The following is a 144,179-nucleotide window of genomic DNA, read 5'->3' on the forward strand; positions in this document are numbered from 1 at the left end:
TTTGTTCCATTCATTGGAGATCCTTGAAGATGTCACAAATGGTGCATGTGTGATACTTAATTTCCAAAAAGAACTTGATGTGATGCCACTTTAAAAGGATATTGCAAAAAATTAAGAGATAGATCAGGAAGTAATATATTGACATGGATAGAAGAATTGCTGACAAACAGGGAATAGGAGAGCCTCCAATGGGTCATTTTTTTTGGTTGGCAGGTTGTTATGAGCAGTGTGCCACAATGGTTAGTGTTGGGTCAATAAATCTTTACCATTTATGTGAACAATGTGGAAGAAGCAAAAGTATTGTTGCTGCATTTGCTGATGACTCAAAGCTTGGTAGAGGACAAAGGAGGTAACAAAAGCAGTTACAATCACAATGTTTTTAAAAAAAAGGCATTTGGACAATTACATGGGTAGAGGAATAGAGAAATTGGCTAAATGCAGGAAAATATGATGAGCGTAGACGGGCGTCTCGATTGGCACGGATGAGTCAGACTAAAGGGCTTATATTCAACTCTAACCCATGAGAGTAGGTATGGGTGACGTTTCGGGTGATCAGTCTGAAGAAGGGTCTCGACCCAAAACGTCACCCATTCTTTCTCTCCAGAGATGCTGCCTGTCCTGCTGAGTTCCAGCATTTTGTGTTTACCTTCTAACCCATGAGGTTGGGAATAGATCTGCCAAAGTGTAAGAAATACATTTATAAATACCAACACATAAATAGTAAACGACACAACCTATTTATTACCAGCCTTGGAGGGCATCTACAACACACGATGCCTCAGAAAAGCCACCAACATCCACAAAGACTCTTCACACCCCTGCAACAGTCTGTTCGAACTTCTACCATCGGGCAGACGCTACAAGGCCTTCTGCGCCCGCACCTCCAGACTCAGGAACAGCTTCATCCCCAGGGCCATAGCTGCTATGAACCGGTCCTGCTGAGCCGGATGGTCACATCGCACAGTAAACCGGCACAGATCACCTTGCACTTTATTCTGTTTTAAAACTGTTCTAATTTGTTTCATTGGGTTGTTTAAATTAATACTGACTAGCTAATTCATTTATTGCATCGTATGGGAGGCGCATCCCCAATCTCGTTGTACCCCTGTACAATGACAATAAAGATGTTTTGCATTGTATTACCCAATGCCATTTAAAATATATATCTTCACTCAAGTAGACAGAGGTCTGGTCAGGAAACATTTGATTTTGGCTCTGCTGGAATTGCAGGTTGCATTTTGAGATTTTCTCACCTGGAAGCATACTCTACATTTCGTTGAGGCGTCCATCTCGCCGACAAATTCGCCCTTACCACATTCCTTGCAGTAGCGGGTCCCGCACCATTTACACATATAGGTCTGAACAAAAAGAGGAACGAGTGACAGTATATAAGGATCCTGCTTTAATATCAACTGCATTTCATATTTCAGCACAGGACACAAATAATTAGCATTTGGGAATGTAACCATCATTTCCATATTGTATTGCAATGTTGCTATTTTCATTATGCTCATTCTATAGCTCTTCCTTTCATCAGGTTAACATGTCTTAACTACTTTTGCAACCTAAAATAATAATTCTTCTCTCCTCCATCGTGTATAAAACTACCCTCCCTATATGGAATCATTCCCTTTATGTCCATTCCCACAGATGCTGCCTGACCCGTTAAGTTCCTCCAGCACTTTGTGGTTTGTTCAAGATTCCAGCATCTGCAGTTTCTTGTGTGGCTGGCCCTCAGATCCCCTATCTCAGCCAGTGTGCAAAGTTGACAGTGAAGGCACTTTGGAGGTGTTTTTGTAATGTTCAAGGTGTTGTAAAAAATCAAAAGAAAACCGCGTTGGAATAACACGCTTCAATTAACCGATCGCTAGCAACAGTGTTTCAGTATGAACCTTCTCAAACCTCTTCCAAACAATTATCAGAATATCTGCCCTTCTCCATGTGCCGTCATAAGCATGTGGTCACCTCTGGCTGGTTTTCTTCCTTTCCCAACGATGTTTTCTACGGCAATCAATGACGTGCACTTTGAAACATTGGCATCAACTTTCTTAAGAGTAACCAGATCTGATTTGCACAAGTTCCGTATCTTTTTATGACGTTCCACCGGCTGCTGATTCTGAAGGGTCATTTCCTCTACAGATGCTGTCTGATCACCTTCTGACTCCATCACTGTGTTTTATACTCAAGTTTCCATCTCCTGCAGTTCCTTGTGCCTGCAGAATCGAGTTTGTCCCCTCTCCTGTTGGAGAAATATATTCACCCCTTTCCGTTCTATATAGAAACATTAATCCCCGAGCTAAAAAAATCTTTACCTCGTTGTAATTTACAAGTTTCCCAACTTGTCTTTAATCACCACAGAAATAGGAGCACTCGCATTCATTAGTTCAATGTTAAATTATAACCCACGCCTAAGAGACATCGAGATATTTACCGTGTTTACTTCGGTGCAGCCCCACCTGCACATTTTAAGGCAGTTGTCGTCTCTGGGCCGGGTGGGGTAAGGTCGGGCGGTAGACAGCATTTGTTGAGAGCGGGAATAGGGCCAGAGCCAGGACTGGGACCTGGACTGGGACCGGGACTGGGGTTGGGACCGGGATCGGGACTGGGGTTGGGGTTGGGACCGGGATCGGGATCGGGACTGGGACTGGGGTTGGGAACGGGACTGGGACTGGGGTTGGGACCGGTACTGGGACTGGGATCGGGGGCTGGTGCTGGGGCTGGGGCAGGTGCAGTGGGAGCCCTGGCCCTGCGCTGGCTTGATGCTGTGCCAGTGTGCGGTCTGTGTCGGTCGGTCGGGCGGCTGGAGGCGACGTCTGCTGCTGCTGCTGCTGTTGCTGCTGCTGTTCAAGACTGGCTTTCACCTCAAAACAGTCTGTGACGTTCACACCGACATGGCGCCGGTGGTGTGAACATCTCGACAACCTGATTTATTTCACAGAAATGCAAATGAGGGTTGCCACCGATATTTTGGCGCATTTCAAATCCGTGTAAAGGACGGCACAGTGGCGCAGCGGTAGAGTTGCTGCCTCACAGCGCCAGACACCCGGGTTCGATCCTGACCTCGGGTGCTGTCTGTGTGGAGTTTGCATAATTTCTCTGTGACAGCGTGGGTTTCCACCAAGTTTGCAGGTTGCAGAGGGAGTAGATGCGAACAATGCGAGTAGTGGGATAACATAGAACTAGTGTGAACGTCTGCTTGATGATTAGGCATCGACTCGGTGGGCCGAAGGGTCCGATTCCAGGGTGTATCTTTCGATCAATCAATTTAACCCCTATGCAGCGCGGGGTGCTTGAAGATCCAGGAGCTGCAGAAGATCCATGGGTTTTCCCGCTGGGCAGTGGTAAGCAATGAACTGAATAGTTAGGATTGGGCAGAACATGGAAAGTCAAAGTGGGAGGAGGAATAGTTAAATAAGTTTAATATGGATAAGTGTGAGATTTGGCATTTTGGGAGATCAAACTAAGGCAGCTCCTCCACAGTGAATGGCAGGCCTCTGGGGAGTGTTATAGAGCAGAGGATTCTAGGACTGCAGGTGCATAGTTCCTTGAAAGTGGCATCACAGGTAGATAGAGTCATCAAGAAGGCTTTTTAGTGTAAGAAAATAACTGCAGATGCTGGTACAAATCGAAGGTATTTATTCACGAAATGCTGGAGTAACTCAGCAGGTCAGGCAGCATCTCAGGAGAAGGAATGGGTGACGTTTCAGGTCGAGACCCTTCTTCAGACTGCTTTCTTCAGAAGGCTTTTGGTACACTGGCCTTCATCAGTCAGGATATTGAATATAGAAGTTGGCATGTTATGTTACAGCTATACAAGATGTTAGTGAGGCCACATTTGGAGTATTGTGTTGAGCTTTAGTCACCATGCAATAGGAAGGAAGTTGTTAAACTGGAAAAGGTGCAGAGAAGATTTATGCAGATTTTGCTAGGACTTGAGGCCCTTAATTTTTGAGCGAGGTTGGGCAGACTCGGACTTTATTCCTTGGAGCTGTAAGATTTGAGAAGTTTTCCCTCATTTGGAAAGCGACACCAAACCAAAGAGCTGCAGTTTGGACATTTTAAACAAGAGACTGGGGCTGATAGCGGAGAAAGGCTGCGGTCAGATTAACAAAGGATGTCACAATCCGTGGGTCCTAAAATGGCCGCAGGACCTCGTGACCAGCCACAAAAGGTAAAAACCTTACATCCCAGTCTCTAGGTTTTCTGCAAAGCCATGGCCAGAACAAAGGATGGGTATTGGCCATGCAGAAACCTACGAAACCAGGTCGGAGTCCAGACACTGGGGCGCTGACATCAGCACACTCACAATGCCCCAAGCCGACCTAAACAGTTCATCTCAGTGAGGGGGCACAATAGCCCATAAAAAACTACCTGGTAGGTGATGGGAAACCAGTTAATCACCCATCACCTCACAATGAAATCCCAATTTACACCGTCTGGCCATCCCCGGTATCCCCGAACATAAACGCAGATCAGAAGAAAACCTCATACATATCTTTTTGAACAAAGAGATTCCAAGATCTGGCGGGAGATAGGACGGGTCAGAAACAGTATAACTGGCCACTACTTTTGGGTGAAAAAGTTAAGTCAACTCGAGAAGAAAACCTGCAGGGAACGCAAGCAGGCAAGAAGGACACAGTCAAGAAGCGCAGAGAAAACCGGGTTCGAAGTCAACTGAAGTCAAGAAGAAAGTCGGAAAGAAGAACGGATGCAAAAGAGAGGAACAGGCACGCAACTCGAGAAGAAATACTGCAAAACGAACAGCCAGTAACCCCAGTAATAGCCCCATGGTGAGCATGCACTCCAAATCCTACATATCCTGGACATAGTTTAGTGTAGAGGGGAGGGTGGTTGTGAATAAACGTTGGGTGTGTATTAAAATATGTGTTGGTCAAGGTTGCGATGCGTCGTATGTTCCCCATCTTACAGTCGTGTATGTGTCTTGCAGAACTGTGTTTAAGAATTCATAAGTAAAAGGGTATTCGTGTATATGTTTTGTGGAACTGTGTGTTTCAAGAATTCAGCAAAGAAGGTATTCGGATATATGTCTCGTGGAACTGTGTGTTTTTAAGTTTTCAGCGAAAAGGGTATTCGGGTATATGTCTTGTGAACTGTGCGTTTTGTGATTAATAAATCAAAGGTATTCATGCATTCGGTATGTGTATTATAGATATGTCTTATAGAACTGTATAAATATATTCATGGACAATAGTCCCAAGTGCTGAATAAAAGCCTTTTCATTTAAACCCTGGTTTTGAAATCTGGTCTGGTTGAATTTATTCTGCACTATAAGAGCTCCTGCATCTAAGCCCAGTGTCTAGAACCGTAAGGGGTGAGTGGGTCGAACCACTCACGGGGAACCAGTGTGCCTGGCCTGGCCAAGGGATCAGAGCAAGGCACGGGGACCTTAGGTCGGGCGAAAGCTCGGCGCAGAAACCCCTTACAGAGCACAGGGAGCTGATGGGTGCTCTAGTAGATGTGTATAAAATCATGAAAGGAATGGTGTGAATAGTCAGGGTTTTTTTTTACCCAGAGTAGGGGAATAGAGAACCTGAGGGCATAGGTTTAAGGAGAGAGGAGAAAGATTTAATAGGAAACTGCGAGGCAACTTTTCTACATGGAGGGTGGTGGGCATGTGTGATGAGCAGCAAGGGAATATATACTATACTATAACATCACAAAAGACATTTGGATAGGTACAGTTGGACAGGTACATCGATAGGACAGGTTCGGAGGGATATGGACCAAATCCTGGCAGGTGGGACTAGTGTAGCTGGGACATATCGGCCGATGTGGGCAAGTTGGGCTGAAGGACCTGTTTCTACACTGTCTCACTCTATGACTCTATGTACATGGATAGGAAAGGTTTACAAGGATAAGGGCCAAGTGGTACTAGTGTAGATGGGGCATCTTGGTCAGCATGGCCAAGTTGGGCTGAAAGGCCTTTTTTCTATGCTCTATGAATCTAGTTTCTGCACTCTCCCCATTGATAAGAACCAAGATTTATTTTAAATAAATAATTTATATTACCTTAGAAATTTATAATATAATTCACCACAGGTGTAGTGATCGTGTGGCACATAACCAAAGATGTGCAAGCACGCTCTACATATGGATACAAGGAGTTGGAATTTAGAATTTGAAATGGCACAATCCATGGTAGAATCCATGACCGAAGGCGAATAGAGCAGTTTGTAGAATGGGAAAGAAGTTTCTAGAGTCTGAATCTATGTGCCTGCGATGCTACTGCAAGCAACATTTTCATTGTACATGTATGTGCCTAACTGTATTCATGTATATATTTGACTTGACCTAAATGCCAGAGAGAGGACACAAATATATGGAGAAGTAAAAAACATGGGAGGTGCCAGTGTGATCCTGTTGAATGAGAGGATGTGGATCTTTTATATATTCCACAGGGGTACCACCTGAACGGCTGACCAGGGAGGTATAAGGCAAATTGAATTTTTTAAAGATAAATTGTGAATAGTGTTTTGTGTAATTTCTATCCATAAACATTCCATGAGATGCTTATAACACAGTCCAGGCATGTGTCCCCATTGCATTATAAGGTTATATATAAATGAATCCTGAAAATCGTAAGTTAATGTTTCATGAACTGGAAATAAAAAAAGCTGTAGATACCAGGAATCTGAAATAAAAGCTATTTTTTGCAAATGTTGTCTGACCATCTGATTGATTTTGACATTTTCTATTTAATTCAAAATTTCCAGCTTTTAATGTTATGTTTTTATTTGTATTTTAGTTTATAAAAAAACATTTTTTGATTTTGTAGTTTTAAAAATTGTTTTAATTGTTAGTCGCTGTTTGGTGAAGGAGGACGTGATGTCCAGAGGAGTTGCTCTCCTTGTTTGTATTTGGCTGCATTGACCAGGCAAGTTGAAACAATACAACCCCTTTGCCCCCTCCACCCAAGTCCCCCATGAGCAAAGATACTAGAGGAGCAAGATAGACCACTCGATGCTAAAAACCGTAGTATGTCACGGCGCCATTTTTGTAGGCAGAAACTTGCAGAAACATTTAAAAAGAAAAATAATAAAACTCTGTGAATTGATAGATGAGATATATTCCACATTTTAATGGTATCATCACACATATTGTTCCCACAAAACACTGATTACACTGCGAGAGGCATAACGGACGGTGGGTTTTGCCTACTAAAATGGCAGACGTTCCGCTCCATTGCGCACTACACTCTCCTCTTGTTGTTCGTCCTTCGGGTTCGAAGATGACCATGACTTCACTTTCAGTTGGAGGATTGGTGACTGTGGGTCCGGAAGTGACTGGTGAGGCCAATCCGGGCCCGGAAGGCACGCCCACACGTAGGACACAAGTGGATGGGTGCTGCAGTGGAAGTGGAGGTAGCCCGGGCCTTGCACGCGGTGCGTATCCTCTGGGCCTCTGCAGTGCATCTGTTCTATGCTGCACAGGCTCCTGTGGTGAGCTTGCTACGCCAGGTTGGACGGTCCAGAGCAAGAGACTCCCAAGTGCTGAGGTTGATGTCCAAGTCTTGGGGGGTAGTGTGAATTGTGAGGAAGATGCAATAAGGCTGCAGGGTGACTTGGACAGGTTGTGTGAGTGGGCGGACACATGGCAGATGCAGTTTAATGTAGATAAGTGTGAGGTTATTCACTTTGGAAGTAAGAATAGAAGGGCAGATTATTATCTGAATGGTGTCAAGTTAGGAAGAGGGGATGTTCAACGAGATCTGGGTGTCCTAGTGCATCAGTCACTGAAAGGAAGCATGCAGGTACAGCAGGCAGTGAAGAAAGCCAATGGAATGTTGGCCTTCGTAACAAGAGGAGTTGAGTATAGGAGCAAAGAGGTCCTTCTACAGTTGTACCGGGCCCTGGTGAGACCGCACCTGGAGTACTGTGTGCAGTTTTGGTCTCCAAATTTGAGGAAGGATATTCTTGCTATTGAGGGCGTGCAGCGTAGGTTCACTAGGTTGATTCCCGGAATGGCGGGACTGTCGTATGTTGAAAGGCTGGAGCGATTGGGCTTGTATACACTGGAATTTAGAAGGATGAGGGGGGATCTTATTGAAACATATAAGATAATTAGGGGATTGGACACGAGGCAGGAAACATGTTCCCAATGTTGGGGGAGTCCAGAACAAAGGGCCACAGTTTAAGAATAAGGGGTAGGCCATTTAAAACAGAGATGAGGAAGAACTTTTTCAGTCAGAGAGTGGTGAAGGTGTGGAATTCTCTGCCTCAGAAGGCAGTGGAGGCCAGTTCGTTGGATGCTTTCAAGAGAGAGCTGGATAGAGCTCTTAAGGATAGCGGAGTGAGGGGGTATGGGGAGAAGGCAGGAACGGGGTACTGATTGAGAGTGATCAGCCATGATCGCATTGAATGGCGGTGCTGGCTCGAAGGGCTGAATGGCCTCCTCCTGCACCTATTGTCTATTGTCTATTGTCTTTGAGGGACACTTTGAGGCAGTCCTTAAACCGTTTCCTCTGTCCTCCTACTGAGCTCTTGCCCTGACACAGTTCTCCATACAGAAGCTGTTTTGGCAGTAGACTCTCGGACATGCTGCCTGACCTGCTGAGTTACTCCAGCATTTTGTGACACTTCAGCGCAGGCGATTTCGACGGAGTGGTTCATCTTGCTCCTCTAGTATCTTTGCCACCTCCCCCCCATGAGCGCCCGGGACTGCCCCGCACAAAGATGGCGGCCGCCCCGCACAAAGATGGCGACAGTCCCGGAGCTCCTTCATCAATGATGGCGGCCGCCCCGGAGCTCCTTCAGGTCCGCGCGGCCCATCATTTCCGCCGCGAGGCCGGGGTGTGGGCGCGGGCGCGGGCGGGGAGCAGCGATGGCCGACGCCGTGGTGGGGTTGACGCTGATGCACGGTAATGGAGGCCGGAGCCGGGCTCACAGATGCCGAGAGCAGCCAGCGGCTCTAACTCAGTAGGGGGACGATCGAGGGCCTTGGCCGCACGGCCCACGGCAGCTCTCCTGCAGCAAGAGCTGGTGTTGCCGACTGAGCCCACAGCACAGCACAGCACAGGGCGGCGGGCATGACCCGGGTACCACACACAGCCCGAGGGCAGCTCCCACACCCGGCACAGCCAGGCAGCAGACGTCGCCTGGTGCAGAAACTCATCTGCATTTGAAGAGAGAGATGGAGGGGGTGGATGACTCTCTGGGGAAGCTGAAGGCTTAAAGCTGGTGTAAAGACTGGGCATAAAGTCGTCCATCCATTTGTCGCCGATGAATACTTTTGTCGTAAAATATAAGGACACGGGCAAAAATGCATTTAAACCTAATCCTTAAATGTCATTGTGTTTGCAATATATGGGAATTGTGCCGCTAAAATATCCATTGCAAAATCAGTAAATGTAATAAAATGCAAAGATGTCTACTGATGTGGTTGTGTGTTTCATTCTTAGGTAGTTCGAAACATAAGATCGAGATTTCAGCAGAACGGGAAGGCGGTGAGCCAACGCTACAGGACATGGCAGCAGTCATTGCGCAAGTTACCGGGGTACCCCAGCAATTGCAGAAACTGATTTGTAAAGGTCTGTGTGTTCTACTGGTAGGGTGCACGGTGTATATGCTAACTTGCCTTGAACCTTGTTCTCTTGTTCTGTGTTTCCAAATTGGGCTGATCTGCGAATTAATGATAAGGATATTCAGTTATAATTGCTGGATGGATGTTGTATACATGGATTTCAGTAAGACTTTTGATAAGTGCCTCATGGTATGCTGTTGTAGAAGATTGTAGATGTATGGGATTCAAGATAACTTGAAGACAGGGTTGTGGAAAGTCAATATTCTGGCTGGAGGTCTGTGACCAATGGAGTTCCACAGAGATCTGTGCTGGGACCTATGGTGTTAATGATATATATAAATTACCTTGACGTAAATGTAGATGGGTTGGTGAGTAAGTTTGCTGATGTAGATATTGGAGGAGATGCAGAAGATAAAGTGGGATATAGATCAGTAGCAGAAATGGCAGATGGAGTTTAATCCAAGCAAGTGTGACGTGGTGCACTTTGAGAGGTTGAATGGAAGGAGAGAATATACAATAATGACAAGACCCTTAGCAGCATTGATGTGCAGAAGGATCTTGGAGTCCAAGGTCATAGCTCACTAAAGGCGGCAACACAAGTAGATAGGGTGGTAATAAAAGGTGTATGGTATGCTTGCCTTCATTGCTTGGGGCATTAAATATAATAGTCAAGAAGTCATGATGCAGCTCTAGAGGACTTTAGTCAGGCTGCATTTGGAATATTATGTGCAGTTTTTGTTGCCCTATTACAGGAAAGATGTAAAAGCTTTTGAGTGCGTACAGAGGAGATTCACCAAAATGCTACCTAGAAAGTGGGTTTCAGCTACAGGGAAAGGCTGGATGGACTGGGATTGTTTTCTCTGGAATGTCAGAGGTTGAGGGGACACTTGATGGAAGTATTTAAATTATGAGAGGCATAGACAGTCAGAACCTTTTTACCTGGATGGAAATGTGCAGCACTAAAGGGCATAGCTATAAGGTGAGAGGGGGAAGGTTAATGGAGATGTGCAGGGCACGTGTTTTATGCAGGGGGTGGTAGGGGCCTGGAACGCATTGCCAGGGATGGTGGCAGAGGCGGATACAATAGTGGCTTTTAGATAGGCACACGGAAATGCAGGGAATCGATATGGATCATGTGCAGGCAGATGAAATCAGTTTAACCAGGCATCATATTCGACAGGAACATTTTGGGCCAAAGGGCCCATTCCTGTGCTGTACTATTTGATGTTCTAGAATTATTAAAGTTTTATTATAGAAACTTTGTGAGGTTGGAAGACATTCAATCTGTAATGGCAGTTTCTATACCTTCTCAAAGTCCAACTTCGATAGCCATTACTACTTGGGGATGGAATGGAGATATAGCTTACACACACACCGAACTTTAAGATAGCAAAAACGATACTTCCAAACGCCTTTTCGTGATTAATTGGTCTTTATTAAAGTAGCACAAATCAAAGAGTAATTCATAACCTTTCGTCCTTATCAACTGTTTCTTCTTCAAACAATACAGTGAAAATCATGTAGTCATTACCGTGTGGTTCTTGTGAGTGTAGCTGGCGCGAGTGTGGCTGGTGCGAGCCTGGTAAAGAACTGTATTCTCTCCAACCTCCGAGACTAAACTGAGCCACAGTCTCTGTCGTTACGTTAGCCTCCCCCCATTACGTATCAAATCACACCCACAAGCATGCAAAAAAGACAGAAACTAGAAATATTAAACATAGCCATAATACAATGATAGTAACTAAATTAAGCACAAATGGCTCCTACACAATCCACGAGCGCTGGTTTGAAAAAAGAAAAGGTCCACCAGTCTAATTCCATCTTCCAATTTAATGCAGACTTCGTTGATAGGCTGATTTTTCTTTAAGGCTGCAATGTGTTTTGAACTCGAGCAGTCTTGATGTCCCATGTAGTGGCCTGGTCCATTGGTTTGCAGATCACAAGTCTTCAAGTACACATGCAATTACTTTCTAAACAGGATAAGTGTTTCTATTTCTACCCTTTCTGCATAACGTTTTGGACCTCTGCCACTTTCTAACATGAAAATATTGTACCTTGCCTCCCCTTAATTCTTCAATTAATTTGCAGCTTCTCTTTCAACCTACTCAATCTATCCTCATATTTACACTGCAATTCTCCTTCTTATGTAGTGACTATGGGTATTTTAACGGATTGAAAATTATACTACTGTAATTGTAAAATAGAATTGTTTGGCAGTTTAATTTGGCAAAAAAATTCATTATTTTGCGTTCCTACAGGTTGTGAGTTAACCTTTCACAAACAGGACCAGAAATTGAATGTTGTGGCAAGGCGAGGAGCCAGGTGTTTCGGGAGGAATTTTATTTGCTGTTGTTCTCTTGTCCAGTCAGGTCTGCAAGAGAACGATCGCGCCTAAACCCCTGCCATTTATCCCTGTAGCTAGGGGCCGCCCCCGGACTAGTCTATTCCCGCGCCGAGGGGTTCGATAGTGGAATGGCCCGACCCTTGGGAGCCGCCACAGGACCCCTCCCCCAGAACAGGAGGCGCGAAACGGACCGGCGGGCGTACAACCCGACCGAACCACGTACGGAAGTCGGCGGACAGAGGGGCCGGCGGAGGCACAGGTGGAGGGAGCCGTGAAGGAGGGCGACCTCGCGGCCGATGCTGGGCAACCAGCACCGGCTGGACAATGTCCAAATGTGCCGGCTTTAACCGGTCACTCGGCACCGTCCGTGAGCTGAGCCTCCGCCAAGGCAGAATAGTCAATGCCGGGCTCCACCTCGAAAACGGCGTCAACGACGGGGCGGGACAACGCGTCGGCCACCCGGTTCTCCTTCCCGCTCGACGAAGAGGATGGAGGTGGTGAACTCCGAGATGTATGCCAACTGCCGCTGCTGCCGTGCGGACCACGGGTCGGAAACCTTTGCCAGGGTGAAGGTGAGCGGCTTGTGGTCCGTGTAAGCGGCGAATGGGCGGCCCTACAGGAAGTAGCAGAAGAGGCGCACCGCCAGGTACAGAGCAAGGAGCTCGCGATCAAATGCGCTGTACTTCCTTTGGGCGTTGTTGAGGTACCGCCAACTCTGAGGCGTCCACCGTAAGGGCGGTCGGGGCATCCTCCCGCGGGTGAACCAGCAGCGCATCACGAGCAAGGGCCTCCTTCGCGCCATCAAATGCTGCTACCGCCTCGTCGGTCCACTCGACGCCCTTACGTCTACCCGCCAGAAGAGGATACAGTGGCCGCATGATGTGGGCCGCGGATGGCACAAAACGGTGATAAAGAGCCACCATGCCGACGAACTCCTGCAGGCCGCACATGGATGGACAGGGAAACTGGCGGATGGCGTCAACCTTGTCTGGCAGGGGAACCGCGCCTTGTGAAGTCACGCGGTGGCCGAGAAAGTCGATGGTGGTCACCCCAAACCATGCTCGCTGAGCCACTGACAGAGCTGCCGGAGGTGGGCACAGTGCTCCTGCCGTGAGCGGCTGGCCACCAAGATGTCATCGAGGTAGACGAACAGAAACTCGAGACCGCGACACACCCCGTCCATTGACCATTGAAAAGCCTGCGCGGCGTTCTTAAGGCCGAATGGCATCCGCACGAACTCGTACAATCCAAACGGCGTAATGATTGCCGTCTTGGGCACATCCTCCGAATGGACCGGGATCTGGTTATAACCCCGCACCAGATCCACTTTTGACAAGATAGTAGCCCCGGTCAAATGGGCGTTGAGGTCCTGGATGTGGGGCACGGGGTATCAGTCAGCGGCGTTAAGTTTGTGCATACTCCATGTAACTCCATGTTTTTCTCATGTGCTTCAATTTCCTCTCATCCTGAAGATGTGCTAGTTTATATCTTAATTGCCAATGTAAGTTACACTTTAGTTGGTGGCAAATTCATCGGAGAGAAGAGGTTCCAGAGAAATAAGTGGGGGATGTAGTTGCTCCGAGAGATGGCATAGAGAAATAACAGTCGCTCATCTCCAACCTACAATTGGTTTTGCTTCCTCTGCCTTAACTGTCGCATGTTGAAAGACTGGAGCGACTAGGCTTGTATACACTGGAATTTAAAAGGATGAGAGGGGATCTTAACGAAACGTATAAGATTATTAAGGGGTTGGACACGTTAGAGGCAGGAAACATGTTCCCAATGTTGGGGGAGTCCAGAACAAGAAGCCACAGTTTAAGAATAAGCGGTAGGCCATTTAGAACTGAGATGAGGAAAAACTTTTTCAGTCAGACAGTTGTGAATTTGTGGAATTCTCTGCCTCAGAAGGCAATGGAGGCCAATTCTCTGAATGCATTCAAGAGAGAGTTAGATAGAGCTCTTAAGGATAGCGGAGTCAGGGGGTATGGGGAGAAGGCAGGAACGGGGTACTGATTGAGAATGATCAGCCATGATCACATTGAATGGCGGTGCTGGCTCGAAGGGCAGAATGGCCTCTTCCTGCACCTATTGTCTATTGTTTTGTGACTGCAATGCTTTAAAAAAAAAATCATTTTTAAAAGTTCCACCTCAATCTGAGATATTATGGTGCAGAATGGGGTACCAGGGTCACGTATCCCACCTTTATTACTGGATAGCTAACAAAAATAACTTTTCACTCCATTTGGATCACCAAATTGCTTCATGTCCCAAAGCAAAATGCTGCAGTTGCTGAAAATCTGGAATAAAAACAGAAAATGCTGGAAATACTTGATAGGTAAGGCAGAATCGGTAGAGAGCGAATGGATCATATGGTTCACGTCATTGACTTTCCTCAACCTAAAAGATTAACCATATTTCTCCCTTCACAGGTGTTGCCTGATAACCTTTTCTCTGCATGTTCTGTTATTTCAAATCACTAGGCTGTACTTGGTAAGATCATCCATCTTTTTGGAATACCATTCCTTTTATAATTCAAAGACACGCTGAATATTAATGCAGTACTGTAACAGACAGGGTGCCAAAAGCTTTTATATAATTCAAATATTGCATGCAAATGATCAACAAAATTGTTTCCTAAAATGTGTGAGTGGAGGTAACACCATTTTAATGTTTTTTTTATTTCTGTGTCATATAGGTAAATCTCTTAAAGAGATGGAACAACCATTGTCAGTTCTTGGTGTTAAAAATGGCTGTAAAATAATGATGATTGGTAAAAAGGTACAAATCTATCTTTCTATGTTTCGTGGAATGTTTTAGAAAACTTTGCCTGCGATTTGTCAGTATAATTTATGTGTACCAATTTAAGGAAATGCTTTTTGATTTTGTTCCTTCATCTGTGTTTACCAGGACTAGCTTCTTTGCTTTTGTCAGTATAACATGGAAACTATCTGATCTAATGCTCTAAGTTCATAAAGTGCACAAGGATAATCTAGTGACAAGGTCTGTGACTTCTTCCTATTGCCACAGTGAAGTACAGCATCATTGAAAGTTCAACTTAAAAGAGTTCTACTGCAAAGTAATGTCCAATCCAGTTAACATGGCTACATGTTGTGCACAGTAACTGCGAGAATGAATCAGTAATTAACTCCATAATTTGTGCTCTATCTGGCATTTTATCCAGCTGAGAAACTATAATGCCCCTTTTGATAAGAAGTAAAGTAAAACAATGTTTTAAATAGCAAAAAATTGGTGTGCGTTCTTTCTACCATGAAACAAAGTTAATGCGCAGGTACAGCAAACATTAAGAAGATATACACTAAGTTGTCTTTTATTGCAAGTGTGTTTTCATTGAGTGCAGGTGCAGGAAGTCTTTCTGCCAATTCATATGTACTATTGTGCACAATGTGGTCACCATACCCAAGGAAGACTGCTCCCGGTGATGTAGCATAGCTTTGCCAGATTCCTGGCTTGAAGAGAAATTTAGTGAGATCGGCCTATGTTGATTGGAGTTTAGAAAAACATGAAACAATCTCACTGAAATATATAAATTCTGAGAGGGTAGTTACTGTGATGTTGCTTCTGAGACATCTGAAACTGGAGCCAGAATTTCTAGATGAGAGATTGATTATGTGGTAGAGGAACGCGGAGATATTTCTTTACTCAGCTGGGTTACTTTGAAATCTCTGTACCAGGGTTCTGTGAATATTCAGTAGTTGAATATTTGCAAAGTTGAGAATAATATATGTTTGGACACTCAAACACAGTATTTTCGGGAATGTGGGTGTGAGTTAGAGGACACACTTGTTGGATCGAGTTAAGGAACTGCATGGACCACTCTTGTTTCTTGTGTTCTACATGTCAGCTTATTCATCAATACAATGAATTTCTAAAATTGGATGTTTGACTTTCAGAATTTAAAAAGTATCTCTTTTATAATCTATCAGGATGTTAATGCTTATTTTGATGAAAGAACCAGTGATACTGCAAAGTCAACTTGTTCCTTTTATTGCATCATTAAAGCTCCTGAAAGTGGTTTACATTTTCTGATCTTCCTGCAACTCTTGTAAGTTCATGGTCACTATATTAGTATTAACGGCAGGACTGGTTCATTTATTAACAAATATGGTGTTTTGCCTTTGTTTATCTGTAGCTCTTGTACCTCTGAATCAAAAGGATACTATGTTGATTCAAATTTGTGGGGGTTTAGAAAGGGCTCCCTGTACATGTGAAGGTGCAGGCAGTTATTTGGGGTTTGTATTGTTCTGGGATTCTATAGCTGGTGGAATGTACTTAAGCATTGCTTCTCACTGAAATGTTTTAAGAAGAACCTTGTTTTAATTGTTTTACTAGGAACAGTTTATGAATGATAGAATCATTGTGATTGAAAGCTGGATACGTGGATTAGCTGACTGTCAAAGATTTTATTTAGTCGGTTTTATTCAGCTTGTTTGTGATAGCTGTCCCTTATGTTGATGCATTTCCTGCACCATTATTTAGGCTGGCATTTCATGTCAGTATGAGGTGAATTATTAAGATACCATCCCACAAACTAGGGCGTAATGTCTGTTCTCTTGTTTATAGGACAGTAAGAAAATCAATTTGGAAAATAAAGAAATTTGGAGCAATATTCTAACGTGGCCAAATTTCACCAAAAACAGATGTAGTTTTAATTTAATCAGAGTGTGTGCAACTTTGTATTTGAAAAATGCATACATAACAATTATATATTTCTGCACATACTACTTTTAGTTCTTCGAGTTTCAATGCTAAGTCCTTAATAAGCCAGGCTGTCTTGATTAAGTTGTTTTCTCTGAATTCACAGAACAGTCCCGAGGAAGAAGCTGAATTAAAGAAGTTAAAGGAGTTGGAAAAATCCATAGAACAGTTATCACGTAAGCTTGAAGAAATTAATGTGGAGCTGACAGGCATTCAGAATGTGAGCATATTTTTTGCTTTGAAATTCCTTCCACCTTTTGGTATCTGAAATGAAAATAACAAAACTGCTGTATTGGGAGGGTTTGTTTCTAGTGTGCAAATAATTGCATCCATATTTAGCTCACTAGCAGTGGTGTGAATACATGGTTAAAAGTTTCACTCCTTTTGGGAGCAGTATAAAGACCTGAAAAGACACAGTGCTCGAGTAACTCAGCAGTATCTCTGGAGAACACAGAGCCTTCAGACTAAAGAAGTGTCCCGACCTGAGATATCACCTAACCTTCTCCAGAGATGCTGTCTGACCTGATGAGTTACTCCAGCACTTTGTGTCCTTTCATGCAAACCATCATCTGCTGTTCCTTGTTTCTACTGTATAATGACCTGGATATATTAAGCAATTGAGCATTTTAGTGGAAACTTTACATTTGGGTAGACAACTGTAGGCTTAGTCAAAGAGCTTAATTTATAAGAATGTTTAAATGCAGGAAAAATGCTTTGAAAATCAAACATTCAGGGCTGCAGAGCTACAGAAGGCATTAAAAATAATATGTTTATTTACCTTGGGGCCTAGTTAGTAGATGAAGAAACATACACTTTTGATGCTGTTGTCAAGGGAAGGTGCGTAGATGAGAAAGAAATAGACTTATCAGCATGGTCATAAGAAGAGAAGCTATGGTTGGTCGCAAAATAAGTCAATAAACTGCTTATACTTGTTGGTATTGTGAGTGGAGGAGATAGGTTTAATGATGTATTTGCAGCTGAGCAAATATGGCATTATAGGTGTAAGTCAGGCACAATATCCCTGTAATATAGGTTCCCTACCAGGGTCATGATACAGGGTCTGATACTGAGTTCCTCCAGTAGTTTTGTATTTAGTTTAACATGTTATGTTGGATGTGTACATGTGCTGTTTAGGGGAAGAATGTTGAGTTGATATTTTTTTTATTCTCGTGTCACCTAGGGGTTCCTAGCCCGTGATCTTCGATCTGCTGCATTGAGCAAGTTAGAGAAAAAAGAGAAAAGCATATCCGAACAGTATATGAGGTTTCTTGAACAGATTGATGCTATGGTGGGTAAGAGAATAAATGACTGCATGTTAATGATTTATCCATATAATTGACCTTAGAGGGTAAATGTTTAACTAAAAATTAGTGTTTCTCATTAGCTTAAATTCAATATTTTTCTATTTAAATCATGGTTTAAACTTTCGTTCAGACACTTGCTTTCAAATGGATAGAAATTTGATTAATTAGTTAGTTTTCAAGCATTTGTACGTCGATGAGCCATTTTGGTGTAAGAATAGCTGTGGATGGGTTTGCAACGAATTTTAACACTAAGATAAAGAAAATATGTTTGAATTTTAGATGTGACAGGTAATATGTTTGAGATGTTATGTCTGAGATTGTGCTACAATTAACTATTCACACAAGATATTTTTCTAGATTTTGGATAAATAATTGTCGGTCTGATCATTGTTATATGTCTAGCTAAGTAGCATTTCTCTCCGTTTAAATATAATTTTTACCTCCCTGAATTGTCAATATTTTAAAAATTAATTTTATTGTAGATGTTTTGACAAGAGAAATACAACCGCTGTCAATTTAGTTCCATCGTGCAGATTTATGTGAAAATTGTAATTATGTAACACAAAGATGGTTTGGATTTGTCGCAGAAGAGTAGATTGTTCACATTTGGCATGGTTTAGTCATGTTCGTGGGAACAGCAACCAGACATAGATTGGGAAAATTGAAAGACATCAAAGGTTCTTGAAAGGCAAATCTAAGTATTTTTTAAACGGTGAGAAATTAGGTGCTCTTGGGGCCCATGATATACATACATACAAATCGGATCCAAAATCGACTAAGTAATAAAGTGGTTATGGGTGGAATTGGCATTCTCAAGGTTAGGCTAATAATCCAGAGATGTATTCAAATCTCATCATGTCATCTTAAGAATTTACATTCAGTTAATTTATAAATGTTGAATAAAATGCTAATATCAGTGTGAAACTACTGGACTGTTGATTCAAAATCCACCTGGTTCACTGATGTGTAACGCCAGACCCACAGTACTGTGGTTGACTCAGCTGATCTACCAAAGCAAACAGTTGTATCAAACTGCTGCAAGCAAGCAAGAAGGGGGCTCCCCACCAGCACATCAGGGGGAAAAAATGGATGGGCAATAAATGCTGCCCCTTCCTTTAAGAAAGCTGAAGGAATGTTGCCATCCATCTCCAGTGCTGGAATTCAAAACTGAGGAGGTAATACAAAACCTTGATTAGGACTCGTATAAACCAAAATAGGTAAATGGAGTTGAGGTACAATTCATCCATAATCTGATAAACCAGTGGGAAGGGCTTGAGAACCTGAGGGTTTCATTGGTTATGATTTGTCTCTATTTCAGTTCTATTTATGATCCTCAATTCCATTTATCAACAAACCATGTATGTTGGGCATTATTTTCAGAGGAATGGTCTGCTATTAGCTTTATTCTTTTTTTCCATTCAAAGTGTAAACATGTAGTACACTAATGTGCAATAACATTTTAAAAGCAATAATATGACTTTTTTTAAGGCAGTCATCTTTCTTGGTACTACTTGACAAACTGATTGCAATGAATCTCATTGCTTATCCTCGGTTGATTGATATACAAATATACAGAAATATAAATTGTATATGTACCCCAAAAGCTTTTGCTGCTATTGTAGATCTTGGATTGGTACTATGATTTTGTATGACTTTTAAGCGTGTTGATTAAACATGAGATGGTGGAAGCTTCTTATAAATTATGAAACTGCTGGTCAATTTATAGCGAGGAAGGTTTTCCAAGGCTACAGCAGGACATCGATCAGATGGAAAGTTGGGCAAAGCAGTGGAAGATGGAATTTATTGTTGACAAGTGGAAGGCGATACTTTTTGGGAAGTCAAATAGGGGTAGTAGGACATATACATGAATGGTACAGCACAAAGGAATGTTGATGAACACTGAGACGTAGGGGTCTAGGGCAATAGTTCCTTGTCAGTGACAATACTAGTCAATAGGGTGGTGAAAGTGGCCAAGGGTGTGCTTGCCTTCACACATCAGGGGGTGTAGAATATGAGAGTTGAGATGTTATGTTGCAATTTTACAAGACTGGTTCGGCCGTACTTGGAATTCTATGTGCCACCCTTTAGGAAGGATGTGATTGTGCTCGAGAGAGAGAGCAGATGAGATTCACTAGGAAGTTGCCCAGATTGGAAGATTTTAGTTATGTGGCGAGATCGGGCAGGCTCGACTCTTTTTTTCTAGCAGTGTCAGAGGCTGGGAGTGGTGGGGATCCAGGATATCTCTAAGGCACGAGTTGATTTGTGTCATAACCAACCACCCAACATGCAGGTAGCAAGATAGAAGTCCCTCTGAGTGCAAATAGAATCAGTGTAGATCGGCAAAAAAGTAGGCATGTGGGCTTAAGAGCTTATTTCTGTGCCGTACAGTACTGACACTTAATAATGATCATATTGAGAAAAGGATATTTTTATTAACTAGAGATTTTGTTTCATATGGATCAATTGTTGAGGGCTATTTTGATTCATTGTAGTTTGGAAGAACATAGATTTGGATATCTCAGCAAATTTTACAAAACATCAGATAGTCACAGTGAATTGGCCTCCTTCAGGAATGTCTAAACTAGGCTTCATTTTAAACAGGACTAGTGTGCAGCTTGTGCTTTTTATTCCTTACAAATAAAATATTTAACTTTTATTTTCAGAATTTGCCAGATGAATTTGCTGACTGCAGACACAGAAGAAAAGGTCTAGTAAAGAATATACAGGTGAGATTTTCTTTTTGTATACTGAGTTTGTGGGTTTGTAATCATCGTGTCAGGAATCTATAGTATAAGGAAAAAGTTAGTTTGGTTTCTCAGTTTGTAAAATGTGGATTCAAGAGGTGACTATGGAGGTACATAAGAGTCAGGAAATGATTAGAAAGCAAGGAATTTTTAATTACAAGATTAGAAAAAGAGAACTGCTTCAATTTAAATGATAATTTTAGAACTAATTCAGGAAATGTTGAAAATCATGCAATGTACTCAGATTTAGTAAAGATAAAAATCCTGGAATAAGCAGCAGTTACTTTTACCAACATCATCCATGTATCTGAATATCTCAAATTTGCTACTTGGGTTCAGTATTTGATCTGGATGGGAATAATCATCAGCTATATTTCCCAAATCATGGCAGAAGAAATCTCTGGATTAGAGCATATTCAAATATTTAGTGTATGAAGTATGAGACCTGAGGAAATTTGATACTGCACTGGATTCACTAATACATCAAGCTCAGTCAGATATTGCCACTCGTTCTGCACCAGCTACAACTGGATGACTATACAATTCTGTTCCGCTTGAGCCAGCAGCCAAAAGTGTTGCGGATAAATCTGTGCGCTGTGTGCAATCTGGCAACAGAATGGGTTTGTGCCTTATAGACTTTCACATTTGTTGACTAATTAGAAATAGAATGAAACTCATTCATAGTGTCATATAAAAAACAAGCCAACACATTCGTATAGTCGCCAAGCACAAAATTTTCAAAGTTTTGTTTTTTTCTTAAAAGTAACCAAAATAATGTTACCAAATGATTTTACCATTTGGTGATGCATGATTTTTTTTTGGCAACAGACTCACTTGGCCCGGTGTGATGTCATTGAAACACACATTTCACAAGAATCGGAGAAACTTCAATCAAAGAATCTTGCTCTCGCTGACTGACTTTCTGAAAATAATGCAGTTGTGAGCCTGCTAATCTATAGAACCTAAATTATTTACAAACTGGTGTAAATAATAATTTGAAAGCAGGAAACTTTGCAATAAATGTAATCAACTACTTTCCTGGACAATAATCTGTGTCTATTCTAATTTTGTCTTCTATTCTGACTCCTTAGATTACCTCTGTTCCTGGGTTTATTGTAAAAAAATACCTCTGTGCTAGTTATGTCCAATACCTGAACTCATGACCAAAGTAAATGTACACCATTACTTTTATTGTAGCAGGATGTTAGTGTTTACATGTAGTAATTCAAAATACAATCTGCATTTAATAAAATGTTTCATTTTATTCATTTGGTGTTTAGTTCATTGATTTAAAACATGATAAATAACTGAAATCATAATTATATGCTCATCTGAAAGATTGGTACTTATTCATCCTGTAGAGTTGTGGTGCATCATTTTTCATTGGAATGCCAGTTTGCACGTGTGCCTTCATTTATGGTCACACGGGTTTGAGATGGTGGTTGACTTCATTTTATTGTCTTCACCAAGCAAGTCTGTAGCTGTGTGGAAATATCTTCTTGTGAAGATATTCTACCATCTCCTTTTGGGTCTGCAGCTTGTCAAATTCATAGAATGGAATCTGGATGAAACAAATTGCAGCTTTTTACATCATGCATAAGGGTGCTTAATAGTTTGTATTTTTTCCCGAAGATGAGATATCTAACTAGAGTGCAAACCTGTACAACATCGTAGCCCAGCAGCCGCAGTTGCCTCTGCTTGATAGCTTCTTTTCCAAGGAGATTTTGACTATTTATGGAGAATCTTCTCTGGTCATCAATGCACAGTGCTATTCTGAAAAAAAAAGTTTCTTTATCTTTTTAAAACTAAAGTTTGATTTGTGTCAGCCAAGTGTCTGATTGGAATATATTCCACAGCATTAGGGCTATGGTATTTGAAATTAATGCAAAAAAAAACAAAACTAGTCAGGTTTAACCATAAGGCTGGAGTTCATGACATGGATCATTATTCAATTCTGAATCCAATATCTACATTTAAACATCCCCAAGATATAGAATATAAAACAGTACCGCGCAGGAACTTCGGCCCACAATGTCTGCACTGAATATGATGCTAAGTTAAACTAAACTGCTCTGCCTGCACATTATCCATATCCCTCCATTTCCTACATATCCATGTGCCATCTAACAGCCTTAAATGCCACTATCATATACTTCCATGACCATTCCTGGCAGTGTCTTACAGGTTAAAAAAAAATTGCCCCACTCACCACCTTTAAACTTGATGGGTCATGACCCAAAACCTGAAGAAAGGTCTTGACCCGAAATATCATCTATTCCTTTTCTCCAGAGATGCTGCCTGACCTAGTGAGTTACTCCAGCATTTTGTGTCTATCTTCGGTGAAGCATTCCCTCTCTCTCATTCTCTCTGTCCAGACACCCTTGAATTCTCTCTCTCTCTCTGTTACTTCCCCACCATAGTCCTCTTGCTAATTTCACCATTTGTATTTCTTCGTTATCACCTTGTCTCCAGCCAACAATGGACCATTGTGGGCTCCACCTTTCCCTGAGTATCGATGCAGGCTTTGCTTTATTTTGCACCTTCCCATACCTCTAGTTTCCCCCCCATAGATTGCCTAACTTTTAAAAATAATAGTTGCTCTTGTGACATTTCAAACAAATAAGACAACCACAAAGTTTAACGTTGAACCCGTGTCGCTGATGCTGTAAGGCAGCATCTCTACCACTGCGCCATCGTGCCGCCCTTATTTCTTCACGCCTTCTGCCAAAGCTGTTCTGTAATCATGTGGAAACGGGTTTGCAAAAGAAATAACTCTTCTCCCCCAGAAGAGTTATTCTTCTGGAGGAGAAGAGTATACTGGTAAAGGCTAGTGTGTCTGATTTTTCATCCATTTAAATGACAAAGTTCCTTTTCCATATGCCTCCTTCATCATTCCCTTACTATCTTGCACTCTGACATAGAAATTAAAAAAAAGTTGATGGCCAACAGTTCCATGATTTCAAACAAATTAAAACTCTAACCTCCTGAATACCTCATCACGCCAGGAAGCAGGAAGCACATATCCTTCTTCGTCCAGTTGAATCTCTGCGTCTAAAAAAAAGATTAGATTTTTACACGAAAAGGTAATGCTAAAATCAAAGTGTTAGTTCATTTCGTACAGCAACCTGATTAAAGACGGTGATAAATACATCAAGATGGTCGAACTACATTTAGCTAATAAAAGAGCATTTGTTAAGCAGATTCACAAGATGGAAAGGATGGGGGAAGAAGAGTTATTTCTTTTGCAAACCTGTTTCTAAATGATTACAGAACAGATTTGGTAGAAGGCTTGTGAAGAAATAAGGGTGGCACGGTGGCGCAGCGGTAGAGTTGCTGCCTTACAGCATCAGAGACAGGGGTTCAATCCGGACTACAGGTGCTGCCTGTACGGAGATTGTACATTCTCCTCGTGAGCTGCGTGGGTTTTTCCCCCGAGATCTTCGGTTTCCTCCCACACTCCAAAGACGAACATGTTTGTAGGTGAATTGGCTTGGTAAAAATGTAAATTGTCCCTCGTGTGTGCTGGATAGTGTTAGTGTGCGGGGATCGCTGGTCAGTGTGGACTCAGTGGGCCGAAGGACCCGTTTCTGCGCTGTATATCTAAACTAAACTAAATACCTACCGTCTTGACCCTGTACAGAAATCAAAGTACTGGAGGAACTCAGCAGGTCAAGCAGTGGTGGGAAAATGCCAGACAAAGTTTTGGGTCAGGACCCTTCTTCAGAATGATAAAGAGGGGAAAAGGTTGGAAGAGGCAGATGAGGGGAAGGGGTGGGGAATGAACTGGCAAGTGATCGGTGGATTCAGATTAGGGGTGAGTGGCAGATGGGTGGAGATTGCAACCAAGGCTACAGGTAAGAGGAGAAAAGAGTTTGCAAATGTGGAATCTGATAAGATGGAAGATGGGGAGTAAAACGTAGAACCAGAGGAAAAGATTGTGGGTGAAAAGGAACAGGAGGGCAGGAGAGGGGAAATGGGGACCTCAGACGAGGGAGGGATGGGAGATGACTGGATGGAAGAGGAAGGGAACTGCATGATGGGGCAGGGGAAATGGAAAGTAGGGTGTGTGTCCAGGAGGGGTTGGTGGGGGGCATAGATTACCTAAAACTGAAAAAATCAATTCAATGTTCATACCCGTAAGCTACCCAAGTGGAAGATGATGTGCCTTCCTTCCAGTTTACGCAAGGCATCACTCTGGCAATAGACGAGACCGAGGACAGAAAGGTAGGTATGGGATTGGGATGTGGAGTTTAAATGGTTAGCAACTGGGAGATCCTGCAGACCCTGACGGACAGAGTTCACACGTACAGCGAAACGGTACCCCACTACAGCTCAACTGAAAGAATGGACAAGGAAAAAAGGAGGGTACATTTTTTAAAAAAATTGAGAATACTTCACTGCTGTTTCAAAACTGGGTTATAAACAAACATCTCATTGTTGAAGATAGAGTTCACCACCAAAAAATAAACAAAAATGGTGAACTGACATGTGGATCCATTCTTTCCCCTCACATTTGTTCATGACAAATATTTGGCTTTTAAAAAAGTTTTATCTTTTACGCCATTCAGATTTAAAGAAGAAACAACTTTCCTTACATATGTACCAGCATGTAAGTTATCCTACAGAATCCCTATGATTTTTAGCTCTGTATGCAATTCCAAATAACTTTGGCAAATGCTTGCAGTACCTAATGTATAGCCATATGGTGTCAGCACTCGAGAAGCAAAGTAATTCCTTGCTCCCAGAAGGTCAGTCAGGGCATTCTTCACTTTGCCATAGAGATGTTCATCCACCAAGCTTTCTACCGACTGTCCTGCTGTTAAAAATGATTTTACCCGATACTTGTGAGGAAGACTGTGACCCTGTTGAGAAACAGATAACTATTTTTGTACATTTAAAATGCCATGAGCAAACTATTAGGTTATTGGAATACAGAGCAATCTTATTGCTATGAGACAATAACTATTAAACCATAGTTTATCAGCAAATGAAATTGATACTTTGAAGATTTATATTGGCAGCATATAAAAATCACAAAACAGCACATTGTGAATGAGACCACAGAATGTAATATGCTTCCAATAGACAATAGGTGCAGGAGTAGGCCATTCGCCCCTTCGAGAGAGCACCAATGTGATTCATTGTTGATCATTCACAATCAGTACCCCGTTCCTGCCCTCTCCCCATACCCCCTGACTCCGCTATCATTAAGAGCTCTATCTCACTCTCTTGAAAGCATCCAGAGAATTGGCCTCCACTGCCTTCTGAGGCAGAGAATTCCACAGATTTACAACTCTGGGTGAAAACGTTATTTCTCATCTCCGTTCTAAATGGCCTATCCCTTATTCTTAAACTGTGCCCCCTGGTTCTGGACTTCCCCAACATTGGGAACATGTTTCCTACCTCTAGTGTGTCCAATCCCTTAATAATCTTATATGTTTCAATAAGATCCCTTCTCATCCTTCTAAATTCTGGAATTCCTAGTCACTCCAGTCTTTCAACATATGACAGACTTGCCGTTCCGGGAATTAACCTAGTAAACCTACGCTGCACTCCCTCAATAGCAAGAATGTCCTTCCGCAAATTTGGAGACCAAAACTGCACACAGTACTCCAGGTGCGGTCTCACTATGGCCCTGTACAACTGCAGAAGGACCTCTTTACTCCTATACTCAACTCCTCTTGTCATAAAGGCCAACATGCCATTAGCTTTCTTCACTGCCTGCTGTACCTGCATGCTTACTTTAAGTGACTAATGAACAAGGACACCCAGATCTCTTTGTACTTCCCCATTTCCTAACGACACCATTCAGATAATAATCTGCCTTCCTGTTCTTACCACCAAAGTGGATAACCTCACATTTATCCACATTAAACTGCATCTGCCATGCATCTGCCCACTCACACAACCTGTCCAAGTCACCTGCAACCTCATAGCATCTTCCTCACAGTTCATACTGCCACCAGCTTTGTGTCGTCTGCAAATTTGCTAACGTTACTTTTAATCCCTTCATCTAAGTCATTAATGTATATTGTAAATAGCTGCGGTCCCAGCACCGAGCCTTACGGTATCCGTCTAGTCACTGCCTGCCATTCTGAAAGGGACCCGTTAATCCCTACTCTTTGATTCCTGTCTGCCAACCAATTTTCTATCCATGTCAGTATCTTACCCTCAATACCATGTGCTCTAATTTTGCCCACTAATCTCCTACGTGGGACCTTATCAAAGGCTTTCCGAAAGTCCAGGTACACTACATCCACTGGCTCCCTTGTCCATTTTCCTAGTTACGTCCTCAAAAAATTCCAGAAGATTAGTCAAGCAAGATTTCCCCTTCGTAAATCCATGCTGACTCGGAACAATCCTGTTACTGCTATCCAAATGTTCCGCAATCTCTTCTTTTATAAATGACTCCAGCATCTTCCCCACCACTGATGTCAGACTAACTGGTCTATAATTTCCCGTTTCTCCCTCCCTCCTTTCCAATATGTTAAGGAAGACTGAAACCTGCCACCCAGTAACAGCTCTGGGCATTATTTGTGGAGCAGGAAGGGAGGGAGAACAACTAGCCTAGAACTTCCTGCTTCTACACTTACCAGCCAAGGACTTTTATTAGCCTTTCTGATCTTTCCTATACTGATCCGCCACTATGTCCTGCTCATTCTTCCCCTTATGTTCATATCTAAATGCATTCCAAATATGAACATTTTTCTTCTTCCGCTTCTTCCTCTGCACATATTGTTTTGGGTCAGAGTTTCCCCCGACTTTTTTCCTCCAGTACATTTGACTGCATTGGTACTACTTCATGAACCCATGCAAAACAAAGAATATATTTTACTGCCAGGATCCACCTTGTTCTTGCCTGTCATGATCCATTGCAGACTCTTCCCTTCCCGTTCTTCATTTTTACATCTCCATCTGGGAGACAGCCTAGACATCCACAGATTTTATTTCCTCCCACCCCTCCCACCCCTCTCACCCCTACCACCTGGAGGCAGCATTGGTCTTAACTTTACATGAACAATGCACAGTAAAAAAAGTGACTGATCATTTAACAAAAGCCTTACCTCATAAATTCGGCACTCTAGTTTCATTGTCAGGAACAGCTGGGTTAGCTGGGCGAGAACAAATTTGTCTAGTCCAGTTCCTTGGGCTATTAAAAATAGAATCGACTAAAATTAAAATCAAACTAACTGCGAGAACTTGCATTATGTGATTATTTATTTATTCCACCCAACCCTCCCATGCACACGCATAATTTTCACGAGAGCGCATTTTATTCCATATCTTGAATTCTTTGGTTGTGAGTTGTGAATCCTGTAAGGGCAAATTTCTGTAACCTGAACGTCCATAAGGCAATAGTCACTAAATGATTTACAAATTCTGAGGCACTACAGAATTTTATTGAGATTTAGAAGCTATATTTGTAGACTTTTGAAACATCTATTTGTAATGGATGCAAGAACACTGGAGAGTTTAAGGTTATAGATCCCTCCACTTGGAAAATTTCAAAGCACCCCATTCAGACTGGATATGTTACCTCCAAGAAATAATGCTGAGTCAGCATTCTGTGGGTTTTGATGAAAGGTCACCGAGCTGATACATTAACTTAACTGCTCTATCCACATATGTTGCCCGAGCTAATGAGCACCTTTAGTTCATTATCAGTTTCAATGGTGGGAACTTGAGTAGTAGGTCAGAAATTGGAAGAAGTGTTGGGAAGGTAGAAGTTTTGATCAGCACGACTCAAAGGGAGGGGAGGATGGGAGAGATGGAGGAATATTGTAATGCTGATGGGCTGAAGTATGTTCACTTCAATCCAAGGAGGACTGTGGAGAAAGCAGATGAACCTAGGGCTTGGACCAGTGCTTTGGACCATGGTGTGTGGTCATTGGAGAAATGTGTCGCAAGAGGGACATGACTGGCAGCTCAATGTTTAGGGGTTTAGGTGTTTCAGACATGATTGAGAGGAAGGCAAAAGAGGTGGATGTATTGCGCTACTAATCAGGTAGGCTGTCACGACGGAACTCAGGATATACTGGAGGATTTGTCCCCCGAGGCAATATGGGTATGGCTTAGAAATAAGAAAGATGCAAGCCCTCTAATGGGATTGTATTATAGCCCCCCCCCCCCCAAATAGTGAGTGGGAGATAGAGGAACAGATATGTAGACACATTACGGAAAGAAGCCAAGGCAACAGACGGGGAAGACGTTCTGCAGTGTATTCAAGAGGGGTGGACCTTGTGGGAAAGCGCCAAATTGGAGCAAGGCAAACTACAACTTTTACGTAGGAGCTCGGAAGGGTATACTGGGAGCAAATTCTATTGGGCAAGACCACATCTGATATGTGGGAGTCGTTTAAAGACCAGTTGATCGAAGTTCAGAACCGGAATGTTCCAGTGAGGAGGAGAGATAAGGATATCAAAGAGAACCTTGGACGACCAAAAAAGTTGTAAAAAAGGAGCACATGCAAAGTTTAAGAGGATGGAATCTGATGTGGACTTTGTGCAAAATGGAGAAAGAACTTGAGTGGGGAATCAGAGGGGCCAAAAAGGGCTGTAAAATTGCTTTGGCGAGTCAGATTAAAGAAAGTCCCAAAGCTATTTAACCTATATTAAAAACACGAAGGTAACCAGGGAGAAGGTAGGACCACACAAAGATCGAGAAGGAAATGTGTGTGTGGGAAAGTAGGTGAGGTACTAAATGAGCACTTTGCATCTGTTTTCACCAAGGAGAAAGACATGGATGACAGTGAGATCAGTGTGGAGAATACTTGTATGCAAGTGCAGTTGGATATTAAGGAGGAGGTGTTGGGGCTCTTGAAGAGCATTAAGGTGGTTAAATCTCCAGAACCTGATGGGATTTATCCCAGGTTATTGAGAGAGGCAAGAAAGGAGATTGCAGGAGCCTTAACGAAAATATTTGTATCTTGTCCAGCCACAGGCATCTTGAGATCCCAGAGGACTGTAGAGTAGTTAATGTTGTTCCTTTATTTAAGAAGGGAAGTAGAGAGAATCCATGGAATTATAGGACAGTGACTCTCATGCCAGTGGTAGGAAATCAATTGGAGAGGATTCTTCGGGATAGGATTTACTAACATTTGGAAAAGAATGGGCTAATTAGGGATAGTCAGCATAGGTTTGTACAGAATAGATGGTGTCTTACTAGCTGGATTGAGCTTTTTGAGAAGATTGCAAAAGTATTGTATGAGGGTAGGGCTTTGGATGTTGTGTACATCGATTTTAGTAAGGCATTTGATAAAGTCCCCCATGGTAGGCTGATCCAGTATTCAAGATCCATGGGATTAATAGAGACTTGGTTGTATGGATTCAAAACTGGCTTATTGATAGAAGAGAGGGTTGTGGAGGAAGGACAATATTCAAGTTGGAGGTCTGTGACCAGTGGAGTTCCGCAGGGAACTGTGCCGCTACCACTGCCATTTGTTATATATATATATATATATATATATATTTAAAAAAAATATATATATAAATGACTTGGACATAAACGTAGATGGGTTGGTTAGAACGTTTGCAGAAGACACCAAGACTGCTCAGGTCGTGGACCATGAGGAAGGCAGGCTGTCTACATATATAGTAGGATATAAATCATCTAAAAGTTGCTACTTTCAGAGAACTGTGGACTCGCATCCACAATTCTTCATCACATCTTTGTTCCTCACGATCCTCCTGTTTACTGTGTGCTTTCCTCTTGCATTTCTCTTCCCAAATTGCTTTACCTCACATGTCCAGATAAAACTCAATATGCCATATCTGTGCCCAAATTTCTAACTGCCATTGCATCCATTGACAACCTACTTCACTCTTTGCAATTCCACTCATTTTTGTGTTGTTTGCAAACTAACTCTTCAGCCCACTGACAGAGATCCCAGCATGCTCCTTATTGGACACCAATGATCATGGACCTTGAATCACAATAACATCCCCTGTTACTGTTGCCCTACATCTTCTTTGATCAAGACAATTTTGAATCCAATATACAACTCATCATGGATCACATGTGACTTAAACTTCTAGATCAGCCTACCACAAGGGATCTTGTTAAATGCTTTTTTAAAGTCCATGTAAACAACACCCACTGTCCTAATCTCATCAATCACCTTCGTCATCTCCTCGTACACATAGCCCTGCTGCTTATGCTCAATACCCAGTTTTCCAAATACTAGTGACTCCTGTTCTTAAGAATCTTCTCCAATAATTTCTTCGCCACTAATGCAAGGCTCACTGGACTATAATTTCCTGGTTTGTCCCTATTGGCCTTTTTAAACGAAGGAACAACATTGCCTATTCTCCAGTCTTCTGGGACTTTGCTGCATTTAAACAAGGTAAAAAGATCTCAACTGAAGCCCCAACAATCCGCTCCCTTGTTTCCTTCAATATCTTGGGATAGATCTCATCAGGCTCTGGAGACATATCCACCTTAACGTTCTTCAAAAGACCCAATATCTCCTCCTTAATATCAACATCCCCTCCCTGATGTCACTGTCATCGGTGTTTTCCCCTTGGACAATACCAATGCACAGTACTTATTTAGTGCCTTGCTCACTTCCTCTGGCTCTAGGCATAAACTCCCCCCTTTGTTCTTCCATAGACCTGACTTTTTGCTGGATACCCTCACGTATTTAATATATGTAAAATGTCTTGGGAATTTTCTTAATCCTATCTAGGGTATGGGATGCCCGAGACATTTTAGCTCTTATGGTTGCTTGTTTAACTTCTTTCCTGGTTCCTCAAGGGTTTTGCTCAATTTCAGCTTCCCAATGCATTTACATCCCAGCTTACATATGCATTTTTTTTATTGCTTTGACTAAATTTACAACATCTCTTTACTTTACTTTAGACTTGAGTCTCTGGTCATCCAAGATTCCCGACACTTATCAGCCTTACCTTTTACTTTTATTGACCTATGCTGGTCCTGAATTCTAACCAGCTGGGCTTTAAAAGACTCCCATGTCAGATGTGGTTTTACTCAAAAACATTTATCCCCAATCTACTTTCCCCAGTTCCTGTCCAATATTTTTTGTAATTAGCCCTTCAACAGGTTAGTACTTTCCGCTGAAGTCCAATCTCATCTTTATGGATAACTATCTTAAAACAGATAGAATTATGATCATCGTTCCCAAAGTGCTCTCGCACTGAAACTCCAATCCACTGGTTGGGCTCATTTTCCAATACAAGGTGCAGTAAGGCCTCTTCCCTGGTTGATACTCATTGTCCACCACTCCCCCTAATATTCTTTTTCTCACCTTAAGCTGGGATATTGTTTTAAATATGCCTCTTGCTGAAATGCCCAGTAATTAAATGCAGCCTTAAACAGTGAAACATTATTCAAATTTCTCAGCTTTTCAAAATTGCTCTCTTTTATATTTTGCACTCCTGTTGCTGGACTCTTTTGCAATATTGTATCTCGGTACATATCATATCATATCATATATATACAGCCGGAAACAGGCCTTTTCGGCCCACCAAGTCCGTGCCGCCCAGTAACATGTAACAATAATAAACTAATACCTTTCCAAATCAAGTTGCAGATACATATTAGTTTGATTTTTAGTTTTAGTTTGTTATTTTAGTTTGTATAGTCTTTACTTTGGCTGGATAACACACAAACAAAGGTTTTTCACTGTGCCTCGGTATATGTGACAATAATAAACCAAACAAAACATATGGGGAAATTGATTTTGTCACATCAGGACTACTAAATAGTTCAGGCAGGGTGAGGGGTATCTTGCATTACAAAATTCATAAGGATGCAACGACGAACAAAATTCACACCATCAGCTATAGCATGATAAATATTTGCTTACTACTAGATCGGACACCAATATACACTTATGCAACTGAATTGACTAAATAAAACCTCGGGGCTGCGATCAACTTTCAAATCTTCCAAAACACTCCAATAATCTAATAATCAAAATATTACTTTACATTTTCTAAACTGAAATAATTACCATTTCACAATAACATGATAAAATAATTACTTTGGTAATTATTTTTATTCAAGAATGAATGAAAGATTACTTTGGTTCCCCTGAACCTCATGGTAAGCAAGGTAAGAGAATGTTGTAATAAAACAAGTAGGCTCACCTTCCAGCAGCTGCAGAAAGTAGGGACTAAAGATTTTGGACACAAAATTCACAGGAAATCGTCCTATTAATATACAGGAGTGAAGTAAGTTCAGTAGAGTTCGAGGCTGGAATTGTGAAAATCGTCCCCTTAATAGGTTTTCAATCTTTCGAAATAGCTGACCTACATTTGGAGGCACATAATTTAACCTGCCAAATGATATTATTTGTAAGGCAATTTCTTTAGTTGTAAAGTTGTCTGAATTGTAAACAAAACTTTCAGCAACTGCATCAAATATGGGTGGTGAAAGGATCCGCTGCTGGTTGCAATATTGCATCGTCTTACTGATTGCTTCAGGCTGCATGACAAAGACTTTTTTGGGGATATTTCGCTCCAGGGCATCAATAAAAAACCTGTCGCCGAGTCCAAAACATATTAGAGCGTCCAGTACTGTTATGAGCTCCCGGTCCGAGAAATGAGGAACGTGTCGTACTGAATGTTTGCAGAGATTAATTACCAAAGGAATTGCTTGGGTTTGCTTGAGAACAACCATTGCATTGAGTATGTGGCATTTGGCTTTATGGCTCATTCTGGGGGTTAAATGAAGGGAACGGGAATTCATTTTGTTTAATAGCTCCTGGTATTTTCCTCCTTTTGCCACACCAGCCCCCAGCAGGTTATAAACCATTGGCAGCTCTTCAGATGTCCAGTTCTCCAATGTCTGTCCTTGAACTTGCTCCATTATTTCCTTCAACGTTCCACATTCCGGGCCCTCCAAATTCAGCAGGGCCTCACCCAGCAAACACAAGTCCTTAATGAGCATCTGACCTTTGCCAAGCCGCTCTCGACTTTCGCACAACAATCTCATCATAAGTGTGCTCTGCGGGTCAACGTACAATTGGACACAGGCACACAGTGCAGTTACCAGCGCCGTGGTGCTCAGCCTCTGAGACTCCTGCTCAAACTGGAAGCACAAAGCCTTGACTGTCTCATTCTCCAGTAGGATTGCAGACTTTCCCAGGCCATTCTCATCCCTTTCAACCTGCGATATTTTAAGCAAGGCAGAAGCAGCCATTGTGTCCGTAATGGACTTTGAGGATTTCAGCAGTTTAAAGATCTGTTTGGCTGTTTTACTATTGTTCAAGTATTTAAAAAAATTCTGTTCATAGGACAACTGTTCCCGTTTGCTGCCCGTCTCCAAACTGGCTGCAGCATCTCCATGAAGGCACACTGTCCCTGAAGTGAAATCAGGCTGATCCCTGATCACACTGTGGTATCCTTTATGAGGGACCCATTCATGGCATATCTTTAGACATCCTGTCGATAAAATCGGGCCATATTGTGGGTATAGAATTGTGTTGAAACGTTTGCAAGGGTACAATTTACATTTCATGATTTGTGAGATGTTGCAGGTTTGAAATTTAGATGAAAGGAAATCAAAGAATCTTAACAAATTCAATGCCATAGCAGCAGCTTCCTACGACAAAAAAAGGAACAAAAATCTGCTTTAGGAATAGTGAAAAGGTCCTTGCACAAATGTACTGTAGTTATAATTTGCAAATCACAGACTCTTAAGTAACAAATTACATACTCTTAAGTATTTCCATAACATAATGGCTCAAACTCAAGATTTAAGATGGCTCAAACTCAAGATTTAATTAATAAGTAATGACCAAAAATATATCTCCATATAACCGTTATCAATTTCTTTTGTACAATCATTGCTGATAAATAGAGAATCAATAACATGGCCCAACCATGCAGCATGGAAATAGGCCTTTCTGCCCAACTCACCCTGGCCAACAAAGATGCCCCATTAAAATAGTCCCATTTGCCTGTGGATGATCAACGTTCCTCTAAATCTTTTCTTTCCATGTACCTGTGCAAATGTAGTTTAAATGCTCGTACAGTACCTACCTCAACTATCTCCTCTGACAGCTCATTTCATATAAACCAGCATCTTCCGAGTTGCCCTTCAAGTACTTTAAATCCTTTCCCTCTCACCTTCAACCTGTGCCCTTCTTGATTCCCTGATCCTGGGAGAAAAGATCTTCCCTTCATGAGTTTAAACACCTCTATAAAATCACCCTTCAGCCTCCTGCACTCTAAGGAATAAATTCATAGACACAGAAAATAGGTGCAGGAGGAGGCCATTTGGCCCATCGAGCCAGCACCGCCATTCATTGTGATCATGGTTGATCATCAGTAACCTGTGCCTGCCTTCTCCCCATATCCCTTGATTCCACTAGCCACTAGAACTCCATCTAACTCTCTTTTAAATTCCTAGCCTGCAGAACCTTTCCAGAAACCTCAGGCCCTCGAGTCCTGGTAACATCCTCGTAAATCTTCTCTGCACTCTTTCCAGCTTAACAGCATCCTTCCAATAGCAGGAAGCCAATACTCCAAATGAGGCCTCAACAACATCTAGTGCAACTGTAACATAACATCCCAACTTCAACTTCCATGTTCAATTTTCAGATGACGTGAAAACGGTTTGTGCTGTTGATAATGTGGAGAGTAGTCTTTGCCTCTTAATGAATTGGGAAGACCGAGCAACGGCAGGTGGAATTTAATCCTTAGGTGAGCTAATGCACATTGGAAAGACTCCTTAGGCTCGGATATATGTGATGAATGGTAGGACCCGAGAAAGTACTAAGGAACTGAAACATCTTCAAATACACGCCCAACAATCCCTGACAACAGGTAGATAATGGGTTTAAAATGTAATTTGGGTATTTGCTTTCATTAAGTAGGGAATAGAAAGACTACGTAATGGTACAATCTTTGGTTGGACCACAGTTGGAATATTGTGTGCAGGTTTACGTGCGGCGCACTATAGGATGGTGATGAGTGCACTGGAAAGGGGGCAGAGGAGATCCTCCAGGCCGTCACCTGGGATTGAATGTTCCTATTGTGAGGAGAGACTGGATGTTTCCCTTGGGGCAGACTTGGATCCCGGTGGAAGTTTACAAAATGATGAGGGGCAGGGATTAGGTACACTGCAAAAGGCTTCTCCCCCACCAGTGAGAACAGGATTTTGGTGTGGATTAAAGATCTGAGGAAGATTTTTTTTACCAGACAATGCAGGGTGTTAAGTGGAATGAGGCTGTGTGTTGAGGGTGTGGTTGAGGCAGAGACTTTGCAATATATCTGGACGAGCTCTTGACAATGGATCAGCAGAGGGTTGGCATGGGGATGATGGGGAGAGTTAGATAGAGCTCTTCAAGAGAGAGTTAGATAGAGCTCTTAATGACAGCAGAGTCAGGGGGTATGGGGAGAAGGCAGGAACGGGGTACTGATTGTGAATGATCAGCCATGATCACATTGAATGGCGGTGCTGGTGCAAAGGGCCAAATGGCCTACTCCTGCACCTATTGTCTATTGATGGGGCCTCTATCAGTGCTGGACCGTTCGGATTCTCTCTCCATGGATGCTGCCTGAACTAGTTGATGTTTCAAACTCCCCTCCATTTCTCACCCAGATCACCTCTCTCTCTACCCCCCTTCCCCCCCAAATCCCCCTTTCTCACCACTCGCCCCCAACCCTACCCCAACTCCCCTCGCCCCCCAATACCCCCACCACGTGCCCCCCCAGCCCTACTCCACCCCCAATCCCCCCACCCCGATCCATCCAGACCTCTACCCACCCCCAATCCCCCCCCCCCCCCCACAAGCTCTGCTTCAGCCCCGATCCACCCTGGCCCCCAGAACCCACCCCCACCCAATACCCCGATCCACAATGCCTGGCCCCCCAGACCCCAATACCCCCTCTCCGTGCCCCCCCCCGCCCGGCCCAGCGCTACTCCCCCAATACCCCCACCCCGATCCACACTGCCTGCCCCCCCAGACCCCTACCCACCCCCCACCCAATACCCCGATCCACCCAGACCCCTACCCACCCCGAATACCCCCACCCACCAGGCCCAGCCCTACTCCACCCCGACCCACCTGCCCCCCAGACCCCTACCCACCCCGAATACCCCCACCCCCCAGGCCCAGCCCTACTCCACCCCCACCCACCTGCCCCCCAGACCCCAAGCCACCCCCCAGCCCCAACCCCCCCAAATCCCACTTTCTCGCCCCAACCCTACCCCCACTCTCCTCGCCCCCCCAATACCCCACCCCGTATCCCCCCCAGGCCTTGCCCTACCCCACCCCCAATAGATCCCTCCACCCCGACCCCTCCCCACCAATACCCCCCTTTCTCATTCCCCCCCTTCTCATCCCTCCCCCCCCTTCTCTTCCCCCCCCCCCTTCTCTTCCCCCCCCCCCCCCTTCTCTTCCCCCCCCCCCCCTTCTCTTCCCCCCCCCCCTTCTCTTCCCCCCACCCCGCTCCTCCCACCTGACCCGGTCCTCACCGGCCCATCCGCGGCGCCGACGGCCGACCGACGGCTTTCCCCGAGTTCCGCTCCTCCCCCGCCCTCAACTGGGCGTTTTCCCGGAGTTTACAGCGCGGCCGACTGAATGCTTTCCCGGAGTTTACATCGCGGCGGAAGGCGCTGTCCTGCAGCTCCCCAACACCAGCCCCCCTCCTGGTGGAAGCTGCTTCCACCAAGAGTTACGGTTAAAAACAACAACAACAAAACTGTTGGACGAACATAGCGGGTCGAGAATCACCTGTGAAAGCAAAGGGTTGATCAATTTTGCAGAGCGTTCTCACACGAGAAATAAGGTGACACTAGATGATCTGAAGGAGAGGGGTTTAACAACAAAATTAGTGAAGGGAAACAACTGCAGATGCTGGTACAAATCGAAGGTATCACAAAATGCTGGAGTAACTCAGCAGGTCAGGCAGCATCTAGGAGAGAAGGGACTCCCCTCCCTGAGGTCCTTCACCGACACTCGCAGGGTATTCCGGATACCCTGTCCTCCCGCTCCGTTTGCTGCCGCCATCCCGCCTGGATAAGGGTGTTAGGTTAGTTACCTAACCAGCATGGATCCACCCCTAAGTCAGACTCCTGGTCACCAACGTGACCTCCGCTCCTCGTCAGTGATCCACGACTCGATACTGGTACTGTTCTTATAAGAACATTAGGGTTGTAGCCAATCCATGGGAGAACCTCCTTTTTTCTGTTGTTTGTACTTAAAAGTCTTTTTTTTCTGCGGGTCACATGAAAAAATTAGACTAAAACTGTGAATTGATAACTATTACTGCACCTTTTACATAGAAACATAGAAAATAGGTGCAGGAGTAGGCCATTCAGCCCTTCAAACCAGCACCACCATTCAATAAAACCATGGCTGATCATCCACAATCAATACCCCATTCCTGCTTTCCCCCCCATACCCTTAGAGCTAAACTCTCTCTTGAAAACATTGAATTGGCCTCCACTGCCTTCTGTGGCAGAGAATTCCACAGGTTCACAACTCTCTGGGTGAAAAAGTTGGAAGATGAGCTTAATTTACGGATCAAGTCAAGTCAACTTTATTTGTCACATCCATATACAAAATGTGCAGTGAAATGAAAGTGGCACGGAAAACATTCCGCTCACCCGGCACACAGATAAAACTCCAGCTGTTGATATCTTCAGGGTACGTGTTGGCTCACGCTGTTGTGCCTGCATCATTTGGCATCTCTTCCCGCATGTTTTATCAGCAAGGCTGCAGATACCAGCCTTGCGCCGCCCGCGATAATCCCAGCACCTGCGTCACTGCTCTTTGCCGGGAACTCCCGACACCCGCCTGACGTCACCGCGCGGCACCGCCCCCTCGCTCATTGGCTCGCTTCCGCCGCCCTCCAGGCGCGATTGGACAGTGACGCTGTCCATCAGGGGGTGGGCGGGCCGATGTCACTTCCGCCCCGTGTCGATGTTGCGAGTGAGTGGAACGTTGAGTGTATCCAGGGGGAGTTCCCCGCTCCTCTCACTGCTCATCAGCCACCGCCGCCGCGCCAACCAGTGCCTCCTCTCTCAGCCCAGCCGGCTTCACTGTTGTAGACCGTTTCTCAGCCTGAGGGCACTTCTTCCCGCGGCTCCCACGAAAAGGACATTTGTCGCAATCAGTCCACCAACGTAAGTAGCACACGTGTGTAGGAAAGGAACTGCAGATGCTGGTTTTACAGCGAAGAAAGACACAAAGTGCTGGAGTAACTCAGGCAGTAACTAGAGTAACTCAGGGTCAGGCAACATCTCTGGAGAAAAAGAGTAGGTGACATTTCGGATCGCGCCACTTCTTGTTCACACATTCCTTTTCTCCAGAGATGCTGCCTGACCCATTGAGTTGCTCCAGCTTTTTGTGCCTATCTTAAGTAACAAAGTTTCAAGGTTGTCAGTTAATCGTCACATGTTCCAATTAAAGTGAAATTCGAATTACTACATGTTGGTTCTGACTTGTACTGAGGGCTGCGGTTTATGCTTCGTTGAGTTTGGGATTGTCGATGATTTGCCAGGGTCTACTTGTCGTAAATAATTTGCACTCGTTTGAATCACACTACAATTTAAAAAATTGCACAGAAGATCCGACGCAGGGGTTGTGCCTCCAATTGTGTAGGGAGTGTGTAAAACTAGTGTGTCTGAAAGCCATGATGATTGATGGTGGGCATGGACTTGGTGGGCCGAAGGGCCTGTTTCATGTTGTATCTTTAAACTAAACACCACCTCTCTTTTTACCTTTTCACCTTTGCATTATTCACCTTTACTACAATTAGTCCCAGGGAAGGTTCCCACCCGAAACATTGCCTGTCCATTCCCTCCACAAATGCTGCATAACCCACCGAGTTCTTTCAGTAGTTAGTGTTTTGCCAGCTGTATTACTTTATTCAACCAACATGGATGATACTTACAGAAGATTTTCGTAATGAACTACAAATTATTTAACAAACTACAGTGTTATGTAAGACAATAACTGCAGATGCTGATACAAATCGAAGGTATTTATTCACAAAATGCTGGAGTAACGCAGCAGGTCAGGCAGCATCTCAGGAGAGAAGGAATGTGTGACGTTTCAGGTCGAGGCCCTTCTTCAGACAATTAGTCTGAAGAAGGGTCTCGACCCGAAATGTCACCCATTCCTTCTCTCCTGAGATGCTGCCTAACCTGCTGAGTTACTCCAGCATTTTGTGAATAAATACCTTCGCAGTGTTATGTAATGTGAATTGATCAATATGGATGCCTTTATGTATTATATGGGGGGGTTAGAGAATTGGGCCGGGAAAGAACACTGAAGAAAAGGAGATTCAGAGATGGGGAGGATTGGTGAGAAGATAGAGTTGAAATGAGGGTCTTATGAGGGTGGGCAGTGTTCTGTTTCTGATCGATTTATTCACAAAATGCTGGAGTAACTCAGCAGGTCAGGCAGCATCTCGGGAGAGAAGGAATGGGTGACATTTCGGGTCGAGACCCTTCTTCAGACCCCTCTTCTGTTTCTGATCACTGTTTAAAATATTTAGAAATAACAGCTGTACACGTTTCAACTGTACTGTTGAAATCTGGCCCTGTTTCCTCAGCGCTGTGTGGTACTGTAATAGATGTAACTTATCTAGGAGTTGTTGTGTTTATTATTAGTAGATGGACAGCAGTATCAGCCAACATTCATCTGGGAGAGCTTTTCTCTCTGATTGTTGGATTCAAGACTTGCTCCAGAGACGAAAGAGCTTGAATCCAGGCAACAGACTCCAGTGTGGAAATGTCATTGTTTTGGAGATGTCATCTTATATATGAGGTATTTCAATTGAGGCTCCGATGGTCATCTGGCTTACGTGGAAGATTTTATGGAGGTAATTCAAAAGAAAATGTGGCATACTTTCAGACAGCATCCTTTGCAAATTAATTGAACACCTCGGAACTTTACACAGGGCAGTATTCATGTTATTTAAGAGTGAACACTGAAGGCAATACTACAAAAATGGTTTGAAAGGAAGTGGCTCTAAGGAGAGTAACAAAACATGGACAAAGGCCATTCTACCCATTCTGCCGAGGTAGCCAAAAACTTGGCTATCAATAACGGGTTGATTTCATTCATTTTAATTAGTTTTATAATTCTGTTTAAACCAAGCCAGGATAGACCAAAAAGCTGGAGTAACTCGGCGGGACAGGCAGCATCTCTGGAGAGAAGGAATGGGTGACATTTTGGGTCGAGACCCTTCTTCAGACTGGTTAGGGATGAGGGAAACGAGAGATATAGCCGGTGATGTGGAGAAATAAAGAACAAAGAATGAAAGATATGCAAAAAAGTAACAATGAATAAAGAAACAGGCCATTGTTAGCTGTTTGTAGGGCAAAAACAAGAAGCTAGTGTGACTTGGGGGGGGGGGGGGGGGTAGAAAGAGAGAGAATGCCAGGGCTACCTGGTGGGAGAAATCAAATATTCATACCACTGGGCTATAAGCTGCCCAAGCGAAATATGAGATGCTGTTCTTCCAATTTGTGTTTGGCCTCACTCTGACAATGGAGGAGACCTATGACAGAAAGGTCTATGTAGGAATGGGAAGGAAATTCGTGTCCAGCAACCGGGAGATCCGGTAGGTTCAGGCGGGCTGAGCGAAGGTGTTCCGCAAAATGATCGGCCACTATGCGTTTGGTCTCGCCGATGTATAACAGTCTATATCTTGAACAACGGATACAGTAGATGAGGTTGGAGGAGGTGCAAGTGAACCTCTACCTAACATGAAATGCAGAGGTTCACTTGCATCTCCTCCAACCTCAATCTTATGATTTTTCATTACCTGATCTGGAGGCATTTGCAGAAAACCTGAGAAGAAATCTTGCTCTACTTGGTGTGCATGACAGTAAATCAAGAACAGAGGACTCATAGAGTCATGCAGCTTGGAAATAGTCAGATTGGCCCAACTTGCTCATGCAGACCAAGACGCATTATCTATGCTAGTCCCACATGGCTGCGTGTGGCCCATATTCCTCTCAATCTTTATTATATACTAGACCAAGTGGAACCATTGGGCCCAAACCTCTTCTGCATTGGTGCAGCACCCTCTCCTCCCCCTCCCCTACCCCCCATCCCCCTCAACATCCCTTATCCTCCCTCCTTCCCTCCCTAGTAGATAGATTTAAACTTTAAAATGTGAATAACTTAAAAAATATAACACCAATTTCAATGAAATTTCTTCCATTAGCACCGAAGGGACGACGGTGAGTAAGGTGGGCACAAACAAACAAACAAACGAGAGTTTTTAGTATATAGATGTCTTTTATTATACCTGCCTCAACTATCTCCTTTGGCAGCTTGTTCCATACACCCACCACCCTTTGCAGATGTAAGGAAACAACTTAATTGCGCAATGGGGCCCCCTAAATGGGGGCGTGGCTGCGTTCTGCAGCTGCGGCTCACCGGCAGTCTCTCTGTCTTTTTTTTTGTTTTTGTCTTTTGTTATTGTTTAAATGTATGTTTTGATTTATTTTTAACTCTGTATATGTGGGGGGGGGGGGGGGGGGGGTGGGGGAAACCTTTTTTTCTAATCTCCTCCTCAACGGAGATGCGACCTTTACCGTGTTGTGTCTCCGTTCGTGCTACGGCCTAACACCGTGGAGTCGGCGGCCTCCAGCTGGGATCGACCTTGAAGACTCCGGTCGCAGGGCCTGGACTTACCATCTCGGAGGCTTCGGCCGTGGGCCCTGCAGACCGCAACATCGGGAGCTCGCAGGTCCCTGGCTGGCGACCGGCTTTCGGGAGCTCCAGCCGTAGCAGCTTCGACCGCCCCGGAGCGCGAGGTTTGATCGACCCGCTCGCAGGCCCTTCATCGCCCTGCGTGGCCTGGCCGCGGCACTTTCCATCGCCCGGTGGGGGCTCAGGACCTTCATCGGCCTGCTCGGCTCGGCCCTGGGACTTTCCATCGCCCGGTGGGGGCTTCAAAAGTCAGGAGCCTCGATTGCCACGGGAGAAGGATGAGGAGGAGATATGACTTTTCTTTGCCTTCCATCACAGTGAGGGTGTGCCTGGAGCAATCACTGTGATGGCTGTCTGTGTTAAAATTGTAATTGTGTGTCTTGTGTTTTTATTGTCTACTGCCAGACCCTGACGTGAGAGGACGCTGGCGCTATTTGTTCGCCGCTTCTCCGTCAGGATAGTTCGTCTGTTTGTTTCTATGTCATGACTGTTTTTGTAAAGCGTATTTGAGCACTTGTAAAATCGCTATATAAAATAAATGTTTATTATTATTATATTATTATTATTATATAATGTCGGATGGCAAATCAGAAAACTGAGAATCATATTTAAAAAGCACTAATGATTAATATAAATGGAAAAATAAAAAACGAGTGTAAGGAATATATATAAAATGAATATATATAAAATGAATTTTAAAAACAACAAAGTTAAAGTAAACATTGGTCATTAAAAAGTGAGGTGAGGAAACATAATGGAAAGTAAAGAGATGGCAAATTAATTAAACAGGTACCTTGTCGCTGTGTTTAATAGAGTATACACAGGTAAAGAAGTGTAAGGTGTGAAAATAGGACAAAAGGAATGGAGATCAAGGAAAATGTAGAATAGATCATTGTTAGCTGGGAGAAGTTAACAACAACCAAGCAAACAGATAAAATGTAGTGGGAGACAGTAAGACTGGTTGGAGAACTGGGAAGGAGAGGGATGGCGAGGGAGGAGAGCAAGTGTTACTTGAAGTTAGAGAAGTCAATATTCTTACTGCTGGGGTGCAAGCAGCCCAAGCGAAATATGAGGTGCTGTTTATTTTCACACCTTACACTCCCTTATCTATGTATCTCCCTCTCCCCTGACATCAGTCTGAAGAAGGGTCTCGACCCAAAACATCACCCATTCCTTCTCTCCAGAGATGCTGCCTGTCCCGCTGAGTTATTCCAGCTTTTTGAGTCAATTTTGGGTTTAAACCAGCATCTGCAATTCCATCCCACACAAAAATGTGCTTTTATTGAATTGATATGACAGATTAAATGCAAAGTATATACAGAGAACTGATCTTATTTACAGAAGGCAAAGATTTGACCATTTACCGTTTACATGCTTTAATCCTCTGTCTATATGTATTGTATTTTATTGCACTGTCTAATTGTATTGTACTGTATCGTATTGTACTGCACTGTCATCCCCTGTCTGTATGTTTTGCATTTGTATTGCACTATGGCCCCCTGAGGTACTCTGTTTTGTCCCATTCGTTGTAAGGAGTGGGATGACAAACGAAATAAATAAATAACATTAAATTAAAATTGCAGGCTGTCAGTTCACCGTGCAAACCACATAAGAGATTTGCTTGGCAAATTGACAAGGCAATATTTTCTATTGATACTTGTACAACTTTGAGCTGTTAGAAAAAATATATATCCATTTCTAATGAATTAAACTAACAACTTTCTCTTATGCCTGCAATACAATCAGAATCCATAGTCTACAGAGGGTGCACTGGCAATATTACCATTCAGAGAAAATATTTCACACAGGAATGTATCTCAATGGGAGGGAAAATTGTTAGCATTTTTTTAAATTGTGATTATGGAAAGTTTTTCAGGAATACAACCCCTTAATATCATATTGTGCTTAGTTTTCAGAGGATAAGGTGCTAAACAAAGGTACTCAGGGAATATTAAAAGCTCATAAATGTGTTGTGGGTGGAAGAATAGCTACCTAACAGAGCAATTTATTTTTTATTTAGTCTTTGGTACCAAATGATAGCTTGATGCTGGGTCCCTAAAGTTTCATAATTTATATAAATGACTTGTATACAGGCAACATGTATAGTTACTAAATTTGCTGATAGGTAGCAAGATGCATTTTGAGGAGAACACAGGGAGGCTACCAAGGCATGTAGCTTGAGTGATTGGCGTAACACAGCAGGATTTTCATTGCACCCGTTAGTTCGAGTGCATATAATCATAAACTCAAAAATTGTTTTGATTATATATTAATGTTGTAGCTATTGTATATTGAATAAGTGGCATCACAGCTAAGATACAGCACAAAGCTTTTTGCTACATCCAATGCACTCAACTGTTTTTGATATTATATGTTGTTTTTAATTGACTGGACATGCCTCCGAAAAAGCTGACCATTATTGAAGCATTTGAAATGGATCATTCTACTCAAAATCCTTTCCTACGAGTGTTCCAGTCTTATTTTCCATTAATACTTTGGATTTTGCCATATGTTGAAAGTGAGAATGTTCTGGAGCCTCCTAACTCCTATGCCCTACCCCCCCCCCCCCCCCCCCCACCACCACAGTTACAATCCCACATAATTTAATTGTCCACAAAGAACGATGAGATCCAGCAAATCTACATTAAAATTAAGGATCAATAAGCATACTAGTAGATTTGCATTGCAGGAGCCCAGAACTTCGAAGTGAGTTCTTGAAGGCTGCAGGAAATTACAGAGATGGGAAGCTCAGGAGAGGTTTGGGAAAATAAGGTTGAGAATTTGAGCTGTGCTTAATCAATGGCTGGATTATTGAAATAAGTTATTAAGTCATTTCCCTTAATGATACTTGAAGGACCAAAACCGCAGCTACCAATATGGTGTGAGCAAATTGGTAGCGCATTTTCAGCACAATATTGACTACACTTAAACAGAACTTCAGGACATTATTTTTTATTAAGGCTGCCATTTGAGTGCAAGTTTATTTTTTGCATGCATTGAGTAATTTGCATCTGTTGAATAAAGTTCTGCAACCGAATCAATGGTCATCGTGAATGGCAAATATTTTGTCTCCAAGCAGCTGGTGCAGTGTGATGCCGTTGGAAGGCAATTGCCGATTTTTGTTGCTTTACGCCACTCAAAAAGGACAAGCAAAAGCTATTGCTGAGGAAATTAGTGAAAAAGCAGACGGCAAAGGATTTGTAGCTGATCTCCATTGTCTAAGTCAACTGGAAGAGGTAACTGAAAACTATCCTTTATGACAACATTTGTTGAATTATGTGTTTTGTTTCGTATTATAATTTTTTACTTGATGTTTTGATGGTGCACCTTTGGCATATATCTTATTACTGAACCAAAAGATAGACATTTGCTTACGAGAGTCACATTAAAGTCAATGAGGAGTTCTTGAGGCACCGTTAGCTTCCATAAGCTGGGGTACAGTCCGACTCATCTCCACCTCATTGTGGACATTGGACTTTGTGTCTGGGACAATTGCGCTATAATGCTGAGAACCATGTTCTTCACCCTGTATCTTTTCCCTTGCTTTACCTATTGTACTTGCACTTGGCTTGATTGTAGTTATGTATAGTTGTATCTGATTTGATTGGATAGCATACAAAAGAAAGCCTTTTGCTATAACTCCTATAACTCGGTACATGTGACAATAATAAACCTAATGGAAGTTCATCTTCCATTCTCCCTCTCAAACTGCACATTGAATTTTACCATTATGGTCACTATCTCCTCTGGGTTCCTTTATCTTGAGATCCCTCATCAAATCCGGTTTGCTACACAATACCAAATCCAGAATTGCTTTTTCCCTGGTAAGCTCGACAACAAGTTGCTCTAAGAAGCCATCTCGTAGGCACTCCACAAATTCCTTTTCTTGGGGTCCAGTACAAACCTGATTTTTCGTAGTCTATCTCCATATTGAAATCCCCCATGACCACTGTAACATGCCTTTCTTACTTGCCGTTTGTATCTCCTGATGTAATTTGTATACTACATCCTGGCTACAGTTCGGAGGCCTGTATATAACTCCCATCAGGGCCTTTTTACCTTTGCAGTTTCTTAGCACTACCCACAAGGATTCAACATCTTCTGATCCTATGTCATCACTTGCTAAGGACTGAATATCATTCCTTAACAGCAGAGCTACTCCACCCCCTCGACCCACCTCTCTGTCTTTTCGATGGGACGTGTAACCTTGGATATTCTGCTTTGAGCTCTGATCCTTTCTCAGGCACGTCTCCATGATACAACGTCATATGTACCGATTTCTAACTGCACTATAAGTTCATCCATTTTATTTATACCGTGTACATTCAAATAGAACACCAGTATTCACCGCCCCTCTTTTCACATTAGTCCTCATTTTGCCTGACCTTAGACTCCTATCCTTTCTTAAACTTTCCGTCCTATTACTTCTGGAGACTTCAATAACCTCTCTTGCACTCTCCTTCCCTTTAAAGCCCTATCTACGGCCCAAGTTATGTGGTTCGACAGGACTCTGGTCCCTGCTGGGTTCAAGTGGAGTCCATCCATCGGATCAGCTCCCTCCTTCCCCAATCTGTTCCTGCTTGAATGCTTCCAGATATGAGGGATTTCAGATACGAAGAGAGACTGGAGAAGCTGAGCTGGTTCTCATTCACCCAATGAAAGTTAAGAGTATTCACAAGGAACTGCAGATGCTAGAATCTTGACCAAAAAGTGCTGGGAACACCTATCCCGTCTGAAGAAGGGGTCCAACTCGAAATGTCACCTATCCATGTTCTCCAGAGGTGATGGCTACCTGCCTTGCTGAGATACTCCAGTAACGTTGAAAGGAGGTTTGATGAAGGTTTGCAGATCATGATTGGTTTAGATAGGGTATAATATGGGACAGTGCTTCCATTAGCAGATGATTCAAGGTTTAGGGGGTGCTGATTTTTTTTGAAAACTGGGGGAAAAGATGCAAGAATGGTTAAGGAAAAATGAACTGTGATCTTGCTGTCTAAAGGGTTTCAAAAGTGAATCAGGAGATGTGGTTGAGAGATTAATTTGAAGGGTATAGGAAAGGACCTGGTAAATGGCACTGACAAGATTGTTCTACAAGGAGTTGACATAGATTTGACAAGATGAATAATCTTCTGTTCCATACCAATACTTTGATTCTATGAATAATCACTTGGAGATAGTGGATGTAAGCCAAGTCACGCACACCCACTGAGCCGTGACTGATGCTGGATTTCCCATTCCCAATGGTAGACAAACATCTTGAGTACCAAAAGCACTTACTATTGAAATGCAATTGGAAGCATGGTGGACAATTGCCAGAGAAATCCTATGTGAAATATCATAAAATGAAATGATGATGGGAGAAGCTGGTTTATGAAAGTGTTTTTCTTGTGCTTTGTTGTAGGGATGCTGCTATCTTTGGATTGAATCATAAAACCTATTGTCAAAATAAACAATTCCCCTGGGTTACTCTCCTTGTAGGAGCCATTTTGTGTTTAATAGCTATCTTAGCATATTATTATATTATTTTGTATCCTGTATTATTTTTGGACACCAGGGGGTTGTCGTGAGATAATACTAGGCTTACGTATATGGACTGGGAGGAGCCATAGGAGGAGTCAGATTATGAGTATAATTCAGCCAGCACTTACGTAATGCGGCAGTTACGTTAGGAGCCTGCTAAGGTTTTAGCAAGTCAGTAACAGGATACGAAGGAGTGACGGTGAGATACTAAGTTTTTACCAAACAAAGTAAACCATGGGAAATATACTAATTTGTTTTGTATTGTTACTTCAATAAACGAGTAACTAAACTGCAATATCGTGAAGATCTCCCTGTTGTTGTTTTTGCGTCAAGAAATATCGCTCCCCTCCTTCGTCAACGGTAAACTTTGGGACTTTATTGGGAAGACTAAAGTTGCCGCTACATTGTAAGAACTTATCTTTAGCCGGAGCGCTATTCTAAGAACTTATCTTAGCCGGAGTGCTATTGTAATAACTTCCTCAGGTGGAGTGAATAGATCAAGAGCTATCCTCGGTGAAAGAAGATAAGGTAACCTGTCTCTAAGAGTTATTTAAAGTTGGAGCTGGCTCTAGGAGTTGCGCAGGAGCTTGTATAGCGACTGCAAGGAAGACAAGGATTGTTTTATTGCAAAAGCTTTGACTGTTAAACAGACTGATAAGAGTCACTGTCTGTGTTAATAACTATGGAGTAAGGAAAACTTCGAAAGCCGGTGTATCTTCAAGCTTTATTGGGAATCTGTTTTTCAGAAGTTGTATAAGAAAACTACAACTGGAAAACTTAGGAATGCTAGAAACAAAGAAGTGACCTTGTGCAAGATTGCTATCAGTTTTGTTTTGAATTACTTTGAAGATATGACTTTACGTCAATAAGTCTTGAAGAGATATTGACGTACAAGTATGTTTGTATGTAAATCTATTGTTCGGCCAGCAGGTGGCGCCATCAAAATGGATTCCCAAAGGGAAAATGTTTTTTCTTTATTTTGTGAAACTTCAAAGTTCTGTTACGACTTGGAATGGGTTGCAACCCTGAAAAGCCAGCGTCAGATTGAAGAAAAACAGAAAAACTCAAGATATAAACAAGCTATCAAATTAATAGAAATGATGAAAGAGAACATGGAATGTAAATGGAGTACAATCTAACCTGATTCAATTAATCAAGGAAGCACTGGTAAAGTTACCACTGCCTGAAGAGGGAGCTCGAAAAGCAAAATCAGTGGATTCACCAAACAGTGGAAACTTTTAGCGGGTTTACACAAAGTACTCAGGATGGTCATCAAACTACACACTCCATTGGTGAGAGTGCTACACAATAGAGTCGTGTAAACTTAGATATCATTGAATCTGCTGACTGCTTCAAATGTCTCAAACTATAAATTGAGCTTCAAGTCTTGTTCTTTATCTCGTGCATCTTGGATGCACTCTGCTCGTAGGAAGGCTAAGGCAGACCTGGCCATTCTCGCAGAACAGGCTGCCTTCATGGAAGACAGGAATGAGATTGAGGTACAGAAACAGGAATTGGAAGGAGAGCAGAAGAGAATGGGAAAGGACAAGAAGAGAAGACAATTGGAAATGGACCTCGACAGGAAGTGAAGACAATTGGAAATGGAGCTCAAATCGGAGAGATACTAATTTGTTTTGTATTGTTACTTCAATAAACCACTAACTAAACTGCAACGTCGTGAAGATCTCCCTGTTGTTATTTTCTCGTCAAGAAATATTGCTCCCCTCCTTCGTCAACGGTAAGCTTTGGGTCTTTATTGGGAAGACTAAAGTTGCCGCTACATTCCTTGTTACGCGAACTCTACAATATGGTATAATCTAATATGCTAAATCAAACTCAGCCTCTTGGTGTGATCTGTCTTAAAATGGATATGTGTTGGATATAAGGATATTGATCACTGATTCACGGACTTGAATTTCCTTTTTATTGTAGTTCTCCACAAGGAGTGCAGCTGCCTTGAATTTGCACAACTTTCACTAAATGCTTTACCATTCATAACAACAGCACATTGAACATATCTCTTATGAGCCGTACTGAATACTAAATCATGTTTAAAGATCTTTTTTCAAAGGAATGCTAACAGAGCAGAATATCTGAATATAGTGTTGTGCTTCTGGTGTGAATTTAGTTCATTATTGCCTCTGATGGACAGTCTGAGATTGGTACGAGAAGCAGGTTATTAATGTTTGCAGAAATTTAATATCTTTTTCTTATTATTCAGTTCGACTTGGAGAGAGAGCGCACTCCAGTTGTTATAATTACTTCCACGACTGGTACGGGGGATATTCCAGATACAGCAACAAAATTTTTCGAGGATGTTCGTGGCATTTTGGCACCTCATCACTACGCACACATAAAATATGCACTATTGGGTAAGAAATGCTGTGATATCTAAAGATGACTTAACTATTTCACCTCAAAATTTTTGTACTCCTTTAAAGTAATTTATTCTCTACAGGTCTTGGAGACTCCACTTACTGTTATTTTGCCAACGGCGGGAAGATGATTGATAAGCAGTTGCAGCGACTTGGTGCAGAACACTTCTATACAACTGGATATGCAGATGACAGTGTTGGGTAAACCAAATAATGACAACTTTTGCCAGCTACTGATCAGTTTAGCCAGTCAAGCAAAAAGACTGTTACTGCGACCACCCATTTGTTTGAAAAAAACAAGAATATGAAATATTTCAAGCATATTCATGGTTAATCTGTGAACTAATACCTTCTACCAGAAGAGGAACGGACACCCACTTCTGAATTTAGACGACAAAAATCAATCCATCTCAAATTAAAAATCAATAATTAACATGGAACCGATTGCCATTTGCAAGAGAGTGTTCCATACTCTTTTCAATCCTTTACAGTAATTATTTGCTAGTCGTAGAGGTGGACGGCACAGAAACGGGCCTTTCAGTCCAACTGGTTAACTCCAGCCAGGTTGTCTAACCCAGTTCACCCCCCCTTGCCTGTGCCTGGCCCATATCCCTCCAAACTTTCCTACTTTTCAACCTGTCCTATCCATGTACCTGTCCAAATATATTTCAAATATTACAACTGTACCTACCTCTACCACTTCCTTTGGCAATTCATTCCATGTAAGCACCACCCTTTGTATGAAAGAGCTGTTCTTCAAGTCCCTTTTAGTTCTATCCCTTCTCACCCTAAACCTATGCCTTTCGTTTTGCACTCCCCTATCCTCTGGAGGCTGGTTATTCACATTATCCATATGCCACTCATGCTTTTATAAATCTCTGTAAGGTCCCCCTCAGCCTTCTACATTCCAGGGAAAAATGATGTGGCCTTTTCTTAATCTCAAACCTTGCAGACTGTTAATGTCTTTGTAAATCTTTTAGCACCCTTTTCAAGGTGACCAGAACTGGACACAGTACTCCACATGTGGTCATACCAACACCTTGTACGACTGTGACATGATGTCCCAACTCCTGTACTCAATACACTGAACAAGGGAGGCAAACATGCTAAATACCACCTTTGCTACCTGATTTACCTGTGTTACAAATTCATGTCGATCCAGTCTTGCAGATTCACCACAAAGAACTCGCCCACCACAGATATTTGGCTAGAAACCAGGAACTGCAGATGGTGCGCGTACAAAAAGGGACACCACAAAAGAAGTTGTATAAAGTGCTGGAGTATACAGCAGGTTGGGCAGCATCTCTGGGGAACATGGATAGGTGACATTCTGATTGATACCCTTCTTCAGACTGATATTAGGCTCACTGGCTTGTAGTTCCAAGCTTTTCCTTGAATAGAGGCACAACACTAGCCACTCTCAAGTCTTCTGACCTCACTCCTGGTTCACGATGATACAAGTATCTAACTTAAAGACTAATTTGCCAACTAAGACTTTAAAAAAAAAAAAGAAATCCATTGAAACAACTCATTAAATTTTCCAAAAGAAAATTGTTGCATCCAAGGAAATTTAGTGCCTCCCTTTCCTGGGTGGTTTTATGTTTTCATATAAATGTTTTCCCTTTGGTTAATGTTTTAATTAAGTTTATTTACTTTTAGATTGGAATTGGTTGTTGATCCTTGGATTGATGGTCTTTGGGATGCCTTGAAAAATGTGTGCCAGAAGCAAAAGGAAATGAATGGTGATGCAGAGAGGATGTTAGATACAAGTGATGGTTCAAGAACAAACATACCTGATGTTGAAAATCCTGGTGTTTCGGCAGAAATTAAACTATTGAGAATAGATACAACTGTGTCAACAGAGACCGAGGACTCAAATTCTACATCTGAGAGTTTGGTACAGGACACGTTGGCAACAGGGTCACAGGAACAGGGGCCAGTGGCCGCCTGGGTACAGAGTGAGAAACCACTATCGGAAAGTCCTCTAAATATCCCGACTCTGCCAATAGAGTATCTAAATGTGCGATTTCGGAAAGATGCAGAACAGGTAAGGCAGCTTAATTCAAAACAATTTCCTACATGTTTATTAGCTTCGTTTAAGCAGTTGAATGAACTGAAAGAAGTTTAAATCTCTTTTCACACACTGATGTCAGCGCATTGGATGAAATCTCACACTGACACTGTTCATTGTTCTTGAACTTGCCTGCATGTTTGCATTAAAAAAACCCAATAAAACTGCAGATATGGTAAATTTGAAATAGAAACTGAAAATGCTGGGCATACAATGCAGGTCAGGCCGCAGCTGTGAAGGGAGACATTTAACATTTGAGTTTCAAGAAGATTTTGCCACTGACCTGCAATGGAAACTTTTTTCTCTCAACAGATGGTGTCTGCCCTGCTGAATAATTCCAGCATTTTCTACATATTTGGTCCTTTATTTCTTTCTGACATAAGGACCCTGGTACATTCCTTGTAAAATTGGTCCTTTTTTCATTGGTAATAGTTACAAATTATCCAGAGGCAACAAACAAATGATCACAGGCAAATGTCATCATTTCCAAATACTAGCCTCTTGCTGATACTTCAAATGTTAAGATCCATCTCTGACATAACCCCCTTGTATTGCCAGCTTCCATATAATTCCAAACCACCAATGCAGAAGTCACTGGTGAATATATTCAATTATTTTTTTATGTTTAAAATGCCCTGAAGTCCAGCATAAAAAGCAAAAATATTTTCAAGGAGTGTTAATATTCCAGTATACATAGCATCTGGTTCCATTGTAAAGCTTCTAGATTAAAGCAGAGATACACTGGTGAATTTAGGATACTCTGAAAATTAAAGGATAATTTAATAATCAAGAAAGTTAAGTTTTTTTTCTTCAAGTCCTCAAATCACATTCTTGTTGCTCTATCACAAATCTTACTAGTTGCAATTGCATCTGAAGAAAGTTAATATAATAACATGTTTGTACATCGTTCAGTCCTCCTATGACTAAAGAATTCATCAGTTCTTTATAAAGGTGTTAATGAATGTAATGTAAGAAAATAACTGCAGATGCTGGTACAAATCGAAGGTATTTCACAAAATGCTGGAGTAACTCAGCAGGTCAGGCAGCATCTCAGGAGAGAAGGAATAGGTGACGTTTCGGGTTGACCCGAAACGTCACCCATTCCTTCTCTCCTGAGATGCTGCCTGACCTGCTGAATTACTCCAGCATTTTGTGAAATTAATGAATGTAATAGTGATTGGTTTAGAAAAGATTTAAATACATAACTGTTTTTGTAGCTGGTGAGTTGGCTGCTCCTTCTAAATCTTTCTCCCCAATCATTGTTTTATCCTCAGAATTCTTCGCAAGAATGTTTCTCCCCTGCGTCAAATTTAACCGTGTTTCAAGTACCAGTAACAAAAGCAATTACTCTGACCCGGGAGGATGCAGTGAAAACTGCGCTGCTCTTAGAACTGGATATTTCTGTAAGTTCTGTTGATGTACCTTTTGGAATTTCCACCAGCGTTATAACTTAATATATGTTGTGCAGTGGCCCACAAAGTGTTGTGTTGGAGAAAAACGAAAGGAGGGGTGCATTTGCTGAGTGAGAGAGTTTTTCCAGTATCACTCAAACAAATTATCCGATCGTTGATCTCACTGTTGTTTGTGGACCTTTGTTGTGTGCAAATTGACTACCAATTTGTGTTAAAGCAGTGATTATATTATTTAAGTGACATTAAAGAACTTTGGAATATGCCACGGTTGTGAAGGGCCTGTATTGATGATGTAGATGCAAAATTCTCCCTTTTCCTTTTTGCATTAGTTGTGTTATCCTGCATAGAAAATAAAGTTATAATAACATTATGTCACAATGCAGTTGCTCTAAAATAGAGTTCAGAATGGTGTTAGCAAAGGTCTCTGAGCCGGCTCCATCCCGCTGCTTTGTGCTTACTAAATGATGACCAGATCTACTGGAGGGGGAAAATTAAGGGAAAATATAGAGTTGTGATTTGCAAACACAAGACTAAACAATAGTCAATAGTAGTTTATTTGTCACATACACATAAATGTGTAGTGAAATGAAACATTACCCGCAGTTCAACAATAAGACCAATATGAATAATCAATAAAAATGCAATAACACATACAATCATAAACTAACACCAAACAAAAAGAAACATCCATCACAGTGAGTCTCCTCCAGTCCCTGCTCACTGTGATGGAAGGCCAGAATGTCTTTTTCTCTTCCCCTGCCGTCTTCTCCCGCGGTCAGGCTGTTGGAGTTGCCACGTCGGGGCGGTCGGGGCTCCCGACATTGAAGCAATGAATTTTGTTTCTGGACAACCTGTTTTTTCTCATAACCTAATATAGTAAGTTGCAAAAGTTTGGTTTGTAAAGTTGTCACTTTGCTTTGTTAGTACCACAACCAAATCTGGCCACAGACAATAGACTTGAACCGCACATCCTAACCCTGACATGATAAGATGTCCATTTGCAATTTACCTTAATGACAGAGATCACAGAATCTGGCAGGGAGATCGGGGAGTAAAGGAGTTGGGGATGTTGGATTATTGATTAAGGATGTCACAGCAGTGGTCTGAAGTGACATTATGGATGGTTCATCTAGTGAGGCTATATGGGGGAGCTAAGGAACAAGAAATGGATGATCACCTCGCTGGGAGTGTACAACAGGCCTCAAAATAGTCAAAGTGAATTAAGAGAGTAAATATGCCAGGAGATTGCAGGCAGCTGCACATCTAATGACATTGTTGTAGTAGGAGATTTTAACTTTTATCAATATTGACTGGGAATGTCATAGTGCAAAAGGTTTAGACAGGGTGGAATTTGTCAAATGTGTTCAGGAAAGTTTCCTCCAGAGGGCCCCACATGAAAGAGGGCAAAGCTTGATCTAGTTTTGTGAAATTGCGAGAGGTAATTAGATGAAGTGCTTGTGGATGAGCCTTTTTGAGAACAGCGACCACTGTTCTATTAGGTTTAAGATAGTTATGGATAGCGACAGGGTGGGCCCATGAGGTAAAATTCTAAATTGGGGCATGGCCATCAATGGTATCAGACAGGAACTTGTTCAGGTTGATTGGAGCAGGTTGTTTGAAGGAAAAGGAATGTCGGGAAAGTGGAATGTTTTAAAAGTGCACTGACAAGAATCCAAGATATGTATGGTCCTGTTAGAGTGAGGGGCAAGGCAGGTGGGCATATGGAAGCTTGTATGTCTAGAGAAATTGTGGCTCTGGTCAAGAATAAGAAGGAGGTATGGAGCAGATATAGTCTGCTGGGACATGGTGTATTCCTGGAGGAGTTTTGGGAACTGAGGAGCAAACTAAAAAAGGAATTCAGGAGGGCAAAAAGGGGACAGGAGATGGCTCTGGAAGATAACATTAAGGATTATCCAAAGCGATTTTATGTACATAAAGGGGAAAATGTAACCAGAGGGAGAATGGGACCCCTCAGGAATCTGTGTGGAGCCACAGGAGATGCATAAAGCCCTCAATTAGTATTTCTCCTCTGTTTTTACTGTGAAGAAATACATGTGGACTGAGGAACTTGTGGCAGTCAATGGAAGTGTCTTGAGGGCAGTCAATATTAGGATTGAAGAAGTGCTGAACATCCTAAAGCTTAAGAAAGTAAACAGATCTCTCAGGCCCAATCAGATATATCCGAGGACACTGTGGGAAGCTAGAGAGGAAATTGCAGGTACCCTGGCTGAGATTTACGAGTCGTTATTAAATAAAGGTGAGATGCCGGAAGACTGGGGGGGGATAAATGTTGTGCCTCTATTTGGGAAGGGGCGCACGGAAAATCCTGTGAACTACAGGCCAATGAGCCCAATATCTGTGGTTGGAAAGTTACTAGAGAGTATTCGGAAGGATAAGATATATGTGGATTTAGGTGGACAAGGGCTGATTAGTGATAGTCAGCATGTTTTTGTATCTGGGAGGTTGTGTCTCACTGATCTGAGTTTTTTTAAGATGTGACCAAAAAGGTTGATGAGGGCAGATCTGTAAACGTTGTACATATGACTTTCAGTAAGGCATTTTACAGGGTTCCACATGGTAGGCTGCACTGGAAGGTTAGATCCCATGGGATCCAAGGAAAAATAGATGAATGGATTGAAAATTAGTTTCATAGAAGGAAGCAGAGTGTGATAGATTCTTGAAAGTGGCATCACAGGCAGATAGGGAGGTGATAGAATCCTAGAGTCATAAACAGTCCCTTTGGTCCATCTTGCCCATACCAACCAGCAGGTCCCACCTACACTAGTCTCACCTGCCCGTGTTTGGCTCATATCCCTCTAAACCTGTCCTATCCATTTACGTCCAAATGTTCTTAAACATTGCGATTGTACTTGCCTCAACTATCTCCTCTGGCAGCTTTTACCATGCACCCACCACCCGTTATGTTAAAAAAAAAGGTTATCTCTCAGGATCCGATTAAATCTTTCCCCCCTCAGCTTCAACCCATGTCCCTACTGTGGGCAAGAGAGTGCATTTACTTGACCTATTCCCCTCATGACTCTGTACACCTGTGTAAGTCCACACCTCATCCTCTTGCGCTCCAAGGAATAGAGTCAGAGCCTACTCAACCAGAACAACAAAATCATGATAAACTGATTATTTTTTTAGTTTGTCAAGACAATGGGCAGAGGAGGTTCCCAGTGGTCAGAACTAGCAACGCAGCTTTTATTGATTATGTGGTCTGTGGGCAAAACTCAAAATTTGCAATATGCTTTTAAAAAGTGAGGAATATGGAAATAGACTGAAATTTGCACGATGCGAATACAGGTGGCTGATGAAATCTAGGGCATTATTAAGTAATGCATATTGGTTGAAAATGAGGACGCTCGATGTTGGCTATTGCCTGCAGTTCCTATGTCTTTCAATTTCTTATCATTGCTATCCTGATTGGAAGAATCCACATTGATTCCCCAGTTTACAGACATCAGTAACCCTCTATTACTGGCCCATTTAGCTCGGAGTGCTACATTTGACTCGAGTCCAGAAAATGTCTGACAGCAGTGGGAGCCATTACAATTATAAATGTGGTGCCAGAAAGATTTACTTCACAGGGCTCGCAGTTCAATTGGTCAGTGCTGACACTGCATTGTGGACTTGACAAGAGCAAGGATCAATAATTACTATGCTTATGCAGCAGCGTACAGGATACAGTTGAGAATGTTATTCCACTCTTGGGTAGAACTGGTGATTTTGTTCCTCCTGAAGCCTTTTGTTATTTTCCGTGCCTTAATCCTTTATGCTGTAAGTCTAGAGGTCCATGTTGTATTCCCCAAAAAATCAGAACCTTGACAAATTGCTTTCCCTTGTGCTTTTCCCATCATGTGCAGAGTTAGAAACATAGAAAATAGGTGCAGGAGTAGGCCATTCGGCCCTTCGAGCCTGCACCGCCATTCAATATGATGATGGCTGATCATCCAGCTCAGTAACTTGTACCTGCCTTCTCTCCATACCCCCTGATCCCTTTAGCCACAAGGGCCACATCTAACTCCCTCTTAAATATAGCCAATGAACTGGCCTCAACTACCTTCTGTGGCAGAGAATTCCACAGTTGTATGGTTCTGTAAGACTGACATATCCCCTGTTCCCTGGTCTTATCCCTGTTCTTATCTTCCTTGGTTCTTGCAGATTCTGGGCTATCTCCAGTATTTTGCAGTTCATGACCATTTTATCTGTAAAGAAGTCCTAACCTTGGAATTATTCTATTTATTAATTTTCAAAGGCGAAATAAGTCTACAGCCTAGCAAGCTTAATATTAAGCAGCAATTTAACTAACCTTGAATACTGTAAAGTGAAGAAGGGAGATTTTGTTATCTTTCAACAAATAATAAAAGTTTAGAAGTACACCCAATTGCTTCAAGAGAAAAATAGGTATATGTAGTGCAAATATCTTTTTGTATCAAATTGATCTTCACTTGGCTGCCAATCAGAGTATTGAGCTCTTTTAACCCTAAATGTACTGATAAACATAAATTATTCCAGTTTGTTGTACAGTGATTGCAATCTTTCTCTCTGTTCTCTGCCCAGGCAAGCTAAGATCAACTATTCAACCTCTCTGCTATTCCAATGAAGACTGACAAACAGGGCAGACCAGTGATCAGTTAAATTCTCTTTTCAAAGGGTAGTAAAGCTAATATTTAGCAGCTGTTATTTAATATCACCTAATATCATTTGAAATCCATTTGATTTAATTCATTCAAAATCTTAACCTTCAACCTTAACCTGCTGGTTAACATTTGAGCACACAATCGCAAGGTTACTTATCCAGTATCACGTTAATTAGGTTACCAAACCCATATCTGTTTACACGAGGATCTGCGGATGCTGATTTACAAAGAAAGACACAAAGTGCTTTAGTAACTCAGCTATTCAGGCAGCATAGCTGGAAAATGTGGATTGGTGACGTTTCAGGTCGGGACCCTTCTTTTGACCCAAAATGTCATCTACCTACATTCTCCAGAGATGCTGCTGAGTTATTCTAGCACTTTGTGTCTACCTATAACTATTGAGTTGGATTTGAAAATGGCAAACTACAGATTTGCCACCTGATACCTCACTCTCCCACGAGTGAAAACACCTGAGTGTCTTTTTTTCTAAACTCCAAGCAATACAGATGCATGCTGACTCACCTCTTGTGCAGTAAAACTGAGATAAACCACCAACCCATTGTTTTCAAGTCTCGAAGGTTCAGCATCTAGTTCACCGTTCATACTAGTTCCATGTTATCCCACTTTCGCATACCCTCTCCACACACTAGGGATAATTTACAGTGGGCGATTAACGTGCAAACCCACTTGTCTTTGGGATGTGAGAGGAAACTGGGGCACCCGGAGGAAAGCCACACTGCCACAGGGTGGATGTGCAAACTCCACATAGACACCACCTGATGTCAGGATCGAATCAGGCTCTCTAGTGCTGTGAGGCAGCAACTCCACCAGCTGTGTCACTGTGCCACCCATAAAGCTCAGCAGGGTCTTGTTTCCTATTTGCTGGCTGTGTTTTCATGCTCTCTTTAAACTAGCTGGATTCGCTGAAACATTTATTGCACTATTGTGTAACATCTTGAATAAAAGTGAATTAATGCTTTGTTGGAACATTAATACGAGTAATATCCAATAGTCCAGAAACTCTGTCAGTCTGGCACCACCAAAGTCCCACTGGCGCTGAATTACCAGAATTTCACTGTATTCTGTTCACTTATGTTAGAGTTCCTTCCTGCTTCCACTCATTCTATCCGTGTTTGGTTTCCTGTAAGAATTATTCTTTTGATATGCCTCCTCCTTCACAAACTCGGGAGAAGTATGTAAGAAAGACCTTGTGTTCAAAAGGTGAGAATAGCTCAGGATTAAGCAGGCGTTCGAAGTGCTGGATGGCACCTGCATCAGAATATTAGAACACTGACATCCTCTTACTGTCCTGAAATCAATGTTGTACATTTATTTGCATGATTTAAATATTCTAATAATTTAAACTTAAACATAATTCAAAAACTTTAATGATCAGCTTGTCACCAATGTGGTATCATGTTTAGTGGAGTGCATATTTAATGGTTCTGGTACTGAACTTACAAATGGAAAAGGAATGGAAGAAGCAGACAAGGAGTTCAAAGCCAAACAATTGAAAAATGTGAAGGAGTTCAATTCTTTTGACAGGGCAGTCAATCAATTCAACAACTGGCCTAAGGTGATGAGAGGTTAAATGTGGGAAGGTTAACTCTATTGCTGTCATGCAAAAGATTACCTCCTATCTTTATCTTTCTATTTTGAATTCTGTGGTTCTTGGAACAGGATTGTCAAGATAGTGAATCAGTAAAGGGAAAACAAAACCCATGATAAACACCATTCTTAAGCCTTGCAAAGAACATAAACAGTACAGCATTCGAACACAGTCTGTGCCAAATATGAAGCCAATTTAAACTAAACCCTGCTGCCTGCATATGGTGTTTACCCCTCTTTTCTCCCATGTGGCTGTCTCTTCTGCTTCCATCTTTCCTGGCACACACTCCAGATACGTACCACTCTCTATGTAGAAACTTAAACTTTGCCCTCTCTTATTTTAAAGCTATGCTTTCTATAGCTTTTCATTTCCACACTGAACCAAAAAAATCTGACTATCTATCCTTTCTCACCTCTAATAATGTTATAGACACATCAGTTTACCTTTCAGCTACTGACACTCCCGTGAAGAGAATCCTCATTTGTCTCTCATTTTAATACGCTCTGGTCCAAGCAAAAACCCCATGAGCCTCTTCTGCACCCTTTTCAAAGCCTCCAAATCCTTTCTCTGAGGGGAGAATTAGAACTGCACATAGTACCCCAATTTCCACCTCCCTAAACAAGTTTGATTGTGAAAAATTTATTGATTGAAAAATCTTTGAGCTGTTACAAACATAATAAAGTAGGCGTATTGTTACATTGCAGAATACTTCAATGACATACGAGCCTGGAGACTCTTTCAGCATTATATGCCCTAATAATGGAAGCGAAGTGGAATACTTGATTCAAAGACTTGGCCTTGGAGACAAGAGAGACCATATTGTTGATGTATACATTCGACCAAACAGCAAAAAAAAAGGTATATCTGACTATGCGGATTAACTTTTCTAAAATTCAAAGTAAAATGGATAAATCAAATGCACGTTGGACACCTGCTTTGCAGAGCTTCAATCCCATCTCCTGTATGGTCATGTTGCAACCTTCTGGACTCGATACTGTGCTTCAGTACGTGCTTCTACTTTCCAACCCCCTGTATAATATGCCAATATGTCATATACCTCCCTTATTTTCTCACTTCTTTCTGTTCCATGAAGAATACATAGATCCCCCTATACTCTATTCACTTGCTATATTCATTAGCTTTTGGCATTTGATAAATTCCCCCATGTTAGACTTATCCAGAAGAGTAAGCTGCACAAGCTTAACAGTGACTTGGTCATATGGATTCAGAACAGGCTTACTGATAGAAGACAAGAGAATTGCAGTTGAAGGTCAACATTCAGGCTGGAGGTTCGTGAACAGTGGAGTTCCACAAGGATCTGTGCTGCGACCTCTGTTGTTTACAATATATATAATTAAAGGAGACGTAAATATAGATGAACCTAAAACCATTTTTGTGTGAAATTAAAATTTGTATTGCTGTTTTTATCTTTGTAAAAATTCTGCTTGTAAGGCTTACCAAATATGTACATTTTTAAGGTGCCCATCTGCCAGATTACATACCAAAAAGAAGTACCCTGCAGTTCATGCTGACTTGGTGTCTAGAAATACGAACAGTTCCTAAAAAGGTATGTGGTCAAATCTTGTGGAAGTATACAATACCATACACTAAAGGAGCTGATTTAAATTTAGAAAATGGAATATCAAAATAAGTCAATACTATAAAGTGGCAGGCAGTGACTAGTGGGGTACCGCAAGGCTCAGTGCTGGGACCCCAGTTATTTACAGTGTATATTAATGATTTGGACGAGGGAATTGAATGCAACATCTCTAAGTTTGCGGATGACACGAAGCTGGGTGGCAGTGTTAGCTGCGAGGAGGATGCTAGGAGGCTGCAGGGTGACTTGGATAGATTAGGCGAGTGGGCAAATGCATGGCAGATGCAATATAATGTGGATAAATGTGAGGTTATCCACTTTGGCGGCAAGAACAGGAAAGCAGAGTATTACCTGAATGGTGACCGATTAGGAGAAGGGGAGATGCAACGTGACCTGGGTGTCATGGTGCACGAGTCATTGAAAGCAAGCATGCAGGTGCAGCAGGCAGTGAATAAAGCGAATGGTATGTTGGCATTCATAGCAAGAGGATTTGAGTTTAGGAGCAGGGAGGTTCTGCTGCAGTTGTACAGGGCCTTGGTGAGACCGCACCTGGAGTATTGTGTGCAGTTTTGGTCTCCTAACCTGAGGAAAGACGTTCTTGCCTTAGAGGGAGTACAGAGAAGGTTCACCAGATTGATCCCTGGGATGGCGGGACTTTCATATGAAGAAAGACTGGATAGACTGGGCTTGTTCTCGCTGGAATTTAGAAGACTGAGGGGGGATCTTATAGAAACATATAAAATTCTTAAGGGGTTGGAGAGGCTAGATGCGGGAAGATTGTTCCCGATGTTGGGGGAGTCCTGAACCAGGGGTTACAGCTTAAGGATAAGGGGGAAGTCTTTTAGGACCGAGATGAGAAAACATTTCTTCACACAGAGAGTGGTGAGTCTGTGGAATTCTCTGCCACAGAAGGTAGTTGAGGCCAGTTCATTGGCTATATTTAAGAGGGAGTTAGATGTGGCCCTTTTTGCTAAAGGGATCAGGGGGTATGGAGAGAAGGCAGGTACGGGCTACTGAGCTGGATGATCAGCCATGATCATATTGAATGGCGGTGCAGGCTCGAAGGGCCGAATGGCCTACTCCTGCACCTATTTTCTATGTTTCTAAAGCTTTTGAGAAAAAAGAAAATGGCAAAAAATGCTGATATTGTTAAAAATTTGGATAAAACTGTAAATATACCATGTGATTATATTTACTAAAATGTATATAGTGGGTATCTCTCCTTAATGAAAAAGAAACACATGCCAAAATTCCGAATGTCATTTAAAAGGTGATGGATCTTGTACAAACTGAAGCAGCTTAAAACAAATAATATCTGCGGGAGATTCAGGTGAATAATCATTGAACATGGAGCAAAAGAAGTTGATTAGGAATTGATTAATGGGCTACTTGTATACAAATAGGGTGATACAGCTCACAGCTTCTATGCCAAATATGGTATTAAAGATTGATGAGGAGATTGTAACAATTAAGGCCAAATGAAGTATGGGGATCAACCCCTGAAACTCGAAGAACAATCTGTTGTTGACCCATGTGGCCAAAATACTGCATATAAATCACCTAAAGCTACATCAGATCTTAACACTCCTAATGCAGTAAAATTCTGATGCTCCAATATCCACTTGTTTAAAATCCAGACTGTTCACCATCTGGCTCATTAGGTGGGATTTTATTTTCATTTTTCCCTTAACTCACTGGGGCACAGTTTCCTGGTCTGTCGAAACCTACTGGGTTCACTGACACCACCAAAGTACCGAGCAAGCTGAATTAATGTAGTTTTCCTGTAATGACTACTATCTTCAATTAAAAATAAAACTGGGCAGGCTACCCAATCTTGACCTCGACTTCAGTTATGGCAAGGACATCCCAATTAATCCCCAAATTTCTGTTGCTTGCCTCTGGGATTCACTGCCAGGGTTGGGAGAGTAGTCCAAAGGATTAGTGGATTAACACTATGCTGCACTTTTGTCTATGTAAGGAAGTTTTGATTGGTATTGAATAACCTTCAGGTGGATAATCTTTCACCAGATAATGAAAGGCTACCAAACGGAGAAATTTACTCTGTATCCCTCTCCATTGATGCTGCCTCACCCGAGGATTTCCAGCATTTACTGTTCTTTTTCTAGTATTTCAAAAGCCAAACATCCATGAAGCACAGTGATTATCAGCAGCAGCAGAATTGCATTCCACCACAGCATGTGACCATGTGAACTGGCATAACATTCAATAAGTAATTGCCAACAAACTAAGAAATGACCCTGGTGTTATGAGTGCTGTGAAAGACTATATGGGGAACACCAACATGAAACATAGAACAGCACAGCAACACACTTCCCACAATATCTGTGCTGATCATGATGCGATTTTCTTACGACCTAAGAGAAGGACATTTGGCTCACCAAAATTCTGCCGGCTATGTGAGGAATCCCACTAATCCTATTCCCCAACCCATTTTCCTGTACCTTATTCTTTCTCGTGTGCCTGTAAACTTCCCACCCATCTCAACCTGGAGCAATTCACAACAGCCAGCCAACCATCCAACCTGCACGTCTATGGGATGAGGCTGGGGACCGGAGCAGTGTGAGGAAACGTATCCATTTGTATGTAGAATGTACAATCTCCACACAGACAGCACCGGAGATCAGTACTAACTGCTGCAGCACCCTGCCACCCTAGTGGCCAAACTTCATCTCTTTGAGAAAAGATTGAAATGAAATGTTCACAGTTTTCAATGTCGGATTTTTGATTGCCGTTTAATGTTTTATGTTTTAGGCGTGTTTACGAGCATTAGTTGAATACACCTCTGACCCTAGTGAGAAACGGCGATTGCAAGAACTAAGCAGCAAACAGGGTGCCGCAGACTACAACCACTATATTAGAGACTTCAATGTTTGCCTTCTTGATATTCTTAGCTCGCTGCCATCATGCCATCCACCATTTAGCCTACTTATAGGTACGTTTTTAACCCTTATTTTCCTTGTATTCAGAAAGTGTAAGAAAATATTAATGAGTATGTTGCAGTATTGTCTATGGCTGAGAAGTCTTAATTTTATTTTGGAATATTTTGGTTTTGTCTCAATTAAATCTCTAATTGTAAGAGTAAATACTGCTGGGTTAGGTTAGGGTTGGGCTTAAGCTTTGTACTTGCTCTACTTTAGCGTCCTTGTGCCATGGCAAATGAAGTATTTTTATTTCTTTACAATTGAAAATGTCTGTACAATCTTCATAATCTCGTTTTCAATTTCAAAATGGAAGTTTATTCAGTGTGGGAAAGATAGTTTTTTTTCTGATCTTGTAGATCTATCATAGTTTTGCTCAAGGTGAGTTGGAGAATGAATTCTTGTGTAATTGAGGCATTGTTTATACTTCTTAGTGGAGTGTCTAAGAGCTTCTAATTTAGTATATAATTTGTGACAAATGGTATTTATTGACACAGACAAATATGTGCATTGTGATCTCAAAGCACCATGTGCAGATCTTAATCCATGGCTTGATCCTTATTTTTCAGTTGATTAAACTATCAGCTTCATGGGACTGTGTCCTCTTTGAAGTCATTTGAGTATGTCGACTACATTGTATTCATCCCCATTTTCAGTCTTGTTGGGAAATTTATAATTTAGCATATGACTTTTAAACAGTTTTCTGAAATCCTCTGCATTAATGTTCGTGACAAATTTAGATAGCAATGTTAAGAAGTATATCTGCACATTGTTCCTAATTAATAGGGGTCACGAGAGACTGCAAATGCTAAAATCTGGTGCAAAAACACACTGCTGGAGAAATCTGATTTCCTCCAGCAATTTTTGACTTATTTGTCTCTGAAGGTCAAGTTATCACAGCTGTCAAGCGAGTCTTTATGTACTCTACTCTAGTGAAGTAATCTTATGAGTTGTGTGTTCCATTACTCTTATCTTTTCTAGTGCTGATTGTGATTCTGTGCTACTGTTGGTACATGTGCTGAACGTCGATGATAACTGTTGCAAAGCCAGGAGGCATCCAGTTTGTTACCACAACTTTGAGTATTCTGAATAAAAAACAAGTTTGTCTCAAACCAGCTTTTACATTGCAGCATGGTTTGATTTCCAATGCATTTGCTGCTCTCAGGATCTTCTGAAGGTTAATGACCTATTGAAGCTTAAAGCTCCCAGCTCATCATAGTTTCAGATTTGGGATGCACAGTTTGAGCTGGGCATTACATCACCTATTGTCCTCAGGCTGCCCTTCCCTTGTACATGAGTATTCATCTGATCCCTTCGAGACCAAGTGTTAATGGTACAAATGGATCTTTATGCATTCTGCAACAACGGAGTCATCTTGTTGGTTCTCTTTCCAATGTTTGTTTTTACTCTGAGAAGTCAGTAGATATTTATTTGCTGCAGTTGTAGCCAGTCCCATCATCATGAATTTGGCATTCTCCAAGAACATTGAGACTAGAACCAAAGTTTACACCAAATTCTGGTGATCCAACATTGAGGCAAACTGCATTTATTTGGATCTTATCTCTCACAAATTAGTAAAACACTTCATAGTTAAAAGTCACACTGAGAGCATATAACTCATGCATTTTTATCTTCAGACGATTCTGAGAATTTTATCTTCAGATGATTCTGCAAATTTTTGCTGTTTTTTGTGGTTCTTGAAGTCCAATAGAAAATTGATGTCCATACTTGGATCTGATTACAGTATGTTGCAATAATCATAAATTTAGAGATGCTATTTTAGAATACAGCTTAAAAATTGTATCTAAATTTAAAAAGCACTTGGGGAACCTTTAAGAAATGAGATTTGATAGTGCCCATGACAGTGCACTGCACAGTTCAATAACACTGAAGCATGAAATGTAAGGGAAACCAGGGCACAGTGTGAAATACCTGGTACATAATTTTCCCTTTGGGTTCTTCTGGTGGATCGAGCAGTGTGTGGCACACAGAGGTCCGACACACAATAGTGTCCTTGCACGCTGTTGGATGCCATTTGTGTACTTTCATTATGGCACAATCATGGCATTGAGACTCGAACAAGCTCACTCTTCTGAGGGTGCGTGTCTCCATGCCCACCAGTTCTCAAGTCCTCTGTCTAATACTTTTACCAATGTGCTGACTTACCCCTCTTTCTAATGTTTGGACAGGGCCTTCTACAAACTCTCCTTGGTCCGAGCCTCACTCTTCTACCCTTTGATAAAGAGCAGGGGAATTCTCCTGATATCCTTTGATCAGTAATAGTAAAACCTATGATCTAAAACATTTATTTTGCCGCTGCGCCTGACCTCTTTCTGCTGGCAAATTGGCTTGATGTTTTGCTGTACCAGGAAACTGGAGGTTTGCGATATGAAAGATGCCCGTTTAAAGAAAGATACCTGTAAACTCCCGGTTGTCAGCCTAATATTGATGGTGAGGACATTTTTGGGACAATTATCCAGAACAAAATGAATTGCAACTTAGAATGACTTGCAATGGTCTGAACAAACAAAAAGCTGTACTGATAAGTCAGAGCATTTGGTGGAATGGGGGTATGGAGTTGGTGAAGTCATCATAGGTTGAATTATTGCATCAAAATTGGATACAACTGTGGCAGCTTCAAACGTTTATCACAGTTGAACGTTTTGATATTGTATAATAAAAGGAGCATCGTGTGTTCTAAAACTTGAATGACCCCTATGGTCAATGGACAAGTTGTTTTGTTTTTAAAATATATACGTCCCTCGTTCAGCCCTCGAAGTTTTTTTTTTGCCAGGATGAATTTTCAAATTCAAATACTCGCCAACATTACAAGGTGGATACAATGAGGTGTGATTGTATATGATGGCCAGAATTAACAGTGTTTGATTTAATAACCATACAATAAGAATGTCACAATTTTTTTTGAAGCAAAGTGCAGAATTAAGATCTAATTATAATTTAACGAGAACCGTGAGCATTGGAGACTGGAGAGAATTTCTCAAGTCGCTCTATTTGCTGCTAGTTATAGGTTTTCCATTAAATAGTGATAAAGTTGGCAGCCGGAGTGATAAACGTTGCCATTCTAGATAATGGACAATGAGGGAACAAGATGCTGTCAGATCCACCCACTTATTATTGAAGTAATATCTCTCCCGGCAAGCCCAGGTCGGCACATCTCCAAGAGGGACCATTACTGAGAACAGGACAATAAAGCAATATAATGGGAAAATATCTTTACAAAATTATTACAGTGCTATTTGTACGGTTTTGCAAGAGAACCTGTAAATTCTGAAATACTTAGTTTATTTATAAATCTGACTGATATTAACAATTTGTGCTGATGCTTTTAATATTTAGCTTCACGGCAGAATGAAACCTGGATGGATTCATTATGAGCATTCACAAAAATAATTGATTGATTTGAAAGATTCATCATGGAAACAGGCTCTTTGGCCCACCGAGTCCACACTAACCATTAATTACTCAATCTGTATTATTCCATTTTTGATCCACTCCCTACACACAATAGGGGAAATTTACAGAGACCAATTAATCTATAAATCCACACATCTTTGGGATGTGGGACAAAACCAGAGCACCTGGACGAAACCGATGTGATCACAGCGAGAACATGGGAACGCCACACAGACAGCACCCAAGGACAGGATCAAATCTAGGTCTCTGGCACGGCGAGGCAAATTAATGCAGAGATGAAAGTATTATTACTAATCTGGCTAATAAAGTAATATGCAGGTGTATTTCTTCAAGTGATTACAGAAACAGATAATTTAATAATCTTACTTCTGAGCTTGTGCTGTTGCCACTATAAGTCGTAAACTCATTTCTTAAGTTCATGATAATTAGCCATTTTTGAGAGCAGGATGAATATAGACCGGTAACGCAATCAAATTTACATTTGGTTAAATTGTTGCTTTGGACTAAAGGCAATATGTCACTGTACTTATTATTTTTGTACATTACTTTGTTTAAATTATGAAAGTTCATTGTCAATTGAGTATTTTTAGAAATGTACACCAAAGACATAAAAGCTCATAATTTTGCCAATAGAAAATTTGATTATGCCATAAAGTTATATTACAAAAATTGATAATCAAATGATTTGTGATTTTGAAGGGAGAAGATTTTCAAACAGTTAAGTAGTTCATATACAATTTGCTATTTTATCACATTTAGGCAGAACCGATTTTATTCATTCAATTATTTGTGGCTCCTATGTAATTAATGAAATATGACCAAGCACCTCGAAATCGGTCTTATTACACCTCTATGAACTGATCAGACAAGTCTCTTCCAGCAGTATGGTGTGAAGAATTTAAAATTTGCTGTTCATTGGGAGGTTTCTGGTTAGTTAATAATCCCAATCATGGAAACCACCTCAGGGGCAAATGGAATGGGAACTCCATTCGTGAAAACCATGAATTTGTTTTCATTGATGGAAAACCAACCCACTCCATTGTCCTGCACTTTGCATTCAATAGGTATGAATATAATGCCAAAACGTTTTAATTACGTGAGAGCTTTCTACTTGTGTGGTTCCATATTCATTATTCTTCCTCTACACCCTTCCCCAACAAACTCCCAATAAAAATATCACAAGTTGGTAAACTCAAGAATGGAAAACCCAGCCACTGTGTATTATCAAGGTACCCATCTCATGAATTTTGGAATGGAAATTGAATTTAAAAATATGCAAAATGTTACAGTAAATTAGTGGGTTATCTTATTGGCTTGCTGAGAAACTCCAACACTTTGTGTTTTATTTTGTAAACCAGCATTTGCAATTCTTTGTGTCTAAAAACATGCATATGTGTTTGAATTTTAATCATTATAACCGTAGTTAGGGGAAACTTTTTTTTAATCTCTTGCCTCGACGGAGATGCGATTTTTAAAAAAAAATCCCCTCCCATATCGTATCTCCGTCCGCACTGCGGCCGAACATCGAGGAGTTGGCGGTCTTTGCTGGAGACCGACTTCGAGAGCTCCAACGCTGGTGTCTGCGGCCTTAACATCGCGGGGCCCACGATCCCTTTGCCAGGGATTGACCTCTGAGCTCTACCGTGGGTGCCTGCGGACTTTAACATCATGGAGCTCATGGTCTCCGGACAGAGACCGACTTCGGGAACTCCAAGCCGCAGAAGCTTCGACCGCCCCGACGCGGGAGCTTCGATCGCCCCGATGCAGGAGCTCCGACCGCCCCGACGCAGGAGCTTCAACTACCCCTACCGCAGGAGAAAAATGAGGGAAGAAGTTTAGACTTTATTGCCTTCCATCACAATGAAGAATGTGGGGAATCCACTGTGGTGGATGTTTATGTTAACCTTTATGTAGTTGTGTGTCTTGTTGCTTTTTTAGTATGTCTGTATGTTCATTCGCATATCACTGTACTTTAATTTGTACACGTGACAATAAAAGACCTTTGAAACCTTTAGTTATTTGAGGTTTAATTGGGCTAGTGCAGCTTGTATTTGGACGGAATCCCTCTGTTAAAAAGATGCTCTGGCCATGAAACACAGTAGATGTAGTTTCATTGTAGCGGGACTGTTTTGATGATATCTCCAAGGTTCAGTTAGAGAATGTGATTATCATATCCCTTCAAGATCAGCCGTGATCTGAGCCTTAAAGCTGCCCCTGAAAGATTGGGCTGAAATCTTAGTTCTGCACAATAAAATTAAAGGAATTAATGAGTCTACAAGTAACAAATAAAATGTTTAACATTTTTTCATTGTCCATTCTTGATCTTAGATTGCATTTCTAAAATCTCTTCTCTTCCAGAACATTTACCAAAGCTACAAGCAAGATCTTATTCAGCTGCAAGGTAGTATTTTATGAATGAATTATAGAAATGAATATTGGTAATGAGTGTCATCGTTAGGCAGTAAATATCTGATCACTGAAACTCCGAAAAATCTTATTCCACCAAATTTAATATATACCCAAGTTAGTCATTGGGGAAAAACCAAGCCATCATGTTTTTTAGACTCTAGAAACTGGATGGCCATACTGCTGATTTTATCTCTTTCTCCCTCTGTTGAGACAGGTTAACTGTAAGCTCAGCATCTACATGACATAAAGCTGAACTTACAATCCAAAACCTTATCATGAAGTCACCTGCGCGTAATTTTGCTGCAGCGTGGAGTCCTGCACTTTTACAGCTTATCTGCTGCAAAAGTCCTCATCGATCAACTTTGTTATTCGCAGGCTCAAATATTCCATGGTTAATCTCTCACCTTCCAATTCTTCCAGATTTCCAGATTTTTGGGTATCATCTCTCCCTTGCAACCAATAGCTTATCACCATTTTGTGTCTAATTCTTCCAAGGTATCCAAATTCAAAATGTTCAAATTAAATCAAATTTTTGTTTATTTTTTGTCTTTTGACCCACTGCATTCCCGCAATCCTCTGATATCTCCAAATTCCACCAACTTTGATCTTCTGTGCGTACCAAAGTCCTTTAACTCCACCAATCCAGCCATGCCTTCAGCTCTAGACTGAAATTTGTTTCTAGAAATTTGCCTCCTGTTGCAATCTCCTCATTTCAACTTCTCTTTAAACAAATTTTCTGTTGTTCTATAAATATCATTTCCTTTGACTCGGTGTTAATTTTCTTCTGCTGGCATTGCTGTGAAAAACCTCATTGATGCCACCTTTGGGTTAACCATTTCCAAAACAATATTGCTTCCACTCATTCTTTCTACATACAGTTCGATCCCCGAATGTGCTTTATATCTCCATTCCTTAATTGAATGTCAAATTAAATGATAATTAATATCTGGTGTATCATGATAACTGCCATCGAAGAGTCTCTTCATTCGATGACTTTTATCATCTTGGAATGAAAATGAATCAATTATGAATACTTGCACATTCTACTTTTAATATATATAAAAACATCATTCTTTATAACTTAATGAGTGATGAGAACACCATTCTCTCCATCCTAAAATTACCAATTCTGAGATACATTTTCTGAATGAAAATCAGCACATTGAATATATATTGAACAATAAAGTAGGGTATGTTCAGCGAAACCTGGGTGAAAACATGGATGCGAATGAGGCTTTGAAACCAGTTATAATGCAGAATACAAGTGATGAATGAATTAGTTGTTATAAAATGCTGGTTTTCATCAAAATCGCCCATGTATATTTGAAAAGCAATGTCCTAAAAATGGTGATTATATCCTTTATCTTTGCTCCCCACCCCCCTCTCCCAAAATCAGAATGAAACACGTTCTAAAATCAATAGAGTAAGGTAATATTAACTTCCTCAGACATGGAATTGTGACAGATATTGGTCGATGACTTTCTTGTTAAATCAATAGACAATAGGTGCAGGAGTAGGCCATTCAGCCCTTCGAGCCAGCACCTCCATTCAATGCGATCATGGCTGATCACTCTCAATCAGTACCCCGTTCCTGCCTTCTCCCCATACCCCCTCACTCCGCTATCCTTAAGAGCTCTATCCAGCTCTCTCTTGAAAGCATCCAACGAACTGGCCTCCACTGCCTTCTGAGGCAGAGAATTCCACACCTTCACCACTCTCTGACTGAAAAAGTTCTTCCTCATCTCCGTTCTAAATGGCCTACCCCTTATTCTTAAACTGGCCCCTTGTTCTGGACTCCCCCAACATTGGGAACATGTTTCCTGCCTCTAATGTGTCCAATCCCCTAATTATCTTATATGTTTCAATAAGATCCCCCCTCATCCTTCTAAATTCCAGTGTATACAAGCCCAATCGCTCCAGCCTTTCAACATACGACAGTCCCGCCATTCCGGGAATTAACCTATATATAATCAGTAATATATATTAGAAAATAAATATCAAATTGTTTTGCAAATTGCATTGAACATGCCAGATAGTCTTCAATGGTGCAAATAAGGGGGGTGACGTTTGTCTGAAAACAAAGCTTACACATAAACATAGAAAATAGGTGCAGGAGGAGGCCATTCTGCCCTTCGAGCCAGCACCGCCATTCATTGTGATCATGGCTGATCGTCCACAATCAATAACCCTTGCCTGCCTTCTCCCCATATCCCTTGATTCCACTAGCCCCTAGAGCTCTATCTAACTCTCTCTTAAATTCATCCAGTGATTTGGCCTCCACTGCCCTCTGTGGCAGTGAATTCCGCAAATTCACAACTCTCTGGGTGAAAAAATTCCTTCTCACCTCAGTTTTAAATGGCCTCCCCTTTATTCTAAGGCTGTGGCCCCTGGTTCTGGTACTCCAGATGTGGTATTACCAGGGCCCTATACAACTGGAGAAGAACCTCTTTACTCCTATACTGAAATCCTCTCGTTATGAAGGCCAACATGCCTGCCTGCTGTACCTGCACGTCAACTTTCAGTGACTGGAGTACAAGGATACCCAGGTCTCGCTGCCCTTCCCCCTTACCGAACCTGACACCATTGAGATAATAATCTGCCTCCTTGTTTTTGCCGCCAAAGTGGATAACCTCACATTAATCTATATTATACTGCATCTGCCACGCATCTGCCCACTCACTCAAACTGTCCAGGTCACCCTGCAACCTCCTAACATCCTCTTCGCAATTCACACTGCCACCCAGCTTTGTGTCATCCGCAAACCTGCTAGCATTACTTCTAATTCCTTCATCCAAATCATTAATATATATGGTAAACAGTTGCGGCCCCAACACCGAGCCTTGCGGCACTCCACTCGCCACTGTCTGCCATTCTGAAAAGGACCCGTTTACTCCTACTCTTTGCTTTCTGTCTGCCAACCAATTCCCTATCCATGTCAACACCCTACCCCCAATACCATATGCTCTAATTTTACTCACCAATCTCCCGTGTGGGACCTTATCAAAGGCTTTCTGAAAGTCTAGATACACTACATCCACTGACTCCCCTTCATCCATTTTACTTGTCACGTCCTCAATAAATTCCAGAAGATTAGTCAAGCCTTTCATAAATCCAGGTGATTTGGACCTATCCTTTTACTGCTATTCAAATGCACCGTTATTGATAATTAATAATTGACTCCAGCATCTTCCCCACCACCGATGTCAGGCTAACTGGTCTGTAATTCTCCGTTTTCTCTCTCGCTCCTTTCTTGAAAAGTGGGATAACATTAGCTATCCTCCAATCCACAGGAACTGATCCTGAATCTATTGAATATTGGAAAATGATCGCTAATGCATCCACTATTTCTAGAGCCACCTCCCTGAGAACCCTGGGATGCAGACCATCAGGTCCAGGGGATTTATCAACCTTCAGTCCCATCAGTCTACCCAATACTATTTCTCACCTAATGCAAATTTCTTTCAGTTCCTCTACCCCCCTAGATTCTCTGTCCTCTAGTACATCTGGGAGATTGTTTGTGTCTTCCTTAGTGAAGACAGATCCGAAGTACCTGTTCAACTCTTCTGCCATTTCCTTGTTACCCATAATAATTTCACTCGTGTCTGCCTTCAAGGGACCCACATTTGACTTTGCTACTCTTTTTCTCTTAACATATCTAAAGAAGCTTTTACTGTCCTTTATATTCGGCCAGCTTCCCCTCGTACTTCATCTTTTCAGCCCATATTGCCCGTTTTGTTTCCTTCTGTTGTCCTATGAAAGTTTCCCAATCCTCTGGTTTCCGGCTACTCTTTGCTGTGTTATACATCTTTTCCTTTAGTTTTATTCCATCCCTAACTTCCCTTGTCAGCCACGGTTGCTTCCTACTCCCCTTAGAATCTTTCTTCCTTTTTGGAATTAAATGATCCTGCGTCTTTTGGATTATGCCCAGAAATTCCTGCCATTGCTGTTCCACTGTCATTCCTGCAAGGATCCCTTTCCAGTTGACCTTGACTAGCTCCTCTCTCATGCCTTCATAGTCCCCTTTGTTCAACTGCAACACTGACACTTCCGATTTAACCTTCTCCCTCTCAAATTGCAGATTAAAACTAATCATATGATCACTACCTCCAAGCGGTTCCTTTACCTTGAGTTCTCTTATCAAATATGGTACGAAGTTGAGTTTGAGAGTGTCCGCTTGCATAATTGAGGAACTATAAATGATGAGGACATTGTAAAATCATTGGCATTGAGTTGGATATTACCTGTCATACCATACCATACACATGCAGCCGGAAACAGGCCTTTACGGCCCACGAAGTCCGTGCCGCCCAGCGATCCCCATACATTAACACTATCCTACACCCACTAGGGACAATTTTTACATTTACCCAGCCAATTAACCTACATACCTGTACGTCTTTGGAGTGTGGGAGGAAACCGAAGATCTCGGAGAAAACCCACGCAGGTCATGGGGAGAACGTACAAACTCCTTACAGTGCAGCACCCGTAGTCAGGATCGAACCTGAGTCTCCGGCGCTGCATTCGCTGTAAAGCAGCAACTCTACCGCTGCGCTACATATGCAGGTGTAAACACAGGATCAGAAATTCCTTCACTGTAATTATTTATAAATGCAATTATATTGTTCTCAAACTTCATAACCATTAACTGCATTGGAGAATCCTTATGAACCAGTCAAAAAGATAGGAGCAACACACACTGAGAAAAGCGTTAGTGAAGATATCTTTGCTCTGTCGGATTTTTATCAGAATTAAATGTTTCCTAATTGCTGTTTTATGAGGAGTTTTGTTGTGGCCAATTACTATCCCAGTAGAACAGGTCTCTCTCTGCTTGTCCTGAGTTGATTTATTATTGTGAAATAAAACAGCAATTGATGAAGTACACTCTAGGCGTATGAACCACTGCTTTTGCATTTGTTTTATGGTGCAATTTGGCTGTAAATAATGTTCTCTCTGATTTTGTTGGTGAAATATAAAATGAATAATTAGGAACTGATTTACAGGGTTAAGTACAATATGACAAGGGGCAGAAATAAATGCTGAATGGGTGTGTTTTTTTTTGTAAATTACATTGCAGCTCAACCAGATATTTTCCAGGGAAACTTCATTTTGTCTTCAACATTGTTGAGTTTTCATCCACACCTGTGCAGCCTATTGCTCGGCGGGGAGTTTGCACGGGATGGCTGGCTCAGCAGGTTACAGCTGTACTTCAAAGCTACGACAGTGAAGCTGCAATTGGTGATTGTTTGTCCAATGGGTTTGCACCATTACAGGTGGGTACCGTGAGCTAAAACAATAGAAATGCAGGGCACAAAATGCTGGAGTAATTCAGTGGGACTGGCAGCTTCTCTGGAGAACATGGAAAGGTAATGTTTCAGGGTGGGACCCTTCTTCAGACTGATGGTCTCAAACATTCAGACCCTTCTTCATGTTCTCCAGAGATGTTGCTGACCTGCTGTGTTACCCCAACTCTTTGTGTCCTTTTTTTTGCAAACCAGCATCTGCAGTTCCTTGTTTTTACATTTAAAAATGTAGCCATGTTCCAATTACACTATTTTCAGATACATTGTATTGGAAATGTGATGAGCCGGAATTTTGTTTGGAGTTGTTGGAAATTTCCAGCCTTTCTTCTCCGTACCCCATCCCTACCTTCAGCTTGGGAAAAAGTTCAGTGAAAAAGCATGGAATCTGGAAGAGCTGCCAGAGGAAGCTAAAAAAGCAGATATGATTACAACTTTCAAAAGACAGTTGAACAAATATATAGATAGGGAGGATTCGGAGGGATATAGGCAAAAAGAAGTAGCCCAGAATGCTAAAGTTAGCATGAACAAGTTGGGCCTTTTTCCGAGCTGTATAGCTCTAGGATTTTACGATTCTATGGAATAGCCAGAAAATCTGTAGTCTTTCAAACTCTGTACATTAAATTTTAATATTTTTTTCTAACATTCAAAGATATCAAGAGTGTTTAATTGTCATAAGCCCCGAGAATGGAACATTAAAATTCTTATTTGCTGCAGTTTAACAGATCCACAAACATTAAAACACACAGATAATATATATATGTGAAGTGTGATAACACATTCTCTCCTGAGATGCTGCCTGACCCGCTGAGTTGCTCCAGCATTTTGTGATACCAGATAATATAACGTTTTAAAAAAAAAGATAAATTAGTTACTGTAATATTAGGTAACTAGAATGGTGCTTTAAAAAAAAAATTAAGTCCGTTGTGGCACCAAAACCGGTGGATTGAAGATCCTAGTTGCAGAGGTCAGTGTTGCGTAGAATTCAAGAACCCGTTGGTAGTAAAAATTTGAACCTATTTGGAACCATAACACTCGTGGTAACTTTCAGGAAAAGATAACAAAGGAGGAAAGATGCTGCTTTTGAAGAAATTTTGTGGGAAGTAGCTTGGTTGATACATTTCACTTCAACTTCCAGGAAGAACTTCCTAATACTGAATGAACTTTCTGTTGCAGGTTTCTGTTTTCAGACGGCAGAACACGTTTTTCCGTTTACCCATTGACACTGCAGTTCCTATCATCATGGTAGGGCCTGGAACTGGTATTGCTCCCTTCATAGGTTTCTTGCAACACCGGTAGGTAGCCTGTTTTTGATAACATTATTTGGCATGAGAACCTGCTCTCAAAGAATGTGGAGTATATATTTAAGTGTGTATGGTTTACAACAGTTTTGATAACACAAATGCAGGAATGACTAGGGAGTATATATTTTCTTTTTTCCAAGACGATTATTCGAGCTGCTTTTGCATTGCTTGCAGCAACGTGGATAAATTTAGTTCGGCAGGCGAGGTTAATTAGACTGGCAAGGGAAAGGGGAAAAGGCTTTTGAAGGAAGTTGGCAAAAGGATAGTCATTGCTAGCAAAGATAGTAAGCAGTTACATAGAACAAAGGACAGCCCAGGAACAGGCCTTCCGGCCCACAATGTCTGTGCCAAACACGATGCCAATACCAACACTTATCTACCTGCACATTATCCATATCCCTCCACGTGACCATCCACAATTCTCTCAAATGTCACGATCGTATCTGCCTCCACCACCAACCTGGCAGTGAGTAACAGACATGCACCACCCTCTGTGTAAAACAAAAACAACAGCCCCGCAAATCCCCTTTAAACTTTTCCCCTCTCGCATTAAACCTATGCCCTTTATTATTTCCATCCTGGAAAATTAATAAGAAGGACAAAAAGGAAAAAAAAAGCAATTAACTACTTATACTGGATGATGTGACTTATTATGACAGAAACGTTGAATCTTATGGACATTTCGCCATATTATCCAAAGATCCTGCAAATTTTTCACCTTTACGTATGTTAAATTTCCCTTAGAACATATTTCTGAGCTTTCAGCTAATTCCCAGTCAAGCCGTTTGTTTAAAAAAAACATTATTCAACCTGCCTCTGGGATCTTCACTAGAATAACCTTTATAATGAGGAGATTTTCTACTGAGAAGTTTGATGGATTGATTGTAGTTTACATGTTTTCAGAGCTTATTATTCTCAAGTATGCGATTGCATTGGAGTGTTTAAAATATTCTGCTTGATGACTGTGAAATAAAGTGACGGGAATAGTCTTGGAGATTTATAATATTAACTGTATCCCATTTTTCAGTTTCTCTCTTGCCTGCGGTCTCATAATAAAAGTACAATAATTGAAGTTTCATAGTGTGCACGGTTCCTATGGCAACCATGATACAATGGCAGAAAAGCCTTGCCACAGAGGTGAGGGTAGGAAGGAACTGCAGATGCTCTTTTAAACCAAAGATAGACACAAAAAGCTGGAGTAACATTGCGGGACAGACAGCATCTCGGTAGGGAAGGAATGGGTAACGTTTCGGGTCGAGACCCTTCCTAGTCTGAAGAAGGGTCTTGACGCGAAACGTCACCCATTCCTTCTCTCCAGAGATGCTGCCTGTCCCGCTGAGTTACTCCAGCTTTTTGTGTCTATCTACAGAAGTGAGGGTAGAAGGGGGGTGTGAGGATGAGGATAGGTGTGTCTGATGAGGATGGTGTGGGCTCCACCACAAAGGATGGACTCCAATGTACAGTGAGGTGTAGGCAGGTCAGGAGTCATTGACATCAGCATGCGGTTCTGAACAAAAAGTGCATGGGAGGGGCGGCACAGTGGCGCAGCAGTAGAGTTGCTGCATTACAGCGCCTGAGACACAGGTTCGATTCTGACTACAGGTTCTGTCTGTTTGGAGTTTGTACATTCTCCCTGTGACCATGTGCATTTTCTCTGGGTGCTCAATTTCCTCCCACACTCCAAAGACATACAGGTTTGTAGGTTAATTGGCTTTTGTAAATTGTCCCTATTGTGTAGGATAGTGCTAATATACGGGGGGTGATCGCCCTTTGATGTGGACTCGGTGGGCCCACACTGTATCTCTAAAGTAAAGCGTGCCAGTGGATCATTTTACATAACGCCTCCCATCAAAATTGAGGCTGGCAGATGCTGGGTGCAATACATCATTCTGGCTACACAGACCTAGTAATCGTGGTCTAATTTCCGAATGTGTGGAATTCTCTGCCACAGAGGGCAGAAGGGCCAAATCACAGGATGAATTTAAGAGAGAGTTAGATAGAGCTCTAGGGGCTAGTGGAATCAAGGGATATGGGGAGAAAGCAGGCATGGGTTACTGATTGTGGATGATCAGCCATGATCACAATGAATGGCGGTGCTGGCTCGAAGGGCCGAATGGCCTCCTCCTGCACCTATTTTCTATGTTTCTAAATCCTCTCTGATGGGGTGTGAGTTTCTCTGTCAACAATAGTGAAGGTTTTGAGTCCCCGCAATGGATGAGAACTAGTTTATGACTAGTGAAGTCATTAGGTCTGTGACTGGTGCCGGACAAATCCCTGCTGGGATGAATACTGCATGGGCATGTCCAGGCCAATTGCCCATGATGTGCGTGTTTCACAATTTGGCATATGGTTTACTGTAGCATGACAGTTTTCATATAATTTGAGTAGATTTATAAATCATTTGGGATTAAGGTTGAAAGTCAACCAAATTGCTATTGATCAAGAATCACTAAGAGAGAAAATTGGGTGAGGACAGTACATTTCCTTCTCAAATGGAGATTAATGAACCAGATGAATTTTTACAAGTAGCAGATTTTTAATTAATTACCCAGCTGCTGTGGTGGGAATTTTCAGCTCCAGTGTCAGGATTTTAGCCAAAGCTCCTGTATTATTTGTTCATTAACATAATTGTGCCGCTGTGAATAGAAAACAGAATAAGAGCTTTAAATCTCCAGAACTTTATAAAGTGCAAAGCATTTCTTATTTGAAATAAAGGAAAGATAGGCAGAGCAGAGGAAAAGCATCCATTTTGTTCATACTGATAGTTGCCAAGAATTTCTTCTTCTGATTATTGGCAACACAACTGATAATAACATTTGCCTTGGAAATAATCAATAATACAGAAGTGCCATGCTTTTTTGTGGCATTCTGCAGAACTAATATTAATGGCCAGAATCTAGCAATGCTTGCTCCATTCGACTATGTTCCAGTATTTCAAGAGCGTTCCTGAAAGAGGATGTTTTTCCAATGTTCGCAATATGGATGGGAGCCCCCATACTAACAAGGGACCTGCTGTATACTGTAGCTAGTAACTTGGGAAGCCTGATGAAGACATCCGGTGGACATTTCAGTGGGTGGGTCGACAATTACCAACCCCACGGAGGTCAAGGTGAATGCTTTTCAATCACCTATGGCTTATGTTTAGTCATTTTTATCTCCAAATTACATGTTTTGAAAAGGAAAAGAAAGGACAAGTGTGGAAGCGGTCAGGTTTGCAAAAGAAAAGTGTTATTTTTATTTATTTGGCAATGGAGAGTTCTTCAAAAAGTAACTCACAGGAGTGGAAGGTATCACAAAATGCTGGAGCAACTCAGCGGGTCAGGCAGCATCTCAGGAGAGAAGGAATGGGTGACGTTTCGGGTCAAGACCCGTCTTCAGACAGAAGCATTACAGGAGCCAGACAAGTAGGTTCAGGTTCCGGTTGTGTTGGATGGTCAGAGTCTTCCGTTCATTACTTGTCAAGCGTTAAATTAAAGAAGATATGCCTTTATGATCTGAGATTAAGCAGTTATATATCTACAAGGCTTGGCACATCTACAATGCTGGGATGTGCCTTGGATCTGTGTTGGCGGAGAAGCAGATGATGAGCTGTGTGATGGTCACCTGCAGACTATGTCTGCATGTCCCTGCACTGCAGCACTGCCTCATCTGAATAATGTTATGCTGATGCAAAAGCACAATGTAGTTATAACAGGAGCAGTGAAATGGGCTTGGGTGCTGAGGTACTTTATTATTTGACTTCAGAGTTATCTGGGAGTCAGGGTTTCTGTTTGTGATGGATTGGCAATTAATCTTTGAAATCTCCACCAATCGTAACACGCAGTTGATTGAAATGCCTTGTATGGATGACTCTCCAAAAGATTTAATTATCTAATATGAGCTCTCTGTCCCATCCTGTTAATTTGCTTTACTTGTAATTTTCAGTTATCACCACTAGAGTTCTCCCTAGACCTATTCTATTTTGTACAATGGATTGTGACCAAGCAACTGGTATTTTTTTTATAGCAGCATTTAATGTGCAGAACATTCTAAAGAACATAATGGATGCCATGCAAAAGAAAGAAAGGTTAGAAGTGCTGAAGAATGATTTGGGATTTACTAAAAGCATCTTGTAGAATGGGTTCGATGAAGAAATAGGGGGTCGTAGGTACCTTTGTGGAATCAGAAGGGGGTCAGAAAAGGCTGGAGTGGGGAACAGAGATTTTGAGGGGGGGAGAGGTTGCAGGTCTGAAGCAGGGAAGAGTGTGAGCTAACAAAGGATTTGAACACAATATTATTTGTCTCCACACTCCCCCGAACATTCAGCATAGTTCAGTTGGGAAAGGATATTTTCTTGCAGCACTGTGGAAAGCCATTTAATCTACTAAGTCTATGCTTGGTCTCAGAGCAACCCCAACAATTCCATTTCCCCCAATTTCCTTAAGCTGGGGCACAACCCAAAACATAGACATGTCTTTTGCTTCCACTGATGCTGCCTTACCAATGAGTTTTTCCAGCATCTGTTTCTTTTAGTTCTCAATCCCATTTCAACAATGGGATTTTTTTCCTCCCTTCCCCTCCCTCCTACTCTCTCTCTCTCTCTCTTCTCCTTCCATTCTCTATCTCTCTCTTCTCCTTCCACTCTCTCTCTCTCTCTCTCTCTCTCTCTCTCTCTCTCTCTCTCTCTCCTCTCTCTCTCTCTCTCTCTCTCTCTCTCTCTCTCTCTCTCTCCTCTCTCTCTCTCTCTCTCCTCTCTCTCTCTCTCTCTCTCTCTCTCTCTCTCTCTCTCTCTCTCTCTTCTTCCACTCTCTCTCTCTCTCTCTCTCTCTCTCTCTCTCTCTCTCTCTCTCTCTCTCTCTCTCTTCTTCCACTCTCTCTCTCTCTCTCTCTCTCTCTCTCTCTCTCTCTCTCTCTCTCTCTCTCTCTCTCTCTCTCTCTCTCTCTCTCTCTCCCTCCCTCTCTCTCTCTCTCTCTCTCTCTCTTCTTCCACTCTCTCTCCCTTCTTCCACTCTCTCCTCCTTCCACTCTCTCTCTCTCCTCCTTCCACTCTCTCTCTCTTCTTCCACTCTCTCTCTCCTCCTTCCACTCTCTCTCTCTCCTCCTTCCACTCTCTCTCTCTCTCTCTCTCTCTCTCTCTCTCTCTCTCTCTCTCTCTCTCTCTCTCTCTCTCTCTCTCTCTCTCTCTCTCTCTCTCCTTCCACTCTCTCTCTCTCTCTCTCTCTCTCTCCTCCTCCTTCCACTCTCTCTCTCCTCCTTCCACTCTCTCCAGTAAGTAACTTGTATTAGCCAATTAATTTATCAGCCAGTATATCTTTAGAATGTCATCAGAAGCCAGCGATGTAACAGGGAGAACCTCCAAACTCTACTTTCCATCAATAGGAAGACGGAGTTTGTAAGGGCTGATGGAACCTTTGGGATGATTATGTCCAGAGAGAAATGTGCGAATGAGCATTTTGGCAGCAGATGATTAAGATAGTGGAAGATGTGACAGAGATGCAAAAGAATGGAATTTGAGGAGGACGATGAGATCAGCAGTTCAGGTTTTGAAAAAGCAGGATGTTTGCGAGAGATTGATGGAAGTTGATGGTTCCAAGGGTGGCAGACATGGAGTTTGCCCGAAGCTGATGAAAACCAATGGGTGGCGATGAGCACAGATGAAAGAATTGGAAAGCTATTAATTGTCCCCACCGCCTAATAATTGCTGGAATAAATTTCACTGAGAAGATTTGGACATCACATTTCAGCATTTTCCCAAATGATACTTTGCTGTGAAAATATGTTTTAGATTCAGAACCACGCAGTGCAGAAACAGGTCCTCTGGTCCAGCATGTCCATACCATTTGCCAGTCCTTGTTCTGTATTCTTCTATGCATTGGCAATTTAAGTGCTCATCGAGCTGGTACTTCAATGTTGTGAGATCAACTGCTTTCACCACTCACAGGCAGTGTGTTATAGATGCCAATGCTCCACTGTGTGAAAAAGTTCTTCCTCAGATCTCCTCATCATTCTAAACCCAAACCCTCTAATTTTATACACTTCTACACCTCTACTAAGGGGAAACATTTCCTTTGACTATCCTATCTCTGCCTCTGCCATTTTGCAGCTCTGGTTGGGGGGGGGGGGGGGGGTGGCAGGGGGAAGGGATGGTGGATACATTTCAAAGTATCTGGTGGTCAGTTGAAACCAATGCCAAGTATGAGTAATGCAAATCTGAAATTTGATACCATGGTAAAGCAGGAAAAAAATACTTCTCAGTTCCGCATGAGTGTTCTCATGAGTGAATCTCTTAAATTCTAGAGTTGGAAGGCACGAGCCAAATTTGCCATGTCAGTATGAGATGGAAGCTGCTTGGCAGTTTTGGCAGCCGGTGATTGAGATGGTTGAATCCGCGGTTATAGGAATAAGTCTCCATTGGTGACGTATTGATGGAAAGATTTGAAGTGAGGCAGGAAGACGATCAAGGGATAGCGTGAATGATAAAGGGGAGTTGTCAGCAGGTCACTGAGCAAGCGGGCAGACAATATGATTTGACAACCTATTACATTTAATATTTTTATCAGTGATTTAAATTCTCCAGTTAAGAAACTGCTTCCAGGGCCTCTAGGAATAATATAACGCCAGTCAATGATGCTGCAGTGTGATTGCTTTCAAAAGATAGCAGTTGATTCATGCTGAAACATAAAGTCCCTTTATCATTTTGGTTGATTGCCTCGAGTGCAAGCAGGTTTTATATGATACAACAAGTTCTGCGTCTATTTTAAAACAAGCCATTTATTTTAAAAATGACTTCATTTCACTGAATTGTTTGCAGGTTCCATAATCTACACACTGCAAAGACATACTAATTTATAATACACAGTGCCCACCATAATGATTGGGACAAAGACCCATCATTTATTTATTTGGCTCTGTACTCCACAATTCGAGATTTGTAATAGAAAAAATCACATGTGGTTAAAATGCACATTGTCAGATTTTAATAAAGGCCATTTTTATACATTTTGGTTTCACCATGTAGAAATTACAGCAGTGTTTATACCTAGCCCCCCCATTTAAGGGCACCATAATGTTTGGGACACAGCAATGTCATGTAAATGAAAGTAGTCATGTTTAGTATTTTGTTGCATACCCTTCGCATGCAATGACTGCTTGAAGTCTGTGATTCATGGACATCACCAGTTGCTGGGTGTCTTCTCTGGAGATGCTCTGCCAGACTTGTATTGCAGCCATCTTCAGCTTATGTTTGTTTTGGGGGCTAGTCCCCTTCAGTTTTCTCTTCACCATATAAAAGGCATTCTCAATAGGGTTCAGATCCGATGATTGACTTGGCCACTCAATAATTGACCATTTTTTAGCTTTGAAAAACTCCTTTGTTACTTAAGCAGTATGTTTGGGATCATTGTCTTGGTGTAGAATGAACCGGCGGCCAATGAGTTTTGAGGCATTTGTTTGAACTTGAGCAGATAGGATGTGTCACTTCAGAATTCATTATGCTACTACCATCAGCAGTTGTATCATCAATGAAGATAAGTGAACCAGTTTCTTCAGCAGCCATACATGCCCAGGCCATAACAACCCCACCACCCTGTTTCACTGATGAGGTAGTATGCTTTGGATCTTGGGCAGTTTTTTCTCTCCTCCATACTTTGCTCTTGCCATCACTCTGATATTAGTAAATCTTCATCTCATCTGTCCACAAGACCTTTTTCCAGAACTGTGGTTGCTCTTTTAAGTACTTCTTGGCAAACTGTAACCTGGCCATCCTATTTTTGTGGCTGATCATTGGTTTGCATCTTGCAGTGTAGCCTCTGTATTTCTCTTCATGAAGTCTTCTGCAGACAGTGGTCATTGACAAATCCACACCTGACTCCTGAAGAGTGTTTCTGATCTGTCGGACAGGTGTGTGGGGATTTTTCTTTATTATAGAGAGAATTCTTCTGTCATCAGCTGTGGAGGTCTTCCTTGGCCTGCCAGTCCCTTTGCGATTAGTAAGTTCACCAGTGCTCTCTTTCTTCTTAATGATGGTCCAAACAGTTGATTTTGGTAAGCCTAAGGTTTGGCTGAAGTCTCTAACAGTTTTATTCTTGTTTCTCAGTCTTATAATGACTTCTTTGATTTTCATTGGCACAACTTTGGCCCTCATGTTGATAAACAGCAGTAAAAGTTTCCAAAAGAGATGGAAAGACTGGAGGAAAGACTAGGTGCTGAGAGCTCCCTTATACCTGCATTAAGGAGGCAATTAAACACACCTGAGCAATTACAAAGACCCGTGGAGCCATGTGTCCCAAACATTATGGTGCCCTGAAATGGGGGGACTATGTATAAACAGCTGTAATTTCCACATGGTGAAACCAAAATGTATAAAAATACCCTTTAATAAAATCTGACAAGTGCACTTTAACCACATGTGATTTTTTTTTCTATTACAAATCTCAAATTGTGGAGTACAGAGGCAAATAAATAAATTATGGGTATTTGGCCCAAACATTATGGAGGGCACTGTACCTTGACAAATGTTGAATGTGGACATCAATGGCCTCTATCAAAATTGTTTTACTTTCCCAACATTTATGGTATTGTATTTTCAGTTCATTTTTTAAATACATCTGATGTTTTTTTACACTCATTCTGGATAAAAATCAGGAAAGCCAAGGTTGAAATGCCTGGTGGAAATCAGGACATTTCTCAGAGGTACAAGAATTTGCAGTGTTGGGTACCATTAGTACAATTTTCCCATGAGATTTTGTAGATCAGCATACAAAAGCAGTTGGATTCCATAACTAATATTTTGTTTCAATAGAATAATGAAAAATTGGTTCAAAGGCCAAACATCTTGATATGGAGAACAAAATAATGACGGGGCCAGCTACATTTGATGCTTATTGTTAGCACATGCGTATCAAACAATGGCATGTCTGAATATGATCTGAGGTTTTTCAAGAGATGACTCGTGGTAGTCACATCGACGTATTCAAACCAAACATCTGTGTAACTGCTATACTCATCTACAAAATCTATACTGTTAAGATAGATGTTTACATGTAAACATGAAATCTTGTATCTTGCAAAAAAAACCCAACCAAACTGGAAGACTTTCCAAGCCAGGAAAAGAACATGAGAACGTAGTTGGTCAAGGCCTATGGTGATTTTGTGCAAGTCTCCTAACACCATAATCACACAGGCTGGTCATTCTTCTGAAAACTTCCAATTGCAGGTGTGACAAGTAAAGTGGGCTTGTGGTTTGCTTAGTAAGAGAGGAGTGCGAGGTGAGGTTGGAAGAAATGACAGCATCAGGGATAAGGGAGATGGACAAATTATTATGTGGTGAGAGTGGGTTTCAGACAAGTAACTACGTGTGGTACGACATTTGGACAGGAAGAGTGCATGTCAACCAGGCAAATGGGTCTGGATCAGATGTTCAACTGTCTAATCGAGAATGGAAGGCATCAGTAACAAGGGGGAGGTGAGGGACTAAATTAAGGAAGATTGGAGAACTTATTTCCATGGTGAAGGATGTATTGGAATTCACAGCAGTGGAACAGGTAAACTCAATCCCCTTCAACTTCTGCCAAATCAGGCCTCAACCGTTTGGGCTTTGTATAAAAAAAACTCTGAGATAAAACTCAGCCATTTGGCGAGCTGAAGCAACGTGCTGCACTGTATCATTCCTGGCCCAACTTATTTCCATTAAGAGGTGCATGTACTATCCCAGTATTTCTCAGTAGTCAATTAATGTTTTCAGAATGAATACCTGGCTTTGTGGATAGTACAACATTCTGAAGGAATTGGTTTGAGAATCCATTACAAAATTGGAAAAATATTGAGAATTCAGAAATCACAAGTCTAAATGTTTGCAGACTACTGAATTACAGCAGCCAGAAATCTAATTGAAGATATGGGTCCAGTAACGCACAGCAGCATGCCTCTCTTCAGAAAAGATTGAACACTTGTTGATAGCATTGGCATTAAAGGACCTATTCTAGATAGATTTAATTGGTGCATGGCGTTCCAAAAGAAATAGTTGTAAACATGAAAAATCTCTCTTGTTGTATATTTGTGTAATGGTGGCCTCTACTTGTTTTGCAAAGACTTGCAGAAATCTATCAATGTTTTGTCACCCATCATTCTGATCAGCTAAAATATTAATGAATAATCCTGATTTTTGTGTATTAGAAAAGAGTTTTGTAGACATCTGAATTGTTAGGGTCCTGTCCCCTGATCCCTTCCACGTGTATTCGCCCTCCTCTTCACTCCTCTTCTCATTATCTGACACACTTTTGCCCCTGTTCACCTCTAGCCTTTGTCACTTACTCCACTCATCTGCCAATCACCACCCCCCTCCACCTGCATCTACCTATCACTTGCCAAACTTTGCCCCGCCCCCATCTCTTTCCCAGCTATCTGAAAAAGCGCTGATTGTCATCTGATCCTGAAGATTAAAGGGGACTTGGTTGAATGGATTCAGAACTGACTTGCCTTTAAAAGACTGTTGTGGTGGAAGGACAATAAGGCACCAGAGTAGAATTAGGCCGGGCAGCCCATCAAGCCTAGTCTGCCATTCAATCATAGCTGTTCTATTTTTCCCTCTCAGCCCCATTCTCCTGCCTTCTCTCCATAACCTGTTAATCTCCACTTTAAAAATACTCAATAACTTTAACCTCCACAGCCATCTGTGACAATGAATTCTACAGATTCACCAGAGTATGTCTAAAGAAATTCATCCTCATCACAATTTTGAAGGTACATCCTTGTATTCTGAGGCTGTGTCCTCTGGTTCCAGACTGTCCCATTACTGAAAACATCCTTTCCAAGCCCACTCTATGCATTACATTATTTGGTAGCTTTCAGTGAGATCCCTCTTCATAATTTTAAACTCCAGTGTGTATAGGCCCAGAGAGTCAATGCAAGAGGGGACTCGCATGCTCCTTCTACGTTAACCTAGTCATCCCCGGAATCATTCTCGTAAACCTCTTTGGATCCTCTCCAAGGCCAGCACATCCTTCCTCAGATTTGGGGGCCAAAACTGTTCCCAATATTCCAAATGTGGGTGCACCAGCACCTGATAAAGCCCCAGAATTGCCTCCTTGCTTTTATATTCTCGTCCCTCAAAATGATTGCTAGCATTGCATTTGCCTTTCTCACCGCCGACGCAACCTGAAAAATGAACCTTTTGGGGACACTGCACCAGCTCTCTCTAGACCCTTTGCATCTCCAATTTCTGAATCCTCTCCCTGATTGTTTTTTTGTGCAGATGAAAGTCCCACTTACATTTCAATACAGTAAGAAAGAATGGGATATAAATGGGATGAAACGGGTTTAATTGTGGGACAGAACACAAAACAATTCACATATTGAAAACAGCCAATGGAATCCTTGAAAAACATATTCTATTCTTGCTGCCTTTGTTCTTGAATCATAGAATAAATTTGTACAATGTCATAACTAAAACAAACTCCTCACGGTGAGGAGTAATACTTGTATCATGAACACGATGGGTAAAGGATTATTTGTATCTGTCATTGAAGGCACATTTGTTCCCATGGGGGTTTTCAATCTACGCAAGATTTAGTGATTTTTAACTTGACAAGATGGTTCGGTATTATTTCTCATTTAATAATAAGAATGTGTTTGAACATAACCTTAGGCCAAATTCAGCTAAATTTGCTATACACAGCATGGAAGAAAATTACGCGTCTCTACTATGAGAATTGAGCCATGTAGTTTCTAGGAAAAGAAAACAAAATTATTAGCAGAATGGGCATATGCTTGAAGATCGTTTTATTAATATTTCTCTTTAACCATACATTCAAAGGAAACCTGGGGATTTCAAGTTCATCAAGCACTTGACAAATAAGATGCAAGATGTAGGTTTTGAAAGCTTTATTTCTCTGGGGATTATTATTCAAATTCTAGTTGCCTAGAAATATGGCAGTAGGTGACAATTAAATTGCCACCCAGTGTTTGGTGAATAGCCTTTAGTATGTGCTGCAGAAACGGCTCACAAGAATATAAATGCTTAGGAGAGAAGGAGGCTCTCTGGCCATTTCAAGATTGCCCCATCTTTCAATACCATCATGGCTGATCTACCCTTGGCCTTGACTCCACTTCTGTTTCTGGTCCACAAAACCTCAATTCTCTGAACTCTTAAAAATGATCTACCTGCTTTGCTTTTGAACAGAAGGTTTTAGTTTTTTTAGTTCTAGTGTTAGAGATACAGCACGGAAGCAGGCCCTTCGGCTCAGCGATCCCTGCACATTAACAGTATCCTATACACACCAGGGACAATTTTCATTTATACCAAGCTAATTTACCTACATACCTGCACATCTTTGGAGTTTGGGAGGAAACAGAAGACCTTGGAGAAAACCCAAGCGGCCACGGGGAGAAAGTACAAACTCCATACAGACAGCACCCGTAGTCAGGGTCAAACCCAGGTCTCCGGCGCTGCAAACGCTGTAAGGCAGCAACTCTACCGCTGCACCACCGTGCCGTCCTAAAGAAGGTCTATCAGGCTGTTGTCATGTTCTGGATTTAATGTTGTCAAATCTGGTTGGAGACATCCCTGAGGATTTAATTATATATTCTTCTGAATCCCACCCCCAAGCCACTTTGCCAAGCCCAAATTCTTTTTGTATATAATAATTAGAGTTTTCATAGAGAATGAGGGGGAAATTCTTCTGGGTCTTTGCATCATTGTCCAAGATTTTGTTTTTTAATTCTGAGGCACTCCGGGATAACTCTGGAGGACAAGGAACCCAGTCCTGATATTTAAATGAAATAAAACATGACTATTGGATTGAATTCGTGGTCATCATCAGAAGGGGGTAGGTTTATTGTGGTTATGTGTACTGAGGTGCAGTGAAAGACTTTGTTTTGCATACTATCCAATCAGATCAGATAATACTATACCTAAATACAATTAAGTCAAATTCTAGTACAAAGGGTAGAGCAAAGGAGAGGATGTAGACTACCGAATATCCTCAGCATTGCAATGCACTAGTTTCATAGACAAAGTTAAATGTCCTCAATTTAGATTTAAATTTAGAGATACAGCGCAGAAACAGGCCCCTCCACCCACCAGGTCCGCGCCGCCCAGCGATCCCCGCACACCAACACTATCCTACACCCACTAGGAACAATTTTTACATTTTCCCAGCCAATTAACCTACAAACCTGTACGTCTTTGGAGTGGGGTAAAGATGAATCGAACTGTGCCCTAGCTTATGGACAAACTGTTCAGGAGCCTGATAATGGAGGGGAAGAATCTGTTTCTGAGTCTGATGGTGCATGCTTTCACCTGTCGCCTCTCAAAAAACTCAATGTAAGTTAGTGTGGTATGACCTGTGGACAAAGCTGTGCTGACTGCTTCGAAGTATGCCATTCTTCTAAATGCAAGAAATCCAATTCCGAAGGATCCTCTGCAATAGATTCCTTCCCAGCCAATAATTTATTGGATTATCTCTACTTCCCTTCTTTGACAAAGGAAAAGCATTGGCTACTCTCCAGTCCTCCAGGGCTCGCCTGCGGCTGTAAGAGATGCAAAGATTTTTGTCAACGCCTTTGCAATCTTCTCTCATGCCGCTCTTAATAACCTGGGATAGATCCCATTAGGCCCTGGAGATTCATCCACTTTAACGCTTCATGAGTCCCAACACAATCTTCGTCTCGATCTCAAACTGTCCTTGCACATTAGTATTCCCCACAGTGATCTCACTGTCCTCCATGTCCTTCTCTTTGGTGAATACAGATGCAAAATACTTGTTTAGTACCTTGCCTGCATCCTTTGACTCTAAGTATAAATTCCCTCGGTTTTTAAGTGTCATATGAAATGCCTTAGGGTTTTATTTAATCTGATTTGCCTGTGACTTCTCATGGTCCCCTTTAGCCTTTCCAATTGCTTGCTTGAATTCTTAATTGCCTGTTGAGTTCTTGTAAAATTAATGGCATGATACTGAAAAATTGAAAAGAAGTTTTCTCTTTTTTTTGTTAAATCTAATTTTCAGTGACTCAGATTTTTTCTGAGACAAAATATTGTGATTTTTCTTATATGCTAGCGGAGCTTTACAGAGAGTATAAGTGATACGGCCATGGGAGTTAGTGAGAGGATGTGGCTGGCAGGACTGTGGCATTAATAGAAGTATGTTGTGCTTACTGAAAGACTGCAGGTGGGAGGACTGCATGAATTGGTGTGGTTGAAAACACAGCCCGAGACAATTAGAATAATTTAAAAGTCATGGAAAGTTACACATGAAAGTAATCTTTAAATCAGATTTTTTTAAAAGAAATTTGAGGTAGAAACTAATTACTTTTAAATGTTTTGTTATTTTTTTTATGGAATGATGTTTTCTGTCTTCCAGGCTGCTCAGTAAGTTTTTAAAAAAGTTTTGCAGAAGCCAGATTTCCTCTTGATATTGATTTAGCTGATCTTACCTGAGGCAGAAGGAGGAGTTCTATATTTGACTTAGCATGTGTCAATAGGAGATTTTGTCTACTCCTGAAAAACGCACAGCCTCTCCAATGTACTGGCATGTTGCTGTCAACTGAAAGTGCTCGGTTCAGCTGCAAGTCTGTCCACGGAATTCCATGCACCAGGGAATTCCATGCACCAGGGAAAAACAAACATAGTTCAAATGAGGCACTGCAATAGTTGTAGAACAGCTCTCTGTGGTTAAAACAGTAAAATCACTGACAAAACCATTGGGACAGATAGCATCTCTGGCAAGAAGGAATGGCTGATGTTTCGGGTCGAGACCGGACCCTTCAGGTCTGAAGCAAGGTCTCGACTCGAAATATCACCCATTTCTTCTCTCCAGAGATGCTGCCTGTCCCACCGAGTTACTCCAGCATTTTGTCTCTATCTTCGGTGTAAACCCACATCTGCAGTTCCTTCCAACACTGACAAAACCATGTCAGTTTTGATTGCTTTCAATTATCTGCAACAAATATTTGCCTTTACTTTGAGCCTTTAATGTAGAAAAATATCTCGGCACAGGATGTAGATTTTAAACTGTGCCTTTGTGGTTGGGAGGCAGAAGGTCAATGCTGGAGCCTAGGACACTGCAGTTGAATGCTACGTGACCATCAATGTGGATTTTATTATTCATCAGTTTGCTTTTTGATTCAGACAGAAACAAAGAGAAGAGAATCCTGAGTGTACCTTTGGGGAAATGTGGCTATTCTATGGTTGCCGACATCACGATCGAGACTATCTGTTTCGGTAAGCACAGTGATTTTATTTTATTTGCACCAATGCTCAATCTTTCTGCTGTGGAGGATCCACTTACAGAGTAAACATAGTACACTGTTCCATCTACCACCTTTAACAAATTATACAAAATAAAATCACTTGATATTTTCAAAATATTACTCCTTCATCTGTTATTGGAACTAAAATTCTGCACGCACTTTACAAAGCTTGTTATTGTAGAATTCTGGTTGATTTTTTTGGTTTCAAATCGTCGGATGAAATTTCATTTGCAGTATGTTTTTTGGAATTGAATAGGGAAGCACTGTTAAAGCTGCTTCTTTCTGGGGTGAGATTTAATCAAACTTTGTATATATCCTCACAGAGTTTTCATCCTGAATTTCCCCATGTTCACGCACACTTGGGCCAGATTCAAAAGGTTGTTTTCACTGGTGCTTTGAACACTGGAGTCCAGTGGAGAAGTCTGGATGGTGACTGGGTCATGGGCACATGGTGTAGGAGTCCTGCACCTGGAACCGCCTTGGTAATTTTTGAAGGAAGCTGAGAGCAGAGTTTTGCCTTTCATGGGTTTTATCTGTTTGATAACTCGAGTTATTTGGACACATTTAAAAATGGGAATAATGGAAGTACCATCCTGGATACCTGCATGCATACACAGGAACTGAAATAAAATTAAGTACTTTAATGCCCCAAACTTTTTTTTTCTCTTTTCTCTGCAGAAACGAATTAAAGCATTTTCTAAGTAATGGCACCTTAACCCAACTGGAAGTCTGTTTCTCCAGAGAAGCTACAGATGGGAAACCAAAATATGTTCAACATTTACTCCAGCACTTGACTCATGTTCTCACAAAAGTTTTGTTGAGTGAAAATGGCTGTATGTATGTTTGTGGGTGAGTGAAATGGATAGATTCAAATTCTGTAGCTGTATGATTGCAAATTGCAGAACTGTATAGAATAGAGCATACAGTTTATTCCTAATTCTATCATCGGACAAATATTTATAGTTATATCATCTGCTAATGGTGCAATCTATTCCAAAAAGACGCAAAAAGATCTTATCAGCTGGTGGGTAGTTATTCTATTGAATTCATTCTTTTGAGGTAGATGCTATTGTCAACATACATTATTGAAAATGAATGCTTTGCTTTGTGGTAGGATAATTTTGGAATCCAATCTGAAACTGCTGAAATCTAATTTAGCTGAAAAGAAAATAAGCTTCCCTGATTCATAATACTATTAAAAATGAGGCACGAGCAAATAAAGCTTTAAAAAAATATTAATTGAATGATGAATTCTGAGCAAGGTAAATATGATATAATTAAAATGTAATAGTTTATTTTCTTAAACATTAATAAGATGACAATAAGGCATTAGTGACTCAATGCTCTATTACTGACAAGATGGCAGTAAGTGTGCTATCTGTAGTTTTAGGTCTTTTCATTCTGTAGAAAAGATGCCAATATAATAAAGAAAAAGTAATCGAGCTTGGAGGCCTGCCCGGGTATAAAATTACCCAAAGCTCCACCCGATGCATGTATAATCCTTCCATAACCATTCTCAGTCATAGTACAGAATATTGAGCCCAGATACTTGCATCAAACCAGACGACACGCACTTATGAAAAAGGTCCTCCAGTCTTTCTCGTGTCTCAACCATGCTCTGAAAATATTCCCCACCCACTCCCTGAGTAGATATTACTGCCTGCCTGGCATCAAAACAAAGTTGAAATAGATGGCTGAGCAAGCACCCCACAAGCCCCATGCAAAGTCCTGCCTGTACTCCCTTGCTGACTTTCACAGCCTGCCTCCAGCAGGCACTCAACCTGAACAACTAAGCCCGGAACAAGTATTCCCGGTGAAGTTCCTCCCCTACTTCCTGAGGAATGGATGAAAATATCTGACAAACATGAAACTAACATGGAAAAACATGCCCCAAGCATGAGCAACATGCCCATCCACTACCTTCCCTGGTATCAATGCAGTCACTGCCGTTCACTAAACCTGAAAGTAACACCCAAAAATTCACCTTGCTTTCCTGTATCGAGTTCCTCATCTGCTCCCTTGTCAAATGTCCAGCAAACAACATCACTACCTGCTGACACTGAGTCAAATCGAAGTAGATATTTATCTTGTCTCAACGTATGCCTGCCCGCAGATCCTACCAAACTCTTCATATCCATGAACCTGTCCAAGTGCCTTTTAAATGTTATAATTGTGCCCACTTCTACCACTTCCTCTGGCAGCTCATTCCATGTACGCGCCAACCTCTATGTGGAAAAAAGTTGCCTCTCGTGTCCTTTTAAAAGCTTTATGCTTTCACCTTAAACCTGGGCCCTCTATTATTAGGGCTAGAGAAAGGGCCAGAGCAGACTTTATCTGCTAAGGAGACTCAGGTCCTTTGGAGTGCAGGGGGCACTCCTAAGGACCTTCTACAAACACGGTGGTTGCATCGGCCATCTTCTATGGAGTGGTCTGCTGGAGCAGCAGCATCTCAGCGGAGGAAGGGAAGAGACTCGACAAGCTGGTCAGGAAGGCCAACTCTGTCCTGGGTTGCCCCCTTGACTCAGTGCAGGTGGTGGGAGAGAGGAGGATGATGGCAAAGCTAACATCGCTGCTGAACGACTCCCACCCCATGCAGGACACAGTCACTGCACTGAGTAGCTCCTTCAGTGACAGACTCCATCACCCCAAGTCCGTGAAGGAGAGATATAGGAGGTCCTTCCTTCCTGCTGCTGAGACTGCACAACCTGCACTGCTCCCAGCAGACGAGTCAACAATAACAGCTAAGAACACACAGAAAACTGATGATAATTTATGTGTTTTTTATTTATAATGAATGATCTCTTGCTCTCTTGCTATCCACTTTGCTGCTGTAACACTGTAAATTTCCTCGGTATGGGACGAATAAAGGAATATATTATTATTATTATTATTAGATTCCCCTAACCTGGAGGAAAAACTATTGTGGCTATTGACCTTATTTAAGCCCCTCATGATTTTATGTAACTATAAGGTCATCCTTCAGCTTCCTATAAGATCCAGTCTTTGCAACCTCTCTTTATTACTGGACCCACCACACGCAGTAATATACTTGTAAAATGTTTTGCATTCCTTTCAGTTTATTGGGAATAATGAATTTCAGCACAGAAATTGCCTTAGACATCGCAAAAACTGTGTATTCATTGAAAGTTGGTAAGATCTGATTCGGAGTATGGATTCCATAAATAACTTTAAAAGGGAGTTGCTCAGGTATTGAGGATGAGGAATTGAAACAAAGAAACATAGAAAATGGGTGCAGGAGGAGGCCATTCGGCCCTTCGGGTCAGCACCGCCATTCATTGTGATCATGGCTGATCATCCACAATCAGTGGCCTGTGCCTGCCTTCTTCCCATATCTCTTGATTCCGCTAGCCCCTAGAGCTCTATCTAACTCTCTTTTAAATTCATCCAGTGAATTGGCCTCAACTGCCTTCTGTGGCAGAGAATTCCACAAATTCCCAACTCTCTGGGTGAGGATGAGGAACATTAAGGACTGCGGTCAAAAGACAGGCATGGGAGATTAAATATGACTACTCTTTGGAAAGGTCTATGATTTCTAATGAGACTAATGTGCTTTACTGATTTTATTTTTATTCTTGCAACAGAGATGGCAAGAATATGGCTAAAGATGTGACCACTACTCTGACTGAGATTATATCGGAAAAGTTAGGAGTGAATACGCTGGAAGCCATGAGAGTTGTAGCCAGCCTTCGTGAAGAGAAACGATACCTGCAGGATGTCTGGAGTTAACGAGCCTTAAGAGGAGGGTACAAATCCAATTGTGTGATTTTATTTAACCTTTTATTTGCAAAGACCAGAGACATTTTTAACCAATGATAAATCTGGAAAGAACTATTGGAAAGATTTTTCTTAGGCAAAATATTTGATTTTTTTTCAGCACAGTTCCATGTTAAAGACATTAATTGAGGATAATGGTGGTCCATCTTCTCGATGAACATTGCTTTGAGAGAAGCAAATGATAAATGCTTGTGAAACATCTTTCCACACGACCCTCTACCAAATGCAAATGCTGCTTTTAAGAGTTGCTGAAGAGTCTTTTTTGCTCTTTAATGGACGAGTCCATAAAACAGTCGTTTCTCTCCCTTTCCATAGCCCCTAATGTCAAATTTGACAAAATCGATGTAAGTGTAATATTTATGCATTTTTAAGGTATGCCATTTGAAGTCTCTTTAATAGTGTTTAGTTATAGGCAACACAGAAATATAATTGAAGACTGCCTAGAATTCTGATGAGGTCTCAGACTCCAGTAGTTTCAGTACATCTGCAGCAGGTTATGCAAATTTAATTTTTAGAAATTCTCAGGAATAGTCATGACCATTGTTTTTGTACATTTTACCATTATATTCGTTGTGTTCTCATTATTCTACACCTTTGACCAAGGTACCAAATTGTTTTGGTCAGTCATTTTATTGAAAAAAACAGTGGTATTACAGTTTCCCTTGCCTCAATTTTATCATAGCTGCAAAAATATCGCAGCACAGAAACAGAACCTTTCTGCCCACCTCATCCATGTCAACTGCTATACATGTCTATGCTAATCCAACCTGCTTGCATTAGGCTCATATCCCTCAATGACTTTCCCATCTTAATATCTGTCAAAATACTATCTGCAGGTAAATGCTGTAATAACATCCACCTGGCAGTTTGTTCTAGATAACCACCACCCCTCTTTATGGAAAAACCTATTGTTCAGATTTCCTTTAAATGTCTCCCCTATCAACATAAACCTGAGCACACCAATTCTGGACTCTACTGCCTGAGAATATAAAACCAGGGATGTAATGCTATGGCTTTATAAGGCATTGGTCAGACTGCATTTGAAATATTGTGAGCAGTATTAGTCAGTCCCCATATCTGAGGAAGGATAAGCTGTCATTGGAGACGGTCCAGAGGAGGTTTATGAGGTTCACAGCACTTGGCCTCTACTCACTGGCGTTTAAGAGAATGAGGGGGACCTCATTGAAACTTAACGAACAGTAAAAGTCCTGGATAGAGTGAATGTGGAGAGAATGTTTCCATTAATGGGAGGTCCTATGACCAGAGGCCACAGCCTCAGAATAAAAGGACGTACCTTTAGAAAGGACATGAGGAGGAATATCTTTAATCAGAGGGTGGTGAATCTGTGGAATTCATTGCTGTGAGGCCATGTCATCGGGTATTTTCAAGGCGGAGATTGACAGATTCTTGATCGGTAAGGGTGTCAAAGATTATGGGAAGAAGGCAAGAGGGTGGGATTGAGAGGGAAGGATAGATCAGCCATGATTGAATGGCGGCGTGGACTCGATGGGCCAAATGGCCTAAATGACATGAACAAGATTCGGATTATCCTATTATCCATGCCCCTCAAAATTTTACAAACCTCAATAATGTCATCCCTCAGCCTCCTATGTTCCAAGAGGAATAAATGCAGCTTATCCAATCTCTCCTTACAACCATGGCCCTTCATTCTGGTGAATCTCTTCTGTAATATCTCTGTGGCCACCACGAAAACCACAGGAATGGAACAACCCATCAGTTCCATTCTTGCACCTACTTTCCTTCTCTAAGTTCAGCTCTCCATTGTTTCGCATCCACACACCTACACAAGGGGTAATCTACAATAGCCAGTTAATGTTGGAAGAAACTGGTGCACCTATGGGAACTTATGCAGCTGCAAGGAGCATATGCAAACCCCATACGGAATAAACCCAGGTCCCTGGAGTAGTGAAGCATCACTATGGTGCCCCACTTGTAACCTTTGTAATCCTGAAGCAATGGAAATAAACAATCCTTACTTATTTCATTACTTTCAAAGCAGCACAGCACATGCCTCATTTTAACATTTGAAGAGTTGATCACATGAAGATCAAAACGTCTGTTGATTTTTAATCAGATTACAAAATTCTTTAGGTTTGTGTTCCTGTGTGTCTATCTCAAAAAGTTTAAATGCTTTTAATTTAAAGTTGTATATTTAAGTTTGCTCTTTATATATGTCAAATCAAATTGTTTATTGCCATATGCACAAAAATTGTAAGGTAGAGGTACTATAAAAAATTGTTTGCAACAGCATCACAGACTTGGACAAATGCACTAAAATATAAATAATACATATTATTTAACATTTTTTTAAAAGTGTGCATAAAAGACAAGTGTAAGAGATGGTCGGTGGCGTTCCATTGTTGAGGTCAATTAGGATTGTGCAGTTTTTTTCAGGAACCTCATAGTTGTAGGAAAGAGTCTGTTCTTGAACCTGGTGGCATGAGACTTCAGAAGTCTGTACCTCCTGCCCGATGGTAGCTGTGAGAAGAGAGCATGGTGGGGATCTTTGATGAAAGACGCAGCCGCCTTGAGTCAACACCTCAAGTAGATGCTTTCGATGGTGGGGAGAGCTGTGTCTGTGATGGACCAAGCTGAGCCCCCTACTTTCTGCAGCCTCTTACATTCTTGTGTGTTGGAAATTCCAAGCCAGGCCTTTATGCAACCAAGTGGATACTTTCCACCATACATCTGTATATTATATCCAAAATCTTTTGGGATTCGTGCTTTCTTCATTTGTCTACGAGTTCTGCACATGAATGCTAGGCATGTGATCTCTTATAACTATGCAAGTTATATCGCAGTTATGAAAGAAGTTGATGTTAGCAACATGATGTTGGACAAGCTGAAGAATAATATACGAATCAAAAAACTATTACTGCTTGCAAAGTAAGTAAGATAACATAGACCACGGAAGCAATTCATGATTCAAACTGATAGCACAATCTCGATTTTGCAGTTATTAGTGAGAACAGCTGCACAGGTAATGTCAACTGGCTTATCAACAATGTCATTTTGCCTCCTAAGGAAATATATATGAGCAGTAAAGACAAAATGCGTCTCTTGAGCCAGGCTGGAAAATATCTTCACTGAGTCGTACTCCTGTAGGAACTGCAACACATGCTGACATAATCTTTTCCAAGGCCATAGATTGTAATTTGTGAGGAATTTCAATTGCAGTTTGCAACTGCCTCTATAATTCTGCATACACAGAAAGTAAACTGGATTATTATTTGACATTTGCTCTCCAAACTGGAGGTGGATATATGCACCAGCACACCGGAAACTAAGTTTGGGCAATAGAAATACCCTGTTGCACACACTAAACTTTGAATAGTAGAGCTCAAATATTGCTCTGATTTATATAGAGGTGGAGGTTGAAACTTCCCTTGTATGATATCTAGGTGGTTTTGGCCTTCAGCGTGATCAGAAGGAGGAGTGGGTTCAAAAGCAAGGCCACTCAATTGATGGAGGGATAGAGAAGAGCTCTGGTACGGTGGGCGGCACGGTGGTGTAGCGGTAGAGTTGCTGCATTACAGCGCCAGAGACCCGGGTTCGATCCTGACTACGGGTGCTGTCTGTACGGTGTTTGTACGTTCTCCCCGTGACCTGCATGGGTTTTCTCCGGGATCTCTGGTTTCCTCCAACACTCCAAAGACATTCAGCTTTGTAAGTTAATTGGCTTCAGTAAAAGTGTAAATTGTCCCTAGTGTGTGTAGGATAGTGTTAGTGTGTGGAGATCGCTGGTCTGCGCCGATCTGCGGTTCCCTGCGATGGGCCGAAGGGCCTATTTTCACGCTAAACTCCTGCCTGAAGAATAGCCAATAATGTGTCTATTTCCACCTAGTCTTACATTCATCTGACAGAAACAATGTATCCAGAGGATGAGATTTTACTGCAGTCTGCCACCAGCTGAGCCAACGTGCTTGTCACCCTTGGTCTCCAGATCATTACAGGCTAATTTAAACAACATTTCACAGTTTGCTGCCCATATTTTACAGTGGGATTTTAATCTTTGGACTGCAGACTTGAAACCAGAAAGGATAAATGACATTTAAGCATGCAGAGCAAGTGGGGGCAAGAATGATTGAATTGCGGGAGAGAAATAAGACAAAGCAGAAATAATATATTTTGTATTCCAAACATCAATTCAATTTTGAAGGAAAGTGATTTGTGCCAGCAGGGTTAATTGCCAATAATTATTACCTAACCAACATCATGAAAAAATATACTTTCACTTGTATGAGCTGGTGATTTCCCATTGCCAAATTATTGATATTTCACACCTTTGCTGCCACACTTCTGTTTGACAGCAAGTAGCAGGATAAAAAGAAGCAGCTGCAACTAATCTTGGGTGATTTGTTGAACAAACACTTTACAAAAAAGCAAACATTTGCTGCCTACAGTATTCATTAACTTAATAAAACTTAGAATACAAGTAGCATCAAATCTAGACACCTCTAAGAAAAAGCAAAACTGGCAGGAAGGAAAATGGTGGAGTAACTCAGCTGGACAGGCAGCATCTCTGGAGAGAAGGAATGGGTGACGTTTCGGGTCAAGACCCTTCTTCAGACTGAAGAAGGGTGACGTTTCGGGTCGAGACCCTTCAGACTGAAGAAGGGTCTCGACCCGAAACGTCACCCATTCCTTCTCTCCAGAGATGCTGCCTGTCCCGCTGAGTTACTCCAGCATTTTGTGTCTATCTTAGGAAAGAAATAAATGTGCCTAAAGTTTTGCCGAGGGAGAGAAGGCGTAGTTAACTTACTAAAAAATACTTTTCGTCTTTCTTTTTAAACAACGCTCTTTTGAAGTTCCAGAGTTGTGGGAAAATAGTAGCTGCAAATGTATGAATAAAATTGTAAAGTATTTTCATGTGAAAAAACTTAACACCTTTCTAACAGTCAAAACTGTTATGGACAATTAAAACTAGCAAATCATTTAAATGCAAGATACATAACAATACCTGATCCCTAGATAATACATTACCATTTGTAAGATTTTCTTCCATAAGCAAGGTGCATATATCAGCTGCCAGAGGAGCTAGTTGAGGCAGAAACTATAATATTTAAAAGACATGGACAGGAAAGATTGAGTGGGATATGGACCAATCGTGGCCAGGTGAGACTAGTGGAGATTGGGCAGCTTGGTCGGCATGGGAAAGTTGGGCCGAAGTGCCTGTTTCTCTGCTGTATGGCTCTATGACTCTAATCATTCATCTAGTACATCAATTGAGAACTGGCAAAAGAATGTTGATGATCCCTGGCCTTTTCCAATCCAAACCTCTTAAAATGTTTTGCAAATGAAGGCCAGTTAGTCCAAGCCCTTCATCTCTTCCCCCCTCCAGCACCAAGTCTCTGATAGCATCACTGGAATCTCTGTTAAATTACATGGGTGGATGTCTTAAATTCGTGTCAGTTGCATGGTACAACCTTGGCAAATGGTGACCACCCCACCTCTCCTCCCCAATCATCACAACCATAAATTCTGAATCTATTAAGATAATAATATAGTCGTCCAGAGTAAAGCCACAGCCCACCTTCTGGGTTTTTGTAGTTAGCTTTGCTTGAATAGTCTGCAAAAGTTAGTGTCATCATTGTAGTTTGTGCATTGTTTATGCCGACCATTAATCTCAATCCAAAATACAGCATTTTATAGACAATAGGTGCAGGAGGAGGCCATTTGGCCCTTCGAGCCAGCACCGCCATTCAATGTGATCATCCCTGATCATTCACAATCAGTACCCCGTTCCTGCCCTCTCCCCATACCCCCTGACTCCGCTATCATTTTCATAACATTCATATTAGTTCTCCTGCTCTGAATCAAAATTCAGCAATAAACAACTTAGCATTTTTGTGTAGGTGTTTTGTACGTTAGGTTTCCCTATAGTAGATCTCAGTCACATAGACTTATTCTTTGTCTTGGGGGCAAGGGGGTAAAGGGAAGGTATCAAGCTGCTGTTAAACCCTCATGTGGAAATGAAAAGGCCCATCTCTGAGCTTAGATAAAAGTGCCTCGTCTCTGACCTTCCACAGAGGGGCAAGTTACACGAGCCAAATGGGGTATGGATCTCCCCACGCTCCATTTTGGGGACTTCTGAAAGAGCTGCATGGCATTCAACTTTGACTTTTTACAGCAGCAAGGTTATCACGGAAGAACAATTTGCACGGGGCATCATGGATTGTTTTTCGTGTAACACATTGCAGAACTTACCTGGGAATGGGCTATTTCAGATTTGATGAAATGTAACGAGGTAGGATTAATAAGAGATCTTGTAGTTAAAGATCCTCCAAGAAACAGTGACCACCACCAGGTACTGTATCTGTAAACCATTCCCACCCGTGTCATTCCCCTGCTATTCCTCATTTCCAACTGAATCCACGTTATGGTCTATTCTATTAATACTTAACAGTGCACTAATACCTTCCTTCATTAACAAAACCAGTGATCAACAGTGACAAAATATTGGATATGCTTTGAGGGCAAATGCAGTCTCTGCTGGGCTCTGAAGGAGGGGAAGTCCAGAACAAGGGGTCACAGTTTAAGGATAAGGGGGAAGTCTTTTAGGACCGAGATGAGAAAGTTTTTTTTCACACACAGAGTGGTGAATCTGTGGAATTCTCTGCCACAGAAGGTAGTTGAGGCCAGTTCATTGGCTATATTTAAGAGGGAGTTAGATGTGGCCCTTGTGGCTAAAGGGATCAGGGGGTATGGAGAGAAGGCAGGTACGGGATACTGAGTTGGATGATCAGCCATGATCATATTAAATGGCGGTGCAGGCTCAAAGGGCCGAATGGCCTACTCCTGCACCTATTTTCTATGTTTCTATGAGTACCTTAACGCTCTATTTAATGGCTAAGGAAGTATTGCCAGAGGTGACTTCAAGAAAACTGCTATGGATTAGTACGGATGGATGGTTGATAGTCGATGTGGACTTGATGGCCCAAAGTGCCCGTTCCCTTGCTGTGCCTTTATTTGACTCTGGGTCCGAATCCAGTGGCCACAATCTTAATAAAGGAAATTACAGAGGTATGAAGATAACTTGATCTTGCTTGCATAAATGTTCTTAAGAGAACAGATGAGCTAGTTTCAAGAGGGAAGGACTTGTAGCAATCGCTATTGTGGAGGACATTAAACAAAAATGGAAAAAACTAATGGCACGAGAGGCAGACAAATAACTAGGACCCAGTGGCCTGCACCCATGGGCTTTACAGGAAAAAGCAGACAGAGGTAGCAGAACCATTGAGTTCTGAGAAGGTTCCAGCAAATTGGAAAACACAAATGTGACTCAGTTGTCCAACAGGGAGTGAGGCAAAAAATGGAAACACTGGGGCAATTTACTTAACATTTGCTGATGGCAAAATGATGGCATCTATGATCAAGGAAAAAGTGGCAAGTCATTTAGATAAGTATGCAATTAAACCAAGTCAACGTAATTTTCCTTTCATTAAAGCATCCTTGACAAATTTGCCAGAGTTCTTAAGGATTTAGGGATTCAGGATTACAAGTGCATAATTTCCTGAAAGTGGCATTGCAGCTGGATAGGGCTGTGAAGAAGACCTTTGGCACACTGGCTTTTTAGTATAGGAAATTTAATATAGAAGTTGGCATGTTACGTTACAGTTTGCAAGACATTGTTGAGGCTGTACTTGAAGTATTGTGTTCAGTTTCCATCATTCTGCTGTAGGAAAGATACCATGAAGATGGAAAGAGTATAGAGAAAATTTGAGGATGTTGCCGGGACTCAATAGTCTGAGCTGTAGGGAGGAGAGGGGCAAGCCAGGACTTTAATTCCTTGGAGTATAGGAGTGGGAGATAGGATAGGGGAGACAGACAGAACCTATTTCCCAGGATGGAAATGTCAAATAATTTAGGGTTATCGGGACACAGTGTAAAGCATATGTGCACGTTGGGTTTTTTTACACAGAGGTTGGTGAGTGCTGATACATGCTGCCAGGGTGAAGGTGGAGGCAGATATGAATGTGGCATTTAAGAGACTTTTAGATAAGCACCTGGATGTGCAGGGAATGGGGAGGATATGAATTATCTGCAAGCAAATAAGGGTTGGTGTTGCCATTGCATTCAGCACAGACATTGTGGCCAAGTGGCCTGTTCCTGTGCCGTACTGTTCTATATAGAGACCATAGGTTTATGGTGAGAGGCGAAAGATTTAAGGGCCTGTCCCACTTTAGACGATTTTAAGGCAACTGCCGGCGACTGTCAAAGTCGTAGCAGATCGCCGAACTTTTCTTTTACCCGACGACAATGACCACGACAATGCCGAGTCAGGTCGTGATTACAGCGTCTTCGGAAACATCGCGAAATTCCCACGCTGTCAATGCTTCTCTGGCATCCTAATTTTCGCTGAAATCACTGACAAGTCGGTAAGTACTTGCGTTTTGAACTATAACATCTTGTATGCGTTACTTAAAAACCAAGCATCACTGTAACAAGGCATAGACTGGATTTACTTCTAGTTTACTAATAGCTGTATTAAAAAAATTAATTTAAAAAGTGGTTAAGTGGATTTTTGTGAAAATTGTGTGGGCATTCTTTGAAAATGTATGGGAGATGCATATCTGGTTTCTGGGTTGCATATCTGGGTTGGGAGCCCACTTTAAATGTAATGGCTGATGGGCATAAACATCGCGAAATTTCCACGCTTACCTGACCGTCAAACTGTCGCCTTCAATCTTCCTGTCAAATGTCCTGACGGTAAATAAATTGGTTAAATACAAGCATTTTATGGTATTTTTAAATGACTTTACTTATTTTAATATAATGTGCTTCTAAATGCATCTAAGAGAATCTAGCAAACCTGGGGACAGCAGGCGACAGCGCCCGCAATAAGCAACGAAACCTGGCGACAAGCCAGCTGTCGCCGAGAAATTTCACTCCGGATTATTTCTCAGCGACGCGCTGAGATCCACTACGATTCGTGGAAGACTCCTCACAATCATGCCCGCGACACCCGGCGAACTGTCGGCGACAGCCTAGTCACCGGCAGTCGCCTTAAAATCGCCTAAAGTGGGACAGGCCCTTTCCTGGGAACTTGAGGGGCAAATGTTTCGAACAGAGTGTGGTGGGAAAAATGAACTAGCTGCCAGAGAAATAATTGAGGCAGGTACAATAACAAGATTTAAAGGACATTTAGACAGGTACATGGATCGGACAAGTTTAGAGGGAGATGGGCCACACATGAGCAAATGGGAATAGCATTAGTTGTGCCAAAGTGTTTGTTTCCATTCTGTATGATTCTATGATATAACAAATGGAGCCTATAGTGGAGGATCATATTGATGTTGCATATTTGGGTTTCCAATATGCTTTCAATCAGAAGCCACCTAAAAGGCTGATGCAACTGAGAAATGGAAGAAATGGGTCCTTTTCACTCAGGGAAGATGTACCTACAGCCCCAAGGATCAGTTCTTGGCCCTCAATTATTTACCATTTGCATTCGAGGAGGGAGCAGAGAGCACGATGTCTATGTTCACTTGTTCACATAATGCAACAACTGTTGCGAGGATATGCTGTGAGTGGGGAAACAAGATTAAACTGTGATATCATATATTTTGGTAGGAGGAATCGAGAGAGACTGCAAATAAGAGACTCAGTGGGATCTTGTTTTTTTTGTGCATGAGGCAGGCAGGTGCAGCAAGCAATTAAGAAGGCACATTGGCACATTGGCACATTGGCCACGATTGTTAAGGAGATGGAGTTAAAAATGTAGTATGTTACAATTCCGCATCTCATTGGTGAGATCATATTGGGAATACTCTGCAGTTGCTGCATCGCTATTCAAGAAGAATGCATTAGCTTTGGAGGGAGTGCAGAAAAGATTCTATAGGCTACTTTCTGAGATGAGATGGTTTGCTTATTACAAGCAGATACCAACAAATCTATATTCTTTGGAATTCAGAAAAGATTCAAGATTCAAGATTCAAGATATCTTTATTTGTCATCCAAAAAACAAGTTTTCTGAACGAAATTTCGTCACCCACAGTCCAACAATAAGAGCAATAAAATAAGCAAATTACACAACCCCAACCAACACAAAACCCCCCAAAAAGAAACATCCATCACAGTGAGTCTCCTCCAGTCCCCTCCTCACTGTGATGGAAGGCCAGAATGTCTTTTCTCTTCCCCTGCCGTCTTCTCCTGCGGTCAGGCTGTTGTCGTTGCCATGTTCCAGGCTGCGCCGGACGGTGAAATGTCCGCAACGGGCCGACCCAAGCCCCGCTGCAAGTCGGGGCGGTCGGGGCTCCCGACATTGAAGCCCCCGCCGAGCAGAGAAAATTCCGTGGCCTATTTTAGGCCGCGCCGGACGGTGAAATGTCCGTGACCCAAGCCCCGCGATCCGGGGCGGGCGAACACGCTGCCGCTGCCGGAGCTCCCGATGTCGGCATCCACGCAGCCCGAGCCTAAGGCGAGTCGCAGCCGCTCCCGCAGCCTCCGAGAACGGCCGGCTCCGCTGATGGTGAGTCTGGTCCGCGGGCTCTGCGAACCAGAGCCCTGGAGGCCGCCAGCTCCAGGAGTTGGGCCGATGGTAGGCCGCAGCAGGAATGGAGACACGGCCCAGAACACAAAGGTCGGGTCTCCGTTCGGAAGGGACACATATTTACAATGTTACAGTTCCCCCCCTCCCCCCCACATACACACATAGTACACAAACACAAAAACACCACATCACAACTACAATTAAGACAACAAAAACAACAAAAACACAAAGACAAATGGACTGCAGGTAAGCCGCAGCTGCTAGGGCAGCGCCGCCAAAAGGCGATATTATTGAAATATGCAAGATCACAAGGAGCATGCTCGGGTAGCTGTCAAGATGTTACCATGGGGGGGGGGGGGGGAGGGGGGAGGGGGAGTGAATTCTCGTACAAGGGGAAGCAGCTACATGATGAGTGAGAGATCATTTAAAACTGGCACATGAACTTGTTCCATCAGTAGGTGATAAACCTTTGGGACTCTCTGCGCAGACAGTTGATGAGATTTAGATCATTGGGGTATTTAAAGAGGAAGTAGATTTTATTTTAGAGACCAGGGAAATAAAAGCTATGTAACACCGGCACAGAAGAAGAAACAAGACCTGAGACAGATACAATACAATACAATACAATACAATACAATATATCTTTATTGTCATTGTACCCAGGGGTACAACGAGATTGGGAATGCGCCTCCCATACGATGCAATAATTTAAGTAATTAACAGCAACCCAACGAAACGAAACAGTTGGAACAGTTTTTAGACAGGGTAAAGTGCAAGTTGATCTATGCGTTGTGGCCATCCGGCTCAGCAGGACCGGTTCATAGCAGCTATGGCCCTGGGGATGAAGCTGTTCCTGAGTCTGGAGGTGCGGGCGTAGAAGGCCTTGTATCGTCTGCCCGATGGAAGGAGTTCGAACAGACTGTTGCAGGGGTGTGAAGAGTCTTTGTGGATGCTGGTGGCTTTTCTGAGGCATCGTGTGTTGTAGATGCCCTCCAAGTCTGGTAGCTGTGTTCCGATGGCCCTCTGAGCTCTATGGACTACCCGCTGTAGAGCTTTCCTTTCTGCCTCCGTGCAGCTGAGGTACCACACAGGGATGCCATGCGTTAGGATGCTCTCTATGGTGCAGCGGTAGAAGGTCGTCAGCAGCTGTTGGGGTAGACCAGACTTTTTCAGTGTTCTTAAGTAGAACAGTCTTTGTTGAATGTTGGGGCAGGCTTGGTGCAATGCAGCACTCTCTCCCCTGCTTTACGTTCAGCACCCCCCCCCCACCCCCCCAAGGTTTGCTTTCCTGTAAATAACTACATTTAATTTATTTGTTAAGCTGTGCAGCATGAGAGCACATTAATCTTGCCAGAGTTTGCCCTCGGGAAAGAGGAGAATAATATTTGTAAAATAATTTAAACAACCAAACCACCTAATTAATTTATAAAACAATACTTCAAGTCCCTGCAGTGCTGTATATCATATGCAAATGAATTAACTTTCACCTTTGTTTCAAGTGCTCATATCTGTTCATTTAATAGATCACCAAATCCTAAACAGTTTGTAATAGAATATTTCCATCATGAAGGTCTATGGGGAAATAATCGGTTTCTTGACAATTGTGCTCATTAAAGTGTGCACTAACAGAGTTATAGTTTTGTTTCAAGTTTTTAATGAATTCATTCTGATTGCTGATATGCTGTGACTATTGATTGAAAGAAATTTAAGAAATTGAAAATAGAAATAGTATATAAATATATTTGGGAGACAGTTACTTAAAACAAAAGTTTGTACTGGTTAAATATGTGCGTAACTTTTAACAGCTAAAACTGTTTACAAATACAATGTTGGAATATCACAATTTTGATTTAAATATTTGCGAGATGGTTTTGCTTTGCTACATTTGTATCAATGAAAGCCTGTTCTATGTGCTGAAGGGTCCTGACCCAAAACATCACTTATCAATGTTTTTCATTGCTGAGTGTTGGCCCACTGAGTAACTCTGGCACTGTATTTTTTGTAAACCAGCATCTGCAATTCCTTGTATCTCATGTACTGTTTATTTCTCTTTCTACAGATTCTGCCTGACATGCTGGGTATTTCCAGTTTATTCTTTTGTTTCATATTTCCAGGGATTAGTTTGTTTTCTCATTTTTCCCATCTCCCATTTCCAGCATATTATTTTGTTTTTTTTGCTCTTGCTCTACCTGTCCTCATTCATCTATTTAACCAGATGGCTCCAAAACCATAGTATCACCTCTTTCCCTCCCAATGTAGATACACTACATCCTCTGGCTCCCCTTCATCCATTTTACTTGTCACATCCTCATAAAATTCCAGAAGATTAGTCAAGCATGATTTCCCTTTCATAAATCCATGCTGACTTGAACTTATCCTTTTACTGCTATCCAAATGCACTGTTATTACCTCCTTAATAATTGACTCCAGCATCTTTCCCACCACGAAGTCAGGCTAACTGGTCTGTAATTCCCCGTTTTCTCTCTCGCTCCTTTCTTGAAAAGTGGGATAACATTAGTTATCCTCCAATCCACAGGAACTGATCCTGAATCTTTTGAACATTGGAAAATGATAACCAATGCGTCCACTATTTCTAGAGCCACCTCCCTGAGGACCCTGGGATGCAGACCATCAGGCCCAGGGGATTTATCATCCTTCAGTCCCATTAGTCTACCCAATACTATTTCTCGCCTAATGAAAATTTCTTTCAGTTCCTCTATCCCCCTAGATCCTCTGTCCTCCAATACATCTGGGAGATTGTTTGTGTCTTCCTTAGTGAAGACAGATCTGAAGTACCTGTTCAACTCTTCTGCCATTTCCTTGTTACCCATAATAATCTCACCCGTGTCTGCCTTCAAGGGACCCACATTTGATTTTGCTACTCTTTTTCTCTTAACATATCTAAAGAAGCTTTTACTGTCCTTCTTTATATTCTTGGCCAGCTTCCCCTCGTACTTCATCTTTTCAGCCCGTATTTCCCGTTTTGTTACCTTCTGTTGTCCTATGAAAGTTCCCCAATCCTCTGGCTTCCGGCTACCCTTTGCCATGTTATACATCTTTTCTTTTAGTTTTATTCCATCCCTAACTTCCCTTGTCAGCCACAGTTGCCTCCTACTCCCCTTAGAATCGTTCTTCCCTTTTGGAATGAAATGATCCTGCGTCTTCCAGATTATGCTCAGAAATTCCTTCCATTGCTGTTCCACTGTCATTCCTGCTAGGGTAAATACAGTATAACAGAACTTTATTGTCATTCGGTACAGATACCGAATGAAATTACAGCAGTCACAGAACACAACAAAAAAGAAAAGAACACAGGACACACGACCCCAACACAAACATCCATCACAGTGACTCCAAACACCCCCTCACTGTGATGGAGGCAACAAAACTTCCACTCTCCTCCCCCCGCGCCCACGGACAGACAGCTCAACCCCTACCGAGGCGACCGACACGCACAGCCCCCGCAAGGGGATGGAAGGCCCCGCGGCCGAGCCGCACTGGGCACTGAAACTGAAACGTCCTGCGGCCGAGCTGCGCCGGCGATGTTAAGTCCAGCGGCCGAGCCGCGCCGGGCAATGGAAGGCCCCGCGGCCACGCCGGGCGCTGAATCGTTCCGCGGCTGAGCCGCGCCGGGCGATGGAAGGCCCCGTGGCCGTACCGGGCGATGGAAGGCCCTGCGGCCGAGCCGCACCGGACACTGTTAGGTTCTGCGGCCGAGCCAAGCCGGCGATGTTAAGTCCAGCGGCCGAGCCGCGCCGGGCGATGGAAGGTCCCGCGGGCGATGGAAGGCCCCAAGGGGCGATGGAAAGCCCCGCGGCCGAGCTGCGCCCCGGGGAAGAGACCTAATAAAAGAAAGGTTTCCCCCACCCCACCACCCCCCGCCCCACCCCCCCCCCCACACATACACAGCCAAAAACAGAAACAAAAACCATCCCAACACCGACACACAAACAAAAAAAAAAGAAAAAAGACAAACAGACTGCCAGCGAGCCGCAGCCGTTAGGCGCAGCCAAACGTGACCAATGCTATAGGTCGCTACGAATGATTCCTAGAGGCCGACTCTGAAACAATGAAGAGTCTACCCAAAGTGAAGCGTGTGAAGAGAAGTCGCAGCTCTGAGCACCCGGAAGTTGTTGCAGCACGGAAAGTAGTTGTTGAATGCCAAGAGGCCTACTCTAGGAGCAGGAATGAGCAGCTCAAGGAGGACCTGAAGGCAGCCAAATCCCAACTCTTTGAGGTGTACGACAAATTAAGGAGGTTGCGGGAATGATAGAGGGAGTAGAGGCTGCTAACGATGGCAAGTGGTATAGCGAGGCATGGAGGGTCGTGAACGAGATCAGTAGCAGAAGGAAGGCCAAGGAAGGTCAAGTCAACGGGAACTCTCCAGAGGACCGCATCAACACGTGGTTCACCCACTTCAAGAACCTACTTGATCACCTCCAATTGTCACTGAGGAAGATGAGGAGATTGAGACTGTCCTCATGGATTCACGACGGCCCCTTTACCTTGGAGGAGCTGTGACAAGTGAAGACCTCGCTGAAGCAAGGGAAGAGTCCAGGCCCTGATATCATCCCTCCAGAGGTGTTGAAAAACTGTGAGCTCGACGACATCATGCTCAAGTTCTGCAACACGGCGCTAATAACGAATAACAAGCCCTCACAATGGTCACAATCCAACATCATCCCCGTCCCCAAATCTAGAAGCCTGAACAAGACTGACAACTATCGTGGCAACAGCCTGACACGTGTCTTGGCCAAGGTCTACCACTGCTTGATTCTCAACCGGCTGCTATTGACCCGAAGCTACGTTACAATGAGGACGACTTCAGAGAGAAGAGGAACACGGTCGCACAGATCCTTGCCCTCTGAAGAATCATTGAGGAGGTGAACCTGCTGGCCGTCGTAACCTTCGTTCAATTCAAGAAGGCGTTTGACTCGATTCATCGATGCAAAATGAAGAGGTTTTTGAAGCCCTCCTCATCTTCTGAGAGCCATTGAGGATATGCACTTGGGCACCATGGCCAAGGTTGTCACCCCGGATGGCGAGAGCAAAGTGTTCAAAATCCCCGCGGGGGCCTTACAGGGAGACACGCTGGCACCCTTTCTCTTTGTCTTTGTCCTTGATTATGCAATGAGGCAGGCGCTCAAGGAACACGAGGACCTCGGCTTCACAATCACCCCAAGGCATTCGAGAAGAATCAGGTCAGTCAACTTGTCAAACCTCAACTTCACTGATGACATCGTCCTGCTGTCAGACCAAATTGGGGAGGCACAAGATCTGCTCGGCAGGGTCGAGACGGAGTGCGAGTAAGTGGGCCTCCACCTCAATGCCAAGAAGACGGAGTACATGGCGTTCAATGGTGGTGACCATGAGCCTCTTAAGACCAGTGGCGGTGCATCTCTCAAGAAAGTGGAGGATTTCAAGTACCTGGGAGCGAAGATGCAGAGCATGGAGAATGACATCAAGGTCCGGAAAGCGGTCGCATGGAAAGCCCTCAATAATATGGGGAAAATCTGGATGTCTCGGATGTCTAAGGGTCTCAAACTGAGATTCTTCCATTCAACTGTAGAGACAATATTATTGTACAGGTGTGAGGCATGGACTCTCACTCGAGCACTCTCCAAGTCTCTCGATGGTGTCTACACCCGACTGCTCAGAAAAGTTCAAAATATCAGTTGGAGGGACCAACCATCAACGCCCAGCTCCATGGGGAGATTCTACCTCTGACCGAGAAGATCAGGTCGAGAAGGATGAGGCTCGCTGGTCATTGCCACCGCCATCCAGAAATACCAGCAAACAAGGTTGTGCTGTGGGAACCCACCCATGGAAGACGGAACGCGGGACGACCAAACAAGACGATGCTGAAGACGTTGATGGAAGATGCATATGTAGAGACAAAAGAGGAGGTTGCCAACTGTAAGGGGGACAGAGATGTGTGGTGTGTCCGTCACAATGCCCGTCGGAAACCAGCACCACCAGCGTCGCTAATGTTTTCAACGATTTTAATAATTAATTCATTTTAGTTTAAAATTTATTGTCCTGTTCTTTCAGCTGAAGCTAATGACCTAAAGAAAAATTAGGATAAAATTGTGTTTACTGGCCTGTCATAGAATATAGCACAGTTCTGCACAGGACCCTTTGGTCCACACTGCCTGTGCCAAACATGATGACAAATTACACTAATGTCTTCTGCCTGCACATGATCCACATCACTCCATTCCCTGCATATTCATGTGTCCATCTAAAAGCTTCTGAAAAACAACTATCGTCTATGCTTCCATCGCCACTCCTGGAAGTGTGTTCCAGGCACCTTTGTGTAAAAATAAACTTGTTCCAAGCATCTCCTTTAAACTTTCACCCTGTGACTTTAAAGTTATGCCCTTGGTATTTCCACACTGGAGAGAAAGAATGTTCTTGACAATATCTAGGTCCCATCAGGTCCTGGGGATGTCCACTTTAAAGCTCTCCAAGAGACCCAATACAGCCTCCTTATTGATCTCAAACTGCCTCAACAGATAGGTATACCCACACTGATTTTACAATCTCCCATGTCCGTCTTCTTGCTGAACACAGATGCAAACTACTTATTTAGTAGCTTGCCTATATCCTCTGACTCCAAGCCCAAATTCCCTTCTATACCCATGAGTGGTCCTATCCTCTCCCTAATTATTCTTTTGTTTTAATGTATAAAATGCCTTGGAATTCTCTTTAATCCCACTTGCCAAAGACATTTCAAGCCCCCTTCTAGCCCACATAATTCTCTGCTTGAGTTCTTTTTTTCTTTGTTTATATTTCTCAAAGGCCCTTTCTGATTTCATCTTCCTAAAGCTTACATATGCTTCCATTTTCTTTTTGACCACATTAACAACCTCTCTCATCATCCAAGATTCCATCAGCATGCCATCCTTGTCTCTCCTCCTTACTGGAACATGCCAGACATGAACTCTGATCAGCTAAATGCCTCCTATCTGTCAAATGTGGAGAAACCGATTTACTCTCATGAGCAGGTAGACACAAAAAGCTGGAGTAACTCAGCGGGACAGGCAGCATGGCTGGAGAGAAGGCTGAGACCCTTCTAACAGCATCTGCAGTTCTTTCTTACTATCACTAGCTCCTGCCTAATAATGTAATTTGCCTACCCCTAATTGAATTCCATCCCCAGACTTATCCTTATTCATAACTATCTTAAAACCATTGTTTCCAGAACATTGTTTCCAGAATGTTCTCTCATTGATACACCAATCACCTGACCCCTCCTCTAGTTGGACGATCCATATACTGTTTCAAGAAACCCTCTTGAATATACCTAGCAAATTCTGCCCCATCTAAGCCTCCTCCACTAAGGGTACCAGTCAATATTGGAGAAGTTAATGTCACCCACAACAACAACCCTGTTGCTTTTACATCTTTCCATAATTTGTTTACATATCTGTTCCTCTATCTCCCACTGCTTTTGGGAGGCGTATAGTATAATGCCACCAGGGTGATCGCCCACCTTTCTTATTTTTAAGCTCTACCCATTTCTCTCAATGGATAAACCAACGATGTTGTAATTATAAGCATTTGCATTTTTTAAACAAGAGTTTTAAATCATTAATGACCGAGGGAACTTAAATGAACAAATTAAACAAATGCTGTGGTATAATATCCAACATGAGTGGATCATCGTGATGAGATATGGGCATGCCACCCATATTGTGGCAGAGACTAGTGTGGAGAATTCTACTCACACAATGCACGGCTGATTGAGGCTTAAGGCGAGTTGGTCTGTGTGTGACATTGATTGCAAAAAATGACAGCCATTCAATGTTTTAACCTGCAGCATGTTTTTTTTTGTTGCATATCTGCTTTCTAAGATTAAATGTGTGTGTTCAAGACCAAAGACTGCACTAGGGCTCAAGTGATTTGCAGATGCCTTATTTTAATGTGCACTTTGGAATATGATTTTGATGCACTCTGGATTATATAGCAATGTAACCAGGCAAGATTTTTAAATGTATAAATGTGTTGTTTAGGATGATATACGGTATGACTAGATAGCAGAGACCTTACAACATTTGCTGCCAACTGAACTGAGTTTGTGCAGTGCAATCTGAAATATTTTTCTGTTCTTAGAAGAATGAAAGCTCTTGTAGAGTTTCATACAGCATGGAAACGTGCCGTTTAGCCCAACTTGCCTATGCCTAGCAAGATCCCCATCTACACTAGCTGATCCTCACCCTCCTGCACTCTAAGGAATAAAGTCCTAGCCTGCTCAACCTCTCCCGATAGCTCAGGCCCACGAGTCCTGGCAACATCCTCAAACCTTAACTACACCCTGTCCAGTGTAACAACATCTTTCCCACAAACAGGGTGGCCAATGCTGGAGGAATTCAGCGGGGCAGGCAGCATCTCTAGAGAGAAGGAATGCATGACGTCGGGTCGAGACCCATCTTCAGACTGAGAGTCAGAGGAGGGGGAGGGGGAGATACAGAGATAAGGAAGTGTCAGGTGTGAGAATGGGACATCAAAGGGGGAGGAGATCAAGGAAAATGTAACAAGTAGAAGGTAACAACAAAGCAAACAGAGATAAAATATGATCAGGGCCAGTCAGACTGATCGGAGAAATGGGAAATTCTAAACTCAATACCCTGACTGATGAAGGCCAAAGTGTCGAAAGCCTTCTTGATCACTCTATCTACCAGTGACGTTATCTCAACAGAACTACTGTATGTACCTGCACTGCTAGATCCCTTTGTAGTTCAGCACTCCCCAGAACCCTGCCGTTCACTGTAAAGTTCCTGCCCTGGTTTGACTTTCTCAAATGCAACACCTCATACCCAAATACTCAGTATTAACCTCCATTAATTGCTCCTCAACCTACCTGCTCAACTGATCAAGATCCTGCAGCAATTTTTGATAACCAGGTAAACATTTACTAACACTTCCAAAACATATCCTCACAGTGATGCTACAGGCCCATATCCAGGGATGAATATAATTTACATTGAATATTTTCTTTTTAAATTGAAGATTAGGAAAGCAGTATGAAATTGAAGGGCAGTATTTCCTCATAGAACTAAATAAATTTACTCTTTACATATTCTTATTGCAGTAGATATTAAGACGGGATTCTTGCTGAGAATGTATTAAACTCCACTACAAACAATAATAGTGCAAAGACACAAATAATGCCCCAAGTCTATGTAGTTCGGAGCTTATTTGGAGGTTGTAGTGTTTAATAGCCTGATGGTTGTAGGGAAGAAGCTGCTTCTGAACTTGAACGTTACAGTTTTCAGGCTCCTATACCTTCTTCCCAATGGCAGGAATGAAATGAATCTGGATCTCTGATGATGCTGACAGCCTTTTTGAGGCAGTGACTCCTGCAGATCCCTTTGATGGTGGGGAGGTCAGTACCTGTGATAGACTGGGCAGTGTTCACCATATTTTGCAATCTTTTTCATTCCTGGGCATTCTAGTTTAGTTTAGTTTAGAGATACAACGCCCACTGAGTCTGCATCGACCAGCGATCCCCGCACATTAACACTACCCTATACACACAAGGGTCAATTTACACATACACCAAGCTAATTAAACCACATACGTCTTTGGAGTGTGGGAGGAAACCGAAGATCTCGGAGAAAACCCACGCGGTCACGGGGAGAATGTACAAATTCCGCACAGACAGCACCCCGTAGCTGGGATCGAACCTGGGTCTCCGGCGCTGCAAGTGCTGTAAGGCAGTAACTCTACCGCTGCGCCACCTGCTGCTCAGCTGCTGAACCAGACCCTGATGCATGATTTTATGATAATCACATTGTGTACATGATAATTGCATATTTCTTAATACCTTTGATAAAAACCTTGTGGCATTGACCCGAGAAGTATCTTGTCCTCCCAACCCCATATATTTCCCCGTAAATTGCTTGCTGTTCTTCCAAGACCTCAAATTTATTATTTTTATTTTTGTGTATCCATCGTTTTTTCCTTCCAGAGTACAAGGTCCTATCAATAATGCTATTTAAATGAGGCTGGGTACAGTTTAAGGTCTTGAAAACACAGTACTCTTAAGGAATCACATTGATTAAAGCTGTGTAACTAAACCCATGTAGCTTTTTATTATTAGTAATTCAGCTTCCAGCAGTCGATACAAAACAACACTTGCATCAGATGGATTACAATGTAATAAAATAATCAATGGGCTCAGAGCATTAGTAGATTTATGAGTTATACACTGTTATTTTAATAGAATATTTGTTAGGATGATAGAAGAGAGCAGTAAAAAATTTAAATGGGACTTGTTTTAGACTGCAAAATGATTTAGCCAAACTGAAGTGGAAGTGGCACCTGACAGTAAATCAGTCTCAAAATACAAGAGGATCATGGTAAACATGAACCCATGAAAAACAGGCAAGACTGCGAAATCTGAAGCCTTTGTCTGGCAAGGTTGATTGAGAATATAATAAGGTAGGGAAAAAAAGGAGGCGAACAATGTTAGTTACCAGGAATCCAAATCTACAGAAAGCCCAGTAGAAAGTGTAAAGATGAAATTTAAAAGGAAATTAGGGAAACAAAGGGCAGATATGGAAGAATAAGGAAAATTAAAGCAAATCCAGAGGAGCAAGAGGGTAATGGGTAAGGGAATGGACGCATAGAATTAGACATCACAGGAACAGGCCCTTCAGCCCAACACGTTTGTGCTAACAAAATTGCCTTCAATTTAGCTTGTTCCATTTGCATGCATTTGACCCATGTCCCTCTAAATCTTTCCATTATTTGTCTAGATGTCTCTTAAATATCCTAATTGTACCTGCCTCCACCACTTCCTTTGGCAGCTCATTCCATGTAACCACTGACCCATGTAGAAAAACTTGCCCCACTGGTCCTCTTTAAAACTTTTCCCTCTCACCTTAAACATTTGCCCTCGAGTGTTAGACTCCCCTACCCTGGGAAAAAGACTATGACCATCCACCTTATCTATACCCCTCATGATTTTATAAACCTCTAAGGTCACTCCCCAGCCTCCTTTGCTCCAAGGAAAAGAGTCTCAGCCTATCCAGTCTCGTCTTATAACTTTATATCTCCTTATAACTGAAGACCAAGCACTTTAGTCCCAGCAACATCTTGGTGAATTTCTTATGCATCCTCACTAGTTTAACCACATCCTTCCTATATTACGGTGACCAGACCTGTGCGCAATGTTCCAACTATGGTTTCACCAATGTCCTATAACAACCCCTTTTTACTCAGTGACCTGTCGATGAAGGCAGGTGTGCCATATGGCTTCTTCATCATTTTGTCAACCTTTGTCCCCACTTTCAGCGAATTATTTAAAAGTACACCTAGATCGATGTTCTACAGCATTCCCCAGGGCTCTGTCATTTCAATGGTTCAATTGTGCTTTTATTGTCACATGTGCCAAGTGCTAACACAGTGAACTTCCTTTTTTACAAAAAATCCAGTAGAGTATTGCCACACTTAAGTACAATCTCCAATTTACAGGCAGTACAGAAATAGTCTACCTCATGCAAGAGGTACCAGGTTTTGGCACCATTTTCGAAGTTGAGTCTACACTCTAATTGTTATGAGTGATGCCCACTCCAGGCAAGCCCCAGACTGTTGTGGGTCTTCAGCTGTGCCTTCCATTGGACGTGTGTGTCGACCTACGAGCCAATGTCCCCTCCTCGCTCTCCCAGGTTTGTTCCTGGGGGAGCCTCCCGCAGCTGACCCTGAAGGTGTGGTAGGCCAGACCCTGGTTCTCTCCCCTCTCCTACCGGCCTCACTCCTCACCAGTTGTATCCATCGTCGCTGGCTCCACCGGCGGACTAGCTTGGCGGGCTCCCCCTTTCAGGCCACAGTGCGTCGGGTCCAACAAACAGGGACTGGCATGGTGGCTGGAGCCACAGAGGGTCGCTGCATGATGGGAGAAAGGATGACGAGATGACAGGCGTTGAGGTCCCAGTTGCTGTGAATCCTGGGCGAGGTGGTGCAAAGCATGTTTGGCGTCCGATGTGGCCTTGCGCACCAGCCTATGAGTGAAGAACTCTCTGCGAAGCTTGGCGGGTGCGATACCTGCGAGCACCGGCAGGAGATCCGTCGGGGTAGGGCGTAGGCAGCCAGTGATGATCCACATGATGTCGTTGAGGGTGGCGTCTAGCTTGCTAGTATGAGCGCTGCGGCACCATGCTGGGGCGGCGTACTCAGCGGTGCTGTACACGAGTGCAAGAGCACTGGTTCGAAGAGTAGATGTCCTGGCACCCCATGATGATCCGGCCAAGCAACGCAGGAGGTTGTTCCGTGCCGAGACTTTAGCACGGAGAGCTTCAAGGTGTTGCTTGTAGGTCAGCTGCCGATCTACTTTCACCCCGAGGTATGTAGGAAATGGGTTGTAGGGTAGGGGGTGACCCATTGAGGGTGACGGTTAGCTGGCGTTGAGCTTCCTTGTTGTTCAGGTGAAAGGCCATTTTGGTTTTTGCCACACTCAGTTTTAGCCTCCAGGTCTTAAGGTAGCCCGCGACAAGTTCCATATCCGTCGAGAGCACATCCTCAACATTTGACCAGCTCTTGTCCGAGGCCAAGTCATCTGCGTATCCATACTGGCGCGAGGTCGTGCGTGGCAGATCACTGATATAGAGGTTGAAGAGCATGGGGGCCAGTACCGAGCCTTGGGGGACTCCGTTTCTTAGGCGTCGCAGTCAGCTAGATTGTCCATCGCTGGTCTTGAGTACAAAACTGCGGTTGGCAAGGATTTTGGCAAGGAACCGCACTAAATGACGGTCAGGGATGGTTCGGAGGAACTTCAAGATCAAGCCCTGGTGCCACACAGTATCAAAAGCAGTGGTGAGGTCCACCAGTGTGATGCCCGCTTTGTCCCCCTTTTCGAAACTGTCTGAAATCCGACTTGTTCAGCGGGTAGTTGAGGGTCAACGATTGGATCGAGCCGGGCCAGGAGAAGCTTTTCAAGGAGCTTGTACGGGACACAGAGGAGGGAGATGGGCTGATAGTTCCTTGGGTCGTCCGCAGGCTTGTTTGGTTTTGGTAGTACAATGACGATGGCTTTCTGCCAGATCCACGGAATGGACTGATCAACGAGGCAAGAGGAGTAAAACACACGGAGCCAGACCAGGCATTTAGGACCGCAGTATTTCAGGAATTCTGGGGAGATCTTATCAGGACCCTGAGCTTTTCCACATTTCAGTTGAGAGATGACAGAAGAAAGTTCTGCAGAGGAAAAGTGTGCTGACAGGTGCCCATCAGCACCTGGAGCTTTCCAAAGATTAGTGGATTCCTGTTTGACAGAACGAGTCTGGTTCTTGTCCGCGTCTTTGTAGCGGCCATTGGCCAGGAACTTGTGGGTGCTGGAGTTGGCAGTGACAGGGCAATGCTTAGGGCGGGTACTTCGACCGGTGAGGCGATTGAAGGTCTTCCACGCCACCCTACTGGAGTGTGTGAAGTCGATTCCTTGGACTGTCTCTTCCCACCGCTCTGCGCTTCTTGTCAAGGCAGTTTGTCAGTTCCGCACCCTTGGATGCAGCCTCTTCGCCAGGTTCAGCGTACAGGAATGTGTCGTAGCATGCGTCACACTCTTCGTCCCATGTGGGGATGTACCGGCGATGATAGCCGCGAGGAATGGAACTCTTTGCTGCCCTGATGAGGAGTTTGCAGAGGGCTGAGTAGGCATGGTCCAGGTTGGTGGGGGTGGGAAGGCTATCGATCCAGAAGTCCACCAGACTTGTGAACTGGTCCCACCTGGCTTTGCGGAAATTCCACCTCTTCGCAGGTTTGGTTGGGACCGGCTCGATGGGGTTGTCCAGGATGATCAGAGATGGACTATGTTGTGATTTCGGGAAGTGATCCAGGGTGATAAGGTGTGGGGATGGTCCATTCAGGTTTGCAAAAGCCAAGTCAGGGTTGGTAGTGGTGTTCCACCTGCCAGAGCGGAAGCTGTCCGGTTGTTTTGGGTCGTATAGCAGTTGAACGCCAGTGGCCGAGGCCCAGTCTTCTAGTGCAGCGCCATCTGGGTTAGTTGAATGGTGGCCCCAGGTGGTGCTGTGGCAATTAAAGTCTCCAGCGTACATGCAGAGCGAACCAAAGGTGGGGATGGAGTCTTTGTGAAGCCTGGTAGAAGGTGGCTTGTATACATTGATGACAGTGACACCTTCAACTTGCGTTGCCGCCCATTCCACGTCGGAGTCAGGAGGGTACGCTGCGATCGCTTTCCATTTTGCTGTGTTCCTTACAAAAGTGGCAATCCCGCGGGTGTGGCTCTCGGTGTAGGGGGCCAGGGTACAATCAGGGATCTTCAGATGGGAGCTGTCACTTTTGTGAGTCTCTTGGAGCAGGATTGCAGTGACTTTGTGGGTCTGTAGCAGATGTTCAATGATGATGGTCTTTGCCTTGGTGAGGCCTTCCACATTCAGCTGCAGCAGGGTGATGCCCTCCGGTTCGACATCCGTAGGTGCCCGCCCTAAGAAGGGCGCATGCTCCGGGTTGGCGGCAAGCTGCAGCGACTGAGGTTGCATTTGGGCTGCAAGCTGTTTTTTCTGCTTCTGCTGTCTCTGTTTGTTGTCGTTCGCCTGACTGAGGTCAGTTGACAGGACTCACCACGGGGAGGTCGACAACATGAGCAACATGAGGGGAGGTGGTTGAAGCAGATACAAGGCAATAACAAGGGACCTAATGATAGACACAAAATGCTGGAGTAACTCAACGGGCCAGGCAGCATCTCTGGAGAGAAGGAATGACAATTGACAATAGACATTAGGTGCAGGAGGAGGCCATTCGGCCCTTCGAGCCAGCACCATCATTCAATGTGATCATGGCTGATCATTTTCAATCAGTACTCCGTTCCTGCCTTCTCCCCTGACTCCGCTATCCTTAAGAACTCTATCTAGCTCTCTTGAATACATTCAGAGAATTGGCCTCCACTGCCTTCTGAGGCAGAGAATTCCACAGATACACAACTCTCTGACTGAAAAGGTTTTTCCTCATCTCAGTTCTAAATGGCCCACCCCTTATTCTTAAACTGTGGCCCCTTGTTCTGGACACCCCCAACATTGGGAACATGTTTCCTGCCTCTAACGTGTCCAACCCCTTAATAATCTTATACGTTTCGATAAGATCTCCTCTCATCCTTCTAAATTCCAGTGTATACAAGCCTAGTCACTCCAGTCTTTCAACATATGACAGTCCCGCCATTCCGGGAATTAACCTAGTAAACCTACGCTGCACGCCCTCAATGGGTGATGTTTGAGGTCGAGACCCTTCTTCAGACTGATGTCAGGGAATTGGGCGGTACAGAGATAAAATGTAGTTTGGGATGGTAAGACTGGTCGGAGAACTGGGAAGGGGGAAGGGATGGAGAGAGAGGGAAAGCAAGGGCCACTTGACGTTAGAGAAGTCAATGTTCATTCATCTGGGGTGTAAGCTGCCGAAGTGAAATATCCCCCAATTTGTGTTGGGCCTCACTCTGACAATTGAGGAGGCCCAGGATAGAAAGGTCAATGTTGCTACCACCCCAGCAACGGACTGTTCCAGCTGCTACGGTCAGGTAAACGCCTCCGCTGTCACGCTGTGAAAACAGAGAGGATGAGACAGAGTTTCTTCCCACAGGCCATCAGGACAGTTAACTATTATAACTCCAGGGACTAATTTAATTTACTGTATTAAATTTAATTTATATGCTGTAATTGTAACTTTTTTTTGCACAATCTGCAGGCATTGCCACTTTCATTTCACTGCACATCGTGTATGTGTATGTGACAAATAAACTTGACTTGACTTGACTTGGGAGGGGGCGTTAAAGTGTTGAGCAACCGGGAGACGATATGCTGAAGAAGACCAACACCTGGAGAAACAATGCTCTTTGTGCATGAGAGGCATGGAGTTCTCCATGCTTAGAGCCAAGCACTTTGACACGAGGATGCCAGGTAAGTTTCTGTAGGCACATGAGTCCAGTCTATGAATGCTTGCAATGTAGGGGAAAAAGGGAGGTTTCAATGCAGAGAAATGCCATGCCCATTTACCTGATCCTCTTGGCAACTGACAAACAGATGATGTCTCCTCCCTTTGAATATGGAGTTTGGACAAGCTCCATATTGCTGCTGTGGGCAATAACTCAGATCTGTGTCAGAGGTCAGTAGCAACCAAGATTGGTCGTGAGGTTACAGATTGAGGGTGAGTGGAATTTTGACAGGCAAAGTGACCCAGGAAAACTTACAAGTTTTAACATGATTTTGTAGGATACCAGAGATTCCAGAAAGGATAAAAGGATGCACTTTTGAGTTCCTCCAGGACTTTGTGTTTTGCTCAAGATTCCAGCATCATTTTTAAGCGTTGGCACTTCCAACAGCATAGATTCTGGGGAAATTGAATGACTTCATGACAGTTACAATAGTGCAAAATGCAAAATTCCTCCCCAGCGAGACTTTCATTGGATTGTTTTGTCAGTAATTAAGACGCTATGTTTCAGATCAGTGATGAAAGTCCCACTGGGGAGGAATTTTGCATGTTGCACTACTTATGTGTCATTGGGATTGCAAGAGACTGCAGATACTGGAATCAGGAGCAAAATACAATCAGTTGCAGGAACTCAGCGGGTCAGACAACATCTGTGAAGGGAATTAGAAATTTGGGGTTGACACCATCTCTCTGGATGGTCTAAATGAAGGTTCTTGACTTGAAATGTCAACTGTCCGAAATAATAAAATATGTTTTACAATGGCAATTATAACTTGCAGAAACTTTGCCTCCTTCTGGATTACATTTGTGGTGGTGCACCTGTAATGCTGCATATGCAAGGCCTCTGTATATTCCTGATGTATGGTCTCCAGCTTCTTCAAGCCCATCCTGAATGTTCCTCCAGTCTGAGCAGTCAAGGGCCAGAGGTTCCCAATAGCCAGTGGGGATGTTGCATTACCACAAGGAAGCTTTAAGCATATCCTTGTGTCCTTGTCTCTGTCCCATCTAGTAATCTTTTCCCACAAAAGAGATTGCAATGGAGAGTCAGTTGCAAGGGTTGGTGGCAGGATATCAGCGGAGGAAAGAATTGTTCCAAACTGCAATGCTGTCAGCAGTTAAATAGCGGCTCGACAATTGACACCTCAGCACATTTGAACAAGGTACTTGAGATGCAATGCAGGCCATGAAAAATAGCCAAGGCGACTTGTCATACTTAGACAACAGAAAACTAGTAAGGAAGAGAAACTGATGAATTTTACAATATCTAGAATATCACAGGTAATGATTTCATTTGCATTCTTTTTTGGAATTTGGTATTATAATGAGAGGCTTAAAATCAAATACAAGTTACCATATTATGCATCTACTCAGTTTAAGAACACTAGGTCAGCAAATAAATTAATAATTTGGTTTCTGGGAACATTGACATGGAAGTCTGAAGTCCGATGATGGATGACAGTTAAGCCTTTTCCGAAAGGGCAAATTGCTAACTGGAATTCCAGGACCCACTGTAAGTCTAGGCTAAGGTGAGCAACAGATACTGACAGATAACAGCAGTTCTAGTGTCAGGCTGAATCCAGCTTGATTTGGCCCAGCATTGCTGCTGGTCCAAGAATTCAGCTGCAATGCAAACACTTTGGCAAAGCTGTTCTGATTGTGGTCTTGCTGAAGAGAACAGGGCGGATTAAATCTAGAATAATTACAATTCAGCCCAATATTCCAAAGACGAGAAACGTATGATAATTTTCAAGTTTAATATGTGTCTTGTGACAGTTTCATCTTCACAGATTTCACAGCAAGTTCACAAAAAACTGAGCTTCAGTAATTTGGCAACAAAGAAGCAACAATGATCACATCAAACTGCAGGCTGGATTGCCCCAGAGACTGACATTGAGACCCTCATTATTTCTCATTTCCATTGACAACTTGGATTCAAAAGCTCAATGCAAATTCGCCACATTCTCCAAGAGTAATGGAATCTGAGGGGGCAGCTTGGGAATTTCAAATCAAATGCACAAAACAAGTGGGCAAAGCAACTCAGGGAATGTATTGTATGATGGAGAAGAAAAACGAACAGTGTTGCAAAGCTAAAGCAAGGGACATAAAATTCCACATAGGGCTGACTGTATGTCAAACTGATTCAAAACAACCATCGCCAAGCCAAGAAACCATTTGGGCTCACAGTTCAATGTTCATAACCTTCCTCCAATTAAAATTCTGGTTGAATATCTGTAGTCTCCCAACGTAGTCGAGCAGATATAAGAACTTGGAATATTTATTTTTAAGAGCTATCGCTGCAGTCACTTTGCAATGATTCTGTGTAAACTGTAAGATTCTACAAAATGGGGGTAGAGATTACTGGAGAAGCCTTTGTTGTTCCTTTGACAGGGACAAGGTGATTTTTATTGTTGGTTTATTGAATGGAAAAGAGTAAGGAGCAGAGCAGATTAAATCCTGAAAAACTACAATGTTGGGCTGTATTCATAAATATCTTTATCTCCACAGGCAATTTAACAAAGTTAGCTGTTAGATTTTTCTTCAAACAAGATAAATAAGCTGCAGAGTGTAGTAGCCAGAACATGCTAAAGAAAACTCCAGAAAATTAGAATTATGTTTGCCCTTATGCTTCATCAGAGAGCTGGATCATTGATTAACTCAGCACTTCCTGATTTAGACTAATACTCTTACTGCTCTTGTTTCCTTTCCTCTTCATTGTACTGAACAATCACCCCATAACATTTTTAAGAACTCATGATGGCAAAATAAGGGGGAATGGAATTAGAACCATCAAATCACGATTTATCAGCTGAATATTCCTACGGAGACTTAACTCCTCAATACCTGGCATCACCATATACTCCAGATTTCCTCCAGTACCTCGAAGGACTTGTTCTGAGGGAGAATGTTTTTGGAGCTGGTCTCATCACACACCTGCTTTCTGTTGCCTTCCACATCCAACTGAATAATTGCAAACAACTCTCTGTTGAAGGTCAATGGCAACTTTGAAAAGCTTGCAATCTTGCCCAACTCTACAGCAGGCAGCTTTCACAAGATATTCTAAAGAGTTATTTACAGTGGGAATCTTTTCAATGAAGGGGCAAACGGTGTTTCAGAAAATTCAGAGGCCCAGCCCTTCCTGTTACAAGGTTCACAGTGGCCAGTGCTTGGATAAACACAGATCGAATACTGTCAAGCTTGCACTTTCTGGGAGAAATTGTGAACAGTGATTCCAAAATGTAGTCCTTAGCGCCAACCCTGCCTCTGTGAATCCACTACTAAAGACAACATGCATCGAGCAATTGCTCCCATTTCCCTACTCATTAGTTCCATCTGGTAATTGCCCGAAAATCAACTGAATTTTGAAGTTATTGGAGTATTGATATTACGCTTAGGTGAGGTGATAGAGCAATGTACTAGAGCATCTTGGGACAGCATCTTCACACTGTGGCCGCGTGGGCTTTCTCCAGATGCATCAGTTTCCTCCCACATTCCAAAGACGTACGGTTTGTACATTAATTGGCTTCTGTAAATTATCCTAGTGAGTAGGGTAGAACTAATGTAAGGGTGATCATTGGTCGGCATGGACGGTGGGCCAAAGGGTCTTTTTCCATGCTGTATCTCTAACTAAGCTCTACTAAACTAAATGATCACATTAAAGGAGAAAATGCTCACATTAAAGGTTTCACAGAAAAGGTCCCTTTTTAGGATCCCACGGTGGCACAATGTTAGAGTTGTCGCCTTGCAGCGTCAGAGACCCAGGCTCGATGCTGACTACGGGTGCTGTCTGTGTGAAGTTTGTACGTCCTCCCAGTGACTCTGTGGGTTTTCTTTGAGTGCTCTGGTTTCCTCCCACATTCCAAAGACGTGCAGGCTTGTAGGTTAAATGGCTCTGCACTGCCCTTTTTTCTCATTAATCTACTGTGGCATTCAAGACATTGTTCTTCCATGTTATAATACGTGTACATGATCGGGGGCATTAAGTCACAAAATTATTGTTTTATATTTAGGATATGTGTGTTTTGGGCTGATGGAGGTAAACAATAATGCCATTTTGCTTTAAATTACCACCCTTGCATAGTATAGCAGCAATTATAAAATGTCTCACAAATCGCATCTCTGTAAAGACAATAGGTCTTTGTGCAACTTCTAAAATAAATTATTAAGGTTAAACTATGTTGAAAATTTCAATAGCACCATCTCAGAGGATATTACCCTTGACTATAACTTATTTATATTTGGCATTTGTCCCATATATTGTGATCAAGCTCTGTTCTCCTTTTCTTAATTAAAATGTTATTGATATTTTTTAATATATCTGTTGACATATAGGTACTTGATAATCTGCCCCTTCTGTGAAGGGAAATAAAAATTACATTTCTTAAGTTATTGAGCATTCTGCTCCCTAGAATATTGGAAAATGAAATTTCAAGTGAAATTTATTCTGTCTTCCTCAGGTGATTGAAAACAAACTGAATTACAGCGAAAGTAAATTGCAGCACATCGCTCAATAATATCCGGCTGGGCTTCCACATGTGAACAGCCCCACATCCTGAGTGAGTGGAATCAGAGAGAAAATATATGCATAATTAGCCGTGAAGAGCATTGACATTGATTAAATAAAGTAAAAGATTTGTTCCTCACTATTAAATCACTGAAAAGTGCAACAATGAAAACTACGTTAACATTGATGATATCAAACAGCACGTTCACATTGATAGACACTATTATAATCGATGCCACGCTGCTGTCAGCTTTTGAAAACATCTTCCCTATATACTGCTATACCTTAATATGGGTATTATTATATTATACTATAATGATATACCTTATATTAAGGTATTATACCTTAATATAAATACCTTAATATTTATATTTCTCTCTCTATATATATATATATATATATATATATATATATGTTATTTATTATATATTATAAGGTCTGATTTCACACAGGATTCTTCCAGCTCTAGGCTGGGCTGGATCGTGCTCTATTGTGGAGAATGGTTCTATGGGGAACCGTTGCTCACGCATACTCCATTGACCAGCACATCATCAATTTCCACGCCAGTGCTCTGCAGCACCGATGCTGGAGATCTGTTGGGGTAAGGTGCAGGCTCCAGAACATACTGAGCTGAGTTGAGGGGCTGGATGCACTTTGAACAGTGTCCCTCAGCTCTACACCGGACAGGGTTGACAGACAAGCAACAACCCCATTCATTTGATTGGGGTCACCAACCTTCATTAAAAAGGTAAGTTTGGGTAAATTGCTGGTTTGTTTTTCTTACTGCACTGACATTTATGGATTAAATTGATTAATAGTAGTACAATGGGTTCATCGTAAAGGATATGTTCGGGTACTTGTTTTGTTATCTCAAGCTGTCAAATGCTGTCGAGCTGTGGCTGATGGCAGGAGCTCAAGTTCAACCACTCGAGGCCTTGTCCATGGTTGTGCATCATTTCATGGAGAAGGCCCAGAACAGAGGCCTCAAAAACAGCCTGTCCTGCATGTATTGCAGCAAGCTATTGCAGCTGAGGCATGAGCAGGGTGGCCAAGTGCAGGCAGGCAGTGGTATACTTAAGCACAATTTAACCCATAATACCTTCTTTCTAGTGGTATCTTTATTTATAATGTTCGCATGTTGAAATAGGTTCAGGTTTATTATTGGCACATATTCTGAGGAACAGTCAAAAGCTTTGTTTTGCCTGCTATTCAATCGGATCAGATACTATTATACATCAATACAATCAAGTCAAACTCAAGTATAATTGGTAGGGCAAAAGGGAAGATACAGAGCACTGAGTATATTTCTCATCATGGTTGTGCATCAGTTCCATAGATAACGTCCAATTTCCTCAATGGGGTAGAGGTGAATCAGATAGCTTATGGAAAGATCATTGAGAAGCCCGAGTCTGGTGGTGTGTGCTTTCAAACCTGTATCTTTTGCCTGAGGGTAGCAGGGAGATGAAGGAGTTACTGAGTTGGGCCAAGTCTTTGATTATGTTGGCTGCTTTTCTGAGGCAGCGTGAAGTGTAGACGGAGGCAATGGTGAGGAGTCTGATCTGTATGATGGACGGGGCTACATCTGCAACTCCCTGCAGTTTCTTGTGGTCTTGGGAAGAGCTGTTCCTAAAGCAAGCTGTGGCGCATCCTGACAGTATGCTTTCTATGGCGCATCTGTGGAAGGTTGTAAGAGTCATTGGAGACATGCCAAACTTTCTCTGTCTCCTAAGGCGTTGGTGTGCTTTTTTGGCTGTTGCATCCATCATCCGCGACAAATCATTAATATTAACGCCAAGGAACTTGAAACTCTCAACCATCGATGCTGATTCGGGCATCTACTGCACTTGAAGTGAAGAACCGACAGAGGTGAGAATATGTCGGAAGAAACAGCAGCAGTAGTAGGCCCATCAGATCCTGCACGATCTGGCTCTGCCATTCAGTAAGATCATGCCTCATCCAAACCTGGCCTCAACACCATTTCCCTGTACATTCCCTATACCCTTTGATTCCCTTCTAGTTTAAACATGTGTTCAACTATACCTTGAATATGTTTAAGAACTTGCCTCCACATTAATCTGGTGTAGAGAATGCCATAGATTCATAACCCTCCCAGAGAACAAACTACTCCTCATCGTTGTCCAAAATGGATGACCCTTCATTGCAAAACAATGCATCCTCATTCCAGTGAACCTCTCAAAGGGAAAGGTGTTCTATCTGGCATGCCCTATCCTGCTCTATCAGCATGCTCACTCTCACAGACGTGGACATCCCTTTGTACTACAACATTTTGCAGTTATTCTGCAACTTCCGTGGGAGTATTCCAGAATTGTTGTAAACCCAGCCCAGACCTGGATTCTGTAACTTCTAAAATGAGGGGTTGAGGGTGTGGGGGGTGGGGGAGGGAGCACTACTGCAGGTGAGTGGATGGGTAGAGGGGTTGGGACGGTGGCAGAGATTGGAACAAGGATCCCTGCACTGGGAGGTGATGTGTCGGGCCTTCCATACAACTCCGTTAAATGACCAGCAAGGGTTTGGTGAAGCTAGGCAGAAGTAACCAGGCTTACCCAACTAAACAAAGATGCAGGTGAAAAGGATTCTTTAGTTTAGTTTAGTTTAGAGGTACAGCATGGAAACAGGCCCTTCGGCCCACTGAGTCTGGGCCGACCAGTGATCACCACACATTAACACTATCCCACACACACTAGGGACAATTTACACATCCACCAAGCCAATTAACCTACGTACCTGTATGTCTTTGGAGTGTGGGAGGAAATCGAAGATATTGGAGAAAACCCATGCAGGTTACGGGGAGAACGTACAAACTCCGTACAGACAGCATCCCGTAGTCTGGATTGAACCCGGGTCTCCGGCGCTGCAAGCGCTGTAAAGCAGCAACTCTACTGCTGCGCCACTGTGCCGCCCGATTCTTAGGCAAATTCAAGCTTTGGATCATATTTTGAACCGCTCAAGATACCAACCAGTCAGCCAAAAAGAAGCTTGTCCCCACCACTAAATCTCTTTGCCTCTCCTACAAGCAGCTGTACACCAACACCCACAACTTAAGTTACGCAAGCCTACATTTCCACAAGATTACACTTGATACTCTTTCCCTATAATACTAGAGATCAGGCAAATGATTCATGCCTGCATGTCTCCCCTACTTCTTGACAACTTGGTGGTGTCCTGGTGTAGTCTAGAAATAATTTAGCTCAGCATCGTCCAACTCACAATCTGGCAATGTAAACTATATACTGTAATTCAGTTTATGACAATTGATTCAAGATTCAAGATAGCTTTATTGTCATCCAAATTGGACGAAATTCAGTCACCCACAGTCCAACAACAAAAACATCAAAATAGGCATTAAAATTACACAACCCCCAAAACACACAAAAGAAACATCCATCAAGAAAACATCAATCACAGTGAGTCTCCTCCTCCAGTCCTCTCTCTCCTCACTGTGATGGAAGGCCACAATGTATTTTCCCTTCTCCTGCTGTCCTCTCCCGCGGTCAGGTTGTTGTGGTTGCAGACCGCGCCGGACGGTCCGCAGCGGCCCGAGCCTAAGGCGAGTCGCAGCCGCTCCCGCAGCCTCCGAAGACGGCCGGCTCCGCCGATGATAAGTCCGATCCGGGGCAGGCGAACACGCTGCTGCTGCCGCTGTTGCTGCACGTCGGGGCGGTCGTGGCTCCCGACATTGAAGCCCCCGCCCAGCAGAGAAATATCCCGCGGCCAATCTTAGGCCGCGCCGGACGGTGAAATGTCCGCGACCCAAGCCCCGTGATCCGGGGCGGGCGAACACGCTGCTGCTGCCGGAGCTCCTGATGTCGGCATCCACGCGGCCCGAGCCTAAGGCGAGTCGCAGCTGCTCCCGCAGCCTTCGAAGACGGCCGGCTCCGGTGATGGTAAGTCCGGTCCGCGGGCTCTGCGAATCGGAGCCCTGGAAGCCGCCAGCTCCAGGAGTTGGGCCGATGGTAGGCCGCAGCAGGAACGGAGACAACACCCAAAAAACAAAGGTCGGGTCTCCGTTCGGAAGGGACACCTATTTACAATTTTACAGTTCCCCTCCCCCCCCCCCCCCCCCTCCCAACATACACACATAGTACACAAACACAAAAACACGACATCACAACTACAATTAAGACAAAAAAACAACAAAAACACAAAGACAAATGGACCGCAGGTAAGCCGCAGCTGCTATGGCAGCGCCGCCATTTTGAGAAGATATATCCTTTAATTCAGGAAAAAGAGTAGGCGGGCAGATTCAAATTTAAATAGAAAGGGGATTGTGAAACTTAATGACTGAAAACTGAGATGTTCCTGTGAGGAACCAAAATCAGAGAGCCAAGCAGGATATAAGTAAATAATCTAGAAAGCACAGGCCGAATGAAGATTAATGTTGAACATTTTTCTTAAATATCAGTTACAGCCTAAAGGGATTAAGAACGGTTTGACACAAGGCAAGTAAATCTCATAAGAAGCAGATGAACGTGTTCCTGATTGATAATATGGTATTAAGAGTAACCAAGCAGCAGAGTGACATATTACAGCGTTGTTCCAAAATCCTGCTCTGTGCATATGCTCACTTCATTATCTACTTGATCATTTGATCCTTTTAGTTACGTATGAGACAAGCTGCTGAAGGGTAGATGGAAAAATGTGAGGCTCAGTCACCGACTCTCAGAATGGATTAGAGTGCTACAGGTTTTACCTCTAATATTTCCCATTCTTTCCCTGAAAGGATTAACTCATGGGCCCACACAAGAAACTGCAGAAGCTGGAATCTTGAGCAAAACACAAATTGCTGGAGGAACTCAGTGGATCGAGCAGTATCAACAGACAATGCTTTGGGTCGAGACACTTCTTTAGATTTCAGAATCTGCAGAAAGACCCTGATCCAAAGCACTGTCAGTCGATTCCCTCCACAGATGCTGCCTGACCTGCTGAGTTCCTCCAGCACACTGATTTTTTTTTAATGGAACTCAATAGCAGAGTCTAACTGTGCTGGGGATTACTGGAATGATTCTGGCTAATCATACCCATAAGACCTAACATAAGATTAGAATTCCCATTTATTATTATTAGCAATTCTTCACCTGAAAGTACAGAGGAAAAAGATACATTAAGTTATGTACTTCTTACTTAATTTATTTTGATAACTTTATTTATTCATTTTTTATTATTATTTTTTAAATTAATAAAGCAAGTTTGAAATTTCTTTGCAACATGCACATATTCCTTGAGATTCGTTAAGTGGAATCCAGCAATGAAACTCAAAGAGAATGCTAATCTATTCAGTTCCCCAACTATACTGTGCAGGTAAAGATCCATCCTCTGGACACACAAGGCACTTATTGCACCACACATCTTCCTTCTTTTTGAAAACTGTGATTCAGATACACATATAATTTACATACTGAATCTATTTGCACTTTTTCTAAATCTCTTTGATCATCCCAAAGGAATTTGTTGCCAGGGTTTATCAAGACTTATTGTCTTGAGAAAGGTATAGCTTTAGAAGAGTATAACTTCTTTACTTAGATCACTGGTAGAATCTTGCCTTTTCTTCTACAGTTTTCACTGGAACAACTTTCGAAGTGCACTCATGATCAAATAATTCTTCAATATTGTATTGTATACCTCTTGCTGGATTTAGATTGTTTATGTGTACACTCCTGTTATTATCTTGTATTTCCACAGGATATCATTTTTACTGCATGCTTCAACTATTAGTCCAAGATTCCAGTTTCAGATGTCAAATTTACTTGGTGATGTTAACATACAAACATAATCATGTTGTTTGAATTGTTCCTCATCATGAATTAATTTAGATTTACTTGATCACCTCTCTTTCACTGTCCCAAGATTTGGCTGAACTATAAGAACTGAGTTGTATATAAAATTATGAGAGGCATAGATACAATGCATTCAGAAAGTATTCAGACCCCTTCACTTTTTCCACATTTTGCTATATTACAGCTTTATTTTAAAATGATTGCATTCATTTTTTTAATCATCAATACCCCATAATAAAAAAGCAAAAACAGGTGTTTAGAAATTTTTGCAAAATAACTAAAAATAAATAACTGAAATATCACATTTACATAAGTATTCAGACCCTTTACTCAGTACTTTGTTGAGGCACCTTTGGCAGCGATTACAGCCTCAAGTCTTCTTGGGTACGATGCTACAGGCTTGGCACACCTGTATTTGGGTAAATTTCTCCCATTCTTCTCTGCAGATCCTCTCAAGCTCTGTCAGGTTGGATGGGGAGTGTCAATGCACAGGTATTTTCAGGTCCCTCCAGAGATGTTCGATCGGGTTCAAGTCCGGGCTCTGGCTGGGCCACTAAAGGACATTCACAGACTTGTCACAAAGCCACTCCTGCATTGTCTTGGCTGTGTGCTTAGGGTCGTTGTCCTGTTGGAAGGTGAACCTCCGCCCCAGTCTGAGGTTCAGAACACTCTGGAGCAGGTTTTCATCAAGGATCTCTCTGTACTTTGCTCCATTCATCTTTCCCTTGATCCTGACTAGTCTCCCAGTTCCTGCCACTGAAAAACATCCCCACTGCATGATGGTGCCTTTTGGCAAACTCCAAGTGGGCTGTCATGTGCCTTTTACTGAAGAGTGGCTTCCGTCTGACCTCCCTGACCAAGGCCCTTCTCCCCGATTGCTCAGTTTGGCCGAGCGGCCAGCTCTATGAAGAGTCCTAGTGGTTCCAAAGTTCTTCCATTTAAGAATGACGGAGGCCACTGTGCTCTTCGGGACCTGCAATGCCGCAGAAATTGTTTCATACCCTTCCCCGGATCTGTGTCTCGACATAATCCTGTCTCGGAGTTCTACGGACAATTCCTTTGTCTTCATGGCTTGGTTTTTGCTCTGACGTGCATTGTCAACTGTGGGACCTTATATAGACAGGTGTGCCTTTCCAAATCACGTCCAATCAATTTACTTTACCACTGGTGGACTCCAATCAAGTTGTAGAAACATCTCAAAAATAATCAATGGAAACAGGATGAACATAAGCTCAATTTTGAGTGTCATAGCAAAGGGTCTGAAGACTTATGTAAATGTGATATTTCAGTTATTTCTTTTTAATTACTTTGCAAAAATTTCAATACACCTGTTTTTGCTTTTTTTATTATGGGGTATTGTGTGTAGATTGATGATAAAAAAAAAAGAATTTAGTCCATTTTGAAATAAGGCTGTAACATATCATATCATATCATATCATATATATACAGCCGGAAACAGGCCTTTTCGGCCCTCCAAGTCCGTGCCGCCCAGTGATCCCCGTACATTAACACTATCCTACACCCACTGGGGACAATTTTCACATTTACCCAGCCAATTAACCTACATACCTGTACGTCTTTGGAGTGTGGGAGGAAACCGAAGATCTCGGAGAAAACCCACGCAGGTCACGGGGAGAACGTACAAACTCCTTACAGTGCAGCACCCGTAGTCAGGATCGAACCTGAGTCTCCAGCGCTGCATTCGCTGTAAAGCAGCAACTCTACCGCGGCACTAAATGTGGAAAAAGTGAAGGGGTCTGAATACTTTCTGAATGCAATGTTGGATAATCAGTAACTACCTTTTTCCCATGATGCAAAAATCAAATAGTAGAATGCATAGTTTAAAGGAGATGTGTGGGGCATCTTTTTTCACACAGAGGGTGGTGAATGCCTCGAGCACACAGTTGGAGGTGGTGGTTGAGCCAGACACGATAGTGGCCTTTAAGAGATTTCCTGATAGGCATATGGATATGCAGAGAATGGAGGGATATAGATAATGTGCAGACAGAAAAGAGTTGGCCCTGGCATCATATTCAGCACAGACTTTGTGGCCCAAAGGGAATGTTTTTTTGTGCTGTACAGTTCCAGGTTCTTTGTTCTATGGGTTCTGAGTCTTTTGTATTGCAGCAGATTGACAGAGGTATTATCTATGGTGCAATGTAGCCTTGTTCTACAGTTTAGCAAAACAGTTTCTAATCAATATTCCCTTGTTAAACAAGCACTCTTGCAATATTTGTTTCTTCAGTGATTCTTTGACAATTCTTACTAATCTTGCAGCTGCACTATTTTATACATGGTGAAATAAGTGCATGTTTGATACCATATTGTGCAAGAAGGAACTGCAGCTGCTGGTTTAAACCAAAGATAGACACAAAAAGCTGGAGTAACTCAACGGGACAGGCAGCATCTCTGGAGAGAAAGAATGGGTCGAGACCCTTCTTCAGACGTCTGTTTGTTCCCCAAAGCCCTCCGATTGGCGCGAACAAAAGAATGCCATCTGAAAATATTTTTTTTCTGATGAGCTGTGACATGAAAACATAAATCTCAATTCTTCACACGTACACTCTGTTTTAGTAGTGGACCCAAAATGTTTAAACACTCTTTCGATTCTCAAATGCAATTGTATTTTTCCTGACCATCATACCAGTGCATGACTGATCACGGTTCCCAAACAATAATTCAAAGCAACACACATTTGCTTCAACATATTCTGTGTGTTATAAACCATGTGATGATCTTTCCCCAACTGTATTTTTCATTTTTCTTTCACACCTCATAAGATGGAGGCAGTGCTGTTGCAAGTTCCAGTTAAAAGCTGGCATAATACTGTACCATATGTGAGCATGACCTCAGCTCTGCGCTGGATTCAGGTTTTCTTCATTTTACAATTGCTTGCACATTGTTTTTGACCGGTTGCAATCCATTTGAATCGACCTTGAGCCCAAGGTAAACTATTGCTTCCTCTGTGAAGGCACTTCTACTTTTTCCATCTTAGCATACATTTGTGTAACTTTGTAACACATCTTCCAATAAGTGAAGAGTTTCCTCTTTTTCATGTCTTGTGATCAGTTGTATATTACCTTCATTGCACATACAATGATTATGGAGGAGGCCATTTGGCATACAATGCACATACAATGATTATGGTATCTACTTCATAATACCTTGAAAGACCTTAGCTGACAATATCACATATTATGATTTTTTTGTGTGCAGAAGACTCTCGTATGCATTGATTTTCAAACATACACATTCAGCTGAGCCTATGACAGATTCTTCATCAGACCTTTAACCTGAAATGTTAACTCTATTTCTCTTCTCCCAGTTGCAGAGTGATCTGTGATATTTTCAAGAGAGAGTTAGATTTTGCTCTTAGGGCTAATGGAATCAAGGGATATGGGGAAAAAGCAGGAACGGGGTACTGATTTTAGATGATCAGCCATGATCATATTGAATGGCGGTGCTGGCTCGATGGGCCGAAAGGCCTATTCCTGCACCTATTTTTCTGTTTCTATGTTTCTATTTCCAGCAATTTCTGTTTTTACTTTAGTTTGATAAAAACATTGGCTCCTATCATCTTAGCCTCTCCATTCCCAGAATTAGGACAGGGTTCTGCTCATTATCAATGTTTTGCTCAAGGTCACCTTGTAAACACTACACAGATAAAGAGTCTTATTCACTTTAAGTGCTACTGCAATTGGTATTGCCTAGTCACTCTGGCCCATCTTCATGAGAACTCAATTTAATTCTAATTTATTTAATTATTCCTCCACCTGTTTTTCCAATGCACAGGGAACAGGTTAAGCTTACAAAATACTTTTTATTCACCTAGTCTGGTATAGAATTGAGCAGTTTAACCTGTTATCTCAGTAGGGATACTCTTCAAACATTATTGCATGCTTTCCCCATAGTATGTCGACCACTTTCCTGTCTGCCTTCGATTTGCTGAAACAATTTTTATTAGTCAATGTTAATCAATTATTGAATTGATTCAATAGTACACCATGGAAATAGGATCTACGACCCACCAATCCACACCAGCCAGCGATCATCCGTTTACACACGTTTTATGTTGTCCCACTTTTGCATCCACTCCTTACATACTTAGAGGCCAATTAACCTACCCCCTCGCCCCCACGTGTCTTTGGGATGTGGGAGGAAACTGGAGCATCCGGTGGAAATCCACATGGTCCTAGTGTGAACATGCAAACTCCACACAAACAGCAAGAAAGGATCAAACCCAGGTCACTGGCAGTACGAGTAATAATCAACGACAACCATTGGTTACTCTAGTTGCTGACTGGTGCGAAACACAAATTATTTCATCTGGTATAATGTCCTCAATACTTTGCATTAATATGCTTTCAAATTGACTGTATTATTTTAGTTTTACTTAGATGAGCATACTTCTAAAATGTACCCTTGCCCACAATTGAGCCATGACAGGGACATTGAAGCGAATGCTTTCTCTTCACTTCATGTAAGGTGTCCATCAGGAACCGATGGAAACTAATCAGGCATCACATAAAAGGACTGGACAAGCTAGATGCAGGAAAAATGTTCCCAATGTTGGGGGAATCCAGAACCAGGGGCCACAGTCTAAGAAAAAAGGGGAGGCCATTTAAAACTGTGATGAGAAAAAACGTTTTCACCCAGAGAGTTGTGAATTTGTGGAATTCTCTGCCACAGAAGGCAGTGGAGACCAATTCACTGGATGAATTTAAAAGAGAGTTAGATAGAGCTCTAGGGGCTAGCGGAATCAAGGGATATGGCGAGAAAGTAGGCATGGGTTACTGATTGTGGATGATCGGCCATGATCACAATGAATGGTGGTGTTGGCTTGAAGGGCCAAATGGCCTCCTCCTGCACCTATTTTCTATGTTTCTATTGTCCTTTAATGAGACCAAATGCGAAGTCACTTCTATCACCTCAGGTACACGGAACTGTACCTGTAAGTGATTTCTGCACTCCATATTCAGCTTCTCATAACACATTGGTCTTAATTCTATTGTCAGTCTCACCTGTTCTGAAGAAAAATCTTTGACCTGAAATGTTAACTCTATTGCTGATGTTGCCTGTCCTGCTGTGTATTTCAAGCATTCTCTACTTTGTGCACTTGGACTTTTGCATAAAGTAGAGTAAGATTTTGTACAGGAACGTTGTGCAGATTAGAGATGAAATTTGTAGCGCTTCCATCTTCCAGTGGTGATACGGGATCTGTGTGAAAGGGAAAAGGACTTCTTACCTCCTCAAACAAGCAGATTGAAGACTCGTCAATGAGCAGCTGTGTCGCAACCTGTGTCAGTTGGAATATTTAATCAGTTGCAAGAAGTGGGAAAAAAAAGTGAGGAAAAGAAGTATGATTTTACAAGAGGGATAGATCAAAGAAACAAAGTAGAACATTATCTTTTTCTTGAAATCAACAATAATTAAAAGCCGAGGGAACGATGCGCTATCCATGTAAATATTGAGTTTCGATCCCAGTGGTTATTTTTCCGAAATACTTCACATCAAATAATTCCCATCAAATATTTATGCCGTAAGTACAGAAATAATATCTTGCCTCTCTGTGTTTTTCATTTCAGCAGAGCTTCTAGATGATATGGTGTTATTGCAAAGCTTCTGCAGCAGAAATTAGGCAGCAGTTTCCTGACTTCTGTATTTAATTGTGCAGTCTCACTATCCAATTTACACTGTAATAACAGTAGCTCTAACCATTATGTCTCCACAAGTATCTAGATAATTAAATGCATTCATTTATTTGGGCATTTAAATGCTATTGCTGTCTTTTGATGGTTAATATGCTTGGAGGCACCATCATTCTTTGTTAATTATTTTCAAAGATATTTTTCTACAAACTCTTGTTTCGCACCATGAAAAAAATCCCACACATATATATATTTTCTATGTACACACATGCACATATGTATATATACATATATATGAAAAAATCACCTGCATACATATATATATTTATATGTATGTATTTTTTCATGGTATGAAAAAAAATATTTGAAAATAATATTTTAAAATATATATAAAGTAATATATATATATTATATATATTATTATATATATATATATATATTTTTTTTTAAAAAAAACTTTATATATATATTTTTTCATGGTATGAAAAAAATGATTTGAAAATAATATTTAAAAAAAAAAAAATTTTTTTTATAAAACTAATTTATATATATTTTTTAATATTATTTTCAAATAATTTTTTTTCATACCATGAAAAAATACATACATATAAATATATATATGTATGCAGGTAATTTTTTTCATGGTGTGAAGCAAGAGTTTGTAGAAAAATATCTTTGAAAAATTATATATAGATATATATGAAAAAATATATACGTTTTTTTTCATGATATGAAACGAGAGTTTGTAGAAAAATATCTTTGAAAATAATTAGGAAAGAATGATGGTGCTTCATGTGTGTGTGTGTGTGTGTGTGTGTGTCTCTCTCTCTCTCTCTCTCTCTCTCTCTCTCTCTCTCTCTCTCTCTCTCTCTCTCTCTCTCTCTCTCTCCCTCTCCCTCTCCCTCTCCCTCTCCCCTCTCCCTCTCCCTCTCCCTCTCCCTCTCCCTCCCTCTCCCTCCCTCTCCCTCCCTCTCCCTCCCTCCCTCCCTCTCTCTCCCTCCCTCTCCCTCCCCCTCCCTCTCCCTCCCTCTCCCTCTCTCTCCCTCTCTCCCTCCCTCTCTCTCTCCCTCTCTCTCTCTCTCTCTCTCTCTCTCTCTCTCTCTCTCTCTCTCTCTCTCTCTCTCTCTCTCTCTCTCTCTCTCTCTCTCTCTCTCTCTCTCTCTCTCTCTCTCTCTCTCTCTCTTCTCTCTCTCTCTCTCTCTCTCTCTTTCTCTCTCTCTTTCTCTCTCTCTCTCTCTCTCTCTCTCTCTTTCTCTCTCTCTCTTGGGCTTCATCACTAATACCCAACATATCACATGTTGGATTACAATTCCCAAAGATGTGAGTAAGTCCAAATATATAATTGTACTTACAATTCCCCATTTAAATCTCAAATTTGTCATAAGATTTGCTTCGCAAAACCATTAGTTCATATGGCCATAGGCCAAAATAAGAAAAAAAATCACAAATCTTATATGAATGCAATTTATATGTAAAGTTTAATTCCAAATGAAATGAACAGTAAGGAAAAGGACACGTCACTCAACTTAAATTGCCAGGCTTACAGTGCATTACAACTTATTGCACTCACCTCTAGTGCAGCACCATTTTTGAAAACAATAATGAAAGGACTGCTCTGAGGGTGATTGACAGCGGACAAATGCTTGTCGTGCCACCTTTGGCTGCACTCGGTCTTTGCACAGAGAAACGATGTCAGGAGCCAGGTAATGGAAATGGAACCTTGAGCTGGCGCAAGGTAGCAGAGATGAATTGCACGATGAGGTGAGGTGTGTAGCAATGAAAAAACGCAAAGAATTAAAAAAAGATAATGAGAGCTCAGGGCTGGCTGGGTTTGGATTTGGGAAAGAAACATGAAGGAATTGAAGCAAACACATTTCTGTGGATAATGCTCCTGGCAGTTCATGAATTTCTGTAACTAAAATTTATATTTAAAAGAATGTTACTCTTTATATCAAGAATGACTGATTTGTCATCAACTTGGAAAGCTGAGTTGTGATATATTCTAACTCAGCTTTCAAACTCACAAATTAAAAGTTACACTTTGTGGAGCTCTGATCCTGACTTGTGGTCTCATTCATCAGAGAGGATGGATGATTAAATTGGGCACAGCAGTCAATGTTCGCACTTTTTCTTTTTCTTTGTTATGGTAATTGAATTATCTGCTTAGTTCAGTTCATTCAACTCATTCCTGGGCTGACCCAAGCCACTAATTTGATTGCACATTCTCAAAATGGGTTTTCATTGAGGCGTTTCAGAAGAAATGATGGGTATATTTCAGAACTGTCAGTTGGGGTGAATTGTGACACCCAAAGCCATTACTAAAGCCATTAGTAGCAGTTGGATGCTTTTTGGAAACAGGACAACAGATGGTTGTTAGTGGCACTGTGACGACACAATAGGTCTACATTGAAACTGCTGTGAGCTTCAGGCCTTAAGGCTTCATCTTAGAAACAGAAACATAGAAACATAGAAAATAGGTGCAGGAGTAGGCCATTCGGCCCTTCGAGCCTGCACCACCATTCAATATGATCATGGCTGATCATCCAGCTCAGTAACCTGTACCTGCCTTCTCTCCATACCCCCTGATCCCTTTAGCCACAAGGGCCACATCTAACTCCCTCTTAAATATAGCCAATGAACTGGCCTCAACTACCTTCTGTGGCAGAGAATTCCACAGACTCACCACTCTCTGTGTGAAGAAATGTTTTCTCATCTCGGTCCTAAAAGACTTCCCCCTTATCCTTAAGCTGTGACCAGAGGAAAGGCAGGTATCCTTAAATCTTGAAGAGGAAAGGCAGGTATGAGAAGAAAATAATATTAAAACATATTTTCAAAGTTATTAAAAAGCTCCAGCAGATTCACTATTTATTTAATCATAAATTCCACACATTAACATCTATAGCCAGATGATTTTTTTATGCAGAAGCCAAACACTGAGCAGTTTGAAAACTTTGACCTTGTTCATCAGCTGGTGACCACTTCCACACCATCTGGAGAAAACCCATGCGGTCACAGTGACAATGTACAAACTCCATGCAGACAGCACAGTAGTTAGGATCAAATCCGGGTCTCTGATGCTGTAAGGCAGCACTCTACCGCTCCACCACTGTGCCACCCTTGTGTTGTGTCTTGGTTGTAACTGCGCCTAGCTGTTTGGAACTATAATTATTAGGGGAGTTTTATCTGTGTTGTGCAAGTGATGGGTTTTTAGAAATTGGTATTGTGTGCCTTTAATGGCGAATGTAGCATTGTACTGGAAACACAGAAACATAGGAAATTGGTGCAGGAGGAGGCAATTCAGCCCTTCATGCCAGCACCACCATTCATTGTGATCATGGCTGATCATCCACAATCAATAACCTGTGCCTGCCTTCTCCCCATATCCCTTGATTCCACTAGCCCCGAGAGCTCTATCTACTAGTGCAGAAAGAAAAAAGACAAATCCATCCTCTCAAATTTCAAGAGTCTTCGTCAGTGGTTTTGGTTGGATGGGTCTTTAAATCTAAACAGCAACATAGTTATGCCCACTGGTTATTGGCTGCTTCTATTTTTAAGGCCCATGCATTTTCAGTACATGTCAAAAGTGAATACACAGCATCCTCTGTTCATAAGCATGTCATTCATATGGAGGACTGCACTACAATTCCCTGAAGCACACTTTACACAGATGAAGTTGTTAAGTGCGTTTAGCAATTGGTTTTCACATAAAATGCAATGGCGCAGCACATGAAACATTATGCTGATCATGGAATCTTTAGTCAAAAGCAGCAAGGAACAAGTAAACATGGAACAGAAAAATCTGCAAAGTCAATCAAGGAGTCAGTAAGACTGTGATAAGATAGGGCTGGGAAACTGGATGACTTGTGCTTGGCCACAAACTAAAATAAGTTGAACATTTCACCCTCTAAACAGGATGGACGAATGAACTTTTGTTATTGCCTATCAGAATGGAAAGAATTTTCAGAAGAATACAAAATGTCTTGGAACTTAAAATATTTTGTCAAATCTATTCTGCAAAAAAAAGCAGCTTCCTGATTTGAGATTGCCCCCATCCTACCATGAGATTGCTCAGATCTTCAAGCAAGGACATTAATATCCTGTTCCAATCACAAGGGGATGCTGTTGTTACACTCCTGGGTTCCATGATAGCTCGAGTAGATTAAAGGTGAAGCAGATCGGGTACTGGCAAATTAAAGATGCTACACCATCTAAAAGACAGCATTGAAGTGAAGAAATTATTAGCCCAGGATATAGGAAAATGGAGCTGAGATTAATTCCTCTTCCAAATTATTATAACCAAATATGTTCCAATAAATGTTGTTGTCAGAAAGCTCTTCATTGTGTTATTAATAATGCAAGGAATCTTCTGCCACTGTATTAAAACTTGTGCTCTTCACAGTTTATGTTTTGTTAATTAGTATATCAGTGCAACTATTTTTCATATATTACTGTTATAAATTGCTTCATGTGAATGGTTAGGTTCAACCTGAGTTTCAGGACATCTGACTCAAGTTGATAAATTATTCCTTCCAGTCTCCATCTGCTTTCCACTGCAAAATGATTAATTAATATAACCATGTTTAATAGAAACTATGAGCTAACTCTCATAATAATGACTGGAGAGATAACATTACAAGGAGACTTCCTTCAAAAATGAATGTTAATAGTTTTCAATTCTTTTTCTAGAGTTTTTTTTAAATGAGTCCTCAGTTACAGTATTATTTGAAAACTCTTTTAAACTCGTTCCCTAATTTATCATTTTCAAGGCATACTCAATCCATACATTGGGATTATGATGTATTTGAAAAAAACAATAAAATATTGAGAAAGTAACATTGAATGCATTGAAAAGGGTAAATATGTATTTCAGTTTATAGATTAGAACACACAACAGAACAGGCCCTTTGACCCATTGTGCCCATGTTAAGCACATTGCTGCAGAAATGGGCAGAAAATGGCAGATGGAGTTTAATCTGAGCAAGAGAGAGGTGTTGCACTCTGCAAAGTCAAATGCAAGAAGAAAGTATACTGTTAATGGCAAGTCCCGAAGCAGCACTGCTGTTCAGAGGGATCTTGGGGTCCAAATCCATAGCTACCTGAAAGTGGCAACACAAGTAGATAGAGTGGTGATCCATATCCCTCCATTCCCTGCAAATCAAATCATCTGCCAATCAAAAATATCCTTTAATGCCCCTATTGTATCGGCCTCCACCACCACCCCTGGCAGCCCATACCAGGGACCCATCACTCTCTGTGTTAAAAAAAAATGCCCCACACATCTCCATTAAACTTTGCCTCTCTCAACTTAAAACTATGCCCTCCAGCCTTTGACATTTGGACCCTGGGAATAAAGTTCTGACTGTCTACCCTATCTAGGGTACACTACCCTACCTGTAGAAAGAATTTTATCGCTGTGCATTACAGCATGGTTGGGAACAGCTCCATCCAAGACCGCAAGAAATTGAAGAATTCTGGACGCAGCCCAGACCATCAAGCAAACCAACCTCCCTTCCATTGACTCCATCTACACTTCACACTGCCTCAGTAAAGCCACCAACATAATCAAGGGCGAATCTCACCCTGGACACTCCCTCTTCTCTGCTCTCCCATCAAGCAAGAGGTACAGAAGTGTGAAAATGCACACCTCCTGATTCAGGGACAGTTTCCTCACAGTTGTTATCAGCCAACTGAAACATCCTATCACTAACTAGGTCCTGACCTGCTATCTACGTCATTGGAGACCCTTGGGTTATATTTAATCGGACTTTACTGGACTTGATCTTGCACTGAATGTTATTCTTTTTATCCTATTTCTGTATATGATGGGCAGCTTGATTGTAATTATGTATTGTCTATCTGCT

General features: G+C 42.2%; 3 protein-coding genes and 1 long non-coding RNA gene across 10 annotated transcripts in view; 3 read left to right on the plus strand and 1 right to left on the minus strand.

Annotated features, from left to right (window-relative positions):
- The first annotated feature begins 8,741 nt into the window (after window positions 1-8,741).
- On the plus strand, window positions 8,742-21,916 carry bag1 (BCL2 associated athanogene 1). The gene is made up of 7 exons (XM_078423131.1): window positions 8,742-8,878; window positions 9,419-9,547; window positions 14,580-14,662; window positions 16,707-16,820; window positions 17,781-17,888; window positions 20,568-20,630; window positions 21,477-21,916. The coding sequence occupies exons 1-7, from the start codon at window positions 8,842-8,844 to the stop codon at window positions 21,564-21,566; spliced, it is 624 nt and encodes a 207-aa protein (XP_078279257.1). The 5' UTR covers window positions 8,742-8,841; the 3' UTR covers window positions 21,567-21,916.
- Window positions 21,704-38,415, minus strand: fastkd3 (FAST kinase domains 3). 7 transcript variants are annotated; one of them, XR_013548980.1, is made up of 7 exons: window positions 38,226-38,415; window positions 32,756-34,211; window positions 27,713-27,798; window positions 25,336-25,510; window positions 23,641-23,699; window positions 22,307-22,421; window positions 21,704-22,209 (listed from the first exon to the last, which is right to left on the minus strand). XR_013548980.1 is itself a non-coding variant. In XM_078423075.1 (7 exons), exons 1-7 carry the CDS (start codon window positions 38,298-38,300, stop codon window positions 22,111-22,113), a joined length of 2,076 nt encoding a protein of 691 aa, XP_078279201.1. In that variant the 5' UTR covers window positions 38,301-38,415; the 3' UTR covers window positions 21,704-22,110. The 7 variants fall into 7 exon arrangements, 6 of the variants coding, with proteins under 6 accessions (XP_078279201.1, XP_078279218.1, XP_078279241.1 ...); XM_078423075.1 differs by having other exon boundaries at window positions 23,630-23,699; XM_078423092.1 differs by lacking the exon at window positions 38,226-38,415 and adding an exon at window positions 37,092-37,153 and having other exon boundaries at window positions 23,630-23,699.
- Window positions 38,416-38,541: 126 nt separating this feature from the next.
- mtrr (5-methyltetrahydrofolate-homocysteine methyltransferase reductase) lies at window positions 38,542-97,949 on the plus strand. Its single transcript, XM_078429102.1, has 15 exons — window positions 38,542-38,744; window positions 45,371-45,527; window positions 50,033-50,183; window positions 50,270-50,387; window positions 51,846-52,233; window positions 53,532-53,660; window positions 60,626-60,779; window positions 61,400-61,488; window positions 64,291-64,471; window positions 70,251-70,293; window positions 75,376-75,571; window positions 76,775-76,893; window positions 92,006-92,098; window positions 92,806-92,976; window positions 95,730-97,949. The coding sequence occupies exons 1-15, from the start codon at window positions 38,542-38,544 to the stop codon at window positions 95,872-95,874; spliced, it is 2,337 nt and encodes a 778-aa protein (XP_078285228.1). The 3' UTR covers window positions 95,875-97,949.
- A 39,950-nt stretch (window positions 97,950-137,899) lies between these two features.
- The window catches only part of LOC144610437 (uncharacterized), a 96,911-nt gene continuing 90,631 nt past the window's right edge, over window positions 137,900-144,179 (plus strand). Inside the window, exon 1 of the long non-coding RNA XR_013549421.1 lies at window positions 137,900-138,209. This is a non-coding gene — a long non-coding RNA (uncharacterized LOC144610437). The remainder of the gene's footprint in view (window positions 138,210-144,179) is intronic.

The sequence above is a fragment of the Rhinoraja longicauda genome, chromosome 2, assembly GCF_053455715.1.
Source record: "Rhinoraja longicauda isolate Sanriku21f chromosome 2, sRhiLon1.1, whole genome shotgun sequence".
Lineage (NCBI taxonomy): Eukaryota > Metazoa > Chordata > Chondrichthyes > Rajiformes > Arhynchobatidae > Rhinoraja > Rhinoraja longicauda.

Bases quoted from the DNA above. Each gene is read 5' to 3' on its own strand.
- bag1 (XM_078423131.1), top strand. From the start codon at position 8,842: ATGGCCGACGCCGTGGTGGGGTTGACGCTGATGCACG. The intron at 8,879-9,418 runs GTAATGGAGGCC...TTTCATTCTTAG, and splicing joins GGGGTTGACGCTGATGCACG to GTAGTTCGAAACATAAGATC. The intron at 20,631-21,476 runs GTGAGATTTTCT...TTTTGGCAACAG, and splicing joins GTCTAGTAAAGAATATACAG to ACTCACTTGGCCCGGTGTGA.
- fastkd3 (XM_078423075.1), bottom strand. From the start codon at position 38,300: ATGATGCAGGCACAACAGCGTGAGCCAACACGTACCCTGAAGATATCA. The intron at 22,422-23,629 runs GTTAGAGTTTTA...TTTTTTTTTCAG, and splicing joins CGTGATGAGGTATTCAGGAG to AATAGCACTGTGCATTGATG. The intron at 22,210-22,306 runs GTTTGCACTCTA...TGTTTCATCCAG, and splicing joins TGGGCTACGATGTTGTACAG to ATTCCATTCTATGAATTTGA.
- mtrr (XM_078429102.1), top strand. From the start codon at position 38,542: ATGTTGCGAGTGAGTGGAACGTTGAGTGTATCCAGGGGGAGTTCCCCG. The intron at 92,099-92,805 runs GTAAGCACAGTG...TTTTCTCTGCAG, and splicing joins GATCGAGACTATCTGTTTCG to AAACGAATTAAAGCATTTTC. The intron at 92,977-95,729 runs GTGAGTGAAATG...TTCTTGCAACAG, and splicing joins GGCTGTATGTATGTTTGTGG to AGATGGCAAGAATATGGCTA.